General features: G+C 32.3%; 6 protein-coding genes and 1 long non-coding RNA gene across 10 annotated transcripts in view; 3 read left to right on the forward strand and 4 right to left on the reverse strand.

Moving 5' to 3' along the window:
- The first annotated feature begins 6,352 nt into the window (after positions 1 to 6,352).
- Positions 6,353 to 7,551, forward strand: LOC111704039 (shematrin-like protein 1). Its single transcript, XM_023476151.1, has 2 exons — positions 6,353 to 6,462; positions 6,738 to 7,551. The coding sequence occupies exons 1-2, from the start codon at positions 6,442 to 6,444 to the stop codon at positions 7,416 to 7,418; spliced, it is 702 nt and encodes a 233-aa protein (XP_023331919.1). The 5' UTR covers positions 6,353 to 6,441; the 3' UTR covers positions 7,419 to 7,551.
- A 1,368-nt stretch (positions 7,552 to 8,919) lies between these two features.
- Positions 8,920 to 30,939, forward strand: LOC111704026 (uncharacterized). Of its 2 annotated transcripts, XM_023476135.1 has the most exons (27): positions 8,920 to 9,011; positions 9,435 to 9,506; positions 9,907 to 10,036; positions 10,419 to 10,480; positions 10,702 to 10,795; positions 11,508 to 11,624; positions 12,441 to 12,542; positions 12,738 to 12,850; positions 13,207 to 13,309; positions 16,172 to 16,273; positions 17,070 to 17,125; positions 17,491 to 17,568; positions 18,235 to 18,270; positions 19,751 to 19,841; positions 19,994 to 20,041; positions 21,302 to 21,357; positions 22,040 to 22,064; positions 22,382 to 22,439; positions 23,413 to 23,473; positions 24,182 to 24,262; positions 24,714 to 24,884; positions 25,670 to 25,697; positions 26,174 to 26,249; positions 28,400 to 28,477; positions 29,357 to 29,509; positions 29,759 to 29,856; positions 30,420 to 30,939. In XM_023476135.1, exons 1-26 carry the CDS (start codon positions 8,935 to 8,937, stop codon positions 29,854 to 29,856), a joined length of 2,166 nt encoding a protein of 721 aa, XP_023331903.1. In that variant the 5' UTR covers positions 8,920 to 8,934; the 3' UTR covers positions 30,420 to 30,939. The 2 variants fall into 2 exon arrangements, with proteins under 2 accessions (XP_023331903.1, XP_023331904.1); XM_023476136.1 differs by lacking the exon at positions 29,759 to 29,856.
- Positions 30,940 to 32,743: 1,804 nt separating this feature from the next.
- LOC111704028 (tyrosine kinase receptor Cad96Ca) lies at positions 32,744 to 62,120 on the reverse strand. Its single transcript, XM_023476137.1, has 17 exons — positions 61,795 to 62,120; positions 60,734 to 60,855; positions 58,822 to 59,322; positions 58,321 to 58,364; positions 56,541 to 56,592; positions 55,192 to 55,302; positions 49,844 to 50,047; positions 43,355 to 43,441; positions 43,197 to 43,268; positions 39,036 to 39,147; positions 37,712 to 37,812; positions 36,679 to 36,774; positions 34,711 to 34,810; positions 34,596 to 34,641; positions 33,841 to 33,935; positions 33,356 to 33,522; positions 32,744 to 33,104 (listed from the first exon to the last, which is right to left on the reverse strand). The coding sequence occupies exons 3-17, from the start codon at positions 59,242 to 59,244 to the stop codon at positions 32,994 to 32,996; spliced, it is 1,821 nt and encodes a 606-aa protein (XP_023331905.1). The 5' UTR covers positions 59,245 to 59,322; positions 60,734 to 60,855; positions 61,795 to 62,120; the 3' UTR covers positions 32,744 to 32,993.
- Positions 62,121 to 63,604: 1,484 nt separating this feature from the next.
- Positions 63,605 to 91,054, reverse strand: LOC111704038 (serine-rich adhesin for platelets). The gene is made up of 7 exons (XM_023476149.1): positions 90,938 to 91,054; positions 79,267 to 79,547; positions 75,774 to 75,840; positions 74,053 to 74,278; positions 64,364 to 64,833; positions 64,150 to 64,297; positions 63,605 to 64,087 (listed from the first exon to the last, which is right to left on the reverse strand). Exons 2-7 carry the CDS (start codon positions 79,493 to 79,495, stop codon positions 63,605 to 63,607), a joined length of 1,623 nt encoding a protein of 540 aa, XP_023331917.1. The 5' UTR covers positions 79,496 to 79,547; positions 90,938 to 91,054.
- A 10,687-nt stretch (positions 91,055 to 101,741) lies between these two features.
- On the reverse strand, positions 101,742 to 115,341 carry LOC111704029 (uncharacterized). 3 transcript variants are annotated; one of them, XR_002765731.1, is made up of 14 exons: positions 115,195 to 115,341; positions 114,976 to 115,034; positions 114,449 to 114,631; positions 113,994 to 114,168; positions 113,234 to 113,316; positions 112,391 to 112,507; positions 111,755 to 111,863; positions 110,927 to 110,970; positions 109,163 to 109,498; positions 108,623 to 108,723; positions 104,804 to 104,919; positions 103,740 to 103,818; positions 102,804 to 103,185; positions 101,742 to 102,577 (listed from the first exon to the last, which is right to left on the reverse strand). XR_002765731.1 is itself a non-coding variant. In XM_023476138.1 (13 exons), exons 1-13 carry the CDS (start codon positions 115,317 to 115,319, stop codon positions 102,904 to 102,906), a joined length of 1,809 nt encoding a protein of 602 aa, XP_023331906.1. In that variant the 5' UTR covers positions 115,320 to 115,341; the 3' UTR covers positions 101,742 to 102,903. The 3 variants fall into 3 exon arrangements, 2 of the variants coding, with proteins under 2 accessions (XP_023331906.1, XP_023331909.1); XM_023476138.1 differs by having other exon boundaries at positions 101,742 to 103,185; XM_023476141.1 differs by lacking the exon at positions 101,742 to 102,577 and having other exon boundaries at positions 103,096 to 103,185; positions 104,804 to 104,858.
- Positions 115,342 to 119,073: 3,732 nt separating this feature from the next.
- LOC111704023 (uncharacterized) lies at positions 119,074 to 121,650 on the forward strand. The gene is made up of 7 exons (XR_002765729.1): positions 119,074 to 120,643; positions 120,725 to 120,806; positions 120,868 to 120,924; positions 121,000 to 121,091; positions 121,197 to 121,257; positions 121,365 to 121,459; positions 121,602 to 121,650. It is a non-coding gene; the product is annotated as an uncharacterized LOC111704023 (long non-coding RNA).
- Positions 121,651 to 124,188: 2,538 nt separating this feature from the next.
- The window catches only part of LOC111704033 (cyclin-G-associated kinase), a 20,880-nt gene continuing 889 nt past the window's right edge, over positions 124,189 to 144,179 (reverse strand). The window contains exons 2-22 of the mRNA XM_023476145.1: positions 143,498 to 143,600; positions 142,753 to 142,804; positions 141,735 to 141,780; positions 141,145 to 141,204; positions 140,894 to 140,898; positions 140,757 to 140,821; positions 138,514 to 138,569; positions 137,629 to 137,721; positions 136,389 to 136,481; positions 135,861 to 135,926; positions 134,338 to 134,456; positions 134,114 to 134,185; positions 131,657 to 131,904; positions 131,119 to 131,162; positions 130,628 to 130,726; positions 129,440 to 129,531; positions 128,908 to 129,019; positions 127,833 to 127,982; positions 127,310 to 127,462; positions 126,514 to 126,649; positions 124,189 to 125,334 (exon numbers count right to left, since the gene is read on the reverse strand). Coding sequence (XP_023331913.1) covers positions 126,530 to 126,649; positions 127,310 to 127,462; positions 127,833 to 127,982; positions 128,908 to 129,019; positions 129,440 to 129,531; positions 130,628 to 130,726; positions 131,119 to 131,162; positions 131,657 to 131,904; positions 134,114 to 134,185; positions 134,338 to 134,456; positions 135,861 to 135,926; positions 136,389 to 136,481; positions 137,629 to 137,721; positions 138,514 to 138,569; positions 140,757 to 140,821; positions 140,894 to 140,898; positions 141,145 to 141,204; positions 141,735 to 141,780; positions 142,753 to 142,804; positions 143,498 to 143,585 — 1,833 coding nt within the window. The 5' untranslated portion in view covers positions 143,586 to 143,600 and the 3' untranslated portion in view covers positions 124,189 to 125,334; positions 126,514 to 126,529. The remainder of the gene's footprint in view (positions 125,335 to 126,513; positions 126,650 to 127,309; positions 127,463 to 127,832; positions 127,983 to 128,907; positions 129,020 to 129,439; positions 129,532 to 130,627; positions 130,727 to 131,118; positions 131,163 to 131,656; positions 131,905 to 134,113; positions 134,186 to 134,337; positions 134,457 to 135,860; positions 135,927 to 136,388; positions 136,482 to 137,628; positions 137,722 to 138,513; positions 138,570 to 140,756; positions 140,822 to 140,893; positions 140,899 to 141,144; positions 141,205 to 141,734; positions 141,781 to 142,752; positions 142,805 to 143,497; positions 143,601 to 144,179) is intronic.

Consider the following 144,179-nt stretch of genomic DNA (forward strand, 5'->3'; position numbering starts at 1 on the left):
GCTAAACCCTATAAATGCGTTGGTTTGCTTTGCGTTTTTTGCGCTGACACGAAACAAAAAGGTCCTGACAGCCGTTTTTTGGTCCTGATAACCCTACTGTGAACGCGATGGTCCTGACAGCCGGTCCTGATAGCCGGAGAAGTCCTGGTAACCCTTCGCTGTATGCGAAAATGTCCTGATAGCCCGTGGGCAAATAAGAGCAAACAAACAAACAAACACCAAGACAAGCAAAATTTATATATAGAAGTAATAATATCAATTTTTAGTAATAGTCTTTTCTTCTTTTATTATAAAACTTTTTATTAAAAGCTGAACATAAGCCTAACATCATTAGCTTTATTAATTGTTAAAAGATAATCAAGCATAATTAACTAAATATACTGCCATTGTTTTTTTATGCATAATGTAATATAATTTTCAGTAATAGTCTTTCTCTTATGATAAATGCTTATAGTTATTAAGCAATGGAAAAACCTTTAACAAAACTTTTCTATGAAGCTAACATCATTATCTTTATTAATAGTTCTAAGATAATCAAGCATAATCTATTTGATTATATTGTCATTGTTTATTATATTTAATGTAATGTTAATTTTCAGTAATAGTCTTTATTATTAAAGATCATAGTTATTAATCAATTGCGAAACCTTGTATACAGCCTAAGGGCAACACTTTTTTATTTAGCTATTATCATGATGATATTAAAACACAATCTTATTGTAACAAAATCTGCTTATTATGGTTAATAAGTTATACATTTTCAATATGGATCTTTCTTTAATACAGTGAAACCCTTAATAACGAATACATCGGAAGAATTTATCAAATGTCGTCTTGACAATTTTTCAATGAGTTTTATACTATATTACGTAAATTTCAGTATTTGGGAAAATGAATAAATAGCTAGGAATATGCGGGAACAGTTTTAAAGAGTTCCATATAATCATTTAATTAAAAAACTAAATATCTGCAACATTCCATCATCACAAAGTGAAGAATACGACATTTGATGAATTCTTTCGATGTATTCGTTATTAAGGGTTTCACTGTAGCAAAAATCTAATATTTGTTTATCAATGAATAAATTAGCCATGGGATCCATCATGGACCCTTTGGTAGGGTTTCCAACGTAATAGATTATTCACTTACGTGAAATTACGTGCAGTTACGCGAAATAATTTTCATTTTGTGTAATTTCGCAGGATTAAGTGTGATTGTCAAAAATTTCTCGAAATTACGGCATAATTTCGTGTAATTTTTAGAAAATAATTTTTCGAAATTTTGTAATGATTACGCGTCATTAGCAAAACTTCAATTTCACAAAATTACGGTATAATTTTGCGTAATTTCTACAAGGTAATTTTGTAATAATTATGCATAATTAGCGGAACTTTGATTTTACGCCGTAACGTTGCGTAATTCTACAAGGTATTTGGCGAAATTTTCCAGTAGTTAATAATTTATAGATTAATAATTATTTTCAAAACTTCAATTTTAAAGTAATTAAATTATCCAATCAGTTTGGACATGGTTGTATCGCACATATCCTTACACATATTTTCCCGCTTTCTTCATTTCTGAGAATAAATATGTATACTTTACTAATTACGGAATAGTTTCCAGTGGAATTATAAACCCCCAGGAAGGATTTCTGAATCCCTCCAGTGGAATTATAAACCCCCTGGAAAGATATCTGAATCCCTCCAGTGGAATAATAAACCCCCTGGAAAGATCTGAATCCCTCCAGTGGAATTATAAACCCCTTAGATAGATATCTGAATCCCTCCAGTGGATTTATAAACCCCTTAGATAGATATCTGATTCCCTCCAGTGGAATTATAAACCCCTTAGATAGATATCTGAATCCCTCCAGTAGAATTTTAAACCCCTAGGAAGTATGTAGTACGTTAAGATCTTAAATAGATCTAATTTGGAAATAACATTATTTAGTGAAAATTTATTCATCATTGTCCGGCCATACCCTTATTTTATCTATAAATTAATGAAATGATGTCTATAGAAGATCAATACCAACAAATAAAGTTGAAAATATTTTTAGGGATGAAATAAGCATTTAAAAGTAAATAAATTTTGCCAGATGACAGGACAGGAAGTGGTCAGAAAGTGATACGTGGAAGCTTGGTTCTGTGACTACGTTGTGGGAGTCGATTGTGGGATGGACGCTATACAGGTGCACCCAAGGTACTAATGCAAGGAAAGTTAATTGCGGTCGCGTATACTCTGCGTACATATTGAAACCAGTTCTCTCTGGGCGGAATTTGTGAGCAAGAATATGCATCAGTGTTCGCGCGCGATCCGAGGAGGATAAAAGAATTTAATTTTGATAATTTTGATAATTCACATAATAATTTCCGTTGACCAGAATAATTCATTGATTATTTATGTGAAAACAGATTCCATGTCAGGCTGTGACATCCGTCTTGTGTTTACATTAACGCCCAAAGACAGTACACTGCAGTAAAAAAATATGTACACCTCTGAAATAACTTTCCTTGCATGAGTACTTTGGGTGCACCTTGCCTCCCCTCCCCCCTCCCATCTTCGTTCTACTCTCTCGGGAATAGGGTGTTTTTAATCTTTTTCTCACTACATACACAATAAACAGTAGTAAAATTAGAATAGCAATCAAACCCGAATTCAATTTAGGATCAGCGTAAAGGCTGTTTTCAGTTTACTTAGTTTAAAGAATCTTTTGCTCAAGTATATTTTACTTTGAAATTATTTTTACTATAATATGACTCCTATATAATATTTTTATTATTGTCTTTTATTAAACAACTTAACAAACTAAGGAAGAAGACAACCTTAACTATTTACCAACTGTCATGTTTCATAGGACACTCTGTAGTTGAACCAAGTAGACTAAGTTGAATTTGAACCAGTGTAAAAGTGGTCCAACCATGTCTAAATAGTTTTACTATTTCTTGCTTTTTATTAACTTTGGTTCCTGAGGTAAAAACTAATAAACAAATCAATTTTGTTTTGAATTTGCTAGTTTATCACATTCACATTAAAAATGAGTAACATTTCAAAAGAAGAAGATATGCACTTGTGTTATTTTTTAAGTTTGAATATGTAATTGTTTGTCATAAAAAATCAGAAACTGCATTGTGGTAATTTTCCGAAAACAGCCCCTGTTTCAGATAAATTTTAACAATCAAATAATTTCAGGGGGGGGGGCTAACATTGTAAAATTGATCCCAAATATACTATAATTCCCCTTACAAATTACTCATAATTTATAAATTACGCTATTAAGCTAATATCATTATCTTTATTAATAGTTTAAATATAATTAAACATAATATATTCCAATATATATAATCATTATATTACATCTATAATAAATTTTAAATAATAGTGTTTCTTTCAATATAAAAAAATATATTAGTACTTAATCAATTGAACACACATAAAACCCCTGAAGAAATTGTAAAAAAAAATATCTTTTTTATTGCAGTTTTAGTTTGTGTAACATTGCTACCTTTGCCATGATTCATTAATGAAGATTTTGAAACTTAACAAAATATATATTGATAAAGAACAAAAAATTGAATAAAGGAACGGAAAGTTTTAAAAAATTAATTAATACTGAAATAATGAAAAATTTAGTTAATTTTTTTTGCTTTAGATTGCATGCATTGTAAAAATGATAATTTTTTTGATGTCTTTCGAAAAACTAATGAAAACTCGATTATTAAACAGAAAAATGATGTCTTACTTTAAAATTCAGTTATTGGTTAAAAATGAATGCGGGGCCCGGAGTTAATAAATTTGAATTGCCTGTACTGTCGCGCCGGTTCAAATTTGAATCACCGATTCAAATTGCATTAAGGGAGGAGAAGAGAAGACGGCCCTGGAAAATAAAGAAAGCCTCTCCCCCCCCCCCATTGCACCCCAATGTTTGTGCCCCTGCTATAAATTATAGCTAAACCATCCTGTCATGTTTAGAGAATCTGAGAGATTACAATGACTAAAAATAGCAGACATAGCAGTTGGTAATGGTTTGGATTCAGAACATGCATTGTTTAATCTAAAAAGTTATGTTAAGGTGATAAATTATTTTATTCTTTAAATATTTATTCTATAACACTCTAAACGTTCATACAAATCTGATGATAAAAAAAAATATCACAAAAAATCTGCGAAAAACTATCAGTACAAATCTGCCCCAAATCCTACCAAATCTTTCTATTCCAACAATATTGTTATCAAAATTATTTCTAATTTGATTAAGAAAGAATATATAAACAGTAAATAAATTTTCTTAAGATTTGATGAAGATTTCTAATCAAATCCTCTTGGGGGTTTTATGGCATAGATACAAGTTACAACAGTAGATTTTATAAAATTTTATAACAGAATAGCATCCAAATTACATAGATATATATATTTAAAGAAATATATAGGTTGTAAAGTAATATACAGAAGAAAAAAAATTTTTCCACGTTTTTGTAATTTTATATTTACATTTTTATACTTTTTAGCCTAACATGAACCTTGCAAAACAAATTCAGACTGTTGTCTAAAATTACGTTTATCCAGCTGTTTTTAAACACTCTGTATGTATTGTAGATAGATTGTATGGATAGATAATTTTCAGGCTTAATGATGTACCCGGATTTGATGTGAGGGCTGTATAAGCAGATATAACTTGTAAGAATCCTGTTCTGTTTAGATCTTCATTAAACAGGGCGCCCATAGTTAGAGATGGACATCTTTTTCTTTGGGTTTTTTATTTTTAATTTTTTTTTCGGTCAAAATTTTGGTTTCATTTGGGAACATTTTTAAACTCGCGCAAAGTGAGTAAGGCCAAAATAAAGAAAAGAACTAAATCTCAATTGTTTAATATCTTTAGAATATACATTTTTAGTAAAATTATACGACTATACTCATTCTTGTAATTAATGGCTTATATTCCTAATCACATCATGTTTAAAGGTATTATTGTTGTTATTTCGAGTGCACCAATGACCATTCATTAAGTTAAAGAGAGTCCTACGAATATACTCTTTACACCTGATCTAATTAATAATACATGTTTAACTATAACAATGAATATATATTTCTGAAAATGTTTAGATTGTTTAAAAAGCTGACTAGATTACTTTGAAACAGCGTATATATGTAGATGAATTTAAAAATAGAGAATAAATATGTAAATTGTAGAATTCTTTGATTTGACTTATATAAAAAATGTAATATATGTAATAAATAATATTGATTTAACTTGAAAGATAAGCAATTTTTTCTTGATTATTTGGTTGCCATCCAAATTTGACTGCAAAATTTTATTTCGAAAGGAATGGAGTCTTTGCCACAAGCTCAAATTTTCTAATTCCTATGTCGTTGCGACCTGATGGTGTAAACCTGTGATTATTTGATCTAACAGAATTCATAGTTTGAAATATGGAAGGTGTACGACATTGAGTTGCAAAGATATACAGGAAGTAGAAAACCAGAGTTTGTGGCAAAGACTGAATTCCTTTAGAGTTTATTACAGATCTAATTTTAGATTTCTTTAATTTATAGCTGGTGCCTTACAATGATTATCAAATATTTAATAATGAAACCCAATTTTTTAATTTTATTCGTTTTTCTCAATAGTTTTATTTGAAACATTTATTTAAAGAAAATCTAATAAAATATTGTTTTTAATAAATATTGTTGGAATGTTCAAAGATTATGTAGATTCCAACGATAATGTCACTGCAAGTTCTGGTTGTAGATTAAATATAGATTTTCAAAATGTTTGCATCATGCATGTTTAATCTTCATCAGGCACATGTATAGTATATTCATCATTCACATGTTTAATATGCATCATGCACATGTTTTATATATTCATATTATGCACATGTTTAATATTCATCATGCAATTATTTAATGTTCATCATGCACATGTTTAATATTCATCATGCACATGTCTAATATATATTATGCACATGTTTAATATATATCATTAACATGTTTATTGCTTATCAAGCAAATGTTTGACATAAATATTAAAAATGTTTTAAACTAACCATGCACATAAAAATGTTTTAAACTAATCATGCACATGTTTAACATTTATCATATATCTATATATATTTTACTTGTTTAGGTGTCTTGATGTTTGCTTGTTTGTCTGTATCCAATAAACGTCAGAACGTCTCAACCGATCGGACCCAAATTTTTTGTGGGACCTCACGTGACCCCCCCCCCCCATCCCAACCTCTCTCCCTCCCTCTTGACTATCGAAGATCTACGTAACGTGAACGTAACTGGGCGTACTGATGGTTTGAAAACCTCCTTGTACAACAAAAGATATCTGAGTAGAAAGGGCGTGGTACCAGCTGGAGCTTGCGCGCACATTCTCTACTATAAATACATGCTCAGACTCAAAGAAGCGCATTCTCGCCTATCCAGTGGAGAAACATGTTTAAATCTGTTCTATTGGTAAATATTTCATTTATTTCAACATAAAATAGACGTCAAATCATTCATTTTCTTTCTGTTATCATCGATTAATAATAAGTGATTGCTTTGTAGCTTCTGCTCTAGTCCTTTAATAACTATCTAATGTCCAAGTGTAACTATGTGAATCAAAGAAAATTTGTCCAAATTTATAAGCAGGAGTTACGCCACATTTTAGAGATACATCTTGTCATATAGATATCTAGGATCAAATAATTTTTATACAATAATTTAGATTTCTATATGATTATTTTCAGACTTGCTTTGTGGCTGCTGCCAGTGCTAAGGCTCAGTTGGGATATGCTTATGGAGCCTACCCCTATGCTGCTGCCTATGGAGCTTATCCTTATGCTGCTGCCGTTCCCTTCGGATCCAGCACCGGTTTAGACCCAATCACCCAGGGACTTGACCCCGTCACCCAAGGAGTAGCTGTCCCCGCCGTCCACTATCTTGGCAAGAGGTCTGCTGATGCTGATGCTGATGCCCAGTACGCTCTTGCCTATGGAGCATACCCCTATGCTGCTGCTTATGGAGCTTATCCTTATGCTGCCGCCTATGGAGCTTATCCTTATGCTGCCGCTGTTCCCTTCGGATCCAGCACTGGCCTTGATCCCATCACCCAGGGACTTGACCCCGTCACCCAAGGAGTAGCTGTCCCCGCCGTCCACTATCTTGGCAAGAGGTCTGCTGATGCTGATGCCGATGCCTACTACGGTCTTACCTATGGAGCATACCCCTATGCCTCATATGCCCATGGAGCTTACCCCTATGCTGCTGCTTATGGAGCTTATCCTTATGCTGCTGCTTATGGAGCTTATCCTTATGCTGCTGCCGTTCCCTTCGGATCCAGCACTGGTCTTGATCCTATCACCCAGGGACTTGACCCCGTCACCCAAGGAGTTGCTGTCCCTGCCTACGGTTATGCCTATGGCAAGTAAGTCATGAGAACAGTATTTATAAAATTTTGTTTATTGTTATCCACACACTGATAGGTTAATTCAGTGCCATTATGTAAAGTCAGTCAGACAATGTAATGTGTAGGAATTATGAGAGAATAAATCTATGAATTCAGTTACTTTGTTTTTTTTGTTGAGAGTTATAAGATAGAGTACATTCTAAAATTAAACACAGAAATTACTTAACAAATACATCTGGGATTAAATAAATTTGTTTTTGTTCAGTTGATTTTACATTAGCAATTGAAGATTGATTTAGGATTTAATAACTTTGGGCAGTCTAGCCAACAGGTTAATCTTGAGTTGTCTCAGCAGGTTTCTGGCATAATATTTAATCACAGAGGGCTCAAGAGGTCAGTCTTTGTTGTATTCGACACTCCAAAACCTTTACTCGTTTACCTTTTTTGTTTAGCTACAGGGTGTCCCACGAAACATGCCAGTTGGTGAATAGTTTAGAATGTCTTCTTCCACAATTTGTTAAGTTGATTGATACCAAAGACAATAATAAAATATTATATAGAAGTCATATTATAGTCAAATTGATTTCAAAGTATCATATATTTAGGCAAAAGATTTTTTAACGAAATAAACTGCAAAAAGCCTTTAATATTATAATTCAGCATATGTAAGACGACATTCAAAATTATTTAACAACTGCCATGTTTCGTGGGACACCCTGTATGTTTTATCGCAAATGTCGACTTTATTTTTTATAATTCGACCCAGCCATTAACTTTTCCTGGATTCTGGTAAGTTGCCACAAAAATTTGGGCCCGATCAGTTCAGCTGTTTTGACGTTTTTTGGATACTTTCAAACAGACAAGCAAAGTATATACTATACATTTTGATTCGGATTGTCTGGGTGACTGATGGTTTGTATGTTTGTTTCCAATAAACATCAAAATTGATCAGGCCAAATATTTTGTGGTAATTGAAATAACCCATGGAAAGGCTAACGGTCAGTCAGATGTAAAAAAAAGCCTCAAAATAATTTTAATTGTTTAGAATTTAAAAAAGGAAAATATCTGATTTTCCCTTTTTTCCTAAAATGTACGTTGATATACAAAAGCCTTAAAAGAAAGGTCAGAAACAAAAAGCCAGAAAAAGTATTATTAACAATCAATTTGGAAGCAAATCTAGTCCTAGAAGAGATATAATCAGTTTTAAAACATTTTTTGGTAAAGGTCTAAAGAACAATTGTGAAGGGTAAAAAAAACTTAAACCAAGGGTTTATAAAAAGAAATTTTTAAATTATGTAATATTATATTTTGAGAGGATGAAAACCCAATTAATGAGGATTTAAAAATCTATTTAAAAACAAACAAGAAAAAGTTTACAATATATTTTGCAATAATAACCACAAGATGAGAAAAAATGTAATCTGAAGGTTTTATTTTAACCCCCCCCCCCTCCAACTTTATGAATTTTTATTCTTTTAAAAAGATGCTTTAATGCATGTAATAGTATCCAATAAGTGTTTATCTATTCATGAGAAAACATGAAAATATCAATTCTTATTTTTTTCATTTTTCTACACACAAGCCTTGGATGTAATAAACGAGATATAGTTATCAGGTATAAATACACATTATTAATACTTAAAATTTGGTCCATGAGGTCGGAATTAATGGACAAAAGTAGTTGAATTATTCACGAATTGTTTAAATGTTTAGAAGAAACCGACTAGGATACATAGTGCTGTGGATTATAAAATGTTTAAATGTTTAGAGGAAACCGACTAGGAAACAAGTGTTGTGGTATATAAAATGTTTTAATGTTTAGAGGAAACCGACTAGGATACAAGTGCTGTGGATTATAAATAGTTTGAATGTTTAGAGGAAACCGACTAGGATACAAGTGCTGTGGATTATAAATGTTTAAATGTTTAAAGGAAACCGACTAGGATACGAGTCCTGTGGATTATACATATTTTTAAATGTTTAGAGGAAACCGACTAGGATACAAGTGCTATGGATTATAAATAGTTTGAATGTTTAGAGGAAACCGACTAGGATACAAGTGCTGTGGACTAGCAGATCAGCAATCTGATGTGGGCGATGAAGTTTCACTGTAAGTTTTAATCTACAGTGATCCCCATAAAACAGTGGGATAATAAGATGTCTATTAAACTCAAGTTATAACTTTGGATAGTCCAATGAACATGAAAAACTACAGTTGTGCTTACTCGACTTACTCAACTAAGAATCTGAAAACCAAGCTAAGAACATTCCCGTTGCTCCCTGATACACAGACACCCTGAAATATAATTTTATTTTATCAATTTTCATCTACTCTAATTAACCTTATAAAGGCTGGGGACCCCCCCCCCCCCAGCCTGTTTAGGACTAAAAAGCATAATCATTCTTTTTTTGGCACTTCAAATGTATTCAAATATATCTTTGATCTAAGCAATTTTTTTATTTAATTTTGCTAAGAATAATCAGAGATTTTTATTTGCGCTATTTTACAGCCCTCCACTGCCACCAGCTTTAGCTACATCTACAGCATCATCGACATCTACTGCGATAACAACATCAACGTCACCTCCTCCAACTCCTATAATACCCGTGGGAGATTGTGTATGTGGTTCTGGGATACAGGTTCTAATTGTCATTTTCTACTAAAGCTGACCAGCCCATTCTTTCCGTTGTTTTAAATATTTAAGTTTTTTTTAGTTTTGAATGGGACTTATAAATTTCTAAGATATCTGCAAATTGGTTTGCAATCAACGAGTACGTTAACAGTTGGATTCTTATCTTTCGTTGATATCTCCCATCTTCTGCACCAAATATTGCAAAATTGGATAAAAGCAAACTCTAGATATTTGTGATTCCACAGAAAACCAAAAACTTAAATATTTAAGAAAACGAAAAGAACTGGTTGCCCACTGCCAAGGAATATTTTTAACTCTTTTTTTGTCAAGTTAATTATGAAAAACAAAATTACCGTTTTAAAAGCACGTTTATATTTAAACCCATTTAGAAAAAAGCATTGAGTTCAAATGGTACTCTGAATAGACCATGGGCTGTCCATGTGAGCATCGAGTAAGTATTTTGTTTATATTCAAAGCTACATTATAAATAAGAATTACAATTTATTTATGCTATGTTAATATTATTTAAATAAAAGATAATTTTCATTTTTTAAAAATAAACAATATTATTGATTTGACTATCTGCTATTAACAAAAGTGTATGCGGATACCGATAACAAATAGTCATTACAAATGTGTTGCACTGATTTTATGTTTTGCATAATTTCTTAGATCTGATCTTGGAAGCACTATTGAATGCAGTGGATCACTTCTCAACAGAAAGTGGGTTATATCTGCAGCGCATTGTTTCTGCAAACATATACCGGTAGGTTTGGAGCGTGCGCATGATTTGTTGATTGCCGCAGTGAATTTCATTCTTATTCTCAGGTCGTTCACATTTGAACAAAAGCGTCTATAGTAAAAATTAGACATTCAGAGAATACAAATTGAAACAAAAAACGAAAGAATTAGTTTTAAGTTTAAGACATCAATGAAAACTGAAATAGTTTTAGACTTTTTTATAATCAACATAAGCTTAGCTTAGATTATTAGAGGGTTCACCATATATAATAAGACTTCAGAGAAGACTGTTCGGTTTTTTTATAATTTTTGTTTATTTTTGAAAGTCAGGCTTTTCAATTTTTTTACTTTTTTCCAATTTTTACTTTTAACAATTGGATGATATAGCATGCATTAATAACAACTGAAAAAGAACATGGTTTCCTGGATAATGTTTTTTATGCACCTAATGGAAATAGTGACTTTCAATATAAAATGTGTCATGTCCGATTCACAAGGGTTCTCTGAGCAGCTATGTCCGATTTAGAATGAATGAGACATTTATGTGCGAGTTTAATGAATTTAAACCGTGCTCAAATCCGCCAAAAACCGGTTTCAATTGAGCACCGGCTTAAATCTTGAAACATTGAATACAATTTTAAGTGGAACCAACCATATTTGAGCCGCGTCTCAAATTTGAGTCGCAGCTCAAATTCTTTAAATTCGGCCTCAGATCCTTTTAACCCTGTTTACTGAAGGGAGTGAGCTGTGGTATTCTGGAGAGAGGTATGAGAAAGATAGCCCCCAGTGACGTCATTAAAAGCAGCATAACTCTCAGATTTGGAACAACTGCAGAAGCTAAAGCTTTGCCTCCAGTAAGTTTTTACACAATGTAATTTATCGATCTCAAAATGTGTAATTTGATGTATTTTTTCTAAAAATTATTTTTTTCTACATTTTTTCTTAAAAGATAGATTCAAAATTGTACAACATTGTTTTAATAGAATTCAAGAATTTTTACTTGTAAAAGTAATAGAAGATGTGCATTATAGGATAGAAAACTCTTTTAAAGGGACTGTATAGGAAAAATGAAAGGGGGTATAGGCTGAAACCTGAGAATCTCAGGAGTTGATCGAGACCTGTAAGAGTGCTATCTGGTCTCGAGAAATTGATAGAAAACCTTGTCAAAATTATACCAAAACGTATATATGTAAGATTTTGTATAAGATTCGTAGAATTAAGCATATCATATTAAACAAATATACAACGAATCTGATAACGACAATATCATAAAGAAGCCTGAGAACTCAGGTTTGCTCCTTTCATTATTTGAATTTGATAATTTTTCATTTTTAATACATATAATTGATAATATTTTTATGCGTTAGGATCAAGTCACCAGAACTTCAACCAATGGCAGTGCAGTTTATTGTCATGTGTCTCCGTCTGTAACATGTGACCCGTATACTGCACTGCCATTGAAGGGAGTTCTGGTTACATGATACAGACGTACATCTTACATATATAGGTTTTGGTATAATTTTTACACAGTTTTACGTCAATTTCTTGAGACAGGAACATCAGATAGATGTATTATATAGGCATCATTCAATGCCTGAGATTCTCAGGTTTCAGCCTATACCTCCTTTAATTTCTCCTTTACAGTCCCTGTAACAAATGTGGAAATTAAGGTTTCTGACATTGACAAATTGGTTGTTCATCCTGACTACTTTGAATCTAGAGATCTCAAACATGGAAATCCTTATGATATCGCTCTCATAAAAACTAAACAGGTACACAGCTACAGGTGTCACAACAAATGTATGTAAATCTTTATGATATTGTTAATAATGTTAGTGTCACAAAAATAATACTAAAATTAAATGAATTAAACAATCGTGGGAACCAGTTTAATATTTCTCCCTATAGACTAAACAGACATTAAGTGCCACAAAAAAGTTTGAACTAACCTGTATCTATTTATGTAGGATATTTATACGGAAGCTGGAACAAGAAAAAATGGTATAATAATTGTGCAACCAATATGCTTGCCTCCCCCTGGACCTATCACTTTAGAAGAATCTTCTGAAGATGAAACCAAGTTAGTTTTTATCAATGGGATAAATTATTAGGTGAGGGGATCAGGGTTTACGTACATTTTACTTCCTTCCAGGAAAATTCTAAAAAAATACATTTAAGTTTTTGTTTTGATGACACTAATTTTAACAAAATGCGTACATAAACTCATGGCCTCTCACCTTTAGTATCTGACAATGTTAACATAATTAAAAATTTATCTCTGATTTCCTCTTTGCAACCCAATGTCGTAGATCTTAGATATTTCAATTTATGAATTAAATAATCTTCGTTTAAATGTAAACATTTACAGCATCAGATTACATGAACATAAGGATTAAAAAAATTGATTTTGTGACAAAAACTCAAATCTCTTTTTAGTCAGTTGGATGGATTAAAGAAACCATCAATCCCATTTAATGATATGGATTGTAAAATTACATTTGGAGATGGCATAGATGATCCACCACACACTAGATTAGAGGTAATGTTTATATACAAAAATCTTACTTTTTTAATAATGAAGATAACAAACCCACCAATCTTCTCTGCATTAGGCTTGTATTTTCAAATGCATGACCTAAGAAATACAAAGTGGGCAAATCATATTAAAAAATCTGAATTTTATATTCATAATTTTCAAGACACAGGTTTCTTTGCGACAGATTTGAAGCATTCAGTAGTCCGCCACACCGTTCCTACCCTGCAGTCCTCTGGTTTTTGCCAAGGCCCACCAACTTAATGCAGAGAAGCTTGAATCAGCAAGAAATGAGTTTGCCAGCGAAGCAAACTTCAAACCAATTTCAAGTCTCGTATTTTACTAATCTTGGTTTCTGGAAGAACATTCTCACATATCCCAAACTTTGGTGTTCCAGCAGTTATCACCTCAATTGAGGAGCACAGTTCACTAGCTCCATCTAGACTTCTCTCCAAAGGTTCCTAGGAATCATACATTTTTACAACCACATCCTTCCATCCTCAATCCAACGGTCTGGTAGAAAGGTTTCACTGTCGTCTTAAGGTGTCTCTGAGAGCTTGGTTATCTGGAACTGACTGGTCCCCTTATCTACCTCTGGGTTTACTTGGCCTCAAAAGTGTTCTCAGAGAAGATTCTGCACCTCGGAAGCTCTTTTTGGTTCTCTGTTGGTTTTACCCGGATAGTTTCTAGACAGTATGAAGCTACCCTCATCAGAGTAACCTAAAACCAGACCAGATTTCATCCAGTTTAACCTCCTGTTCACATGTTTTCATCATGGAGGATTTAACTAAACCTCAGTTCTCTCTGCTGTACAGAGGACCCTACCTAGTTCTTTCCCAGACTCCAAAGTATTTCTCCATTAAGATAGGCTCCAATTCTGACTGTTTTCGTTAATCGCCTTAAACGAGTCTTCTCTGATCAGCCTGTTATGTCACAACAACCTACCAGACATGGCAGACCTCCGATCGACTCAGGCTCCTTTGACTCTGGCTTTGTTGACTCTGACTCTGTTGACTCTAGCTCCATGGACTCCAGCGCCATTGACTCTGGCTCCATCCTCTCCGATATCTCTCCAGAGAGCCAAGATGACAAGGAAAGGAGGTTGAATACTTGATTGACGTCTCTTCCGAAGATATCAATACTTCCGAACTCTTCAATTAGCTTGGTCTTGAAAGTGGCCCAGTCAGTGATGTTGTTGAAGGGTCCTCGTTTGGCAAGAGGGATGGCTTGGAGAGTGAAAGCCACTTTAACAACATCTTCAGCTTGGGTCAAGTTGAACACGTTCAGGATGGTCGACAACCAGGGGTAGAAGTCCCCAGATTTGCCACTCCAGGTCAGTGTATCAAGCTTAGGAGGTTTGAAACTAGCCCGAGGTTGGAGGTTGAGCTGGGAAGGGGGGGGGGTCAGCTGCAACGGTGGAGTGGGCATTGATGATGTCCTCTGCAGTTTGATAGGTGGCGAGGTCGGAGTGGTCGTAGGCGAAGAATTCCAGATTGGTTTCCAGTTGGTGAATGAATTGTTTGGACAAGGCCTTAAGGGTATATATTCGGTTCTCCTTGATTGCATTTTTAAAGGCAATAGAAAGGAGCAGGATGGGATGATTGGGTGGTGGGGGGAAGGTCAGAGGAGGTCGGAGGGGTTGGAGTGGTGTCATCGGTTCCCAGTTCCTCATCCAGGTTGTGGACGTGGTTGGTGGGTGTGGGGCAGATTGTGCATCCTAACAATTTGCAGGGAGAGTTTCTTGTACATCTTTGAACTTCCTGATGAGGGCTTTCAGGAGGAAGGTTGTACAGAGTATATTTATTCTCCCCGGACAATTCTTTCCCGGTTGGCCGCAAATACACACAACAGAGTAACCCCCGTCTCAAGAAAATCGACAACAAAAGCTTTATTTCCTAAAAATAACATAATTTATAGGTCATGGTTACTTGTACAATCTATTTATAAATTTGGCTTGTCTGTCTGTTTGTTTGTCTGTTTGTTTGTTTGTTTGTATCCAATAACCGATCGGGCCCAAATTTTTTGTGGGACATCTAGGGACCCCAGGGAATGTTTATGAAAAATCAAAATTTCAAATATTTGTCTCTATCAAAATTTTTTAAAATTTTGGAAATCCGCGAAATTTTTTGTAAAAATCCGCGAATTATTTTTGTTTAGTTTTACGATGTACACAAAGAGAACATGTTCACAACTAAGTTAGAAGATGGGCGCGAAGCGCCTTGAATTTCTAGTGTTATAATAAATGTTAATAATACAAAAAATCTTACGATTTATTTGCGGATGATAAAGGGGTAACTTATTGTTGATCAGTATTAAAAGACGTTTTTAAAACTTCTGAAATAAATGACAGTTGAATATTTAACGAAATTCACTAATTCTTCATATGGAAATATTCTTGTTTAAATTTTATGGGTTCACAATAAACGAAAGTGTTTTAGGCTCCGTCCCCAGAGAACAAAGAAAAAGGGGGCTGAAATTGTTTGGTTTGGTGTCTCCGAGAGGGTATTTCAGTTAAAGACGACATTACACAGAGGTCTTAAAGTTAATGGTTAACAATATGATAATCATTATATGTATCAAGAATTAAAAAATATGAACAGATCACATTAAAGACCATGGAAACCCCAATCTAATCTAAGAAACTAGAGTTGAACAAGTATAGCAAAATAGCCGATTGCATTCAAAGTTCGATAATCTATCCAGAAAATGTTGCTTAAGTTTATATTTAAATTCATTTTTGCTAGCAATACAAGATTTAAACCATGTTGTACTTTTAGATTCAATAAATGTTAGTTAGTTTATTTCTGTCGGTTAATCGTCGCTACATTGTATTATTTTGATTGAAAAAAAAAACATTTTAAAAACTAGATTGGTTGGCTGAAGTGCCATGCTGCAGCCTTCATTGCTCCACTTGAAGTAGAAGTTGAAGGAAGAACTAGTTTTCTAACAGCTTTCGGTAGCACAAAACAGGTAGACAAATATCATTTACAAAATAAAAAATAAATTTTAGGGACTTTAGATGTTTTTTTTCAGAAACTTTAGCATACTTTTTCATTATTACTTACTTCATCGTGAATTTCGTAATTAACGTGCTATAAAGTAATCATCGTGCTATAATTTTAAATTAGCTATGCATGTGCTATAGATTTTTCATTGGTTCCTGGATTTTCTCCAAAAATTTAGGATAATTCCAAAAACAATTTCAATAGAAATAAAAATAAAATTGAAATAAACTTTATATTTTGACTTCTGCTTTGTTTCAAAGCTTATTTGATTTAGAAACAGCCATGGAAATAAGACACAAATGTTTCATAAAATTACCAATAGCACTATTATTTTGGCACGACGCGACGTGCTATAAAGTTATTGGACTTTTCTCTAAATCTCAAAGGTTCTCGCCTTTTTAGATTATATTTTATCCCTCGCTAAAGCTCGGGACAAAATTAAATCTAAAGAGATAAATTCTGTCTAAAAACTTTATAACACTGCAAACCAAAATAACAGTGTTATAAATAGTTATTACAAGTGACCCTCCATTGATAGAATGGCATGTCTGACTCATAGTGATACCCTTTTAAACCATTCTCTGATCAGAGATTAATGAGATGTCCTCATTTGTTTACGAAAAATTGCTAAATATTAACTGAGGTTACTTGCTGCAGAGATAAAGAGGGAAATTGTGATAAAACACCTTTCAAGATGGAGGTTTAAAGGATACCGTAGTGAATTGGATTTTCTAAAACTTAAAAATTTAATTTATTTGCAGAAAAATACAAAAGTTTGCAGAGCAAATTCGTTCAGTCCCGACCAGAGTGTTTTTAGGTAATTTAACATAAATTAGTGATATAATTAGTTTGTATTCCACAGAGGACTAACTTTTAAAGAATAGATACGCGCAGTAACTTTTCCAATTACAAAGTAACCGTGAGCAGCAATCTAACTTTTTGCTCAATATCTCTAAAACTAAATTGAATTTATCATTTTTTGGTAATATTTGAAATTTTTGAATAAAAACTGATGAAATGTGTCAAATTTTTTGAAAAATTTCTGAAATTGACCAAAATATGTTGAAAAAAACTTTATAAATCATACTTTTCAGATTAATTTCGAAGAAATGTCATCAATTGTATTTTTTCTGACTTTCTACAGTATTTTTATTTTTTTTTTTTATGCCTAAAATATTTCAGAAAGTGTACTAGTGAATGTAAACAAAGTGAAAACCCCTCAATGTTTCATCCACTGTGTCAAGATCTACTAAAATCAGCGTAAGTTCCAAAAATAATAGAATCTATTTATGATTTATGATGAGGTGTCCGGTGTTCCCAGGTTACTTATAGCTATTTCCGCGATTTTCCCGCGTTTGGTCTTCAATCATGATTTTTGCAGAAGTGCCCAGCTCAAATTTTTAGCCAAAGTAACCCGCGGGTTACCTAAAAAAGTCAGCCAATTTGGTCCAGCCGTTTGGTCAGCTATAGCTAATATATCTATATTAATATATATATGCGCGAAGAGCTTTATTATATAGATACTAGATAATAATGCAATTGCTATATTAATATGAAACTCATTTGATCTTAAATATGTAATACGACATTAAAAAAAATCTTGCTATGTATTCATATATCTGGGATTCACTGTATTAAGTGCGAAAAAGTTGTTGCCGGGATTTTTACTTTTTCTAGTTTGTTTGAGATCAAAATGAAAGTATTTCTTTTATTCAAATATCCCTGAAACAATGAAATAAACAATGTTATTCAATTAAATAAGGTGTAGGGCGATAAAGTTGCTTTATCGCCCTACTACGGGAATATAAGATGCGAAATTTGAATTTCAATATCAGGTCTCTAAAGTTACTTTTTTACCCTACAAAGGGAAATATTAGGTGTGATTAATTTCCTCAAAATTTAATTTTACAATTTTAAATTTTTCAGAATTCTAGATGAGTTAAAAAATACAACCGTGGCCAGGTAAAAAATTATAAAAGGGACTGCTGAGTTTTGACGTAATATTTAGTTACTCTTATGTTACAGAGTAATATGTAAGATTCATATCTGAGTAAATTATAAAGGGGACTGCTGAGTGATGACGTAATATTAAATAACTCTTCTGTTACAGAGTAATATATACAATTCATATCTGAGTAAATTATATAAGGGACTGCTGAGTTTTGACGTAAAATCAAGTTACTCTTATGTTACAGAGCAATATGTACAATTAATATCTGAGTAAATTGTAAAAGGGACTGCTGAGTGTTGACGTAATATTAAGTTACTCTTATGTTACAGAGTAATATGTAAGATTCATATCTGAGAAGGATATTGTAGTTTTTCAATCGTGAAAAGTTTTCAACCCCCAAAATTTTCTTCATTGTTCCTGCAGCACAATTTTGCAAAACAATTTTACAGAGATATCAATATTTAAAATAATCAATTTTAAGCTAAGAAAATAAAAAGGTAGCATTGTGCATTGGATTAAAATATAAAGCGTTATTTGAATTTACGCCTTTTTACAAAGGTCTGCACATTTACTCTAAGAATATGTATTATGTTCCTTTCGACTTTTTGAATTAATAGTAAAGACGACAAAAAATTATTGAGTCTTCATGCCAGAAACTGGTTTTTCCAATTTAAAATTCAGTGATGGTGATGGACCAAACCTCTGTAGAGTAAAAAAGTAGATGTTAGTTCCACATTTATTGAAAATTGCAACCCAATGTCTAAGGACCCTAGATATTCCCAACCATGAATGAAGTTACATATATTAATCCAAGTTTAAAAATATCATACAGATACACCCTACCATTAGACCCGGACATTAAAGAGAGTTTTATTATGATTTATTAGATTTATTTTTCCTTTACTGTCCCTTTAAGTGAATATTATTGAACGAAACATCCGAGTTTCCTTTTTGATGTGAATACATTTCCGTAGATTTTAATTTAATGAGTTCAACTACAAAGAAACTACAAAGAAATGTAAAGAAATCACATGAAATAATACAAATAGAAATATCTACAAAACTGTCTTATTTTTAAGATCTTAATCTAAACCTAGAGATATTTTTAAGATCTTTATCTAAACCTAGAGATATTTTTAAGATCTTTATCTGAACCTAAAGATATTTTTAAGGTCTGTATCTAAACCTAGAGCTATTTTAAAGATTTTTATATACCCCATTTTTAAATTCGATACTGAATTTCATTGCTGACTCAGGGGTTGCAAATATATATGGATTAGAAAGCTTTATTTTGTGGCATAAGACATAATTTTTTTCTTTGCACATGCTCATTATGATTTTTTAGAGACTTTAATAATCAACCTATTTCCGCCTTTTTATGTTCTTGAGTTTTTATCTCTTCTTTAGTTTTAAAAAAGCATACAATTTAGCAATAAAACAACATTTATTAAAAAAATTCGAAAATATTTTTTTTTTAATTTTAAAATTTAGAATTGTTATAAAGACAGCTAGTGAGGATGTTATCTGTTACCCTTGGAAGAATCCCAGTGAAATTGTTCTATTCGAGGAGCACCCTTTTAAGGTAAAAAAAATGTCAAAAAATAATATTTAAAAAGAAATTGAAATTGTTTTTTTGCTGTTGAGATATATTGTTTTGGCAATATTCATCTTGTAAAAATTAAAAAAATAAGATAATAATATATTTTCCAACTTTTTGTAAAATCTATTTTTTAGGCTGGTTGGTGTCAAACTGAATGTGATTCATCTATAAGTGAATGCAAGGTAAAAAAAAAACAATTATTAAAATTACTGTTTTCATTAAAAAAAATTGTATTTAATGAAAAGAGATAATTTACGTAAACATAGTTCAGTCAATTCTCTTAACAGCGCTGCAGAAATGGTTCAACCAAAGAGAATAGAATATATATTAGAGGGGAATTTACTAGAAAAAAGTGTAAAACGGCCATTTTGTTGTACTGTTCCATACTGCAGGTTTACTTCACATATTTGTGCTATATAACCTTTTGTGCCTTGGAATATCATTTTATAGAAAATCTAAAATTAATATTAAAAGAAAACCAAATTATGAAATAGGCTGGTTTCATAATTTACAAAACATCATTTCACATAAACTCTATGCCTTTCACTTTACAAACGATGATTTTCCGTTATAACTATAAATCAAATTATGTTTTTTATTCACCTAATTTATTTTATAAAGTTTATTTAACAACTTTAAAAAATTAGCAAATTGAAATAGATAGTCTAGGGAACATGCTGTATTAATGCATATAATTTGTAAACATTTACATGATTTTTACACTTTGAACTCCCTTTCAGCCTGAAAGGGACTGAGAAAATTCATACCGAAGGATTGTCTAAATTCCCCTCTAATATATATTCTATTCTCTTTGGGTTCAACTCGGTTTACGTAGTTCAAATTCTTCTTACTTTTTAAAACTTGTCTAACCTTTTTGAAATCAAAACTGCCATGGGATAAAAGGAAATGAGTTTTTGCCACAAAAGTTAATTTTTTAATCCCAATATGTTTGCAACCCGATGTCGTAGACCTTTGATTTTTCAGACTATGAATTGTGCTAGATCTTAAAGTCTAAGTTTGAAATATCAAAGGTTCACACCATCAGGTTGAAAAGATATAGGGATTAGAAAAGTTGAGTTTGTTACAATCTTTTAGTTTATTTCTTTTGTCTCCTGTCAGGTTAGACTTGAGCTATAAGCTATGAAATGAAATGGTAGAAAAACATAAAATACAGCAATTTCACTTTGTAAATACTTAAAAGAATATTCCCATTTCATAGTTTTTGGGTCTAAATAGAGGTGAAGTCATGGGGGGGTTAGGGGGCGAAGCCCCTCTTCCTGGACCAGTGAAAACTTTCAATTTCAGGGGGTTTTCAGCCCCCAACGGATGCTGAGTCCCCTCCCTTGAAAAAAAATTAAGCCCCCCCCCACTGGACAAGTTCTTTTTGACTACGCCCTATGTCTATCTGTAAATTAATAGTTTATTTTTTAATATTCTTGAAGGATAACAGTACAAGCTGGGGTTGGTGTATTGATGGGTGCGACAAGAATACTCCAAGGAAATTCATTTAAATATTTTTCTTTCAAAATATGATATAATAATAATAATATTTTTAATTTTTCACTGTTACTAGGTTAGCAGACACTCCATAATTTCTTTGAATCTGGCTAAAAGAAATGAAAAAGTAAAAAAGAACAACTCTGCATATTTAAAAATTGTTGAATAATATTAACCCACATACGAATGATTTCAAGTTGAAGAAATGAAATTTGTTTTTGATTAGATTTTTAAAGAAAATATTTTCAAAATATAAAATTATAATTCTTTTGTTTCATTTTGCACATCAAACAGAAAATCCGTCATTTCTTTCCACCTAGTTACAGTTTTACCTATATTTTCTTTCAGGGTAAAAAAATGGCATTAAGTAATATAAACAAATGTTTTTAACTTGTTCATTCTGTGCTTTTCTTACATTCTGTCAAATTATTACCCATGGCAGCAGATATATGCAAAAAAATGACTCAAAGACGATCCAAAAACGATCCAAAAACAATCGCATAGAAACAATTGTTTTTGGATAAAGATAAAGTAACGTTTAAAAAAAGCCAACATACAGTTTTTAAATCTTGAAAGTTTTATTATTTTTTTTTTAACAATCCAAAACCATTAACTTCTCTACCTGGCGAGAACAATTTGGTAGATTTGTTCTTAATTTGATATTTAAATTGAAATATTTTCAGTGATTTCAACGACAATATACACGAGGTGATTTTTATACAAAAATAATTAGTCATTCTTTTAAAATTTACCACGGTATCCTTTTGTCCCTTCTCTGATAAATAATGGGGAAGATATCGACGTTGTTACGTTGAAAAGTGTTAAATTCTGACAATTTCTTCCATTTAGTTTTTGAAGCCGAAATCCGCAAGTTAGTTTAAAGGGAACTTACAAATACAAACATGGATATTTCATTCATTAATGATCAGAAAATGCTTTCATGGAAACCGTTGTGGATTGATAATTCCATTCTCTAAATGGAGGGTCGAACTCGAGCACTTGCAAGGAAGTCTTTCTGTTTTCAGATCCAAGTGGACTCTTTTGTTTATGAGAATTGTAGTCGAAATGTTGACACATTTACAGGTATTATTAGTAGGGTTGGAGCTGAGCTTATCTGCAGAATATATACCTTTAAAGATTATAATAACATTTTCAGTTCTGATAGTTGTTTTTTAATCTATTTTTTTCGTTAAAATGTAGCGGTCGGCTCGCCATTTTTTGAAATTTTGTTTTTTTAAACGATGTTCTTTTAGATTCCTAGGTTTATTAAAATGTATAGAGATTGAAATCGGTAACATTTAGATGTATATCTACAAAAAAGCATAAATGCCCAAGTCACTAGGAAGAGAAATTACAAATAAAAACAATCAATTATTAATAAAAAGATGATATCTCATTCATTGCAGTGAGAATCAGTAAATGGAAAGTAATTTGAAATTTCGTGTACAGATGTTTAATTAATCAATGATTTACAACAAATAGTACTCTTTAAATCTAATTATTTTTTCAAGGATTCTATTATTTTTATTTATCCTTAAAACCCAAAGAGAATAGAAGATATATTATTTAGTCAATCCCTCGGTATGAATTTTGTCAGTCCCTTTCAGTCTGAAAGGGAGTTCAAAGTGTACAAATCATGTAAATGTTTACAAATTATATGCATTAATACAGCATGTTCCCTAGACTATCTATTTCAATTTGCTAATTTTTTAAAGTTGTTAAATAAACTTTATAAAATAAATTAGGTGAATAAAAAACATAATTTGATTTATAGTTATAACGGAAAATCATCGTTTGTAAAGTGAAAGGCATAGAGTTTATGTGAAATGATGATTTGTAAATTATGAAAACAGCCTATTTCATAATTTGGTTTTCTTTTAATATTAATTTTAGATTTTCTATAAAATGATGTTCTAGGGCCCAAAAGGTTATATAGCTCAAATATGTGAAGTACACCTGCAGTATGGAAACAGTACAACAAAATGGCTGTTTTACACTTTTTTTGAGTAAATTCCCCTCTAATATATATTCTATTCTCTATGTTAAAACATTGTAGAATTTTGTACCGGATCCCCAATTACCAGACCTAAACAGCATATCGTCAGAGTTGAGGAGGGGTGAGTTTTTTTCTATTAATTTCTGGACCGATTTGCCTCAAAATTTGATTTGGGAAATCGGGAAAGCTAAGGGAATGTTCTTACTTTTGAGATTTTTGAGAAGTTTTTCGATTTTTTTAGGGAAAAAAGGCTAAAATCGAAATTGACGAAAAGGGGCATGTAAAAGGTGAAACTATAACTAGCTATGACTTCCCTGGTTCCCGTTGGTTTCTCAAGCTATTTAGAAATAAAATGTTTGGTTTTTTCTTGCAGCGAAAGACTGAAAGCTTCAGAATTGAACTTTTAAGCAATTTTTTAGAAAAAAATTCTAGGAATAGATGTTGATGAAAAATATTTAATTCTGTAATTGGTAGCAAAGAAAACAGCTATACATGGTTACCTAGAAAGGATGAGGCTGTAAAGACGACCTGAAACTTTTATAATATGACACGATCTAAAGGATAAATTAAGTCTTCTGCCTTGAACTTTAATAAGTTATTTAACAAAGAAAGAAACACGTTTACAGTTGCGTTCGTGAATATGGAAACACAAAGTATGAATTCCGTACAGTCGTCTCTGAAGTATCATCCTTTGTGGGTAACCTTGAACATTAAGATTAAATTTTTTATTTTGTTACTCTACTCGATAATTATTTTCTTTCGACAATTTAAACTTCAAAATTGTGAAATAAAATTTTTGGTTAAATCATTTTTTTGTTTCAATTTTCAGGGAATTTGAGATGGTTAAAACTGAGCCAGAAATCTGGCATCCGGGTAATATTGGTTGGAATGGGAATGACACAATTATCAGGTTTTTACATTTTATCTTTTAATCTTTGCAAAACTAACAGTTTACGGTGGACTAGGGTAAATTAGAATTCCAACCGGCCCGGCCCTATCCGTTGCCGGTTTTGTTTCAATTTCAATTTAAAGAATGTCATGAAAAGGATGAAAAAAATTGTTCGTTTACTTTAATTTTCTTTTTCAAATAAAACAAAAATGTGATACTTTAAAAAATTCTTATCACTTTATTTTTTTTATAACATGATATTGGACAGTCCAAAGACACCTTAAAATTGTTTGTAATCATTTCTAGCGTTTCATCCTCAAACAGAATCAAATCGCCGATTTTTTTTAAAGTAACTTTAGTTGTAACTTCCTTCCCCTCTTCCGACCTTTCATTTCAAGATTGGCATTTCCTATGTACAATGAAAAGGAATTGGCTTAAATATCTTTTCAATAATATTTTTTTTTCTTTTCAGACCTGGGTCAAGATACCAAGGGCGTCAGCATTCTAGTGTTGTAGGTGACAGTTGTTTTGGTGACGCGGGTGGGTCAGTCTGGAAATATTGGAGGTTTAAGGACCCAGCTAGTAACGCGCCGGTCAGACCGGACCATGGAACACTGGCGGTTCTCACAGGGGTCGTATCCAGGTACAGAGTGTCTCATTAAACATGGGATTAGAGTGAACATTTTTTATTGTTCTAATGTTTAATATCTCCGCCAATTTTAAAGATACAGAGAAGTAATTAAGTTAACATTGATAAGCTTATAAAATGTACTCTTTTTTAGATACATTATTCGTTTATCAACTACCACAATTAAAACAAAATTCAAAAAAATTCAAGTTGCCGCTGAATTTCTTTGCTTATCCGGTCACACTGTTGTTAAATTTTCAAAATACCATCAACTGAATCTTAAAACTAACAGATCTCTGCCATCTTTAAAGATAGAGAAGAAAATATGCTTGAGGAATGAAAGATGTTTTATTATCTGTAGTCTAAAAGTGCAGATGTCAAAACATGTGAATCCTGCAATAAAGATTTCACGATAAAATTTTTGGTAATCTCCAACAAGCAATGGACCAAATGAAATTCTAAAATGTCACATTTGGAGTGTTTCGCTGTCTTTTAATAAAAATGTACTTAACGTTTATAGATCCCATTCTATAGATTCAGATTATCAAAAAAGGGAACAATATATATTAATTAAAAAACTTAAATTGTTAATTTTTAAATTAACAAATTTTGCGTTTCATTTTTGTACTGCTTTTATACACTTCTTTTTACCATTTTATAAACCATTTTTTATGCACTTGAATACCATTTAATTATACCCACTCAGCCACTATATCAATATTCATAAATCTTTTTTCTACAACAATGATTTCCATCGATATAATCAAAAGTTGATTTTACTGAACAAATTTTGTTGTTAGATTTGAAGAAAACTGTGGAGCATTTCAGGCAAGGTTTCTTAATGGATTATTAAAATCTATAAATATGTATTAAACTACAGTGAAACCCTTAATAACGAATACATCGAAAGAATTCATCAAATGTCGTATTCTTCACTTTCTGATAATGGAATGTTGCAGATATTTAGTTTTTTAATTAAATGATTATATGGAACCCCCGCATATTCATGGCTATTTATTTATTTTCGCAAATACTGAAATTCACGAAATATCGTATAAAACTCATTGAAAAAGTGTCAAGACGACATTTGATAAATTCTTCCGATGTAACCGTTATAAAGGGTTTCACTGGTTTCACTGTAGAATTTTTACTTAAACGACAAAGATGATTCAAAGTATCAATATTACTTGTATTTTTATCCCCAACATGAGAGATATATGATGAAGAAATGTGTCAATCATTGTCAGCAAAATCAATAAATTTGAGTTGAACGAAAAGACGACATTTATTATTATATTGTTCAGGGTGGCGAGGGAGAAACTGATCATCCAAACCTACCAACTCAGCATACTATTCACGCCAGGGTTCAACAGCACTTCAGTAGGTTTATCCTTATATTCATGGTATAGTTCCAAAAAATAAGACTGTAAAAAAAACCTAAAACTATTTAAATATGACGATTTCAAGTTTAAATCTAGTCTCTTGTCTCGGATAAATTGTCCTTGAAGTCTAAATTCTTATCCTTGTGGGTAACCCTATATATATATTGAAATAACTTTGCAAAAGCGTATATAATACCCCCCCCCCCCCCCCGCCACGGTGGGTTATTTCAGGGGATCATGGAGGAGTGTTTTGTCACAATACTCCTCTTAAAATGCATTTGTCTTGTGTTTCATGGTGAGAATGGACAAAATGAATATATTCTGATAATATTTACATTTACAAACATTGTTTGAATTGTAGCTAGCATTGATTTAAAATGATTTCAATTTATAATTTAGTGGGGTGGGGTGGAGAAGTGGGGTGGGGTGGAGAGTGTGTGACACCAGTTCTCGTTAGATCACTGATTCACGGGTTCGATTCCCGTACTCCACACAAACCTGTGGTTTCAAAAACATCTGAAGCCGACATCTGGTTTAGCAGTTATGACCACCTGACGGATGTAGGGGGACAGAGGGGCGGCTGTCAACAACTCTCGCAGCGAAAGGGTGCGTGCTTTCTGCTCAACAAGAAAGAAGCTTCAAGTGGGATTGATCCAAGTGAATGACGATGAAGAGAGGAATGGTGGACAAGCAGGGAGAGTCTATGGTTGCCAGCTATAGGTACCTGGGGGTATCCAATCCGGGCTTACAGATGTTAGGGAGCAATGAGTGTGATGTTTCCTATCAGTACGGCACCCGGGCCTCATTCCAGTATATCAGAAGGATTCCTGCACTCTATATTCTCAGGCCTAAGAAGAATCTTAGGCAGCTGGAATCTTGTCAACCCTCTTCTCAGAATGAATGAAGCGTGGATGGATGAATGTGCTGCCAGATTACAACCCCTGGTAGATCAATATAAAAACCCAGACAACACCAAACTTTCGCAATAGAAAAAATTCCGAGATTTGATCGTAACAACCCGATCATGTCCTGGGGACAAAAAAATCTCTTTTAAAAAATTTATAATTACTTTTCCCTTTCATATATTTATCCTTGAATGGATGTCGTCTTTGTCACAGTGAGTATTTCGGAAGAAAAACATATATTTTATAGTAAAAGCACAGAAAGCACAGGGGTTCGGGATAATCTAAATATATAAATAGATTCTAACAGCCATATTGAAAAGATTTAGGGGCTCCTGCAGCAGCACCTCAAAACCTTGATTTAGTCTAAGTAGCGTGTTGAAAAATCCTATTTTAAGAGTTTTTTAATGAAATAGTGGGTTTTCGGTCGAAATTCTTAACTAGAACCCAACATTCAAACAACTTAGAAACTTCTCTCTGAAAAGAAGTTCTGAAGCTGGCCGCTTCAAAACTTATTTGACATAAAGAGGAGGTTTATGGAATAAGTTCTTTTTGGCTGCCCTCCCCCCCTAATACCTTACTGTGTCCCCCCCTTCTCCCCCATTGTTTATTTAGTACAAATTGTTGCTAGTTAATATGGACATAAGATTTAAATTTTGACGTGTTCAAATCAACAATGATTTTTAACTTAGTTTAATAACTTTCCAATAATAAAATAGACAGGGTTACCCAAAAAGGATGAGACTACAGAGACACTCCTCTTTGCCGATTCCATTATCGCCTGATCCAATCAAGGTTCAGTCATGTGTTTGTTGTCTATTCTGAGCCAATAGAAATAGTATGGCGGTATCATCTATCTTTCTATCTATCTCATTATCCAATTAGAGTTATGTATCATTCAATCGGCGCTATCAGTAAATCGAAATATTTACTTACACTGAAACTATAGTGAGGAATGTATATATTGCCTGTTTTCTAATATTCACGATTCCCTGCAACTGTGAACTTGTTTCTTTCTTTGCAAAATCATATAATAAGCTATTAAAAAACTCTATCCAAGACAGAAGACTTAATTTAACCTTAGAAACGTCATAATTTAAAAAGGCTTTAGGTCGTCTTTACAGTCTCATCCTTTGTGGGTAACCCTGTATAATAAGAAAATATAAAATATTTGGAATCATTTATTTTGAATATTTATTGTATAAGCTTTAGTTTAGTTTTATTTTACAAAGATTGTTTGTTTCAGGCTGGATTACGAAAACTGTGTTTTCTGAGGCCAGCTGTGGGATCATAACTGGTTCCAAAGAGGACGCTGTTAACCGAGGTAAATTATAAACATCTAACTCAAGATTCACATTCTAAATCTTCATTTGGTAAACTACAGCGATAACCAGAAAACTGAAGAAAAGGAAGACGACATTAAAGCAATACTGAAGTTGCAAAGCAAAAAGCTTTACTAGTAAGTTATTAAATCACTTATTAAGTAAACTGGGTCTGTTAACACTGCACAATGCTGTGATTTGCCAAAAAAGAAATAGTTGGCGTCCAATCGGTTCAGCCGTCATGCCGTTAATGCTTATTATCTACAGGGTTACCCACAAAGGATGAGACTTCAGACTTCAGAGTCGATTGCACGAAATTTGTTACGTCCGTTTTCTGGCATTTAAGATTCCTTCTAGGCCAAAACTGTGCTTAATTATTTAGTAAACTAATACTAAAAATACTCAATTGAATGCAGAAAACAAAAATCAAGCTTAAAGCTTATTTTAGAGTTTTGGGTCGTATTTACAGTCTCATCCGTTGTGGGTTACCTGTAGAAAGATTTTAATTCCATATTCCATTCCATTTCACTCCTGTAAATGATTTTAAAATCTTTCTTTAATGAGACTGTGAGCGTAATTTCAAGTGACCCTCCATGCAAAGATGACAATGCACGATTCACAACGGTACCCTTGAAACCTTTATCAGATCAATAATATGTCGTTTTTCCAAGTTTTAATAGTGTTTCATTAAAATTTCCCTGTATTAGAAATACACATGTAACTTATGTAGATAAAACAAAAATCGAGAATAATCAGTTTTAAAAATTGTAAACATTGATATATAATTATTACTTGATCAGACAAAGGTTTGAAGGGTAATGTTGTGAATCGGGGGTTTCCATCTTTGCATGGAGAGGCACTTTAACATTGTTTTAATGCAGTTAGTATTTTGGAACTGAATGAGTCTGAGATAGAGCTACTCAACGGTTCAGGAGAGAATTCAGGAGACTACTCTGGAGATGGCTTTCCTCCGTATGAAGCGAATGAATCGCCTGCAGAACAAGAACTGAAAATGAACGAAATAGTTCAGCAAGGAAAGCCATAATAATTGTGTTTATATTAATCTGTGTCCGAATTTAATGAATCTAAGCCGCGTCTTAAATCCGCCAAAAACCGGTTTTAATTGAGCGCCGGCTTAAATCTTGAAATGTTGAATACTATTTTAAGTAGAACCAACCATATTTGAGCCCCGGCTTAAATTTAAGCCGCGGTTCAAATTCTTTAAATTCGACCTCTGGTAATATTTTTTGTCTTGATTTTTTTCATGGTTGTTTCGGAAATAGATTCCGGAATATCGGAAGTTGAAAATGATTCGGATTCCGAGGTAGAATCAGATTCCGCTTTCTGGATGAATCCGTCCCGTGCAGAAGTACCTCCCTAGGTATAAAGTCAAAAAATTTTAATTTTTCAATTGACTTGATCTTTTGCCCATTTATATTTGTTCTTTTTATATCATAAAGGTTAAGGCATTTATTTAAAAATTTACAAATACTGGTCACGTGATTTCCGTTTTCATCACGTGACAACGATACTGCGCTGCCATTGGTTGAAATTCTGGAGACGTAATACAAAATATACGGACAATATGTAATAATATCAATTATATCTATAAAAAATGCAAACTAAAAATAAAATTATAATAGGAGCAAACCTGAGATTCTCAGGGTCCTGTGGAATATTGTCGCTTTCAGATTGGTTGCGTATTTGTTGAATATGATCTGTTTAATGCTAAAAATTTTATACAAAATTGCATGTATATGAATTTTCGTATAAATTTGACACAGTTTTATATCAATTTCTCGAGACAGGAACATCAGATAGATGTTTTAGAAGTATCGTTCAACTCCTGAGATTCTCAGGTTTCATACTATACCCCCTTTAATTTTTCCTTTACAGTCCCTTTAAGAAAATTGAACATTCTCAATAATATTTTTGGCTTTGTAGGCCTAGAAGGGGATATGGAGTATCAAGATGAAAAGTAATAAACACGCTAGGGTTGGGTAAAATGAACATTTATACTTCAAGGCAGATTTTTTAGCAGATTGTATATATATATGCATGGCCAAGTTTGCTTCTGACTTTCTGAGATGCAAATCATTTTCTTCATAACTTTACTTTAAGAACAATTGAATCCGTTAAAAATGGAAAACTAGCAAACTAAAAAGTTTTTTTTAAATTCGGAAAATTTTGAAGGTTTTTTGGATCTCACTCTAGGTTTTGTTAAAACATTTGACAGATTATAGTTCTTTGTAAAAGTACCAAGAATAGTCGAAAACGCAAAAACAAATATCGCTCCTTATTCTTATTGTGTTTTGAATGTCTAAGTAGTTTTTATTCATTCGGTAAAAAACAGTTTTTTTTTCTTGTATTTTATGCCTTGGCCCTAGGGACGTTCATTTTACTTATAGCATCGACATAGTAATAACTTTTATATGTTTGATAATAAATATATTCTTGCGATTAATATTCTTCTCATCTACTCTTGATGTTTCTGACGATTACTAATTTATCATTGCAATTAGCTGGGTTTTTACAAAAATGAAAGTAAAAATGAACACATGCCTAAAACTTTTTAATCTTTTTATCTTAGCAAACTTTTTGCGCAATCCTTTGACATGCTTAACTAGGAATGGAATCGAGTCTTTGCCACAAACTCTGATTTTCGAATCCCTACTTATTTGCAACTCAACGTCGAAGACCTATATTTCGAATTATAAATTCTGTCAAATAATTTTAGTTTAAAATATCAAATATACGCCATCAAGTTGGAAAGATACAAAGATCCGAAAAGAGTTCTGCAATCTGCATATAGCTGAGCAAAAAACATTAAAAAATTCTTAAATTCTTAATATAGAAAAATGTCTGTCTAAATTCTAAAATCTATGTAGCACTGCGCACCAATGAGTAGGTTACATTTTGTTTATATTCGGGTACTAAGGGTTACCCAGAACGGATGAGACATCAGAGACGACTGTACAGAATTTATACCGTCTTTTTCCTTGTATTCATGAATCTCTTCAACTTGCAACATTTTTCTTTTTTTTCCTAATCTTTGTATAAGGTTATAATGCAGTGAAAGTTGTTTCAGGGGTAGGCGCATCTTTTGTACTGAAGTAAACACAAGGAGGATGTCGAAGCCTAACATGGGATCCATCTTTCACATAAAAAATCTATGAAATATTCTGGTCATAGGAATCTAAAATGTGAATTATCAAAATTATCAAATTTTATAGCTTTTAACCCCCTTGGATATTAAACTAACACTGATGCATCTTTTCTTGTTTACAATTTCCGCTCAGAGAGAATTGGTTTCAATATGTACGTAGAGTATACGCAACTGCAATTAACTTTCCTTGCATTAGAACCTTGCTGAAAATAAAATGCTATATTTAAGTCAGATCTTATTTGTCATGAGTTCTGATAGTTTTACAGTCTCTGTACACGCAAACGTATCCCTCTACTTTAGGAAAAAATAAAAAATTAAGTTTATATCAATATATATATTTAACAATGATTCCGGGTACAAAAAATAACTAGAGTGCAGAGGACTAGACAATTTTTTCAAAATGTGCTTGCGAATTTTTCGCGCACATAGATCTAGTTATGACCAGATTTGTCACATAAAAGGGGTTTTTAATTTCGTTTATCACAGGTGATTCCTTGATTTTTTTTTAAGGTAATTTCTTTTTAAAGTTTCATTGGACGTATCAGGGTTTTTAACAATAATAAATAAAATGCTGAAAATGAAGTTAATTTTTACATATAACTTTTACATTAACGAATAGATTACATCAATTGAAAGGATAAGTAAAAACTTCCTGAAAAAATTCGAATTGGAGTTTTTTAGTTCAGATTTTAAGATTCTGTATATTCAAATATCTATACACAGTTTTTTAGATTTCGTGAAAGATAATTAAAAATGACATAACAACAAATAAAAACACGAAGAAAGTTTTACAAAAATTCAGAATTTGCAGGTTTAGGTTAAGAAACTCTTCCGGTCATAATGAAAAACATCAAATAAGGTTTGAAAAAAAAATTAAAAAATATTTCTTAGAATTTCAAATGCTGAATTTCTTGGTTTAAATTTTGGGAGAATTTTTGCGTAGATTCTTAAGAATCTTGAAAATATAAAAAATACATTTTAATGGGATCCGCTGTTTAATGGGATCCGCTGTTTTCTAATTGCCACAAACTCTGATTTTTCAAACCCTTTATCTTTGCAACCTAATGTATAAGGTTTACACCATCGGGTTGTAAGATACAAGGATTCGAAAATTTAATTTTGTGGCAAAGGAAGATTTTTTTTCTAGAAATGATTTTTCTTATTATTAATATTTTTATCCGAATTGGAAAATGAAGATCCCAAAATAAACCAAATATTCCAGAAACAGACCTTAGATTCCGGAAAGGTAGACTAATGATTCCGGAAATAAATCTAAGGTTCCAGAAATAAACACAGAAATCCGGAAAAAAATTAGAATCTGGAAATTGTGCTGATTCGGCCTAGATTCGGATTTACAATTTCTCTTCTTCATCCGGGTTCTGATCCATGGAGTAGTATTTAGTATCAGATATATTCTGTAGATCAATATACCCATGCTGATCCTCCAGCAGCTTAGCCAGGTCCTAGATAGATAGATAGATAGATAGATAGATAGATAAATTGATCAATCAATCATAAATTGATCAATCAATCATAAATTGATCAATCAATCATAAATTGATCAATCAATCATAAATTGATCAATCGATCATTAATTGATCAATCAATCTTAAAATTTTCAATCCGACTCTTAGCAAATTAATCATTATTCATTTGATCATTTAATCTTACAAATGATCGTTTAATCAATCGATAAAATCAATTAATCAATTACCTTTCTTAGTTCGGAAAAGTCTGGACGTTTATTCATATCTCCTGACCAGCAGGTTTGGATGATATGGTAAAGCTGTGGATGACAGTGAGCCGGTCGTTCTAGACGATATCCATCCCTGACCCGCCGCATCACCTCCCTGGCACCCATACCGGGGTACGGGGTCGATCCTAATCATTGTTTAATTATTGTTAAAAAAAAATTTTATCTGATTTTTTTTTGTCGCAGGTCCATTAGTACCTTTGTAGTCAACATTTTTTTTAGTTTTTTAACAAAATTAGATATTTTGTTATCACTTCTATAATAACTTATAAACATTACTAAGTTTCTACTTACAAAATGAATAAACTAAATATAACATCTTTTTTATTTTATTTAGTTTTCCGAAATTTTGTATTTTGGTTAAAATGGAAGATTCACAGTTTTAATATTATTTTATGCTATCATTAATTACATTTTTATTTTTATGTTTATATTTTTATATTTACCTAGGGTTACTATCTCCCACATGAGTATACCGAACCCCCAGACATCAGATTTAGGTGTAAACACAGAGAAATATAAACTCTCAGGAGCCATCCATCTAACGAAAAATATATACTAAAGGGATTGCAGAAATTAGGAATCAAAATTAAGCTAAGCTCTTTGCAGACAAGGTTCCAAAAAGGGACAAAATAAAAATTAAAACTAAGCGTCAAAGTAATCACAATATTTTTCTTAAAAGTGGATTTTTAATATCATAATTTACGACAAATATTTACATATACAATTTATTGTTTTGACCTTCAGAGCTGAAAACTTTAGAAATGTAGATATTAAGATCAATGCTTGATCTCTTCTTTTTATTGATCTCAGGACTAATTTTATCATTGTTTTTTCTTCTTATTGAGAGAGCTCTCATTCTCGGAATCTGGTAAGGATATACAAAAAAAGAGAAAAAGAGCAGATTAAGCAGATGATTAAAAGTAAAATGAAATTTATAATTATTTACAACTACTTTAAGGGTAATTTTAGGAAACTTTATTTACAGAGCGAAGCTAGGTTAAGTAAAATTGCCCAAAACAAGAATTTGGAAAAAATACGCGATTTTTTTCTACATAAAACTTCGCAGTGCGGGTGGTTATTTTACCATACTGTCCCAAAGGACGTAAAGCAACTTCACGTCCCAATGTTAGGGGAATCATAGGTCGGTAATGTTGGTTGTAGAATAATTAAATTTCGATTTTTATAAATTATTTTTTACCTTATTGGTAGAGCACCCTTTGATTTCTGTTCATACATCTCTCCACCTAGATTTCAAAATAAAAATAAAAACTTTGGAGAAAAAAAGGTAAAAGTAAATTTAAAAAATGTCCAACCTAAATCTTTCAGATTCCTTGAGAGTCCAAAATCCGAAATTTTACAGTTTTTACTCTGATCCACTAGAATATTTCTTGCTGCAAGATCACGATGGATTATCTAGAAAAAAAACATCATTACAAGATTTGTTACAAAATAATAACAGTTTAAAGGAATTTAACAAGACATGATGAAAAATAATGTTATTAAATTATTATTAAGGCTGTAATTATAATGTCAATTATCATCAAAATGATGATAATTTTTTAGCATTGTGGGAAGAAAAAACAATGTGCGGAAGAATTGAAATATGATTAATGATTAAACTACTCAGATACAGAGATACACAGATACAGGGATACAGGGATACACAGCTATACAGGGATACACAGCTATACATGGATACAAGATACATGGATACAGGGATACACGTATACACAGCTATATATGGATACAAGATACATGGATACAGGGATACAGGGATACACAGATACTTGGATACAAGGATACACAGATTCTTGGATACACAGATACATAGATAAACAGATACTTGGATACACAGATACTTGGATACACAGATACTTGAACACTTGGATACGTGGATACACAGATACATAGATACACATATTTACATATATATACAGATACACAGATACACATATTTACATATATATACAGATACACAGATACACAGATAAACACAGATAAATGCATTATTTCAATTTTATTTTTTAGTTGTTTTCCTCAATACTTAATCCGTAAAGATAAGGTTGGATAAAATTAAGATAATTTTAGGGATCCATTTCCTATCTCAATCTTAGATACAATCTTTGTGTATTTAACCCCCCCCCTACCAACTATTAATTAATTTGAAATCATATCTCTTATTCCTAAAGTGGTATTTGATCTATTTAATCTATATATAAAATTGGCTAGTCTGTCTGTTTGTTTGTATCCAATAAACGTCAAAACGGCTGAACCGATCAGGCCCAAATTTTTTGTGGGATCTCGCGTGATCCCAGCGAAGGTTTATGAATGATCAAAGATTTAAAAATTTCTGCTTAAAAGTTTTTTTTGTAAAGTTTTGAAAATGCGCAAAAAATATTATGAAATCCGTAAACTTTTGTTTGTTTTTGTTTTATACTGTTAGGAGAAGATGCTCAGAGATAAAGCCACAATAAAAGTTTAAATAGAAGAACCTAGTTTTCTAAATATTATCCTGCAATAAAAAAAAAGTCACTTTTCTACAAAAAAACACATTTGAAAAAAGTCATTTTCAAAAATTATAAACATTGATATTATGAGGGTCACATGAAATTTAGTCCAATAAATAATGTATTTGAATACCCGAAGTTGAAAGCTATTTTATACTGGAGGTTTTTGACAACCAAATTCGTATGAATGCTCTATAAATATCTATCTCGGGAATATAATATGCTCATGAAGGCATGTTTAAAAAGTCCAGTTTAGCTCGGTAAAGGTTTGTTTTGTATTTGAAGAATAGCGGAGCTTTATCAAAATATGGTTCGACAATCAGATAAAAGTTTAGTGTTAGGATTGTATTGTATTTGTTGTAATCGATCATCTAGACTTTTAGGGGCGTTCACAGAATTTGGTTTTTAGGAGGAAAAAAAAGCATCTTTTGTAATTATTCAAAATAAACATTTTTGTTTTTAATACTCCTTCTGGATAGTTCAGATATGATAGAGTTAAAGGAGAAGGAGGGCTAGGGAGGGGAAGGGGTGGATGCATAGTAAGTACGATAATTTATTTTTGAAAAAGAGTTAGAATTTGGAATTGTACAGCCTTTCTCTGTTTCCATTCATATCAGTGTTAAAAAATAAAGAAATAATATAAAAAACATATCTATCAAATGTATCCATAGACAAACACTGCACTGGTCCCACATACATTGTACTCTTCACGGCTGATATTGGACCCTATGTTCTAACCCATCAAATCTTGAATATATTGAACCCAGCACTTACCCCTTTAGAGATGATAAACTCCATCCCCTTGGCCACTCCGTAAGCAAACTTAGTCAAATCCTTGGCCGTCAGGGACTCAGTCATATCATTCGTCTCCTAGATGGTTAGCTATGTAAGACGATAGATTCGAAGGTAGGTAGGTAAATTAAAAAGTTACAAGTTGAGAGCCAAGTAGGTAGATAGGTAGGTAGATTAATAAGTTACAAGTTGAGAGGTAGGTAGGTAGGTAGGTAGATTAATAAGTTACACGTTGAGAGGTAGGTAGGTAGGTAGGTAGATTAATAAGTTACAAGTTGATAGGTAGGTCGGTAGATTAATAAGTTCCCAGTTGAGAGGTAGGTAGGTAGATTAATAAGTTCCAAGTTGAGAGGTAGGTAGATAGATTAATAAGTTACAAGTTGAGAGGTAGGTAGGTAGATTAATAAGTTACAAGTTGAGAGGTAGGTAGGTAGGTACGTAGATTAAGAAGTTACAAGTTGAGAGGTAGGTAGGAAGATTAATAAGTTACAAGATGAGAGGTAAATAGGTAGATTGTTAAGTTACAAGTTGAAAGGTAGGTAGGTAGATTATTAAGTTACAAGTTGAGAGGTAGGTAGGTAGATTAATAAGTTACAAGTTGAGAGGTAGGTAGGTAGGTAGGTAGATTGATAAGTTCCAAGTTGAGAGGTAGGTAGGTAGATTAATAAGTCCCAAGTTGAGAGGTAGGTAGGTAGTAGTAGTAATTCGTAAGTTTAAAAAGATCTCCGAAACCTTTCATTAACGTGCGAAAATTTTAGAAAAATTATCAATGATTCAGTTAACTAAAAAAGACTCTTTTGTTTAGTTACAAACGAGCGCAGTAAAAAAGTGCCCATCCCTCGGTTTGAGAGTCAGGTAGGTTTTTAGATATTATAGTTAAGTAGGTAAAAGGTATGCTTCCAGGTAGATAGGTAATCAGGTGATAGGTAGGTTTGTAAATATGTGAGTAGGTGATTGGTAATTCTAATGATATATTCGGAGATCAAAATTTGGCCCACGGTCCCTTTATGTTTACCTTAGAGAACGTGAAGAATGATGATTGTTTAGCTCTCTGTTCTCTAAGATGGGTCAGCAGTTTACCGTACATAACATACTCCATAATCAACAAGAACGGTTCTAAACATATTATCTGTTAATACAGCAGTTTACCGTACATAACATACTTAATCAACAAGAACGGTTCTAAACATATTATCTGTTAATACAGCAGTTTACCGTACATAACATACTCCATAATCAACAAGAACGGTTCTAAACATATTATCTGTTAATACAGCAGTTTACCGTACCGTACACATACTCCATAATCAACAAGAACGGTTCTAAACATATTATCTGTTAATACAGCAGTTTACCGTACAAAAATGACAAAACATAAGTTTAGAAATAATGAAAATCAAAATAAAAAAGATGCCAATCTTGTATTTTGTTTGCAACATCTTTATAAAATATCTATTTGCAGTATTCTTTATAAAATAACGGAATTTCGGAAGTTTTAAAGGGAGTTTTAGCGAAAACTGAACTGGGGGTCAAGTTCAACCCTTAAAAAAGTCAGATATGATAGCTGCTAATTTTACATCTATCTTTCAAGTCAAGACTGAGAAAATTATTGAAAACGCTTAATACCCTAGGAATGTAAGGCCGATATAAATCCGGATTTTTTTGCGAACACTCCCTTTAAATAATGAAATTTTTAAAAGTTATAATGTTTTTGCATTATATTTGCCACTAATCTAAATTACCTCCTAATGTTTTAAACAAAGGTTAAATTGAGTTTATTTTCATGCTGCAAACAATGTGCAAAATATGTGCAAAATTTGCAAATAAATTATGAAAGTATTCAATCTTTGCAAAATATGTGTACAATAAATTGCATTACATTTAATGGCATATAAAACTTTGCATATTTAATGCACGCCTGGATGATAATGCAACTAATCAAAAAATTTAAATTTAAATTTAAAATATTTACGAACCTTTAAATATCAAATACATTTTAAACCTCCCCCTTCCCCCCCTTTATCCAAATTGCAGAAAAATCAAAAAGTGTCAAAAATATGGTGATACAATCAAAAAGAAAATCTTAAAAAGAAAATGGAAAATTAGTAATCTTCAGATGAAATTACTCGAAAATTAATTACTAAAAAAACAATTTGAATTTTGTAAACAATTCATACAGTCTCTAAATCAAACCTCTGTGTTGGTATATTTTAAGGGGGTGGGGGGGGGGAGGTTGAATACATTAAAACAATTTTTTAACAATTTACAGGTTAAACAGTTTTAAAATTCATTTTATACTTTAATATGTCGGATCGGTAAATTCCCAGTATAAACATTACCTTGTAACGTTGAGACACCTAGTATTGAAACAATATTAGGATGTGGACCAATATCTTTCATTATATTCATCTCTTGGAGCAGATCATCTACATCCTTCCCTCCACAACCCTCCTAGATAGATAGATAGATAGATAGATAGATAGATAGATAGATAGATAGATAGATAGATAGATAGATAGATAGATAGATAGATAGATAGATACATAGATAGATAGATAGATAGATAGATAGATAGATAGAAAGATAGATAGATAGATAGATAGATAGATAGATAGATAGATACATAGATAGATAGTTAGATAGATAAATAGATAGATAGATAGATAGATAGATAGATGATGTGACAGCTAGTATAAAAGAGTAAAAGTTAACTATGCATGCCGCTGCGTATTATCATCAAACACCGACACGAGACGACAACAATCTTTGTTAAGCCTTGCAAGCCTTTCAAACCTTTTTCATGGTTTTATGCAGTGCTTTGACATTATTAATGAAGGAAGAAGTTGATTTTAACCCCCTCCCCCTCCCCCTCCCCCAACCTATCATTTTTCCGCAATCATACTAATTAAATCATATAAATCAAAATTGTACACATTTTTTGAAACTTCATTTTGTTGTTAAATCTTTTTATATTTTTAAAATTAAAAAATTTATAAAAGGTGGAAAAATTATCAAAACATTTATCCCCCATAACACCCCCCCTCTCCCAATAACCACCCCCCCCCCTTCTTCAAGGATTCATATCACAATTAGATAGGAATTAAAACATATAATACATCATTGATGATTAATTAGCTTTGATTCAGTTAGATAATTCAAGCTAATTATAATCATATATCTCTATACATTAAGTATTACACAAACTTTATAAGACTAAGAACTTATATTATTTCTAGTCGAGCGTAGCGTACTTTTTAAAGAGACACTCGACGTAATTCAATGACCCTCCAAAATTTATTGATATAAAAATGTTTTTCTATTGATAAATTCAAAATTTAAAATTGGGTTTCACCAAAACTTGCGTCGAAAATCCGTTTTTTAGAATGAGAAAAAAAAAATAAATCAGAAAAAAATATCAGAAAAAAATATATGAAATAGTCGAGAAAAAAAAGAGAAGAAAAGAAATAAGATTGATCAGCAAATATTAAATAGAGGTCGACTTGAAGTTTAAAACTGTAAAATCATTGTTTTATTTAAATTTTAAAATTTAAAAAACTCAAACACAAAACATAAAAAAAATCAGACACAAAACATTAAAAACTCAGACACAAAACATTAAAAAACTCAGACACAAAACATTAAAAAAACTCAGACACAAAACATTAAAAAAAAACTCAGACACGAAACATTAAAAATACTCAGACACATAAAACATTAAAAAACTCAGACACAAAACATTAAAAAACTCAGACACAAAACATTAAAAAACTCAGACACAAAACATTAAAAAAAAACTCAGACACAAAACATTAAAAATACTCAGACACATAAAACATTAAAAAACTCAGACACAAAACATTAAAAAACTCAGAAACAAAACATTAAAAAACTCAGACACAAAACATTAAAAATACTCAGACACAAAACATTAAAAAACTCAGACACAAAACATTAAAAAACTCAGACACAAAACATTAAAAAACTCAGAAACAAAACATTAATAACTCAAACACAAAACATTAAAAACTCAGACACAAAACATTAAAAAACTCAGACACAAAACATTAAAAAACTCAGAAACAAAACATTAAAAACTCAAACACAAAACATTAAGAACTCAGACACAAAACATTAAAAAAAAACTCAGACACAAAACATTAAAAAAAAACTCAGACAAAAAACATTAAAAAATTCAGACACAAAACTTTGAAAAACTCAGACACAAAAAATAAAAAAACTCAGACACAAAACATTGAAAAACTCAGACACAAAACATTCAAAAATTCAGACACAAAACATTGAAAAACTCAGACACAAAATATTAAAAAACACTCAGACAAAAAACTACATTATCCCCCCCCTCCCACTGTTCAAACCCAAATTGAAGATTTTGGTTTAAAAATTGAAGATGAGAGAATTTATGCCATGCAATCCTGAAATATACATTAAACTGCCTGCATTATCATAAATGTGTTTTTAATCAAACAGAATTAGAGCAAGGACACTGTATTATCACAGCAGGAGGGAAGGAGGAAGGGAAGTTGGGGGGAGGGGGAAGGAAGGGCGGAGGGGGAAGGAAGGGTGGAGGAGATTTGCTATTTTTGTTAAAAAAAATTATCACACGAACTCGTAAGTACAAGCATAAAATTTTTAAATATTTTTAGCACATATTAAAGGGACCGAACACATTTCAAGTGACCCTCAAAGCAAAGATCGGAGTGCCCGATTTACAACAGTACTCTTTAAACCTTTGATAAATCATCGAGTGCAGAGAGCACCATGTGGTTTTCTCTAAAATGTCCAAATTGCCGGACAAATGGAGGGTGCGCTAGCAGACCATGTGAACTCAACATTCCGAATATTTTTGTCCAACATGGTTTTCGAAAATTTCAACGTAAACCTTTATTTTAATAAAAATTAATATTTCTTGAATATAACCCAGCTCGCAAACAAAGAGTTCATCAACTACAATCGTTTTTGTAGATAAATAAATGAGCACTCAAAGGTTTGAAGGATGTTGTTGTGAATAAGGTTTAAAGGATGTTGTTGTGAATAAGACCCACACTCTACTACGGAGGAAGCATTTGAAATTTGCGTACAGTCTCTTTAGCACATATATGTCATTCAGCGGAAACTATCCCTTTAAATGTAAACAATTGGGAAATATTTGATTCAAACTGAGCCTAGAGCTATTATTGTCAGATTTTCTTTAAAGAAGTCATGACTTTGATTTAGGCCTAGTTTGCTTTAGGGCTTCAAGATAGATAGATATATGATGAATGGTTAGATGATCAATAGATGGATAAATAGATAGATCGTTAGCTAGCTAGACCGATAGATAGAAAGAAATAAAAACAAGATAGAAAAAAATATAAATAGAAGTGTAAATAGATAGTTAGCTAGCTAGAGATAGATAGATATAAATGGATAAATATATAAATAGATAGATAAATAGATAGATAGATAGATAAAAAATAAAGATAGATAAATAGATAGTTAGATAGATAAAAAATAAAGATAGAAAGATAGATAAATAGTTATTTTAAAACGCTATGTTAAGGTGGTCGGGTATACTTTGAGAAATGTTTTGAGCAAAATAAACAAAATTATCAGCAATATCTAAGACACAAAAAATCTCCGTAACTTTAACTTTAACTGTAAGTAATTTAATAAGAAATTGATTAATTATTAATGAATATAAAGCAATATATCGCAAGCGTAGATAAAATTAAAAAAATTCTTCCTAATACAGAATTGAAGGAATAAATCATTTACTTTTAGCTTCTTAAAACCCCATTTAATATGCTTTTAGGAAATCATTTTTCAAGTGTTTTTTAAATCATCCAAAAAATTTAAAAGTAAATCTAAAAGTTGTTTGAATTAGAAAGTAGTAATAATTAATATTACATAACCCCCTGCAACCCACACCCCACCGTAGTCCACTCCCCTCAGGCCCCCCCCGTCCCCATCTTCGTGCATGTTTGCAGAACACATGCTTAAAGCAGGCTAACTTCCTGCCTATTATAAACCAGAAATCAATCAATGCAACTTTTTTATTTATATAGATATAATAATAGGCACCTAGGGCGCTTCACGCCACGCCACGTTCTCCCAAAACTTTAAAATTTTATTGTTGCTAAATTATTGACTCAACAATAATTCTGTTTTTATTAGTGGATTTTATGAAGAAAAAACATTTTCGAGAAAACTATTTTTTCCTGACCAACAGATACAGATAGAAAATGGACATACAATGGGATCTGACAACATTTTTAGAATAAATAGAAGACCTTTATGCAATCCTTCATATTGTTATAAGAAATAGTTTTACTAGTGGCTTGAAAATAATCTCATGAAGTGGGGTCTGTGTAGTGTGTAAACTGTTCTATGTTCATTGTATTATTAAAAATTATAATTTGAGGTTAACTGTCGTCTTCCTATTCCACAGTTTTATGGGTTCCACTGTATTAGAAGATAGACAGACAGACAGATAGACTTACTTTCACTGTTTTAACTGCAACAAATCTTGTTCCTTTTAGTCCACAGATATCATCTGCTTCTGCTTTCCATACCTTAGTATCAGTTTTATTATTATTATCATTATTATTATTACTATTATTATTATTATTATTATTATATTATTACTTTTATTACTTACCTTCCCAAAGTTTCCTTCTCCCAGTATAGTTTGAAGTCTAAGGTTTGCTCGAGGGAACTCCCAAATACCACCATCATCACTTTCTCTCTTAATAAAATGAGAAATTGAGAAATTCATGAAGAAACGAAGAAACTCATCCATATTTGCGGACACCCTACAACAAATGTTTGATATAATTCATGGTTTGACAAACATAAGACACCCTACCCTTGCAGACTCATCCATATTTGTGGACACCCTACCCTTGCAGACTCATCCATATTTGTGAACACCCTACCCTTGCAGACTCATCCATATTTGTGAACACTGTACCCTTGCAGACTCATCCATGTTTGCGAACACCCTACCCTTGCAGACTCATCCATGTTTGCAAACACCCTACCCTTGCAGACTCATCCTTATTTGTGAACACCCTACCCTTGCTGACTCATCCATATTTGTGAACACCCTACCCTTGCAGACTCATCCATGTTTGCGGACACCCTACCCTTGCAGACTCATCCATGTTTGTGGACACCCTACCCTTGCAGACTCATCCATATTTGTTTACACCCTACCCCTGCAGACTCATCCATATTTGTGAACACCCTACCCTTGCAGACTCCTGACTCATCCATGTTTGTGGACACCCTACCCTTGCAGACTCATCCATATTTGTGGACACCCTACCCTTGCAGACTCATCCATATTTTCGGACACCCTACCCTTGCAGACTCTTCCATATTTGTGGACACCCTACCCTTGCAGACTCATCCATATTTGTGGACATCCTACCCTTGCAGACTCATCCATATTTGAGGACACCCTACCCTTGCAGACTCATCCATATTTGTGGACACCCTACCCCTGCAGACTAATCCATATTTGTGGTCACCCTACCCTTGCAGACTCATCCATATTTGTGGACATCCTACCCTTGCAGACTCATCCATATTTGTGGACACCCTACCCTTGCAGACTCATCCATATTTGTGGTCACCCTACCCCTGCAGACTAATCCATATTTGTGGACACCCTACCCCTGCTGACTAATCCATATTTGTGGTCACCCTACCCTTGCAGACTCATCCATATTTGTGGACACCCTACCCCTGCAGACTCATTCATATTTGTGGACACCCTACCCTTGCAGACTCATCCATATTTGTGGACATCCTACCCTTGCAGACTCATCCATATTTGTGGACACCCTACCCTTGCAGACTAATCCATATTTGTGGACATCCTTCCCTTGCAGACTCATCCATATTTGTGGACATCCTACCCTTACAGACTCATCCATATTTGTGGACACCCTACCCTTGCAGACTCATCCATATTTGTGGACACCCTATTCTTAGTAGACTAAAACATATTTGTGGACACCCTATTAGTAGACTAAAACATATTTTTGGACACCCTATTCGTAGTAGACCAAAACATATTTGTGGACACCCTATTCTTAGTAGACTAAAACATATTTGTGGACACACTATTCTTAGTAGACTAAAACATATTTTTGGACACCGAATTAATCCTTGAAAACTCAAACATAAGCCTTTTTGTTGACACTCTGTAGTCTTGCAGAGTCAAAATTAGTAAATAAGATTAGAATAAAGATTACAGGATTAATAATTAAAACTGAGGTATTAGGTATCAACTTAGATGGGTAAATAGATAGATAGATAGATAGATAGATAAATGCAATGAAAGATATATAGATAGATGGATATAAAGAATGATAGATAGATAGATGATAGATAGATAGATGGATAGAAAGATAAATAGATAGATAGATAGATATATAGATAGATAGATAGAGAGATAGATAGATAGATAGATAGATAGATAGATAGATAGATAGATAGATAGATAGATAGATAGATAGATAGATAGATAGATAGATAGATAGATAGATAGATAGATAGATAGATAGATAGAAAGATAGATAGATAGAGAGATAGATAGATTGAGAGATAGGTAGATAGATTTTAAAAGAGATAGCGGGGTATTTAATTAAAGACTTGAACGAGTATATGAACCGGTAGCGTATACTAGTAGGGACTAGGGAACTATACTTTTCAATGAATATTCCGCCTTCATTTCTTTTTAATACTTTAGTATAAATGAGGGCTTGTCCGTCATAAATACTAAAGCCCTTTAAATTCCATTTTTGCTAAAAATAATTACATTCTTATTTTTTATTTAATTTAATTTTTTATCTGTATCTGTATCTGTATCTGTATATGTATCTTTATCACCCTCAACTAAGCTTTCGGTGTGTTCTGCAGTAATTTGCAGTACACTGACCGAAGATATAGTAGCAGTTAGTGGAGAGTGTTATCTATATCTGTATATGTATTTGAACATGTACATGTATATCTGAATCTGTATCTATATCTGTATCTGTATCTGTGTCTGTGTCTGTATTTATATCTGTATCTGTATCTGTATCTGTATCTGTATCTGTATCTGTATCAGTATCTGCAGTATCAGTATCTGTATCTGTATCTGTATCCGAATCTGTATCTGTATCTGTGTCTGTATCTGTATCTGTATTTGTATCTGTATCTTTATATGTATCTGTATCTGTATGGAGTATTCTAAGCTAGTATTGCCAAATTTAGAAAATTGAAAAAGCTAATTAAAATATTTTAATGTCATTTTCATTTCAAACAAATTCCAAATTTAATTTACATTTTTTGTAAAATCCATATATGTAATATAATTGAATCTTGTGTCCTGATGACATCATCAATGCATTGTATCTGTGTATCTGTGTATCTGTGTATCTGTGTAACTGTGTATCTGTGTATCTGTATATCTGTGTATCTGTATATCTGTGTAACTGTGTAACTGTGTATCTTTCTTCTGTGTATCTGTGTATCTGTATATCTGTGTATCTGTGTATCTGTGTATCTATGTATCTTGTTCCTGTGTATCTGTGTATCTGTGTATATGTGTATCTGTGTATCTGTGTAACTGTGTATCTGTGTATCTGTGTATCTGTATATCTGTGTATTTGTGTATCTGTGTATCTGTGTATCTGTGTATCTGTGTATGTGTATGTCTATATATCTATCTATGAAGCATCTGAATATGAATGGTTTTGAGAAGTATAATTTTATATCATTACTCACATCCAAATTGTTAGGAGTTACATTTAAAGATACATTTCAATGCCATGATTGCTGCCCACCCCCTCCCCCCCCTGGAAAATATTGCATTAATAACATGAAGTATCTAAAATAGGTTTTAAATGAGGTTTTACTTAAAGTATAAAGTATAAGATTGGAATAAATAATTCACTAGAATAATACTAATGTTGGTCGATCAAAAAAATGTTATCGAAAATTGAGCAACAAGGTCAGAATTGTGTCCTATTAACGACTTCAGTTTTGATAATACGCAAAGCAGTGCAAATAATGCATAGTGAACCTGGTTTTAAAGAAGGTCAATTTACAACGGTATTTAACCTTTTTTCTTTATCCATCATGTTGAAGATATTGTCGTTTTTGTAGCTTGAAAAGTGATAGATTCTTACAACTCCTCCGTTGTTTCTGTGTGAATAAATCCATAAGCCAGTTTATAGAGAACCCACAAAGTAAAAACCAAAATATTGAAAAAAAAACCTTTTCAGAAAGTTTTCTCATTCATTCCGAGCAGTGGAAGGTTAAAGGGTGCCGTGGTAAATCAGGCATGTCACTAGAAATCACCTCTACATGTGTCCCTTAAATCGATATTTGCTCAAGCTCATCACTATATGAAGTGGAGGGAAGAAGACTAATGAATCTATGAATGAATAGATGAATAATGTCCCTTTAGTAAAGCTTAGTAAACCTCAGTAAATCTTAGTAAACCATATTAAACTTTAGTAGACCTTAGTAAACCTTAGTAAACTTTAGTAAAGCTTAGTAAATCTTATTAAACCTTAGTAAACCTTAGTAAAGCTTAGTAAACTTTAGTATAGCTTAGTAAACCTTAGTAAACCATAGTAAACCTTGGTAAGCCTTAGTAAATCTTATTAAACCTTCGTAAATCTTAGTAAACCTTAGTAAACCTTAGTAAACCTTGGTAAGTCTTAGTAAATCTTAGTAAACCTTAGTAAACCTTAGTAAACCTTAGTGAGCCATAGCAAATCTTAGTAAACCTTAATAAACCTTAGTAGACCTTAGTGTACCTTAGTAAACCTTAGTAAACCTTAGTAATACTTAGTAAACCTTAGCAAACCATAGTAAACTTTAGTAAACCTTAATGAACTTTAGTAAACCTTAGTAAACCTTAGTAAACCTTGGTAAGCCTTAGTAAATCTTAGCAAACCTCAGTAAACCTTAGTAAAACTTAGTAAACCTTAGTAAACCTTAGTAAACCTTAGTAAACCTTGGTAAACTTTAGTAATACTTAGTAAACCTTAGCAAACCATAGTAAACTTTAGTAAACCTTAAAAAATCTTAGTAAACCTTATTAAACCTTAGTAAACCTTAGTAAACCTTAGTAAACATAACAATAGAAGATAGTTTAATATTTTCCCACAAACACACAGGAAGTAAAGATGTAACAATTCATATATATAGATAGATAGATTCATAGATAGCTAAATATATAGATAGATAGATAGTCAGACTTAAGGATAAAGATATAGGAAGATAGTCAAACAGATGAATTTATGGAAAGTAAGACACATGGATATTAGATTTTCGGATAGATGTATAGGCAGGCATAGGTAGATAGATTCATAGACAAGATAGATTGATAAATAGTTAGATAGATAAATAGCTGGATAGATAAATAGGTATTTGGTTAGATGTATAGGTAGGTAGATATAGATAAGAATAGAGTAGATAGATAAATAAATAGATGAAAAATATATAATGTTAGATAGATAAAAATATAGATAGATAGATAGATAGATAGATAGATAGATAGATAGATAGATAGATAGATAGATAGATAGAAAAGAAAGAAAGATAGATAGGAAGATAGATAGATAGAACAAATGTTATAAAATAATGATCCTTCCTTACAAGCCTAAAACCTTGAGTTACGAGGTAGCTAGTAGCTACAAATTACAGAAAAAGAGGGAATGAAGGCGGGTGGGGTAAATTAGAAGGATTGAAGGGGGAAGGAACTTGTCAAGGATATCTGAGGGAATTATGAGCAGCGGGGAGTCCCTGATCTAGTTAAATAAATAGCAAAATAAACACTTAAAGTGACTGTTCATTATTTAGTGTTAAATCCTTGGGATCATGTTTCAACATCTTGAATTGATACAACAAACTTGGGGGTAAGTGAAAATAAGGTGGGGGGCTCCAAGGAACCATATTTAAACTATTATAATCCAGATTGCATGCTAAAGTTTTAATTATTAAATTTCTAAGTTTCAAAATTTGAAATATATTCATCATTAAGGTTCATTATAAGGCGTATATTACGCAATATTAATCCAAATTGCGTCTGTATATTGATTATTATTTTCAACAACATGGTACTGTCCAGTGCTTCTTCCCCCCAAATATATAAAACTATCTGGCATCAAAATATCAGCTCTGGAAAGTGTCAAAATCAAATAAAAAAATATAGAAATAACTGTAACTATGTAATATACACAATTAGCTCTTTTATTCTGAGCAGAAGTTTTGGCGCAACCAGAGTTTTCTTATGGAGAGTGTGATATGCAAAAATCAAATGAGTGTGTTTTTAATTTATTTTCGCATATAAATTTCATTTGCAAAAATAATTTGATGGGGGAAGAAGATGGAGCTTCACAATTCCAATATGTTTGCTTTAAAATAAATGCCCCTGATAAAAATATGAAACATTGGACATCTTTTATATTTTCTCACGCTGCTCTGTTGGTTAATTACCGTGCTTGGCTTGTACGTGTCAAAGTACCGCGCGCAGAGGATTAAGCGCACAGTTCTAATTACTACTGCGCGCGTAAGCTGTATTCTAGGTGTTGATGACAAGGTTAAGCCGTCCCAAGACAAGGTTTTTTATGAGAACGAAGCTGACCTAGTTGAAAACTAATACATGTAAGGTTAAACTCATTCACATAGGTAAATACTTCAGGTTTTAATTGATAATTAGAGACCGAATCTAATAAATCGGAGAGGTCGCTAAACTATATCTTAAACCGTAAATGTCCCAATCTAGTTTAACTACTAATATATTTATTGCAAGATTATCAGGTAGTTTTAATTGAAATATAAGCAAATCAAAAATATCAGTTGTAGAGAAACACCCTGTATCTACAGCTGGTTCAAATCCTAAATCAGCGATTTAAATCCTTATGAATCTTTAACTTTGAATCGATGATTTAATATTTGAACCAATGCGGCAAGTGATTCAGCGAGCTAGCTCAAATTCATTAAGTTCGGTCTCAGTTTAACTCATCTCTCATTGGATAATCTCTTAATTTTTACCAATTATTATTAATTCAGCAAGGAGAGAATAAGATTAACTAATTCCGTCACTTTCAAAAGTTTCCAAGTAAGTGTTTGTGAAGCATACCTTTTGAATATTCTCCGGCGCCTCCAGGATGGTTTCAAAGTTGTGAGACGGATAGGCAGGAGGCATAGAGGGGTAGGCAGGAGGTAGGGACGGGTAGTGAGGAGGGAGGGACGGGTAGGATCGTCCACCGATATTTAGACTATCGTCCTCGGTGATGGGACGATTCAGACCTGTTTCAGAGCTGGCCTCAGACCCAGAAAGTCCCTGAAAAAAAGTATTATTATTTTCCTTGTAATAATTTAAAACACGTTCAAGAGTTTATCTTTTAGAAAGTTGTTATTAAAAAAAACAAAAAAGGTTTATAATTTCATTTTATTCAGTTTTAATCCCTTCAGATTTTAAGAAAATCCGCAAGTTTCTTTTCAACGTACACAACTCTGGGTTTACCATTATAACAGTTAAAATCCCCTATTTCTAACAAAAAAATATTTATGTTTTTTTAGAATCTATTTGTTATTGAATTTCTGCTGACTCATTATAATTATCAGTGCATGTTAACCAAAACCAAGATTTCAATAGAAAAATATTTTTTCCCGAATATCATCATTTAATTGTGAAATAACCTTGACGCGGGGGATATTTATTATTGATTTGAATCCGCTACTGATAAAGGTTGTTACGAAAATTCGACCAGCAGGTAAAGATTTGTCATATAGACATAAGACAAGACCATTTAGTGGTTTTAGACACTAAGTTAGCACAAAATTATTGACGAAAAACACGCTTTTTGCTGTAATTTTACTGGAGAAGTTATTTCGAGAGTATATTTTACCCTCGCCACCCTTTTCTGTCCTATCCTTTGTAGAAGAAATTTAAAAAGTGCGAAGTAATAAATTTTCTCATTGTTACCTCCTGTGAATTCTACAGTGAAAGGGTAAATTAATAAATAGACCAGAGATAGAGAATTATAATAATTGATAGAATCCAGAACTGTTAAATACTAAGCTACGCCAAATATAATTTCCCTATTCTTTAACCAGTTCTATTATACGTTTCTCATTGACTGAATATTAAAATTTTAAGCCTTAGATAAAAAGCAATACAGATATAACACTAGATTTCGTCTTTTCAAGATTTAATGGGTTTTCGTTCACAATAACCTTGAGGCAGAAGCTCAAAGGAGTTACGGAGAACAGACTCTCTCTATCTGTGTCTAGTAATTTAACGCGTCATTCACGTTTTTTCTTGTCTCAAGGTTATTGTGAACGTTTTCCCCTAAATCTTGAAAAGGTGACATCTCGTGTTCTATCTGTATTGTTATTAATCTATGTTTTAAGCAATGAGAGCGCCTGAAAAGAAATAAATACTTGCTTCAAACTCTAATTTTAAATTCACCATTTTGTTCAGTCAGATGGCTTAAGCCATTTATAAATCTAACAGAATTCATGGTTTAAAATAATAAAGGTCTACGACATCAGGATGCAAAAATATAAGGATTAGAAAATTAGATTTTAGGCAAGTGTTCAGCTCCTTGTAATAATTCAACGATTTAAACTTCCAAATTCAAAAGTTTTGAAAAAGTTTAGATAGACCTTAGCTGCAAGGATAAGCTTTTTTACAATCAAAAGTTTCCAACGTAAATTGAGTTTTAGATTTTTATTTATTGATTTTACACGCTCCAATCAAGCGCCAAGGAAACTCTTTAATTTATGAATTTTCCGTTTTTAAGAAAAAAGTTTCATCTAGATACTTTTTAAAAAGCAGATTTGATTTTTGAATAATGTTATTTTAACCCAACCCATGCTCTTTAGAATAAGTTGACTGAATTATATTTTACTTATCAAACAAAGACATATTGAGACATATTTTAATGTGATTTATGAGATATTATTAAAATATATTTGGTTCATTTTATCAATTAATTGGATTTAATTTGTGAATTAAAATTTAAGATATGTTCTAAAATTCAAACAATACTTATTGTTACAATTGGAACCAAGTTTATTTATTAGATCAAAGTAGTTGAACTACGTTAGAGACGTTGTACAAACACTTGTTTGTGCTCCGGTTCATGTTAAAATGAAGAAAATCCTGTCTCATATAAGTGGTTGAAGTAATAATCCTGTTTGTGTGTTTGTTTGCTTGCATATCTCATGAACCCCTGGACCGATTTGCCTCAAATTTGTATTGGGGAACTCGAAACTGTTCTTATTTTTGTTTAAAAGTTCTAAGTTGAGTAGGTTTATTTAAGTATAAAGAACTAGCTATTTGTTATTCTTTAAACAAATATATCTGAACAAGGTTCTCGTAGAATTAATTCCAAACCAAGTAAATCATTAAAGGTAGATGAATTATGCAGACAAATTTTTCTTTTACCAGCAATTAATTTTGTGGTGAAAAAGAAAATAAGGAAGAGGAAGGAAAAAAACACATTTCATTTAATGATGATTTAAATACAGAAAAGAACAGAAAGGCACACAGAATTTGAATTTATAAAAAAAGGAAGATTTAATTATAAATGTAGAAATCAAGATAAACAGATAGATAGATAAATAGATAAATATATAGATAGATAGATAGATAGATAGATAGATACTCTCATCTATAATGATTGCCCTTATATCAATCAGGCCTAGGCAGTAAGTCAGGCATATATCCAGGCTTGTGCATATTGTAATATTTTTGTTCTTAAAATATTCTAGATCTAATGAACGTTAAATTTGTTCTCTAAAATCAACCAAAAAAAGTGTTTGTTAAGCAAATTAGCCACATTTCAATGCATTTTTAATATTTCAAAACTGACCATTATTTTGAAAACACAGTAAATAGATTTTATAAACAGTAACGACACATTGTATGTATATCCATTGCATTCCCTAATATAAATTTGAGACAAATCGGTCCAAGAGTTGATTAGTCATGATGGGACAAATAAACAGACAAACCGAGATTAATACACAGTCATAACCGGAAAACAATGGAATAGAAAGACGACATTAAAGCAAAACTTAAGCCTATTTGATGTAATTAAAAAGCAAAAGGTTTTATTAGACACTTACTATTACTATTTCAGTGAAATGAGTCTGTTTACACTCTACTATAGCTGTCTCTCATATTCGTTGAACTTTTTAAATTTATACCTTGATTCTAAAAGTCGTCTTCCTGTGCAAAATTGTCTGGTTATCACTGTACCATTAGAGAGAAGGGAGGTTGAAAAAAAGATTTATGAACGCAATGTATTTGCAGGCGTACGCAGTTTGCGTAAAGAATTACTTGCGATTTGCGTATGATGGTAGCGCGTGGAAGGCTTAACAAGATGTTTTTCATGCATTTCAAAAAGCAGAAGAATTGTGGTCATTTTATATCCTTAAAACCAAGAGTTTTCGCAAACACTCATTTTTTTCTCATTTATATGAGCTAGGCCAGTTTAATGTGCCCATTTGTGTTTATAACATCATTTTTGTGAGCATTTTTAACATGCTTTTTGAGGGCTTTCTGGAGGTTATAGAAAGCTGAAAGTAGATCATTCCGAATTTTCAAATAAAATTTAAACTTAAAGTTGTCTTTGATATAAGAAGTACTTCCAAGAGTTGTTAAAAAAATCTACAAATTCTAATTTATAAAAAATAAACTTGAACGTTTAGAAACAGTTAGAAAAGGCTGTCAACCAGTTATTTGGTCACTCTGTATATATATATTATATCAAGTTTAAATCAGCATTCCAGTTCGGTTGACAGACTTGATCTTCAATAGTTTCATTCCCATTGTTCAATTCTACTCTTAGGCAACAATAAAGTGGCACAGCATTTCAAATCTTGAAAAATCTAAAACTTGTATTTGAATGCTAAAATTCTTTCTAAAATTATGTTAATTATATAATTGTTCTAATTTATCTGCAAGCCTTTTATTTTTCTACATTTGAAGATAATAATTAAGAAAATGTTGCGGATTTCTGTTTTAATTATCAGTGAATTTTCACGATTAAAAAAATTAAGAATTGTTAAAAGCGACATTTTGGCCATTTTGATGTCAAGAGTCATTCAAGAGTAAACAAACAAGTCAAATTTTAATTATTTAGATCCATTTAGGAGAAATTTAAGAATTTATTTAATTGACATCCAATATTGTTTGCAAAATGTACAATGAAAAAATTTAAGACAAATCGAATTCATGCTTTAAAATTTTTATTTTATTTATTTTGATATTTAGATAAATAGATAGATTAGATAGATAGATAGACAGAAAGATAGATAGATAGATAGACAGAAAGATAGATAGATAGATATATAGATAAGAATGGGGATCTATTGGTTTGAGTATTGACGTTATAAAATAGAGATTGTATCTATGATTGAATACTCTCTCAAGCTGCTTACAATGCACACAGTAAGTCCCGAAATATCTGATGTTGCCAATTATTTCCTCTTAGAATAAATTTTAATTTTGTATGGCCGGGTTTATGTAATTTCAAATGCCATTTAATACATGAGCAATTGGGTGACGAATTCGGGAAAATTGAATAGGTCGGGGAAATAGTTTTTATGAGGTCTATTTTGTTACAAACTTCTTACTAACTTGGTTTTACTTATTTTTGGCCCTTACCAAAATACATATACATTTTAGAGATATAACCAGGGGGGGATGATAGTTCTCTACCTGTGTACTCAGTGAGCTGTACTGTACACTTACAACTGTTTACTAATAATGATATACTATAAGGTTAGGCCAGAATCTCTTTATAATAAACAAATATGAAGTACGCTCTCGGTATAGTTTATGGCCTATAAAATTAGTAAAGGATTAACGTACATCATCACTGTATACACTATAACCTCGTCAATTAGCGTACATAATCACTCTATACACGATAACCTCGTTGGATATAACACGGTTTTTCCTATGTAGCTTCAGTATTTGGCAAAATTCTGATCGATTTTTGCATAGTAGCGTTTATTTTGGTAAAATGTGAATTAAAAATAAAAAATCTTTTTTTTATCTTCATAAAAAGCTAAATTACTAAAGATTAAATTCTTGTTAAAATCATGCGAAGATTGCGTACACGTATTGATGGGTTTAATATAGCGTGATTATATCGGTTAAATAGATTGGAAATAATTGTAAAGATTAAATCATTTTAAAACATGACACTTATTATACAGACCTTAGTTTTGTATCATTAGGCTATTTTACCTATATATTATGTTTATTGTAGATTGTATTTTTAAACTTGAAAATGTTATCCTTTGTTCTTAAAAAACATATTGAATAAAAATAGGTTATATAAGTCCCATGCCAACCCCCCCCCCCCAAAAAAAAAAAGAAGAAAAAATGTTGTTTTGATGTTTTTCAAATATTTTTTCGTTTAAATAACGAAAAGATTCGCGATCTTGAAATTGCTAAAGTCTTACCTTTCTTCTTAAAGTTGCCCTGGCAAACCAAGCAAAAAGACCAGCGATCGGAATAATCGCGATTACAGCAACCACATAAATCGTTGTATCAGTGATATCATCGATAACCTCCTGAAAAAAATTCAAAGTATTTATAATGCTAGCTTCAATAGTCATTAGTAAAATAGTGAAATTTCGAACGTTTACACCATCATGTTGCAAAGATATAGGAAATAGAAAATTAGCGTCTGCTGTGAATAATCAATTCCTTTTATTTGAAAAATATTTAAATGGTTAAAAATATGTGAAGGTGTAATGCGTGTAAATGTCAAAAAAAAACCTTGACCATGGAATAGTTTAACGAATTTTAGGAATCTAAAAATCCGATTTTATGTCATTAATTCAATATTTTAAACATTTTACCCCCAAAAAGAATTTAAGAATCAAGACTGAGGAATTATATTTGATAATTGACAAATTCCAAAATGTCACGAAAAATGTTCCTCAAAAGGACATATATAAGATACCAGAGAAAGATAAGATGTATCTATTATTAAGGAAGGCCATGTCTATACACCCCCCCCCCCTCCAATCCCGTTGCTTTTGGTCATCAATATTTTAGGAGGTATACCAATAAAATCAAAAGTCATACTTTTTACATAAACATAGAACTTTTCTTTTCAGAATTTCGGAATCAAGCATAGATCTCAATCTATATTCAGATTAACGGATTGATTTAATTCCAAATTCAGGAACGAAGAGCGGAACTTCTGCGTGCATATTGTAAATCTTAAATGCTTGATATCGATATCCAATGTGGACACTTTTAAATTTAAGAATCTGTGCTTGATCCCTCACTATAGTTTCAGTAAAAGTAAATATTTCCATTTACTGATAGCGCCGATTGAAGGATTCATAACTCTGATTGGATAATGAGATAGATAGAAAGATAGATGTTACCTCCATACTATTTCTATTGTTTTAGAATAGACAACAAGCACATGACTGAACCCTGATTGGATCAGGTGCTAATGGACTTGGCATACAGGAGTGCCCTTAGCTAAAGTTGTCCCTTTAAATTAATCCGTATATCTGCATAGGATAGAGATCAATGCTTGATCCCAAAATTCACAAGACAAAGTTTTGACTTTATATCAACCTTTTTATCAACCTTTATATCAACCTTTATATCAACCTTTATATCAACCTTTATATCAAACTTTATATCAACCTTAATATCAACCTTTATATCAACCTTTATATCAACCTTTATATCAACCTTTTTATCTTAAGAACGTTAAAATAACTAAAGGTTAAAGTTATATACCAATATTAAGGTTTATTACCATTACACAAGTAGAAAAACTGACCTTATTTTTCACATCTTTGTCAGCCATGGTTTCGTCCAAACTTGTCACATTCCTGGGGTTCAAATTTTCAAACCAAGTAAAACTGGATTTTAAAACCTAAATTTAAGAATTGAGCTGGGTGCTGATGTGCGAAACATTAAACACTGCAAAGTATGTCGTGTAGCATATATGGTTCGAATTGTGTCATATATGGTTCGAATCGTGGCATATAAGTCACAATAAAAGCAAACCTCTGTTTAAACTACAAACCAATTGAACAGTTGTAAACATTCAGACCAAGAAAAATGTTGTTAATTTTCGAAGTTGTAATTATTTTTTTCCCCACAGGGGAAATTAAGTTATTTCAATATTACAAACTGAAGCAAAAATGTATAATGCAGGAAGCAAGGAGAAATGCATGTTCCCAGTTAAATGACTGAATTATTCCCTTCTAGTCCTGTCTAAAGTCTCATCTAGTCCTGTCTAAAGTCTCATCTAGTCCTCTCTAAAGTCTCGCCCCCTCTGTGGATAACCCTGAACTTTTTTAGTTAAAAGGTAAAACAAAGACGACTTTCATGGTAGGTGAAAAATTAACTTTTTCATCCCGCTATTAAAATTTCAAACTTCATACCTAATATTTCTCGTTGTAGGGTGATAAATTTACTTTATCACCCTACAATCGGTTGATAAAGTAACTTTATCGACCTGCTATTAAATGAGTTGAGTAAAATTTAATAAAGCTAATTATGTTATTGTAATGCGTGGGAAAAAGTGTTTGCTGTGATTTTTACTTTGTAATAGTATTTTCACATCTCGGTTCGGTGTAAAAATACTTTCATTTTGATCTTAAACAAACAAACTTCAGTGACCCTAATGTCAAGTGTATATACATACATATACGGACATGAAGAAACACAATTTGTTAGATTAAGTTCTGAAGATGAAAACATACAATATTGGCTGGTTGCCAGGTTTTAGGCTCTTCCGACATGATTTTTAAATTAAAAAACTAGCATCATGATTATCAGCATACAGATACATACATCCAGGGGGATTCATTAAACACAGGAGTTAAAGAGACTGTAGCGTAATTTCAAGTGACCCTCCATTTAAAGGGAGTAAACCCTATTCATAACGGTATCTTTAAGATCTTTATCTGATCAATGAAGAATTTACCTGTAAAAGTGTTAAAATTTCACCCTTCTTTCTCTTTCTTGCAAGAATCCGCAAATTAATTCTAAACCCACAATTGAAGAAAGTAACTTTTCAGCGAGAAAAAAGTAGTGTTGTCTTATTAATCTAAACAAAAGTTAAAGGATGTCTGTGAATCGGACATGCCCTTCTAGAAATGAATGGTCACCTAAAATTACGTCTACAGACCCTTTTAAAAGAATTAAAACTTGACATTTTCTTTTTGAAAGATTCTTTTAACGTCTTAACAGCTGAACCCAATATTTGCGTGGGGCCTTGTATTGCCTGTATACTGTTTTATTACCGAGGAAAGGGCAGGGGGGCAGCTGGGGGCCGGTGGGAGCTGGGTTTAAAGGTTCTAGGACGCAAAACTACAGGACACTACTAATTTACACATTTTCGACCCAAAATTGAATTTAACCCGTCGTATATTTGAAGTTTTTAAATACTAAGTATATTATACTCATTAGGGTATGTCTGCATAGCATTACGTGGGGGTTAAAAATATGAAAAAAGGATTGCCATGTTCCATTTGATTGTAGGAAGAACCATAAGCCATTTGTAAACATTATGTAAAATGAAAATATGATTTGTTGAAAATTCTAATATCCTAAGTTGAGTCGGCTGAGTGAGATCGTCGAATAATCTTGTCTCCTTTGAAAATATTTGATTAAAACATCAATGTTAAAATACAGAACATCTATAGTTACAGTGAATCCCAGATATATGAATACATAGCAAGAGTTTTTTATAATGTCGTATTTTCAACATATTTAAGATCAAATGCCGCGGAAAAAAAAGAGTTTAATATATCATTTGCTGTCCTTTATATTTCGTATTAGTTTCTTAAGAAGCATTAAAAAAATATATATCTCTCAACAATGATATTTGGATATATTTTCATAAATCATATTGAACCCTTTGAAGTTCCGAACATGTGAGCAGCTTTCTTTATGTCCAGACCAATGATGAAGCAAAACAGCTCTCATAAACTTTAGAATAAATGTAAAGACGACATTTCATGTGCTCTTTCTATGTGTTTGTGTATGGGAGATTGGCTAAACTCTTTTCATTAATTGTAAGATTAGATTAAATTCAAATATTTTAATTCCTTGGGTTCAATGTTGGACATCGGCATTTGTATAAATTCGGTTCTGTTTCTTGTTCTATAAGTGTTTGAGGTGTAAATTTGAGTTTTGTCAAGATTTGGTTCAGTTGTTCCAATGTCCTTGTATAGCATGGTTGATGTTGACATTGTTGTTGTTGTGGATGAATGTGTAGTTGAGCGCGGAGGAGGTGTTGTTGATCGTTGTGGTTTCGTAGAGTGCTCTTGCGCGGTTTTCTCAGCTTTTGCCGCGTTTTTCTCCGCCTCATTTGGCGGATTTTCAAGGGTGGGCGGTTGCGCGGTTTTTGTTATTGTTTGGTTTGGATTTGGTTTGGGTGTAGTCTTTTCGGCATGAGAATCTTCGTCCCTCATTATCCCATCAATATTTATGATCATTTCCTGGTTCTCCTTCTTCTCCTCCTCCGCCATCTTTCTTTCGTCGTCTTCTTCTTGTCGCTTAAGCTTGAGTCCTTCAGATATGGCGGCGTTTAAACGAGCCAACTTATCCTACACAGATAGAGTCTCATCAAATATAATTTCAAGCCATCTAACCCTCTAGCTTATTGATAGTCAGGACACGTGAAGTGATTACTGCATGTTTTATAGGCAGAAAATACTTCTTCCCGCGACTACCAACATAAAAACCCTATATTACTCTGCACCCTATATTGACTGCACGTCATGTATCCAGGCCTTAAAATATTCAAATAAAAGGTTGAAATAAAGAAACCGAGCCATTATTGAAATCTCACAAAAATTAGATTTTTCTAGAATTAGAACCTTTTGCGGTGTTTAGCAGGATATTTTCAACCCAAAACCAAACTTGATTTTGAAGGTTAGGCTTTAACAGGGGCTTGCTTAGTTTAATTGAAAATGCGGGAATTGCTACTAAAAATAAAAATTCGAAGTCCTGATATCTGCCAAATATAAAACTGGAATTTTTAAATTAAAAATAGCGTCCGGAAGAATCGGAACACCATTCGTTAAACACCCGGTTTATAATGCCCCTGCTATTCTCTTTGTAATGCGCTTCAGATGCCAATTTGGAGGAGACACTCTTGGTTCCCAGAATGCAAGTAACTTAGCACAAAGACATGGTTTGCAAAAACCTTCCGGCTTGTAAAACCATGTTGAAAAATTACTTGGTCTTTCTTGGTTGGTCGTAAATAGAAAATTTGACAAGGGGCCCTTGAGTGGACAACAATGGGCCCTGGAGTGGACAACGAGGGGCCCTGGAGTGGACAACGAGGGGCCGTGAAAAACTATATATTTATAAATGTTGGCCCTGTACAACTGTATATGGTTGACCCAGCAAAACTATATATTGTTTTCCAGGGGGCCCTTGACAACTATTTTTTGTTTACCAGGGGGTCCTAGACAAATATATATTGTTTACCAGGGGGCCCTAGACAACTATATATTGTTTACCAGGGGGCCCTAGACAACTATATATTGTTTACTAGGGGGCCCTAGACAACTATATATTGTTTACCAGGGGGCCCTAGACAACTATATATTGTTTACCAGGGGGCCCTAGACAATTATATAATGTTGACCAGGGGCCCCTGGACAACTGTATCTTGTTGATTAGGAAGCCCTGGTCAACTATATATGTTTTACTAGGGGGCCCTGGCCAACTATATTATTGTTTTGCTTATATGGGTTGGGAGGATATGGAGTTTGATTGTACATGAATACACTTGAATTATTGTCATGGGGAGGGGGAAGGGAAAGGGGGAGGAAATAGGGAATATGGGGGAAATATGGAGGGAAAGAGGAGAAATGGGAAGGGGAGGGAATAGGTGTAGAGAAGAAGGGGAGATGGGGAGGCAATGACAATTTATCTTTCAATTATATAGAATTGTTTAGTTTAATTTGAGTGGTTTTCAATTCAACAGTTTTTTTTTGTGAGACTTTCCTGAATATATGAAACATCTGGTATTTTGACCCCTGGTCCAGGTTTAGTTCCAGCGAGGAAGATGTTTAGCCGGTTGACTGGCCTCCCAGTATCCTCGCCTGACCGAACATCCTCGACTCGATCTATTAAGCGAGCAAAGGTCAACTTGTAAATCTTAGTTTAGGACGAATATTTCGTGTGCTGTTTGAAAATCATTGTAAGTTGGGAAAATAGAGAAAATTTTCATTTTAAAAAAGTTTGTAAATTGTTTTTTGACACAGGCTTCACCTTGAAACATGTCAGTTGAGAAATTACTTGAAGTAAATAATTAGCGGTATTTATTTGGCACCTTACTTTTGGCTCTTAAAATAATAATCATAAAATTCTCTGGAATTTCTAAAATATGGTCTGCCTTTTTGTGCTTTTAAAGTTATTTTTTCCAGATTTCAATTTATTAATTAAAACCCAAACTGTCTAAACCTAAACAGAACTTCAACATATATTTTTGGTAATATTAAAAGCACAGAAAAGGTTGCCACATTTTGGTCTTTTTGTGATTTTATGTAAAATTTTTGCTTTGAATTTTGTTGACAAATAAATGCAGGAAATTATTTCAAAGTAAAAAAAGGGCTTTCAAATCACATTTCAACTTTTATATTTGGTGGGACAACCTTTACCTTTGCGGCCATTTTTTATTTTCATACTAATGTTTAAAAAACTTAAATTTTGAATCAATAATGATAACTTTGTTAATCAAAAAAAGAAAACATAAAAAAATTTCAAGAAACACCATATTTGGCAGGAACTGGTAGAGACCACACGAATTTGATGAGAAATGATTCCACGGCCATGTTTAGTTTTTAAACTTGATCTCCTGGAGAGTAAACACGTTTACTAATTTAGATAAAAGATAGATATCAAATTTGGTGGAGGGAGGGGGTAGGGGGCCTGCTGGGCAGCAGAATAAATTAAGATGTGGATATCGATATTGAATTAGAAAAAATATGTAAATAAAATGATAATTTTGGAAAAAATAAATAAAAAATATATTTTTGAACTTTACAAATTGATGCTTTGTTTTCCTTGAAATATAGGTTTAAATGGCGGAGATCTTGTTGATGAAACAGAATTGAAACTTGGAGAAATTCCGGAGTTTAACAGAGCAATTCTTGCAGCCCTCACCCTTTCAAGTCTTTCCTGTTCAGCGTCTTTCTCCTGCTTTTGCTCCTGTTCAGCAATTTTTTCCTGTTTTCTTTCCTGTTCAACACGTTGCTCATGAGTTACATACTTACCCGCGATGCGAGTTGGTTCTGGTTTAGATTCTTCCAGAACCGGTTTTTGCGATTGATTCAAAATGGCGGCTGAATCATTTCTGGAAACTTCTTTTGTCTCGAGGCCTTGTTCAGATTTCTGAGAAAACCAAGGATATTCGTGACTTGGTCGCTTTGGATTATTTCATTGTTTAAAATTGTTTGGTTTTGACTATTTCAAATAAATTGGACACATTAGAGTAACAAATGATAAAATACAACTGATTAGTTTACATTTTATCATTGTAAAATTGATTATTTTAAATATCAATTGTAAACTTATCTTGACTTTAACTTGCTTTGACTTAATCTAAACCAATCCTGTAATTGATATATCCATAGATATCAGACCATCTGATATATGCATGGATAAATGGCATAATCTAAACCAATCATGTATTTGATATATCCATAGATATCAGACCATCTAAACCATCTGATATATGCATGGAGAAATGGCATAATCTAAACCAATCATGTATTTGATAAATCCATAGATATCAGACCATCTAAACCATCTGATATATGTATGGATAAATGGCATAATCTAAACCAATCATGTATATAATTTATCAATGCATTAGACAAATAAAAACCAATCCTATTCATGATATATCCATGGATAAATTATATAATCTTAAACTATCCTTTTTTTTACTAAATCTATGGATGAAGGACACCATCTTTGCCAAGATCGATCTATATTAGGAGATACCTCCATACCTTCAAAACTCATAAGAGGTTCATTTTTACTTCCCCCCCCCATACCGAACTCCCTACCCTCTCTTTCCGGATAACTCCCCCCCCCGTTTTCTCCACCCTCGCATCTCGTAAAATTAAATTTCCCCGCTTGTTAGACAGGGCGTAACATATTTAAGAAACGCCTCCACATACACTATGTCCCGCCCCTGCACGTAGATCCAACGGAAGGAGGCGTTTCCGCTGTTAGTGGTTGCAAAAGGAAACTTATTTCTTTTAAACGTATCCTTACAGTGTTGGGATTCATGAAACTGTGGAATAGGAAGACGACATTCGAGAAATTTTTGTGTATTCGTTGTTTTACTGCAGCAGCTCAAAATCAAAATTAAAAGAAATGGGTCTGTGTTTACTGCGCAGTTGCTGTGTTTAATGTTTAATGTTTATTTGACTATTTAAAATCATAACTAATCATTCTAGCAATCTTTCTATTCCACAGTTTTGTAGGTCACACTAAACTTTTCATTTCAAACTGAAAATAAAGGTAGATTTTTAGTAATGATTTCTTTGCTTTATTCTATTAGTTATTATAATTTGAGAGTTAGAATTATCTTTTCTTACAACTTAAATTGTAATCCCCCCCCCTCNATTATTATTATTATTATTATTATTATTATTATTATTATTATTATTATTATTATTATTATTATTATTATTATTATTATTATTATTATTATTATTATTATTATTATTATTATTATTATTATTATTATTATTATTATTATTATTATTATTATTATTATTATTATTATTATTATTATTATTATTATTTTTATTATTATTATCATTATAATTATTGTTATTGTTATTATTATCACGTTTAATTCTACCTGGAGGTTGATTCAGGTTGGCTTGTCTCTGTAGTTGTTGTTGTTGTTGTTGTAGTTGCTGTTCTTGTTGTTGTTGTTGTTGTAGTTGTTTCCTCAACTGTATTGTTTTTTGTTGTAGTGCTTAAAGTAGTTGTGGTTAATTTAGGTGATGTTGATTTAAAAGTTGTAGAAGGGGTTGCTTTGGTTGTAGTTTCGTTTTCTCTTGATGTTGTTGTAGTTGTTGCAGTTGTTGTGGTTGTGGATGTAGTTTCATCTATCTTATCTGTTGTTGATTTTATTGTTGTTGTTGTTGGTTGGACACCTCGAACAATATCTTTATAATCCTTCATGAGTCCTGATAGTTGAATTATTTCTGTTGTCGACTTCTCGGTCGAAAATTCTGTTGACGCTGTTGATGTCGACGAAAATGATGTTGAGGATGCTTGAGAGGTTGTCGACGGGCGAGTAGAGGTCGATGAAGTCATTGTCGAAGTTGTCTCCTGATAAACATTTGTGTCAAAATATTGTTGGATTGTTTATGTCAAGAATAGCTGTGATCTACCTGTATGGCTGCGTTGTGAGTATTGTTCTGATTCATATCTCTCCCATCATCAGGACTAGAGGTCACACCACCATCTTCTAGATCCGACACAGGGGTGTCAATACCATCTTCAGGGGTCACAATATCACTTGTAGTGTTATTGGGGCGTCTGAAATCAAGAAAGATATATTTACAAGATAAATTTAATGACATGAAAAAATAAACTATTTCGTACCTTATTTTAAAAGATCGCATTCGGTCTCTTTTCGCCCCTCTCTCTTCCCCTTCTCCGTCGTTTAACCCTGATTTCTCCTCTTCCTTCCGGTTCGGCAGGTGTGTTGTAACCTTTGGAGTATTACCCAAATGAGAACGAAGCCTCACTCGCCCTCGTTTTTCTACACTAGAACTCCGCTGCGGCGGAACAGCGGTTGTCCGTTTAATCCAAATCCGCGAACGGTCCTCCGACTGTTTTGGCGTTGCGGTTGAAATCAACCGGATCTTGGAACCACGGGATAAATCCGCAATAACTGAGTCTTCGGGGGACAGGTCCTCGTTATCCTTGGTGACGGACTCGTCAAGGTCGTTGTTTGACATGTCCTTGGTCTTGTTCCCAATGCTTGTCTCCGATGTAACGGAGGAGATGGAGGCGCTGAAGTTTCGTTTTCGGATATTCGACGGTTTGATGATTTCCTCCAAAGCCTCAAACTGAAATAAAATAAAAGTTAAGAATTTAATAATTATTATAATTTTATTAACTATAAGGATTAAAATTCTTCAATTTCAAAGTAAAATTAAGCATTAAATTTAGAACGCGCTGTAGTTACAATTTCTGTTAGGTTTCCAATGAAATATATTTACTCAATGTTAGCGTTTCTCTTCGCGCAATTATTAAACTAACCATTTCAAACTCTTTATTTCGATCATATATATAGAAATTTCAGCTTGGGGAAAACACAAATGATACAAATTCACATTTTACAGAAACGTACAATAAGATTAATTGATAACTCAAAAGCCACATCTCATAGTGATCCTCTTTTCCTTTAGTATAAGATTCTAAAGATCAATGATCTAGTAGACTTTAACCAAGCTATATTTATGTATAAGTATACAAATAAACTTCTTCCTACATCTTTTGAAAACATTTTTAAAAAGCTTGGAAACTTTGAAAGATCAACTTGACATTCTCGATATGAGCTCAGTCATTACAGAAATTACCATCAAGCCCTCTTCTTAAATAGAAGCAACTTTCTAAGTATATTTAAAAATAGACTAATAAATTCTCTTTTTGAAAGTAACATTACAATGTGTTTTAAACCGAATTGCTATTCATGTAAAACTAATTAGATATGTTTTGATATGCTTTAATTTTTTGTTGTGTACATGTCAGAAAATTATTTTAAACTCTAGTTATTCGAATTAATATATAAACTATTTTGCATAAGATAAAAATATTTTTTTATTAATATTGAAATTATGTGGCAAAAAAATCAAAACAGCCAAGAGCTATGGACAATATATTTTCCACCTAATTGCTTTATACTTATACTCAAAATCATCAATTTGTAATTGTAAACTCGTTCTGTATACGCAGATGTATTTTAGCATTAAACTTTATCTATCTATCTATCAAATTTGTAAAATTTCGTTTTATCAATTTGTTTTACATTTTATAAATGTTCTTAACTCTAAGTTTGAAAACCAGGATATATGCACAACATACGCATTGATGGAGTAGGTATACGTAAATAGTTGACGCACCCCGAGGTTTAATTGAGGAACTTGGGGGTTAGCATGTAGTATATAATAATATTTAATGTTTACAAGAAATTTGAATAATATTTTCGGGCACNCTTGGAGTGTTCAAAAAAAGTTACAATCAGAAATTAAAATCAAGCTTTAAGTCAATATCGCTCAAAACAATACGTTTTTGACTAATAAAATCCCTGTCAAGTGATAAAAATCTTGATTATTTTTTTTGGGCCACCCTGTTTAACCCTCGGTATAACATGCCAATTTAGGGTTCTGCTTGCATTAACCTAAGTTTAGACAGTAAGGCCTAAATTAGCCAGGCCTGAATTTCGTGTATGCAACCTGCTCCTACATGTATATATATTTATGAGGTATAAAGTTGAAAACCCCTTTTCCTTGGTATTTAAACAGGAAATTAACATTTCATTTCAAATGGTCCTTCCATATTGGACTAACCAGGCTAGATGCGTTTTGTTTCTTCAATTTAATTAAGTTAATCTCTTTTATACTTTTATTAAGAATATATCCGCTGACAAAAAAGTGTATATACAGTAAAAGGGAAAAATTAATTTTTACTTGGTCAAATTTTGATCGAAATTTACAGTTTGCTGTTAAATTTAAGCATTCACAATTCGATACTTTATAAATCTTTATCTTTTCCATTTTGAGTGAAATATCCTTACTTCTCCAGCTTAAAGTTGATTACCTACGATTTCTGTAAAAAAGCAGATTTATCTTCTGAGACGAAGAAGAATATTGTCCAAACCCGAAATGCGTCGAAAAATAATCGATGACTATAGATTGTAATATCTGAATGAATTTTTTTACATTAATTTGATTTTTCCGAGTCGTATATTGCAACTTTCTGAATTTGTTTGGACGCAGCGTTCTTCAGTATAAGTCGTATATAACAAATTTCTCCTTATAGACGCAACAGATAGAAGTAAGATTAGTAGCGATCAAAAGCGATTATTTTTCGCCTTAAGTATACCCCCTTTCATTTTTCGCGAACACTCCCTTTAAAGCAGAAAAATAAATATAAAGATAGAAAAACTAGGATATCATCCTCATAAAGTTTACAGGTTTTAATGGGCACCGTTGCTGCACTCTTTCTGGATCGTAACTTCAAATTCCGTTGATAGTCCCTTTTACTGTATTATTATGCATATTTAATTTTACCTACATAACCCATCACAAAATATTATTGTCCCCCCACGGTGGACTAAGCCAGTGGGGTCGGTCTAGGATTAGGCCGGGTACTGTAAAAAGTCTGAACGCGCCATGGGAGTTGTCATAGTAAGCCCTCCGACAGGACTATGGCAAGAAAATTGACCCCTGACGTATGTTAGTTTGGTTAAGGAGACGTACTGTACCATAGGATCGGGCCAGTACACGCTGTTATCTGGCAGGCCAGTATTACTTAGTATTACTATTATCCAGCATTTTACAAAGTTATTAAATCTCAAAATTTCAAAACCTAAGAGTAATAATTTGATTGCCTCTTTTCACAGTTGACTCAAAGTTAATGAAAATTTGTTGCAATGATCTTTTTAATTAACACATCACGACACTTAAAAGTAAGGCCTAGAATATTTAACCCTCCCCTCCCCATCTTTGGAATGTTTTATATTGACTATCTGTAATCTTTATACCCCCACTCCATCCTGTCTATAACACAGACTCCCCCCCCGCATTACAATTAGTAAGCAAAAAAATGTTTACATCATAACATTTAATATGTCTGGTTCAAAAAAGGATTTTTCAAATCTAGAGGGATGAACACTGGGCGTAAATCCTTTATTTTATCTTATCTCTACCTTCCTAACATTTTAATTGGTTGCCACTATTTAATCAGTTGATCAGTTGATCAGTTTATCAATTGATCAGTTGATCAGTTGATCATTTGATCAGTTGAATAGTGTTTTAGAATTGCACTATTTCGCACAAAATTTTTAACTTCAAAATAATTTAGTCCTAAAATGTTGTAAAAGTTTTAGCCCCATGAATACCTATTCAAGCGTTTAAAAATAAAATCTTGGGCAATAAAAAAATACTAAATTTACAGCAAGACTTATGTCTTTCATTACATTAAAATCATTTTGTGAATTGATTAATAGTCAACAGAAAAGTCATGTTTTTAATTTTACTTTGAGAGATTTAAAATGTGAACATGTCTCATTCACAACAGAACCTTTATATGGTCACTAAGTTCTATCCCTTTCCTAGCCTGAAATAGTTTAATTCTCACAAGTTCCACCATTGCTTCTGTAGCAGAAATCCACAAGTCCTTTAAAGAGAAATCCACAATTGGAAACAATCCTTTATTTAAAGCTTTGAAAGGTACTGTTGTGAATCGAACCACGGGCAGCCGTAGTACATTTGAATTTCCGAGCCGTGTCAACCTTTCCGGTCCCAGTTTGTACTCTATCGCCCGGACATTGGGTAAATAAAGCAGACACTCAATAGGACTAGCCGGTGCAACAAGGTTGACGCGGTCAGACTTTAGGTTTAATTTACTTTTAGAGGTCAGAGGAGCGTGGAACATGTCACTCTACAAAAAAAGGGATAATTACATGAACAGTCCCTTACAACGATTTTGCCCTGAAACCCTATGAATTAAAGATAGAATTACGGTCAGTAGAATTATCAATCCATCAGCCTAGAGGGGCAAGTCAAGGAACAATTAGACGTAAATATAGTTAATCGATCCTCTAAATACACTCGGGCCCCAAAAAAAACTTTAAATCAGATAAAAAATGTTGCAATAAAAATATGCTGTTTTTAGGGTCGCATAACCGAAAGCATTTCGATATTATGAACAGAATGTTATTGATATCTCACATCCTAAACTTCTGTTCGCAATTTCTATCAAAAATGTTTAAAGTTTTAATATTTCGCACAAAATGTTAGGGTTTTCTCTAAAGGTAAACGTTTTGTTAAAAATGTGAAAAATACAAGAAACAAATTACATATATAAGATTGAATAAAAATATATATAATAAAAAAAAATGTCATCGCATTTTTTTAAAGATCTTTAACACTTTTAATCTACATAATATAAACTCGATTTTTTTATTTATATATTTATTTATCTTATTCTTCTTTTTATGCAAAAACACATTTAATCTATATATTATAATCTTTTTCTTTTTATCTATCTTTTCTATTTATGTGTTCATCTATTTATCTTTCATATATTTAATCTATCATCAATGTGGCCATCTATATTCTATATATCTATTCATCTATTCGATCTATCATCAATTTATCTATTTATAAATATATATTTATAAATAATTATATATATATAAGATTGAAGATCTATATATATACATATCCGTATACAAGATTGAATAGCTACTTCATAAACCCCTAGGCTTCAACCTGCATTATTATCTGTTGTTAATGATTTGAAGGCGGGAGAACGGAAATTTAGGATTTTAAAATGCGTTATACTTTTTCAAGCATCAAATACAAATATGATAGTTAACATACATTTAATAGTTAATCTTATTCACAATCCCTACTTTTTAAAGTTTCAGGGCTTAACCTTTTTCACTTCCGTTGGGGCCCCCCCCCCCCCTCGGTATAAACTCCAACCTTTTTCTGGTTTACAGTTTGCATCACTAGAACATTAGAATATTGGGCAATGGCTAAGACTTGTTTTCTTTGGGCAGCATTCATTAATTTCTGCATTTATTCTACAATTACATACAGGGGGGGGGGTTGCTAAATCTTAGCTTTTCAGTTAAAATATCCACTAGTGTAGACTCCGGCTATATAATTTTATATAGAAAATGCAATATAATTCTGAGGAGGACTGTTGAAAGGACTGTTAAAATAATTTTAAGATAGCCTTTATCTAAAAAGGTGCATTACAGAATTCACAATGATACCCGTTAAACCTGGAGCAAAACTGACGATGTTATTCTTGTTTCTCTTTCTGAAAATTTATAAGTTTAAATTGAGGTTTCTCTGTAAAAGTGCGGATTCATACAGCAGAGACAAAAAAATGAGTTTAAAACTTTATTAGATAGTTAAACGAAATCCTGTTAAATTGATACTTTTCTATGATTTGTTGGAAAACTTTGGCCTCGTTAAATAGATAAAATAAATGATATGAGCATTTAAATCAATGTTATATTCGCGGGTTATTAGGCATTTTAATTCCTCCATTATCATTTTAATTCCTCCATTATCATTTTAATTCCTCCATTATCAATTTAATTCCTCCATTATCATTTTAATTCCTCCATTATCATTTTAATTCCTCCATTATCATTTTAATTCCTACATTATCATTTTAATTCAATATTTACAATTTTATTGTTTAAAGGGACTGCAAATTGTAAATTTAACTGACCCTGCATTTCAAAAACTTCAATGTTTCTGTAGCAAAAATACGTAGGTATTTTTTTAGAAGCCAAAAAAATTTATTTTCATAGGAAATGGATACTTCAACAGGATTCTTAGATCATATAAAGCTTTGAGGCCGCCATTGGTAATCAGAAAATACCACTTAATAAATAGAGGGTCACACATGTAATTACAGAATATTATTTCAATGTTAATAAACGCATTTTCTATTATATTTCTGTCATAAAATCCGTATTGACAAGTACTATACAATGCACACTTATTTTATGTTTATTGCGAGTAAACTTCACATGTTGGCTCAAGTTCAAAATTTTATAATTTACTAGATTACTTTTCACAAAATCTAAAATTTAGAACAGTTTCTGATATTTTTGATATTTTCATATTTTCCGCGTTCACAAAAGGTTGACAATTGTGATTCGGGGTTTTCTTTTTAATATTGTTGTTAGCTTGCCCTTTTCATTTCCTTCTCTTGTTTTACCATTATATTAATATACATAATACAGACATTTCATGTCCTTTTCTTGTTTTACCATTATATTAATATACATAATACAGCCATTTCATTTCCTTCTCTTGTTTTACCATTATATTAATATACAAAATACAGACATTTCATTTCCTTCTCTTGTTTTACCATTATATTAATATACATAATACAGACATTTCATTTCCTTCTCTTGTTTTACCATTATATTAATATACATAATACAGACATTTCATTTAACCCTTAGATAAAGATAGATTGCGCATAAGACGACATTTTTCATCTTGAAAGATATAAATATACAGAGATGTTTTAAAGATATTCCTATTATATAGATTAACTAGGTCGGCTGTGAACATTGGCTGTTCTCATGTCATTGAGTACTTGTGGTGAACATGAGTTCTGTAGAGAGAAATTTAAGTTAGTTTAGTCCTTCTCATGTCCTTCTTCAGCTCTCGTCAATATGATATATTGCTCAGTGAAATATTGTTGTTCAAATCCCGGAGTTATTTTACACTCTATTATGAAATCCATTAAAACACCAAACCATCCCGCTTATTATTGAAGTACACTTTGACCCCTAGAAGTATGAGTTTGCGGACTGTACAATTCTTGGTGATTTTGTGTGCATAAGCTATCTATGTTTATTTATTTATCTATGATTCAACCACTTTATATAAATAACAAGGCTGAAAGAAAACATTCAATTAAATCATGTGCAAAGGAACTGAGTATTTTCAATATACAAAAAAATAAATATCAGTTGAAACGCAACAATCTTCTTATAACATTTTATTCATAAACAAATTGTTTCATGCTTATTTCATGTTTATGTAATCATCAGTATGAATGGTTGGAGAATTTTTTACAGATGTTTCGCGGATTTTTACGAGATGTTAAATTAATTTTCAAATCAATGTTACATATAGATACATACAATAAAACAAACATGATGTTAAAAATACCATACTTTATCACACTACATACATACTAGAAGCATCTTGTTTTTATGTCGACATTTTGACATAATTTCATGTCTTTTATTCATTGATAATGTTCTATCTGTCAGGATGATAAGCGTTTTCTCAGTTAAGCAGAGTTGACATAAATATGTAGTTGATTATATTGTAGTTGAAATAAATATGTAGTTGATTACAATCGGTTATTCGTAAATGTATTTATTATGGTATGTATTTAAATTTAATTTTTTTTAAACGAATATTAAAAAAGGCAAATTTAAAAAGAAAAAATCGGAGAGCTGAATAACTGTAATTTTTAGATTTTAACGCTTTCTAGAAGAGTATCGTAAAAATAAAATTCGTTATTTTTATCCAAAAAATGTCATCGCATTTTTTTAAAGATCTTTAACACTTTTAATCTACATAATATAAACTCGATTTTTTTATTTATATATTTATTTATCTTATTCGTATATTAATCTAATTATGAATTGTAAATATATATTTTTTTCTATTTTAATAATTTATATCGATCTATTTATATATTTATACATTTATCTTTCATATATTTAATCTATCATCAATGTGGCCATCTATATTATCCCATATTTACACCAGTTCAATGTTAAAACACTAACATTTTTTGATTTATTGATTTATTTTGAAAATCTTTAAAGGAACTGCCAAAGTACCCTTTACAGTTTCATCTGATCAATAATGCTAAAGATATCGTCGTTTTCAAACTTGAAAAGTGTTCAGTTCTGATAATGTTCTCCAATATTTCTAAAGCAGAAATCAGCAAGGCACTATTTAAGAGAAATAACATTTACCAAATATGATTTTAAAGAGAACGAAGATGGAAATCTCATTCATGCTTGATCCGAAAAAGAGTACCGTTGTAAATCGAATATGTCAATCTGTAAATGGAGACGTCACCAGTCACTTTTTTAAAATGACGTCACCAGTCACTTGTAGCAACCCCCCCCCTTCCCCCTTATTTTAGATTTCCTTAAACTCGAAGCAAAATGTAGTCTAGACATTTTTAAAGCATTTTTACAACCAGTGTTATGTAGTTTGAACTAGACTCTAGACTGCTTTTTGTTAATTTTGCAAAGGTCTAAACGAGGAAATATGTCTTGAGATTTTAATCAAAACTTTAACCGATGTTTATTGAAATTATACATGCATTGAATTGATTGTAACTTGTCATGTTGGAATCTTTAAATGTAAAAATTTAAACTTGTCTTTTTAAAGAAAATCAGATCTTACAAAGGAATTGAGTTTTTGCCACACATCGAAATTTTCTAATCCTTATATCTTTCCAATCTAATGATGTAAACCTTTGATATTTCAAACTGAGATTAATTGATCTAATAAAATTCATAATTTGAAATATCACAGGTCTAAAACATTGGGTTGGAAAGATATATGGATTAGAAAATCAGAGTGTGTTGCAAAAACTCAATTCCATTGTGCTAAAACATAATTTTCTATTCCCTATGTATATGTATGTCTTCGTAACCAGATGTGGAAAATTTTTAATATCTCAAATTTTATTCAACAAAATTCGTTGATTAAAATACCAAAGGTTTCCTACAATAGACTGCGAAAATATAATGATTAGACTTTGTAAAGAGTAATCGGGTTCTCTGCAGTTTATGGGCGTTCAGAACTTTTATTATTTCGTCAAAATAAGTCTAGGAAATACTTACAGTGTAGACAACATGACGTTTTAATTAGAAATGAATTGAGCTAATTTTTAGGTTAAAGGAAATGGCTGCGAAAAATGAAAAAAGTTATTAATAAAAAAACCTCAGATAACTTATCTAAAGATAATTCCTATTCTCCTTTCTTCTCGAGGGTTCTTTAAAAAGAGTTTGATCCATGATGATGGTTCATACTGTACACTTTAAGCATTTATATGTCAACCGTTTTTACTATTTTAGAGTTTCACCTATTTGTATGGTTATAAAAATAAAGCACATTAGCTTTACTGGATCAAGATCTATAAAACCCCCCCCCCCCACATGAATATTAAGTACCCCCCAAATGTAGGGTAAAAATTACGGGTCCGTCTTAGAGAACGATTTTTGGACCCCCCTCTCCCCCTCTCCCCCTTCGATCAATATTGTATATTTACTTTTTATTATTGAGGGTTAGGTTAGGTTAAGACAATTTCTGGGCCGAGCGCTGCGGCTAGGATAGGCTAGGGGGCCGAGTGCTGCGGCTAGAAAGGGCTAGGGGCCGAGCGCCGCGGCTAGGACAGGCTAGGGAGCCGTGCGCTGCGGCCACATGATCAATTATACAAATCGTTCTCTAGGAAATTACCAAAACTATTATTTTGTTTACCTTTCTTAATGTTCTTTCGTCCGATGCGACTAACCGTAGTCCGAAAGGGACCAGGAAGGACGCTTTAGGAAACTGGTCCGGATTTTCCGCAGCTCGGACCACGTCCTGTCCCGCCCTATCCTGGACCCTGGTCCTCTCAGGACTAAAAAGGACTCGCTCCGTATGTTCTGCGGACCCATCAGCAGAGAACAACAAATCCGGGGCCTCAGTTGTAGATCGGGCCCATCTAAAAAAAAATAATGAAATCATGACGCCCTTTTCTTTCGTACTTCTTCAGGAACTCTCTTCCCGTGATTATACAATTCAAAGTTAGACTAAGTGAGAATTAGAAAACTCTAGAATAGAAAGACGACTTTTAGACTCAGGAAATAACTTTAAATAGTCCAATGTACATGTAATAAAGAAATTTTGCATTGTAAACATTTTACTTAATAAGTGAATTAAAAGTTACAAATAAAACTATTTGCTGGGTTATAGGGATATCAAACATACTTAAGTATTACTTCTATATCGTCTTCATATTCCACATTTTTCTGGTTCTCACTGTAGGTTTAGACAGATAGATAATTAAGGAAAATTTCTCTTTTTTTGGAGGAAAAAAAGGTGTGGTCTCTAATATTCTGTTTTTTTTTAACATAATATTAAAAAACAAAGAAATACTTAATATATCATTAGAACTGACGAGGGTCAACCCAGACCCAAATATATTTTCAATAAATGTGGAACTAACATCTACTTTTTTTACTCTATAGAGGTTTGGTCCATCACCATCACCGAATTTTAAAGGAATACTGGTAGAAATATTTTATAAAAAGTAAATTTTTGCAAAATAAAAAACGAATTAAATTGACTCGACATCTTCAATAATTAAAGGGAACCGTTGCAAATCGAGTAGTAGGCCTATTACAGTTACATTGACAGTCCCTTTAAAATTAAATAGAAGGTAAAAAATCATGATAAAAACAAAATGGATGATTTTTAATTTAATTTCTTATTTCCGGTTTCAATAAATGATTAAACATAAACAAATAAATAAACTTTATTATATCAATTAAATGTTATGGGAAATTCATGCACTGTATGGTTTCTTATTTATGGACAATAAAAAATTTGCAATTAAAAAAATAATAATAAACATATTTGATAAACGTTACAGTAGGACACTGATAATTGTGGAATAGGTAGACGACATTTTATTTAATAAATGATATGTGTATTTAACGTTATTGTAAAGCAAATAGTTTTTTTTAAATGTTAGCAATAAATAAATGGTGGACATGGCACCTTATCCTTTTAATGATATTCACCTTATTTCTTTAATAATATTCACCTTATTCCCTTAATAATATTCACCTTATTCATTTAATAATATTCACCTTATTCCTTTAATAATATTCACCTTATTCCTTTAATAATATTCACCTTATTTCTTTAATAATATTCACCTTATTTCTTTAATAATATTCACCTTATCCCTTTAATAATATTCACCTTATTCCTTTAATAATATTCACCTTATTCCTTTCATAATATTCACCTTATTTCTTTAATAATATTCACCTTATTCCTTTAATAATATTCACCTTATTCCTTTAATAATATTCACCTTATCCCTTTAATGATATTCACCTTATCCCTTTTATAATATTCACCCTATTCCTTTAATAATATTCACGTTATTCCTTTAGTAATATTCACCTTATCCCTTTAATAATATTCACCTTATTTTCTTGAATTCAAGGTTACTTCTCTCCTGTACTCTACTATCAGACAATCCCGAACCCATATCTAGACGATTTAATATTTACGCATTACGTATTGTTTCGCTTTATGCGTTTACGCATTTACATTTACACGAAGTTGGGGGTTTAATGCATAATACGCTTAAGATTCTGATAAAAATTTATGCGTATTGTGCTTTACGAGATACGCAAATGTATATACAAAGTCCGACGTATAGTGGTATGAGAAATTACGTGCAGTACGCAAATGTTTTTACGCATGAATAAACTTTAGAAATATAATTACAATTTTACATGAATATATGTTTTTGTAGGATACATACTAGCAGATATTAACAAAAACTATAAATTGTGTTTAATAATTTATCGTACAAATGTGTAATGCACAAGTAGAAGAAAAATATTAGACGGAATTAAGCAAAAAATGTTTGGCAAATTTTAGTAATGCAAAGAGCACAGAAAGGAAATATAAAAATTCTCTAAAAATGGAAAGGGGCATTTGATGTAGCATAATAAAACTTTTTGATAGGTTTTAAATCAAACAACCAAACAAACTAATTAAGGTAATAAACCAATGAACAAACACATAATGAAGAAGAAAAAGCAAGCACCAAAATAAACAATCAAACAAGCACCAAAATAAACAATCAAACAAGCATCAAACTAAACAACCAAACAAGCACAAAACTAAACTAACAAACAAGCACCAAATTAAACAACCAAACTAAGCAATTAGAAAAGAATCAAAATAAACAATCAAACAAGCATCAAAATACGCAATAAAACCAGCACCAAAATAAATAACCAAACAAGCACCAAACTAAACAACCAAACAAGCACCAAAATAAACAATCAAACAAGCACTAAACTAAACAACCAAACAAGCACCAAACTAAACAACCAAACAACCACCAAATTTAACAACCAAACAAGCACCAAACTAAACAACCAAACAAGAACCAAACTAAGCAATCAGAAAAGCACCACACTAAACCACCAAACAAGCATCAAAATACGCAACAAAAAAGCTTCAAACTAAACAACCAAACGAGCACCAAGCTAAACAGTTTAACAAGCACCAAACTCTACTAATAAACAAGCACCAAACTAAACTAACAAACAAGCACCAAACCTAATTACCAAACAAGAACCAAACTAAGCTATCAGAAAAGCACCAAACTAAACCACCAAACAAGCATCAAAATACGCAATAAAAAAAGCATCAAACTAAACAACCAAACGAGCACCAAACTAAACAGTTTAACAAGCACCAAACTCTACTAACAAACAAGCACCAAACTAAACTAACAAACAAGCACCAAACAAGCACCAAACTAAACCAACAAACAAGCGCCAAACTAAACAAACAAGCACCAAACTAAACAATCAAAAAAGCACCAAACTAAACAACCAAACAAGCACCAAACTAAACTAACAAACAAGCACCAAACTAAACAACCAAACTAAGCAATTAGAAAAGCACCAAAATAAACAATCAAACAAGCATCAAAATACGCAAAAAAAAAACAACAAAAAAAAAAAACAAAAAAACAAAAAACGAAACAACCAAACAAGCACCAAAATAAACAATCAAACAAGCATCAAACTAAACAACCAAACAAGCACCAAGAAGCTAAACAACCAAACAAGCACCAAACTTAACAACCAAACAAGCACCAAGCTTAACAACCAAACAAGCACCAAGAAGCTAAACAACCAAACAAGCACCAAACTTAACAGCCAAACAAGCACCAAACTAAACAACCAAACAAGAACCAAACTAAGCAATCAGAAAAGCACCAAACTAAAAACCCAAAACAAGCATCAAAATACGCAACAAAAAAGCATCAAACTAAACAACCAAACGAGCACCAAACTAAACAGTTTAACAAGCACCAAACTCTACTAACAAACAAGCACCAAACTTAACAACCAAACAAGAACCAAACTAAGCTATCAGAAAAGCACCAAACTAAATTACCAAACAAGCACCAAAATACGCAATAAAAAAAGCATCAAACTAAACAACCAAACGAGCACCAAACTAAACTGTTTAACAAGCAACAAACTCTACTAACAAACAAGCACGAAACTAAACTAACAAACAAGCTCCAAACTAAATCAACAAACAGGCACCAAACTAAACCAACAAACAAGCACCAAACTAAACAAACAAACAAGCACCAAACTAAACTAACAAACAAGCCCTAAACTAAAACAACAAACATGCACCAAACTAAACAAATGAACAAGCAACCGCCTAATTAACAATTAATAATTTCTAATACATTTAAATATAAAACTGTACCCATGAAACTGTACGCATGAAACACCCAAACATCAATCTAAATAAACAAATAATAGTCCAGGCAACCAAGCCGACGACCCAAACCCTCCATATTTGCATATTAACTTTGGTCAAAGGCAACAAATGTTATTGATGCCTTGAGTTGTATACAGAATATGCAGGATACCCACATTAGTATTCAACATACGACTTTATGTTTAGACATAAACATATGAACAAACATACAAATAAACACACAAACATACGTTTACATATGTATACATAAATACATACATACATTTATACATATGTAAAAATTAATTTAATATTGTATATTGATAACAAGTTTTTTTCGGCTTGTAAGTAAAATTAGAAAAACTTAAAATTGAAAACAAAATTTTAAATATTTTTAAAATTTTGATTAAAACTAATTTATCCGGTCAGATATTAGAAATTCAAAAAATTGCTGTTGTTCTCGAAAGCTCTTCGCTTGTAGTTATGATCGACTGAAAACTTTTTAGATTTCAATTTAAGTTTGATTTTCTTCCGTTTCTCGTAAGTTTGCAGGTTTTCAACTGATGCTAAAGTAATTATAATATGACTAGAACAAAATAAAGATTATTAGAAGTGAACACAGGGGGGGGGGGCAATAGTCCTCTAACCACCCACCCTTACCCGGTGTACACCCCTTAAAATTAATTAAATTTTGTGTTAAAAAAGAAACAATAAAATCTGCAGATAAATGCTGACCAAGAATAAGATTTATAAAATTCTGCTACTTTTAAATTTCCAGCCCAAGGTGTGGACAAATTAACCTTTTCTATCCGTTTACTCTGAAACCCGTTTCAATAATCTATTTTTTGAGAAAGAGACACACAAAGATCAACCTTGAATTTACCGGTTTTTAACCTGATTTGCGCGGAATTACGCTTTCTCCTAGCACATAGTTACGCACTAACGCAGCTTCTAAACAAACCTTTAGTTTTACGCAAATGTGTACGCATTGCAGGGCCGTCACGCATGAATTGACGCATTATTGGAAAATAAAGGCATTCATCAATAAAATTTGTTTTTATTAAACTATTGTTTTGTAACTTCTTTGTCTCTTTGATTATACAAGACCGCCTCTCTTCCCAATCTCCCCTCCCTCTACCCTTTTCAACCCCCCCCCCTAGCCATTCTTACCTAAATCAAGCTGAGCTGTTGCTGTTGATAACAAAGATGAGAAAAATAACATTTTAGTAAAATTGGAAAAAAATTTATTCCGGTAACATTTGTTCAATTTTTGTTGGAGAAGGGACGACTTATTTTTATCACTTTTAAATCGTCCCAGGGCTCCCGGTCGTCCAGGTGGTCGCCAGGACGAATTATGCACAGACAGTCGGACGACTGTCTGATGCGGATTTAAATCCATTTTTATCTTCTCTTTTTGTTCTTTCTTTCTCCTCCCTTCTTTCTCATCATTGCTGAAACAGAATAATATAAACTAATTATGTTTTAAAAAGTTTTATAAGAAAAGCAAAAAGAAAAAATATCCAATTCCAAATTCTTTGCAACCGCATGGTGTAAATTTAAAAAGTTGGCTATATGATATAGCAGATTTCACAACAAGTTTCAAAGATATTAGGATTAGAAAGTTAGATAATGTCAATCTCTTCCTTTGCCATTTTCTTGGAAATAAATCAATCAATAATCATTTAATTGGTTGTTATATCATCAAATATCTTCATGTTTTCATTATTAATTAATTTATATTCATTATACGGTCGTTATCGTAAACATCAATACAAGGAAAATAACTTTCGATTTCAGTTTTGGTATCTACAAATCTTTCAAACAGCATGCAACGATACAAATACATGGAAACAAAGAGAAGCTGCCAATTTAAAGTTTCTATATTAATCTAAAAAAAGCTTGTTAGAAATCAAAACTTAAATCTAAAAGTCGTCTTGATTGTATTGATATAAATGCTGACAATTGTATGATATTTAATAGACTAACCAATGAAAGGGGAAATAAGTAAGGAAGCCAAAAAGGCACTCAGAGCAGCTTTAAACAGGGGGGATGATAGTTCTCCACCTGTGTGCTCAGTTAGCTGTACTGTACACTTACAACTGTTTACTTATATTGATAAACTATAGATTAGGCCAGAATCAACTTATGATAAACAAATATGCAGTACGCTCTCGGTATAGTTTTTCGCCATAGGGAATAGAATATATAGAGAGGAATTAAACGAATCTCTCGGTATGAATTTCTTCAGTCCCTTTCAGCCTGAAAGGGAGTGAAGAAAGTGTACAAATCATGTAAATGTTCACAAATTGTATGCAGTAGAGTACATTAATACAGTATGTTCCCTAGACTATCCATTTCAATTTCGAATTTTTTAAACTGTTAAATAAACTTTATAATGAATTAGGTGAATAAAAACATCATTTGATTTATAGTTATAACGGAAAATCATCGTTTGTAAAGTGGAAGGCATAGAGTCTATGTGAAATGATCATTGGTCAATTATGAAACCAGCCTATTTCATAATTTGGTTTTCTTTTAACAATAATTTTAGATTTTCTATATAATGATATTCCAAGGTTATATAGCATAAATATGTGAAGTACACCTGCAGTATGGAAACAGTACAACAAAATGGCCGTTTTACACTTTTTTCCAATAAATTCCTCTCTATATATTCTATTCTCTATGTTTATGGCCTATAAAATTAGTAAAGGATTAGCGTACATCATCACTCTATACACTATAACCTCGTTGATTAGCGTACATCATCACTCTATACACTATAAACTCGTTGATTAGCGTACATCATCACTTTATACACTATAAACTCGTTGATTAGCGTACATCATCACTCTATACACTATAACCTCGATGGCTTTAAGGGTACACAAGTGACCATATTTTCAAATTACTATACAAAATCTTGAATTCTATATTTGTAATAATTGAAATTGAATTCAGATGAAACACTTTAGCACTGGAATCCCAAAACCCTTGAGCCGTTTAACAATATATAATTTAACAATATATAATTTGTCGACCAAATGTTTCAACTCTCAGCTGCAGTAGTGTAACTATATACATTATACAGTGTGTCCATCTAAAAATGGCATTTCAAATAATAGATATGCATGAATATAACTGTTTTTAAATTGGAAGAATATTTATATCTATATCTATATATAAGGTTGTAAACTCTGTATGTCCGATCATAACTCAGAAACCCCTTGACTAATTTGCCTCAAATGAATGGGGAACTCGGGAAAACAACGAGAATGTTCTTAGCATGGTTTTGAGATTCTGAGTAGAGTTGGTCGACTTTTATTTCGAAAGTTTTGTTTCCTGGTAAAATCGATCAAGTGCGGGTAAACGGCGGGAGTAACTATGAGTATTGAGTAATCTGGTCAACGCTGGATTCCCAAGCTATTATACATAAAGTAGTAATCTCTGTTTGTCTGTCTTCGTGTTTGTGTGTGTGTCTGATGATAAATCAGGAACCTCTGGGCCTATTGATCTTAAATTTTGATTGGGGAACTCAGTATAGTCAGTTTGTTTACTGTTTTGAAGGATTTTAACTTTATTTTTCAATAAATCGTCTTTAAATTGTCAATTGTTTGTTTGGACAATGTCTCGACGGGTTTCCAAGCAAAGTGGATTTTACTTGCGCGCAGTTGCGAGCCTTGTAAACTCCGCGCAATTCAGTGCAATTCCGCACAATACAGCGTAATTTGAGGACATTTGCGCGCAATTCCTCACAACTGAATTCCGATTGGAAACCCTAGTTGGACACACTGTATCTGTTGTTCGAAATGTTGAGATGGATTTCAAGAAATCTAATTAGTTTTGTAACCTTGCCGTCATCATGTGTTGTTTTCATCAAGTAAAACAGGGGGACAGGGGTGGGAGTGTTGAAGTAAAGGGGTGGCACTGTGGGGTATTAGTGAGAAGGGCAGGGGGTAATTAATTGGACAGTTTATGACAAAGAAAAATCGAAATCAAAAACTTTCAACTAGAACAATATTTAACTTTCCAATTAAAGAGATGATTTGAAAAAATTTTGTTTTATGGACTGTAAATAATGCAGTAAATACTGTACACTTTAAAAAAGTACCCGATCAGAATTTAAAAATTTACAACAAAAGAATGTTTTTGAAAATCTTAGACAGGCAATTACCTGCAATAATGTTATTGATATTGGTACGAAATGTACTCTGATGGCAGACAAACGGCTTAGTTTATATCCAACGAAAAAGGGCGAAACGCGCCCCGTGAAATTGTTATTATAAAGAACGTTAGCCAATTTTATGAGATTGGTTTATGAAAAATTGTCAAGGTACATTTGCTTAGTGTTTGATATGCAGAACTCAAATTTCTTATTTATTTTCTAAATTTTCAAGAAAACTAAATAGATTTCCAAAATTGATTACATTATATTGCATATTTATTGAGACATCTTGTATGTTTTATGATTTTCAATCCTGGGAGTCCTGGGAGACACTAGAATGTATAACATGTTTAGTGCTACACCCTGTATAGTTTCTGCAAATATTATGTCTTGAAGGTAGTGGGTATAAGGCATCATAATCATGCTTACTGGTGTCAGGGGATCAAATCATAGACAAACTAGTAAAATGTACTGGTGTCAGGGGATGAGATCATAGACAAACTAATAAAATGTACTGGTGTCAGGGGATCAACTCATAGACAAACTAGTAATATGTACTGGTGTCAGGGGATAAAATCATAGACAAACTACAGTGAAACCCTTAATAACGAATACATCGAATGAATTTATCAAATGTCGTCTTGACAATTTTTCAATGAGTTTTATACTATATTACGTAAATTTCAGTATTTGCGAAAATAGATAAATAGCCATGAATATGCGGGAACAGTTTTAAAGAGTTCCATATAATCATTTAATTCAAAAACTAAATATCTGCAACATTCCATTATCAGAAAGTGAAGAATTAGACATTTCATGAATTCTTTTGATGTATTCGTTATTAAGGGTTTCACTGTAGTAAAATGTACTGGAGTCAGGAGATCAACTCATAGACAAACTAGTAAAATGTACTGGTGTCAGAGGATCAAATCATAGACAAACTAGTAAAATGTACTGGTGTCAGGGGATCAAATCATAGACAAACTAGTAAAATGTACTGGAGTCAGGAGATCAAATCATAGATAAATTAGTAAAATGTACTGGTGTCAGGGGATCAAATCATAGACAAACTAGTAAAATGTACTGGAGTCAGGGGATCAAATCATAGATAAACTAGTAAAATATACTGGTGTCAGAGGGGATCAAATCATAGACAAACTAGTAAAATGTACTGGTGTCAGGGGATCAAATCATAGACCAACTAGTATAATGTTGTTGTCGCAAAGGAACAAGATTCTGACGATGAACAAATAGACAAGGAATAACCCTCAAATCAAAATCGATAATGCAGAAAACTCTTTATTTCCTAAAAAAAATTAAATGAATAATGATAAATAATTATTACAAGGGTTTACAAATTTATAATGAAAAGATTCTTACGATCTATTTGCCTATTTGTGGGTTAACTGTCGAAAAGTCCTAAGACGCTTTTTTATACATTAAAACTTCTGAAAAGAGTAACAATTAAATGTTGAGGAAGGTCACTAATTCTTTATATTAAAATATTCTTGCTTAACTTTGAAGTGGTTCACAATTAATAAACGTTTATACTCCGTTGTCGGAGAACAAAGAAGAAAAGCGGGCTGAAATTGTTTGGTTTGGTTTCTCGTCTCCGAGAGGAGCTTTTAGGTTGAAGACGACATTACATGGAGGGGGGGGTCTTATTGTTAATCGTTGACAAATGTACTGATGTCAGGGGATCAAATCATAGATAAACTAGTAAAATGTACTGGTGGCAGAGGGGATCAAATCATAGACAAACTAGTAAAATGTACTGGTGTCAGGGGATCAGATCATAGACCAACTAGTAAAATGACGAAGTAATTTCAATCTGGCGAAAACATATAAAAAAGAGACAAAATTCTGCTCTAACTGGTTCTAGATTTTTTCCCCCGAAATTATTTACCACGACCCCTCCCTCCCCCACCCTCTGAATCCCATGTTTGATGTCCATCTAAGACTAATGATACATCATTGGAAAGCTCTTATGCTCTACTTTTAGAATCTGCTAAAAATTGCAAATTTGCAAAAATTGTATTTTTTTGCAAAATCCAGTTGTAAGGTAAAAATATTTGCAAAAAAATGTCCAAAAAATGATTAATATACTTATTTTTGAAAAAACTAAAATTGTGCAAATTTCTTTTGACGGATTGTATGCAAATAATTTCCAAGCATTTGTTTGCAAAACTTGTGCTATTCGTTTTCTTATATCATATGCTTTCCAGAAAGCTAAAAATTATTAAAATCTAAAAACTGAAAGTGGGTCAAACTTAATTTTTGGTTTGTTACAGGAAAAAGTATTCATTCAGGCAGTGTGCCTGGAGACTCAGGCAGTTAGTATAAAAGCCCTGTTTTAGACCTAAAGAAAGGGCTATGGGTAGTTAGGAAATGTCATAAATATATATTTATCAGGAATATCAGGAAAAGGATCTGAAAGCTCCCCCATTTTGGGGAACCCAAACCGCCATCGGGTGGACACCCGGCCCCCCAGGCCATCCTGAGATGAGGTATTACCCAGGGGCAGGCAGAACCGAAGTCCAGAAGTATACCTTACCACATCCTAAAATGAGTGCACCCCCTGGACCTGACAGCCCAACCTACCTACTATGCCAAGGAAACCTGCCGAAGCCAATCATCCAGGACACATTGGAGGTTGTTAGCCCTAGCCATCATTGTAACCGGATCAGCCCCGTCCCCCCCAAGAAAACCTCTCATAACTAGCTCAGCTGGGACCTGGCGGACAAGCTGTCCAGACTTATAGGCCTCAATACCCCTAGCATGTCTAGTAAACCCGACCGTAGGGCAGACAAGGATAACATGGGTTTCATTCAACTTGTATGTAAATCCATCCTCAAGGCATAAGGGACAAATCTTATAAGGGAGAATATCGAACTCGTGGGAGGCTTAATTTATTGGATGAAAGGAGAGGAGGAGTGAAAGTAGATCAAATAAACTTTAAAAGGGGTATTTTCTAAAAATTAAGATTTAAGAACAAGTTTTTTATAATATTTTAAACCAACAGCTTGGTTTTTAATAAGGCTATTTGTATTTTATTTTAAATTGATCTTTTTTCTTTTTTTCTTTTTACGGATCACATTTTTTTCATATTTTTTTTAAACGATGATGATGTTAATTAATCTTCCTTTCAAAACCATTATCACCCTGATGTTGCGAATTTGTTTTAATTCAACTTGTAGCTTTCTACAGCATGGACAAGCAGGAAAATGTGCTATATTTGTCCATTACCGAGCCTGGAAAAAACTAGATGTAACTTACATGGCTTGTGTTGTCAATCCCTTCCAGAAATTATTTGCTTAAAAGATCAACAGAAGATATCCCATCACTCCCCCCCCCCCCCNCTCCTAAACACCCACCCGATGACCCCACTACCCATGAGAAGCACGTGCGCGTAAAGTTTAAGCGCTAATATATGCGCAGAAAGGTTGGATTGTGAAAGTAAAAAATAGAACAAGGCCGGTATGAGGATTATTAGATAGATAATTAGATAGAAAATAAAATAGATGGATAATTTTTAGATAGATCATAGATAGAAAATTAAATAGATGGATAATGTTTAGATAGATAATCAGATAGAAAATTAAATAGATGGATAATGTTCAGATAGATAATTAGAAAGAAAATAGATAGACGGATAATGTTCAGATAGATAATTAGAAAGAAAATAGATAGACGGATAATGTTCAGATAGATAATTAGAAAGAAAATAGATAGACGGATAATGTTCAGATAGATAATTAGAAAGAAAATAGATAGACGGATAATGTTCAGATAGATAATTAGAAAGAAAATAGATAGACGGATAATGTTTAGATAGATAATTACTAAGAAAATAGATAGACGGTTAATGTTTAGAAAGATAATTAGAAAATTAATTATGTGGATAATGTTTAGATAGATAATTAGAAAGAAAATAGATAGACGGATAATGTTCAGATAGATAATTAGAAAGAAAATAGATAGATGGATATATATAAGGAACTATGCCGCGGGTCGGGCTCCAGTTAAATATTGCTTTCTATCTTTTTTCGTCAATCATACAGCTAAGAAACTTAGCAGATTTTTTGTTTTCATGGATTTCTGTATTCAGATGATTTTCGTCGATTTTTTTCCGGGGGGGGGGAGTCATTGACTTGGGCCTGATCGGTTTAGCCGTTTCGAATATTTTGGACATTAACAAATAGAAAAACCAATTAAATAGAAGTAAGGAAAGATAGAAAAAATAAACACTTAGCATTGATAAAAATGATAAATTATCAATTATAGGACTGGGTGGGAATTAAAAATTAATTTTATTAGATTAGGCCAGCCTAGGGTTAAATTATATATTTCGGGGGGAAATTTAAAGAATTGCGTCCTGAAATTTGATTCAGTATCAATTCTTCATGTTGATAATCTAATAAAATGTCTAAGAATGAGACATGCAATCGTTTTAACCATGATAAAAATTTGAGCTTTTTGTTTTATTGTTCTCGAGAAAATCCCAATTTGTTTATACATTTTTTATTTCGAAATTAAATCGATATTTAATAAATATAAAATCAGAAAAAAATATCAAAAGGCAATTTTTAAGCACTATAAAGTCACAATTTAGTTGTTAAAATTTCGAAATTTCAAATGCAGTAACATATTGAAATTTCATGGCAATCTTATGGAATACAAGGGAAATGAGTCTTTGTCACAAACTCTGATTTTCTAATCACTATATCTTTGGAACCAAATGTTGTAGACCTTTGATATTTCAAACTATGAATTCTGTTAAATCAAATAATCAGAGTTTGAAATATCAAAGGTTTACAACATCGGGTTCTAAAGATATTGTGGTTTAAATATTTGATTTTGTTACAAAGACTCAATTCCTTTTCCATCATTTTTGTTTCTTTGTTCTTTGCTCTTGATTTATTTATATCGATTTACATACACAAACATAACTAGTCTTTTTATATCATCAATTTTTTTAATCATGTATTGCCCCCTCCCCCTATCTTTGCCCCCCCCCATCTGTCTTTGCAAAAGTGAAACTTAACCCCAAAGTTATGGACCTGTATACCTGTATAAGAAATTGCACCAGGCATTTCACCGAATTGCATTTTTTCAAGGCCTAGATACCGGACACGGGACACCACGGGTATAATATACCTTCTTAAAAAATGTTGACAGGTCCTGGAAATTCCGCAATCAATTCAATTCTTGAAATAGGGTTTATTTCAACCTAGAGCCCTGGAGTTAAGGTTTACTTTACGGGGATTTGTTTTTATTTTGCTAATTTTGGCGGATTCAACAAAACTTAAAATTACCGATTTTTTAAAATCTAGAAATGCTTGCTTAACTAAAAATTACAATGTAAGTTATTAAGTGAAAAAGAATCTTTAATTTGGGCTCACAAATGTTTATTAGCCTAATCACTCTTTGTAGTTAAGTAGTATTAACTAGGTGCACTTTGATGGAGGGGGGGGAGGGGCGGGGTTAGAGGGGAAGAATCACCGTTAATATTCTTATTGTTTAAGATCATAATTATTCAACAAATAAGATATATTTCAGCAATCAAAATTCGTTAATTTCGGTTATGGTGTTAGGAGCTAAGGAGGGACGGGGGGGAGGTGTATGATGGTATTGGTGCTAGAAGGGGGTATGGTGCATGGAGGGGATGGGGGGGTGCAGAGGTGCGTGCGCGTATATCTACGCTTGAATGCGTGCACACAATGTCAATCTAAATATCATGGTTTATAGTCTTTGCAAAATTTGAATACAAGCAATATTTTACTTTTATTTTACTTTATTCAGCTTTTTTACTTTTTTTCCTAATTAATTATAATTGTTTATCTTCATAATTAAACTAAATCATCATTTTAATGGGACAGTGTACGTAATTTTAATTTTAATTATAAAGTAAAAGAATTGTACCCTTTAAACCTTTAATCGTGCCTGCTGGATCCGGACACGTTGGATCATTTTCATTTCCTGATATATCCTAGATTTTCTATGAATAGCTGAATGGCGATTTTTTATAAAAAAAATAGTGAATTTATGCAGTAAAGATAAAAAAGGGAAACTCACAGAAATTAACATTTGTGCGTAGGAAAAGACGACATCTCCCTCATCTTTTTAAAGGAAAAGACGACATCTCACTCATTAATGCTCAAATAAATTGATTTAAAAGGCACAGTTGTGAATCGGGCATTCTAAGCAGCTCTTTTATTGGAAAGCCCAGGGGGTAGCTACCTCTCCGTTTGTATTAGCCTGAGTGTACACTTGGGATAGTTTACTGATAAAGGATATTAAGAGATTATGGCCTATTCATACTGTACAGACATCAAATATGCAGTACACTTTCGGAGCACAAGTGTATGGGAGGTTGTATATCTTTAATTTTACTCAATTTCTCAGAACAGTTTCTTAACGATGAAATATTGCTGTCTAAAAGACTGTAATGGTACGTCTTCATGTAAAAATGTAATCCTGCACACGATAAAGAAGTATTGGATTTTAATAGTTACAAGGAAAACAAATCTCCATTTAAATATTTTCAGAAATCACCCCCGAGTACTGTAACTTTTGAAAGTGGAGTAAATGGTCTGTACAATTAGTAAAGGATTAGCGTACACCATCACTCTATACACTGTAACCTCGTTGATTAGCGTACACCATCACTCTATACACTGTAACCTCGTTGATTGTTACGCTAAAAAAAATCTGAATCCCCATTTGTTTCAATTCTGATCGAATAGAATTTAGTTAGTAGAATTGGTTTTAGTAATTTTTAACAAAATGTTAAGTTTTTAAGTAAAAAATAGGTTGGTATTTGGATATTTTTTTACAGTGAGAACCATTTAGAAAACGGTGGATTAGAAAGACGACATTAAAACAATACCACAAAATTGTATTTTATGTTGGTACAAAGCAAATATTTTTACTAGTTTACTGTGTCTCATAGTCATTGGACTATTTAAGGTGAAAAAGTCGTCCTTACTTTTCCAAAGTTTTCTAGTTCTCAAACAGGTAGTATTGCTTAAAATGAAGAACTATTGGGCTGCAAGAAATATAAAGGAGGAACAAAATTCAGCAAACGATATCTTTGTATATATATATATATATATATATATATATATATATATATTAAGAAGTAATCTCTGTTTGCGAGTGTGTTTGGATGTCTGCTCATCACTCGCGAACTCCTGGACCGATTTGCTTCAAATGTTGATTGAGAAACTCTGTAGAACCAAGGGTTGGGTTGACTTGTATAGGGAAAACTCTAGGCAAAGCTGGATTCCCAAGATAGTATATATATATAAAGTTGTAATATCTGTTTGTCTGTTTGTTTGTCCGATCATAACTCGGAAACCTCTGGGCCGATTTGCCTCAAATTTCGATTGGGGAGAGTCACTGGAATGTTCTTATCTTGGTTTTTGAGATTCTAAATTGAGTGGGTTCACTTTTATCGGGAAAAGTAGCTAAGATTGTAATTTTACGACTAACTATGACTCCCCTGGGCAACGCTGGGATCCAAAGCTAGTAAAGTAATAAAGGTCCCATTATAATATTAAAAATATACTTTCTATCTATATCCAATAAACACTTTCGCAATTTCTCAAATTCTTTTTCTTCGAATTAAAGAAGCTTAACTTCACGGCTTTGAAAAAAATATTAACATGACAAAAAATATTGGAAGGGAGTGGGAGGGGGGGGGGGGGCCCTTTTTAGTGTACAAAAGAGAAAATTTTCACCAAAATAATACTCAAAGATACTACCATCCGAGAGATAAAAAAAGAGAAATCTTTTTGTTGCACAGTAAAAGTTATTTTGCTGAAGGTTCCTCTCCAGAACTGAAGGTTCTTCTACAGAAGGTTCTTCTACAGAACTGAAGGTTCCTCTACAGAACTGAAGGTTCCTCTACAGAACTGAAGGTTCCTTTACAGAACTGAAGGTTCCTCTACAGAACTGAAGGTACTGAAGGTTCCTCTACAGAACTGAAGGTTCCTCTACAGAACTGAAGGTTCCTTTACAGAACTGAAGGTTCCTCTACAGAACTGAAGGTTCCTCTTCAGAACTGAAGGTTCCTCTACAGAACTGAAGGTTCCTCTACAGAACTAAAGGTTCCTCTACAGAACTGAGTTCTAGCCACAAACTCTAATATTCTAATCTCTTATTTTATTAGTTCCAAACTTAAAAAAAAAAAAAATTTCAAGCATATGGAGAAAATGAATGGTAAGAGGGAGGGGGCATACTTTCAAGGGTTGACAATAAAGTTTTGAAATAAAAAATGGGGTTTTTTTGAAAGCTTGGTTATTTGTATCTTTTGTTTTATATAAAGAACTAACCCCCCCCCCCCCAAATAACCATTTTTATAAATGTTTAATGATAAATCATGTCTTGAATTTTATTTACCATTTTATATTTTTCTTAAAAAAATATAAATATAAATTTGGTAATTGTACATAATAGAAATATACGTAATACATATTACCTTTTTTTCAACTATTTCAAAATACAAAAAAAATTGTAAATCAAAATTTGCAATTTCAAAATGTTTTCCGCGTGTTCGATTTAATGAAAAAAAAAGATAGGTTGTGCTATCTATTTATCTTGGAAAATATGAAGAAAGTGACAAATTTCGCTTTTTAATTCTTTAAAGATGGCGAATACGTAATTTAAACTTACTTTATTAGTTGCCAAGAAAGAGTTGTTTTTATTTTAATCACAATTTCACTACATTTTCTAACTCACTTGGTAACTTTACGCACAATGTGCGTGCGTACGACTGCTTACGCTCACTCTTGCAGCTGAAACAAAACTGAACAGAATCAAGCGTAATGCGTATTCGCGCGCTGTACGCAGTAAATTTCGGAGATTTGATCATCTTATTTGAACGCAGCTTTGTAAAAAGACTATTATTAAAAATATATATATTTTTTTGTTCCCTTTAAAATATATTTAAAAAATAGGATAGCTTTGATAATTTTCCAAAATTTTCATATACTGATTCTAGTGTCCTCTCCCATGCTTTATACAATTGAAATTAACTTAATAATACAGTAAAATGTTTTATGTTATTATTACTTCTTTTCAGATTGGTTTTCATTTCATTCATATAAAAATTGTATTTCATTGTAACTTAAAACGAAAAATGATATGGTTTATAGCGCAACAAGGGATTTTAGAAACTGGCAAAACTATATTTAAGATAAAAATGAAAACACAGATTACAGATATTGTTTAAAATATTATTACTTCTTGTTTCCTATCGATTTCATTTCATTTATATTAAAAATCAAATAATTTTATTTAATTTATTATGTTATTAATGGAAAATTTTATAGCTTATGGGCGCAACAAGTGTTATAGTTAAGATAAAACATGATAATTCAGAAATTGTTTAAAAGTAATATCACTACTTTTTCCTGATTGATTTTTTTTATTTATCAAAAAAAAATTAAATTATTTTGATTGTTTAATTTTTCTTCTTTATCAACACTGATATGACTTGAAGGCGCACGATATGGTTTCGGGAAGGGGTAGGGTCCAGGGGTTGGAGTCTTAAACTACCTTTAGAAATAATTTTATAATTCTAACTAAATATATATTTTTGGGGTACATGTGAAACAGTGGAGGGGGGGGGGGGGTAGGGTAATCCTCCCTCTTTACTGATCCTTGCAGATATTGTTGCTAAAAATGATGAACCTATTTTGTAATTCTAAAAGTAACATAACTCAAGAAATATGAATTTATTATGATGATACATGGTTACGTTATTCAAGCTCTTTACAAAAATTATAAATAAGAAAAGAATTTTTAATCTATATTTTTGATTATATAGATATTTTTGTATCTTTTCCCACTTTATGGTTCTCGACCATTTCTATTTTAATTTATTAGTCTATTATAAAAATCCAATATGTCTGCTGCGCGGCGAGGAGTAGAAAATGCCGCTGAGAGTGCTGTAGTGCGTAAAAATGATGATCCAATTTCAACTGATGTCATTTCAGGGTTGTTTTTCATAATTTGTATCATCAGCTTGACATTTTTAATTTTTCATAACGTTTCATTTATCACAGAGCTTTAGCCTTTATAAACAAAACCTATACATTTTAGGGGAGGATGGGACCTAAAGAAATTATCAAATAAAAATGGGTCATTTTTTCATTTTTTTGGCCTGGAGTCTAGACTTTACAAAAAAAATACATTTTTGTTTGATATACACAACGATATTCTCTTTCCGGGGAGCAACAGGAAGATATCGTCGTATTTCCAGTTCTTCGGAAAATCAACAATTAAAACGTACCAATATTCAACAAGAAAAACAAGGACGTCTCATTCATTCTGGATCAGAAGGGTTAATGGGTATTGTGAATAAAAAATTAAACTTTATAAAAGATAGTTCTTTTGAAATTTCACCTGTAGAGTCCCTTTGAAGAAAAATTGAATGATCATGCGATATTTAACATTTGCCCTGGAGTATATTAAAGTATATGCAACCACTATTTGCTAAATGATGAACATATGCTCTGCAAAAACCAAACATTGCACTTTAATACCTCACAAACCTACTTCCTTTAACTTATCAAAAGAGAAAATGCAAATTCAGAATTATAATTCATAACAACTTTTAAAGTTTAAACTTTTTGTTTACAGATTTACTGGAACTTGAAAGTTAATCATCATCATATTCAACGAAAACAAAACTGAAACATAAAATTTGAAATGATTTCAATTAACCCTTCATTTACAGAATGGCATGTCCGATTCACAACGGTACCTTTTTTTTGCAAGCTCTCACGCAAAAATCAGTAGGACTTCTTTCTTCTTACTTCTAGAAAACTTAAGCTTATAAGAATTGCTGTTTAGTTCCGAAGTGATCATGTTTAGGGCTACGAAAAAAGTACGGCTGGGTTAGTAAAGTAAAAGCACACTTTACAGTCGACCCAGTCTTAAAAATAAATGCAAATTTTCAAAGAAGTCTGGTTACGTACATGGTGGCTCACGAAACATGACAGTTGTTGAATAATTTAAAATGTCTCCTTCCATAATTACTTAAGAGAATTATAAGAATATTTAATGCTATTTCATATTATAGTAAAATTGATTTCAAAGTAAAATGTATTTAGTAAAAAAAAATTATTGAACGAAAAAAAATGCAAAAAGTCTTTGATATTTATTACAGTATTGGGCAAAAGATATTCCAAATTATTTACCAACTGTTTCGTGGGACACCCTGTACTAGAAAAACAACAATACCTTTGTCACTCAGAAGTCTACAGGGGACGCGTTGAGAATCCCACATGCCTCTATCCAAATGGAGTTTCACTATAAATTACGTTCCGATCTACAGTAGTTCCGATCTACAGTAGTTCCGATCTACAGTAGTTCCGATCTACAGTAGTTACCTCTAATGAAGAAAACACGTCAGTAGAAAAAAAACTATCATGGATAAATGCTAACCCAAAATTTAATCACAACAAATTATTAGTAAAATTGTATTTGAAACTATTATCAACATTATTCCCAATATTCTGGTCACAATTTTGAAAATTATATTCGTAATTTTGATCATTCTGTTCACAATTTGGAACATTGGAATTTGGTCGCAATTTTTGATCATTATGTTTGTAATTTTGATGATTCTGTTCACAATTTTGAACATTATTTTCGTAATTTTGACATTCTGTTCACAATTTTAACATTATGTCAAAAATTTTGAACATCATGTTCGTAATTTTGATGATTCTTTTCACAATTTTGAACATTATGTTTGTAATTTTGACCATTCTGTTTACAATTTTAACATTATGTTAAAAATTTTGAACATTAAGTTAAAATTTTTGTTCGTAATTTTGATGATTCTGTTCACAATTTTGAACATTCTGTTAATAGTTTTAACATTATGTTCAAAATTTTGAACATTCTGTTCATAATTTTTTACATTATGTTCACAATTTTGAACATTTTACCAACAATTTTAACATTATGTTCACAATTTGGAACATTCTATTCAGAATTTTAATATTATGTTTAAAATTTTGAAAATTCCGTTTACAATTTTAACATTCTGTCCACAATTTTAACATCATGTTCACAATGTTAACATTATGTTAAACATTTTGAACATTTTGATCACAATTTTAAAACTATGTTTAAAATTTTGAACATTTTGTTCACAATTTTAACATCATGTTCACAATGTTAACATTATGTTAAACATTTTGAACATTCTGTTCACAATTTTAAAATTATGTTTAAAATTTTGAACATTTTGTTCACAATTTTAACATTATTTTCACAATTATTAATATTCTGATCATAATTTTAACATTATGTTCACAATGTTAACATTATGTTCACAATGTAAACATTATGTTCACAATTTTGAACTTCATGTTCGTAATTTTGACCATTCTGTTCACAATTTTTGGGATGCCTTAGACTGTTTGATATTATCAACAAATAGGGGTTTTCTAAATGTGTGAGACATGAATTTTAAATTTAAAGGGAGTGTTCGCGAAAAATAAAAGGGGGTATAGGCTTAATGCGATAAAAAAGCGCTTTTGCTCGCTAATAATCTTACTTCTATCTGTTGCGTGTATAAGAAGAAAATTGTTAAAGACGTCTCATAACGAATAACTTAGCGCCCATACAAATTCAGAAAATTGCAACATATGACATAGACCGTAAAAATCAATTTAATTTCAAACAAATCATTCAGATATTACAACCTATAGTCATCGATTATCTTTCGCCACATTTGTACATAGTTTATATCTTATAATATTTTTTAATTAATTTGTTTTGAATTTGATTATTTCTCATGTCGCTTGCGCAACTATCTAAGAATGCCGCGCACCACTCACATTTTTCGAAATCCGTTGAAACGTTTTCTAAAAAAATAAATTGATTTTTTACGGTCTAAGTTGTATGTTGCAATTTTCTGAATTTGTATAGGCGCTAAGTTATTCGTTATGAGACGTCTTCAACAATTTTCTCCTTATAGACGCAACAGATAAAAGTAAAATTAATAGCGATCAAAAGCGCTTTTTTATCGCATTAAGCCTATACCCCCTTTCATTTTTCGCGAACACTCCCTTTAAAAAAAACGTTCTGTGTATTTAACGCGTGGAAGATAATTATCTAAAACTAAATGAACTTTATTCCTGCGTGAAATGATTTAATTGGTTTAAAGCCAATGATTAGTTGATTAGCAAGATGATAAGTAAATGCTGGGTGGAGACTGTAGAGGTCTTCAGGTAAATGAATAAACCAAGAAACGCCCAAATCTGTATGAGCATTAAACACACTATACAGGGTGTAAATCAAGGGAGCATCTAACACACTTTACAGGGTGTATAAAATCAAAGGAGCATTTAAGACACTATACAGGGTGTGCAAATCAAGGGAGCATATAACAAACTATACAGGGTGTAAATCAAGGGAGCATTTACCACACTATACAGGGTGTATAAAATCAAAGGAGCATCTAACACACTATACAGAGTGTGCAAATCAAGGGAGCATCTAACACACTATACAGGGTGTAAATCAAGGGAGCATCTAACACACTATACAGGATGTATAAAATCAAAGGAGCATCTAACACACTATACAGGGTGTAAATCAAGGGAGAATTTAACACACTATACAGGGTGTACAAATCTGTATGAGCATTTGACACACTATACAGGGTGTACAGGGTGTACAAAATCAAGGGATAGCGGATAAATAAATAAATAAATGTTTTGAAATATCATCATACCACACCACACTACATGGTGTCCAAAATGATAATAATAAGTTAACATAATTAAATATATTCATCATCATGAGTATCTTTCCCACAGACAGAGGGTGTACAAAAAACAAGAATAAATGATTACATTTCTATGTATCTCTCTGAGGATCGGCCATCTACCGCCTACTGAAAAATAATAGTATTAATACACTCCTTATGAATACCAATATCACAATTTCCAGTTTTTAAATCATCATGGCAAGGGCTTTAATAATTAATGCTTAATTGTGAAGGCCTTTGCTGAACATAGTTGAAATCACAAAACAAAGAAAGAGCGCAAAGAAATTATTCTATTTCGAAAATGATTTATTTATTTTGATTACATTTCACCCAACGCCCATATAAATCCACTGTACTCACATATGTTATTGAGCTTCATTATTTTGAAAGCGCAGTCAATTTTTCGATTTTGTTTCTTGCTTGCAAATGTGCATGTTTTGCAGGGGCAAAAACTGAAATTAAACAAAATATTGCAATTAAGTTTTCAATGTCCATTACATGCATAGAAAGTTTTATAGTTGCAAAATTTCATTTTTAGCATTAGATTGCATTCTAGTGCATATATCCAACAAACCCCAGCTGGTCTTTTCGTTGCATGATCCAAACTGGTGCAAAATTTTACCCGTCTAGTGTCATTGTATGCAATTTCTTGTATCGGAGGAAGTGTTATTTTTTTAATCTTTAAAGATCTTTAAAACTGTTAAAAATTTATAAAACTTCGTAGTTATATATTAGTTATATTACCATTTTTGTCCAGGTTGGGTTAGGGACAATTTCTGATCTAAAAGCTACACTAGAAAAGCCTGAGAGCCGAGCGCTGTAGCAATAATGTTGATTCTGGGCAAAGCGCTGCGGCTATAAACTCGTAAAATATTTTAAAATTCAGATTTTGAAAAAAAAATTGTTCTTTATGTCGAGATTGCGAGATTTATTATATATATGTTAGTTATAGCTGGCTTTAACGGCTGGACCAAATTGGCTGAAATTTTAAAAATTTTGATTCGACATTTTTTTCAAAATTCGATTTTTTCTTGTAAAATTCGAATCTTTTTATGTTCATAAAATTCCACGGGAAAAGCCTGGCACTCAAGGAGTATGAAATAGAAGGGAGATACAACTGACGCGGCCTGCCCTACCATCTGATTATACATGGTTTGCAGACGGGTACTCCATTTTCATAAGAAATATTCAGAATAGGTTATTGTATTCGCGGTAATTGTACATCAGACAAATATTTCTTATTTAAATGAAGTACCGTCTGCAAAGCATGTATAATCATATGGTAAGGCGGGCCGCGTCAGTTGTATCTCCCTTCTATTTGATACTCCTTGCTGGCACTTCAGCTAGTTTCTATAATCAAAACAACGATAGGTTGATGTTTTCAGGGGAAGGGGGGGTTCCAAGGCACATTTCATTTTAAATTACCAGACAAAAAGAATGGGAGGATAAGATGGCTAGAACAATATAATAACAATAAATAATTTCATGAGAAGAAATAGTATTAGTGCAGACAGAATTGGAGAACAATAGAAAGATGGATTGGACTAAGAACAATTGTACAACTGGGCAACAGCACAATTAAATAATTACCCTTCAAAATAATTAAATAATTACCCTACAAAATACATTTGATAAAAAAATGTTTAAAAATATAATTTTTAAATTACAGAGGGATGCCTTAATTGAATTCGACATTTATAACTTTTAATATCGGAATGATTAGTCTATGGTCTTGGTAGAAATAAATGCAACTCCGTCGATCTGTATGGGTCATGGGATCTATGATCCATATGAGCCGTTTTTAACAGCTTTCTCCTTAAAAACACAAGAGACAGAAGAAAATTAGTAGCGCGCCGATCGATATCGAATTCAATTTTGGAATTTGCCTAAACCCCCTTCCATTTTTCGGGCGAATACTTTCTTTAAATTGTAATCATTGGAAATATCGCTTCTTTTTATCCTAATCCAATCTAAAGTCGTCAAGCACTTTGGTAAAAATTAACGAAAAAAGCAAAAAATAGAATTGGTAGAAATTATGTAATTGTAGGCCGAAAATGCTCCATTATATCGGCAGGGTTAGGAAATGTTCCGTTAACGAAAGTATACCCATACTTTTACACACATATATATATATAGAAAAGAAAGATATTTTTAAGTTCGTTCGAAATAATCGTTTGTTCAGTAAAAAACAAATGGTTTTTAAAAAGTTCGTTAAAAATAGTTAAACAAAACGATAGTTTTTTCGAGTTTATTCAAACGAATGATTTATAAATCGTATGTTAACGTTTTGACTGATCCTTAAATGTGAATGATTGTCAACGATTTTATATCATTTATTTTTTTGTTTCTCTGAACGATCCAAACTGTTTGTTTATCGTTCACGAAAAATGATGTTCTTTCGTTCATCTTTAGGTCAAGAATGAATAGGTATTAAAACTTATCAAGATAGAAAAACAACAATATCTTTCTTTATCAGATGAATGTTTAAAGGATACGTTGTGAATCGGTCCTGTCACTCTTTAACTTGACGATCCCTTAAAATTACGTCTAGTACCTTTAAATATTAAGAAACTGACAGAACGATCCCTTGAAATTACGTCTACACTCCCTTTAAATATTAAGAATCTGATAGAACGATCCCTTGAACTTATGTACAGTCCCTTTGAATATTAAGAATCTGATAGAACGATCCCTTGAAATTACATCTAGTCCCTTTAAATATTAAGAATCTGATAGAACGATCCCTTCAAATTACGTCTAGTCCCTTTAAATATTAAGAAACTGATCGAACGATCCCTTGAAATTACGTCTAGTCCCTTTAAATATTAAGAATCTGATAAACAATCCCTTGAAATTAAGTCTAGTCCCTTTAAATGTTAAGAATCTGATAAACAATCTCTTGAAATTACGTCTACAGTCCCTTTAAACATTAAGAAACTGATAAATAATCCCTTGAAATTACGTCTAGTCCCTTTAAATATTAAGAAACTGATAAACAATCCCTTGAAATTACGTCTAGTCCCTTTAAATATTAAGAAACTGATAGAACGATCGTGACAATGAAGGAAGGAAAGATTTTGCAGGATTTTGCCAGAGTTGCAAGGTTAATTGGCACACGCAGAAAATCACCTTTAACACACAAAAACCAGGCATGTTGCCTATGCAGATACAGGCAGTACTATATGCAGTCACAAAACAAAAGGAATAAGGCCTTCACCTTTCTATTCCTTCTTTTATCATTCCTTCAGATAAAACTTCTTACTTTCTTTCATTATTAGAATTTATTACCATCCTTTTTTGGTATCATTCATACTTTCTTTAATAATCCTACTTGTCCTTAATTTCTTTTAAATATCTTTTTTACCTTCATTATATACTATTTCTATTTATCCTGCCCCTTTCTTATCTTCTTTCTTATTATCCATACCCTTCTTTAATCCATCCTTTTGTATCCTACCCTTCTTTAATCCATCCTTTTGTATCCTACCCTTCTTTAATCCATCCTTTTGTATCCTACCCTTCTTTAATGCATCATTTTGTATCCTACCCTTCTTTAATGCATCCTTTTGTATCCTACCCTTCTTTAATGCATCCTTTTGTATCCTATCCTTCTTTAATCCATCATTTTGTATACTAACCTTCTTTATTCCATCTCTTTTTATCCAACCCTTCTTTAATCCATCTCTTTTTATCCTACCCTTCTTAAATCCATCTCTTTTTATCCTACCCTTCTTTAATCCATCTCTTTTTATCTCACCCTTCTTTTAAATATCTTACCTACTTTCATACTTCTAATTTATCTTACCCTTCTAGCACGTATCTTTGTTACCTACTTTTAGTTTTACTATTCCTATTTGTCCTACCCATTTTTTAAGTATCTTTCTTATTTTTTTAATAATCCTACTTTTTTCACCAACTCTTTTAAATATTTTCTTACTTTCTTTGATAATTATACTTGTTCTGACCTTCTACTAAATACCTTTAACAACCCTACTTGTTCTAACCTTCTTTTAAATAAAAATATTTCTTACTTTCTTTATTAATCCTACTTGTCCTAACCTTCTTTTAATTATCCTTCTTACTTTCTGTAATAATCCTACTTGTCCTAACCTTCTTTTAAATATCTTTCTTACTTTCTTTATTATTCCTACTTGTGCTAACCTTCTTTTCAATATCTTCCTTACTTTCTTTATTAATCCTACTTGTAACCTTCTTTTCAATATTTTTCTTACTTTCTTTATTAATCCTACTTGTAACCTTCTTTTCAATATCTTTCTTACTTTCTTTATTAATCCTACTTGTCCTAACCTTCTTTTCAATATCTTTCTTACTTTCTTTATTATTCCTACTTGACCTAAACTTCTTTTAAATATCTTTCTTACTTTCTTTATTATTCCGACTTGTCCTAACCTTCTTTTCAATATCTTTCTTACTTTCTTTAATCATCATAATTGTCCTAACCTTCTTTTAAATATCTTTCTTACTTTCTTTAATAATCCTACTTATCCTAACCTTCTTCTAAATATCTTTCTTACTTTATTTATTCATCCTACTTGTTCTAACCTTCTTTTGGGTATCTTTCTTACTTTCTTTAATAGTCTTACTTTTCCTAAGCTTCCTTTAAATATTTTTTTTTCTTTAATCATCCCATTTGTCCTAAATTTCTTTTAAATATCTTTTTTACATTCTATATTAATCCTATTTGTTCTAACCTTCTTTTCAATATCTTTCATACTTTCTTTAACAATGCTACTTGTCCTAACCTTCTAAATATATTTCTTACTTTCTCTCAATGCTTGCATTAACCCTACCTTTTATCAATATCTTTAATTATTTTTATTCCCATTTTCTTTAACTACCTTTTGATCTTTTTATTATTCTTGCAATAATCCTACCCTTATTTTGTCTCTCTTTATTCCTACCTTCTGTCATTACTTCTATTTACCCTACCCTTATTTTGTCTCTCTTTATTCCTACCTTCTGTCATTACTTCTATTTACCCTACCCTTATTTTGTCTCTCTTTATTCCTATCTTTCCTACCTTACCCTTATTTTGTCTCTTTTTAATCCTATCTTTCCTACCTTCTCTCATTACTTCTATTAACCCTACTCTTATTTTGTCTCTCTTTAATCCTATCTTTCCTAACTTCTCTCATTACTTCTATTTATCCTACCCTTATTTTGTCTCTCTTTATTCTTATCTTTCCTACCTTCTGTCGTTACTTCTATTAACCTTACATTTTTTTATCCATCTCATTATTCCATTTATTATATCCATTTTTCGATTTTCTATTTTCCCTACACTTCTTATATATCCATTTCTTTATTCCTTTAAAATACAATTCTTACCTGCTTTCATTATTCCAAATCCAAACCCTCTTTCAATATTCCAATTTATTCTAGCCTTCTTAAAAATATCTTTCTTTTCTTTTTTCTAAAAGTTGCTCGTTCTTAGTTTAAAAATACTAACAAAATACACTAACATTTATATTAACTGTAATGTAAATAATAAATATGTAACTTTCCTTTACTCTTTCTTTAGAATTCCAAATTATTTATTTTTAAAATATATTTCCGGCCTGCTAACCTTTTAAATCTACTGGTTTTTTTTTAACGGCAGAATTAGTGACCTAGTTCAGCATGTTAAATATGTTTTATTGAAAATATATTTAAATTACAAAAGTATTAAAATATCACATATCTATCTATTTGTCTTAAAACTATAACAAAAAATATCAATATCACATCATATTAAATTCGAATTCAGTTCATGGACGGAATTGGTTAGCACACAACTTTTTTAATCTCAAAAAGAAGTCCACAAAAGACTGAAAGAGTTTATATGTCGTGTAGGCTGACGAAAAATCTTGAAAATATTAATCGTTCTTTGAAGAATGTAAAAATTCAGGCAAATATTTTTCAAAGAAATTTAGAGTGAAAGAAAAATCAAATGATACATAAAAATAGATTTTAAATAACTCTTTAAATTTTTGGGTTAGGGTATTATAATCCTTCATGATAAAAAAAATCCCTTGTAAAATTAGGCAAAATTTAATAAAAAATAAAAAATATAAAACCATTATAATTTCACGACATTAAGTAATTTCTTTTTTTTGGGGGGGGAAGGGGGCGGGGGAGGGATTTCCAGGAAAATACCTTAAGTGAACTTTTTATAATAATAAATCGTCGACAGTCGACAATCTTGAAAAATTAATTGGTCGGGATTATAGCAAGGAATAAGCAAAGCACTCTCATAACTTTGTTTACAAATAAGGTATACTGCAGATTCTGGGAGGAATGAGCAGTAATGCGCTTGTTTACATTCCTCTTTGGGATTTTAGTAAAACTTTATGTGTAAATAAAAATATGGCAGAACTTGCTTATATTCATTAAAAACTGAAAAAAATGTTAAAAAAATACAATGGAATAAAACATAAATATTGTAGTCACAAACAGTGCAATGAAATTTAAAATATGATTTTTGATCCTCTGAAAAAATATAGGTGGACATTAAGTGTGAACTTTTTTTACAAACATACAGTGGTCGTCGCATATATCAATACAATAAACACGACTTTCTATTTTAATTTCAACCAAGCTTTCAAACAACTTGGAAGCACACTAAATGGAAACCAAGAGAAAATGTCATAAATAAGATTCTTTTAGTATTTATTTTGAAAAAAAGCTTATTGGAAATAAAAACTTTTCTAGAAAAATCGTCTTTATTGTATTGATATAAACGCCGACCAATGTACTAAACTACTAAACATTTGTGAGGAAAAAATTTGTTAAGAAGAAATTTCAAGAATTTATACCCCTAACATGATACTAGTGGAAGACTACAGGTTTATGGTGCGTATGGAGGAGGGTAAGTCTGGGTAGGTTGGGGAGGGTAGGGTTGGTTTTGATACGGTTGAGGGGGGTAGGGCTGATTAGAATTGGGTTGGGGAGGGTAGGGTTGGTTTTGATTCGGCTGCGGAGGGTAGGGTAGATTTCCTTGATCCGCCATGGGATAAGGCATATGTCCGCCACCAGAGTATGCAGGATCAGCTGGGGCATACATTCCGCCACCATAAGCGGCGGAAGCAAGATGGACTTGACTCCCAGCGGCGGAATAGTTAGGCGTATCCTGCAGGGAAAAGTAGTATTTCCATATTAAATCTTTATGAAAAAGGTAAAAAAAAGAATTTAATATTTAGTTGTTATCATCATATTAATGTTAAATTGAATTTAAGCTTTTTTTAAATACATCCCACGAAACATGACAGTAGCAAGACAATTATCTTTGAATTTATTTGTGACATTCAGTCGTCAACCAACTTTTTTTACATACATGGTTCTTGAAACAATAATCACAAAGTTTTACTAGTCCTGGCATTTCCAAATTGTGTTTTTTGTGGTGTCAATATTATTTCAATCTTATTAAATAAAACCAAAATTGTCAAAATCTGAACGAAATTCTTCATGTCTCCGTTAATATTGAAATGACACAAAAGGCAGACAACATTTTGAAAATGCCAAGAATAGGGGTATTTTGTGATTATTAACTCAAGAATTTTACTTCTAAAATTAGAATTACGAATAAAAACCGAAAATTATTTCACAATTCCAAGACGACCTATAATTCGTCTAGACTCCCATGTTTTGTGGTACACCCTGCATCATAATTTGTACATATTCTACCTGATAAGAGGTTACTTGATTATCATATTTGTTGAAGTTAACAGGACCCAACTCATCAGCATACTGAGCTTTATTAGACCTAAACACAATAAGTGATATAATATCATCTTCCCTTTTAGAGAGAAGAAATGCGCGAAGAATAAATAAAAAATCTGCAAATTCTTACTATACTTTATAATAATACATTTTAGAAAAAGTTTTAGATAATAATATCTAAAATAAATAGTATATCAGTTAAAACGCAACAATCTTCTTATAACATTTTGTTCATAAACAAATTGTTTCATGCTTTTATGTAATCATCAGTATGAATGAATTGAGAATTTTTCACAGATGTTTCACGGATTTTCACGAGATGTTAAATTAATTTTAAATTAATGTTACATAGAGATACATACAATAAAACAAACATGATGTTAAAAAAATAAATAGTATATATTAGGACCCTAAGATTTGCATTAGTTAGCCAACAAAATTATTTATTTTACCATCACATTTCCCTTCCTCATTTTCAATCTTCATTTTAAACAAAAAATATACTTATTTTCTGATTATTTTGGATATATGTGGCTAATACAGTGGTCGGCGTTTTTATCAATACAGTGAAAACGACTTTTCTATTTAAGTTTTGATTTCTAACTAGTTTTTCAAATTCCAATTGTTTACAAGTAGAGATATAAACGCGGTTTTGACAGCTTCTCTCAGTTTCTATGTTTATGTGTATTAATACGGTTTAAAAGCTTGGTAGAAAAATTCAAATCGAAAGTAGTCTTCATTGTATTGATATATACGATGACGACTGATATTCCTTTTGTTAATAATACATGATACCTAAAAACATTTTACCACTGAACAGTTTTTGTTCTATCAAATTCAGAGAAAAATACAACAAAAGATATGCAGCTAAGATAAAATTTGATGTTTAAAGAGAGGGGGGGGGGGGTTTACAGAAAATATATATCCTTTGGTTTATCTTAAAAGTAAATATGAATGGAAAAGGTTTTTGAAGAACTGGCGTTATCTTCATTTTCCTCAAATATATGTTTAAAAAACTTTAATGTAACCTGAAGCAGTCTTTAACTCGTTTAAGGCAGCACCCGAGGCAACAGCAGCCGAGGACTAGAATAGCAACAGCTAGTCCTATACCCAGTCCAGTCCCGTTTATACCAGTCTCAGTCGTCCATATTAGAAATACGACTGTTAGTCTTTAACCCTTATGGCACCAAAGGTGGGTTGGGTGCGCGCATTAAGCAAGTGCTTAAATGGGGTGTGGAGGGGGGGAGGGCTAATTCCTTTACCACTACTAAATATATATAGTATATACCAATAAACATTTTCTGTCATTCACGAGATTTTTTAAAAGTAGGTATATTTCAAAAGACAACAAAATAAAGGAGATAGCTTCATTTAAAGCCATGGCGTCTAAAGGTAAGCGTTAACAATTTTAAAGTTCCAAGTTCGATGGACCTTAAAGGGACTGTATACGTAATTTTAAAGGAAGTGTTCGCGAAAAATGAAAGGGGGCTTAATGCGATTATTTTTCGACGCATTCGTATAGTTAATATGAATATTTTTGATTTTGTTTTTTTAAATAATTTTCGCTGGCGCTGGATTTTCGAACATTCATTGAAAATATGAAAATGTCGTCTTCATTATCAAAAATCCTCGAAACAGGAATAAATGTTTTCAAAAGTAACTCTCAGATCATGAAAAATACAAAATATTAAGAAATATCAACAACTTACTTCAAATTTTAACGACAGTCCCTTTAAACCGATAAAAATAATTTTTTTTGTAAAACCATTGATAAAGCAGGCTAACAAGTATTGAGAACTGGCAAACTTTGCTAAATAAAACTGAAGAACGTTTTGTACATGGAAAGTCAATGTATGTTTTAGGGCAAGGCCACAATTGTTTATCCTCCATTGTACTTATTCAAATATAAAGCGATTGTAAAGTTATTTCGTTGGGACATTTCATTGATTAACTTTTTATGGATGGACTTTTATACAAGACCTTGCAAAGCCATGACATTTAAATTTCACAGGTAGGACATTATAAAGAAAGAACATTTCATATATAGGACAATTAACAGGTAGGATATTTTATAGATAGAAACTTTTAACCCGACTTATAATTCTGATGCTGAAATTAATTGTAAACTTTTTATGGTTGGCAACGGAATTTCATTGACACTGACAGGAAAAAAGGAGTGTCCGCGAAAAATGAAAGGGGATGGCTTACGGCGAAAAATAATCTTATCTTACTTCTATCTGTTGCGTATATAAGGATAACAATGTTAAAAACGACTTACGTCCATACAAATTCAGAAATTGCAATGAACTATATACAAACTCGTCGAAAAATAATACTACAGGTTGTAATTTTTGAACGATTTGTTTGAAATTAAATTGATTTTTTACGATCCGAGTCGTATATTTCAACTTTCAGGGTGGCCAAAACTTTTTTGAACCCATCCGTACAAAAATCCGTACATTTTCAGAAGAAATCCGTACAATTTTCGAAAAACAATCCGTACAATCCGTACAATTTTTTTTTAAAAAATCCGTACAATCCGTACATTTTTTTAAACCAATCCGTACATTTTTTTAAAGATCCGTACATTTTTTTAAAAAATCNATTGAAACATTAATCAATCTAATATTATTTAGAATGCAGAAAATAAGTTAAACTAACTTCATTTTGACGAGAATTTTTTTTTATTTTCATGAAAAATTTGCTGAAATGAGTGAAAATTTTAAAAAAACGGTGTATTTTCCAGGATAAAATCCGTACAATCCGTACAATTTGAAAACAAATCCGTACAATCCGTACAATCCGTACAATTTTAGGGTTAAAAAAAAATCAATCCGTACAATCCGTACATTTTGGCCACCCTGAACTTTCTGAATCTGTATGGACACTACGTTCTTCAGTATAATTCGTTTTTACCAATTTTCTCCTTATTGACGAACAGTAGCGATCAAAAGCGAATATTTTTCGCCGTAAGCCTATACCCCCTTTCATTTTTCGCGAACACTCCCTTTAAGCAAAAATCTTGAATTATCCTCGCTTTTTAAATCTTAACATTGGTAATTTAATGTTGCAGTTCTCGTGTAAGTAACTTGCGGATATATAAACCATAGTAGTGGGTAAAAAATTTTATTTTTTTCAGAGTAAAAAGCCGATTTGCTGCTGTGTTCAATGCAAAAAAAAGACTATCGTTTGTTGTGAATCAGACATATAGCCCTTAAAATAGAAGGCTGCTTTAAATTTCATAGGCAGTCCCTTTGCTCTATATAAAATCGTTAAGAATTTGCCAAAGCCAAAAGTTGCATACTTTCAAACTTCAAAAATAAGTTGCAATGTATAAACAGTGCGAATTATATCTAATATAAATGCAGAAAAAAAATACAAAAAAGACATAGAAACCCTTCACCAACCCCCTCCACCATTTTAGTCTTTGGGTCTAATACAAAAGCCATTCAAACGAGGAAATTGAGGAATAAAACATAAACTGAGGAAAACTGTGATAAAACACATCTCTAATGTAATCTGTATTCATATTCCACAATTTATTAGTCCCACTGTATTACCATGGTTTTAAACAAATTTTTTCTTTCGAATAAAATCCTTAAAAACAGCCTATCAAAAAAATCAAGGCCTGGGATAAAAATCCACGAATTCAAAAAGGAGGCGAGGAGGGGGGACTATAAAATTTAGCCGAAGCTAAGAATTCCAACCCCCTGATGTATAAGGGTTAAATTGTCAAATGTCCCTCGAGTAAAAGTAGAATGAGTCAAGGCGGAAATGTATTTTGTTTACATTATAGTGTGTAGTACACAGCTCTGGAACTAGTTTTATTGTAAACAAACAACAGTTTTTAACTAAGTTAACAGTTCAAAGTTTTGTCATGGCCAAAAACTGTTTTGTCACCAATCTCGGATATTGTTTACAATAAAACCAGTATTAGAGATTTTCTAATATGACACGTTAGAAGGAAAATATCGTCTATCCCCTTCCTTCTAATTTAATTTTCATGGGCCCCCCTTGGGCCTGGACTGTTCAAGGCCTTCTGTGAAGTCTCCTTAAAGGGACTGTAAGTGTAATTTCAAGTGACTCTGGACGAAAAGATGACGATGCCTGATTCAAAACGGTTCTATTGAAATCTTTATCTGATCGATAATGAGGAAGATATTGTCGTTTTTCTAGGGTTAAAAGTGTTTAATTTTGATAATTACTTTGTGTTTTCCTGCGCTGGAAATGCACATGTCATTTTTATAGAGAACCAACAATTGAAAATAATATATACTTTTTAAAACAAAGCTGTTAAAGATACCATTATTAAGCGGGGAGTGTCATCTTTGCATGGAGGGTCACTGAAATTACGCTTACATTCTCCATCAGATGTTAATTTCCAAATTCATGTCTCAATTAACTGTTTAGTGTCAATAGTCCTGTAGCTTATACACTGTACACCGTACTTTACATATTTATTTACATTGTACACTGTAATAGTTCCGTCATGTGTATCTTCCACCATGCAGTACATTGCGATTAAAACAATAACAAGGCATGCACAATCAAACACTCCACGATAGGAAGTAAAAAACACATTTATAAAGATTGTTCTGATCTCAAATATGTACTAAAATATCATTATTCTTGAGGGTGCTCTGCATCCCTATAAGTAATTCCATTTTTATTTGAAGTAAAAGGAATTTGAATTCAATTTTAGAACATGTAACGCTCCAGAATATTGTTTGAATAGACGTTTAATTTTTAAATTAAATAGTATTAAATAAATATGTTTTTGAAAAAATTAAATTATGATCGTAAAACTTAAATTGATTGAATCGTAAGACCTACAGCTGTTTATCTACCTGATCCTGCCTAACTTGGGGTTGAGCCAGCTCCCAGCTAAATGTATCAATATCTCGACAAAATGCTTCCTTTAAATCAGCCTCACTAGCCTTGGTTGGATCTAAACAAGGAATAAATCATTTGCACAAAAAAATCAAAAGACTTTTTGTCTGTCTCATTTAAAGCGACTGCCATTGTAATATCGAATCGAAACAAAACAAACCAGTAAAAATCAAAATTAAAACTTGCTAAATCGGGATTAATTTTTCTTTTAAGGAGCTATTACATTTTTTGTGCTACAATATTTTATTTTGTTTTTAGAGTATAAATGATAAACATATTTTAACTTAATGCACTGACAATAGAAACAAAAGATATATTGACTCCCTGAAAATGTCACAAAAACTACCTCCCAGCGAAATTATTCCTGTAATGCAGTAATATTCAAGATAAATTATTCTTTTTTATATTAGAACATTTAATAAATGTTTTGGTATGAACAAAACTTTTCTTCATATTATCGTGAAGAAAAGTGTATTTACAGATGACTAATTAGTTACCTATGCTGCTAAGTAGACTAGTTGACAGCGTTTCATTGATTGATTTCAAAGTCGAGTTGGTATCAGTTATAGTCACACTATCGGTGCTAGTCAAATTAGTCGCTGGGCTGTTCGCATCGGTTGTTGTGCTATTTAAATCTGTTGCAGTGCTGTTGTTCTCCGTTGTAGCTGTGCTGTTGTTCTCCGATGTAGCTGTGCTGTTGTTCTCCGATTTAGCTGTGCTGTTTAGCTGTTCTATCTTCTCCAGAGTAGAATTGACAGCTGCCAGAACAGTTGGAGAGGGTGGGGTGTCATAAGTGATCTTACTACAGTCAACATCCAGGTACAGCTGACAACCTGACATACAAACATTATTCTTCTTAACTTTCTTCAAACATTATTATTAAAAGAATGATTTATTTTACAAATGTTAGAAAGAACCCAAAGGGAGAACTGATAGCGCAATACTTGTTAGTTAACAGAATTGAGAGGAGAGGTCAAAATCAAACTAAAACTGTTTCAGCACTAATGTTAAAAATTAATTAAAATAAAATAAATTTCCGATATAATTGTTTAAAATATAAATGGATTACGCACAGTACGTCATGCAAACCAGGGGCGTAGTCAGGGGGAGGGGTCTCAGCAACCGTTGGGGCCTAAAAACCCCCTGAAATCCATAATTTTCACTGGTCCACAGGGGGGGGGGGGCTGAGTCCCCCATAGCCCCCCCCCCCATGACTACGCCTCTTAATTACATACTCATTTCATCTTTATCAACGAGTTTATCTATAAAAAAAGGTAAAAATGTTGTTATTAGCGATGATGACAGATATATATTTACATATTTGGGCACATTTATAACATTTACAAATTAAAAATACTTTGCGACGTTTCTAATTTTAAGATTTAATAAAGATTTTCATTCCGTTCTATAAGCTAGTTATAGACAAGGTACTAATGCAAGGAAAGTTATTTCAGAGGAAACCGCATTTTTTTTGCATACAACATGTAAAATCTGTGCTAAGTTGACCCATCATGCAACTGCCGGCTACTAGCGCGCCGGTCAGTAGGCTCCAATGTCTATTTTGACCTCAGAAATAAATTTCTTACCCCAATTTTGCTATAGTTTGATGTATCTCATGCTACTTTTATTCTGACTTAGGCCAAACTTAGCAAATAAGTATTCAAAAATATTTTCTTTTATTGCGCGCGCGCGCGGACATTTATGGCTTTGGATGTGAATTTTTTGAGCGCATAATTTTTTTCACGAGTATCAGGATAAATGTTTAAGTGCAATTAATGAAGTTGTAGAGGATATGAAATCCCCGAAAGAGGATTATGAAATCCGCAAAAGAGTTGTGTCGGACCCTGGAACCGGAGAAGACCTTCTCAACTTCCTCTCCTTTTATACACTTATTTAATATATATTTATATCTAGAAGCAATAAATGTACTTCTAAAGTGGTGACCCCGACGTCGGGGATTTCATATCCTCTACAAAGTTATGATTGATTTACTGTCAAAAAGTCTTATTTTTTAACAAAAAGCGCGCGCGCGCACTTTTGCTAAGATCCGTTCAAAACCAAAAAATGCATATAATATACATAATTTTAAGCTCGCATGCAAAAAACCAGCCTCCTAGGACAATGCTATAAGTTATGTTTATACACTGTTTAAATTTCCCGGAGAGTAATACGTGTTATGCCCTTTAATCCAGCTCCCCGTTTGCCACACATCTACCCTTAATTTGCTCAAAGAAAACTAAAAAAATCTTTTAAGAAAATACCTGAATTTGCTTGATTCCATCTCATATCCTTCCTACACTCACATCTACAAAAATAAGGATAAATAATAATTCAATATTCTACTAAAGACATGGATATATAATAGATGTCTAAAGATGTCTTTCCGGACTTAAGGAATATTAGGAAATGAAATATGCTAGAGACCCCAATATGAGTGTATACCCCCCAAAACCACCGCCAGACTAATCCTGCGTATCTATATCCAGAGTACAGACTACAGATTTGCAGAAAACTAATAAGAATAACAAATTGCTTTACGAGTTATGTTCGGAACTGTATTAGCCTTTCAGCCTATACAAGACAGTTAAATCAAGTGAATAAAAGTAACGAGGAAAGAAGAATATTGGAAAAATGATCATCTGCATTAAAAACATTTATCAGTCGCTTAATAATGTAATTTGTAAAAATATGAAAATAAAGATTTCCAATTGGCTGTAAAAATATTACAAAAGTATTTAAGGCACTTCGCGTCACTTTTTCTATAAAACAATCTTAGCTTTTAAAAATGTTACTTTTTAAGTCGCTATTTTTCTTCGAACATCAAAAACAAAAAATGTTGCAGATTTTTAGGCTTACATAAATGGATTTCCGAAAGCCTTCATCGAGTAAAGTATGAAAGTTAAGTTTAAAAGGATGAAAGGATGAAAGGATAAAAAAGACGAAAGTATGAAATGATGAAAGGAAAAAGAGTTAAAGGATGAAATGATAAAAGTATAAAAGATGAAGGGATGAAAAGATGAAAGGATGAAATGATAAAAGGATAAAAGATGAAAGTAAAAGACGAAGGATGGAAGGATAAATTAACCGACCTGCCCCCGGCCTGTAAAGTAAGGTTTGTATTACAGATCAGATTAATATCAATCTTTTGACAATCCTGTTCTGTTCCACAAGCAGTAAATGGATCCCCTATTCTAGGATCTAAACAATAAAGGGATTGTTCATCAACTCAATTGAGCAATAATCATTTTTTTCTTTAAACCTGAATTTTTGTTAAAATAAGTAATTTTTAAAAAATAATCTGAAAGAATTCCTAAATTTTGGTTGTCAAGCTAAAACAACCAATGCAATGTTTTCCCCAGTGCAAATTTAAAAACAGACAAAATAAAATTTGGCTAAAATCTGCCAATTAATATTTGCTCTAATTTTGTTCAACTTGTTCTATATTGTTATACAGTGATAACCAGAAAACTGTGGAATAGGAAGACAACATTACAGCAATACTTTTGTGTACTTGATGCTGTTACAAAGCCAACAGTGCAATTAGTAACTTATTAAATAACTTATCAAGTTAATGGGGTCTGTTTACACTAAACAATTGCTGTGTCTCTGTTTATTAGATTATTCAAAGGCATAACTTTGGTCTGTAAGTCGTCTTCCTATTTTTGGTTATCACTGTATTGTAAACACTTACTTTAAATAATTCATAGTAAACATTTATTAAAAACCTATAGCTTGTTGTCCATTAGCCCAGCAGGATCCAAACTTTTTATAAAATCCGGGCCGACAATCACAGAAACCGTAGGTACAGTAGGAGTTAACAGGACACCCTCCAATACAGATTCCTAAACAGTTCAGAATGAAAGGATGAAAGGATGAAAGTAGGTACAGTAGGAGTTAACTGGACACCCTCCAATACAGATTCCTAAACAGTTCAGAATGAAAGGATGAAATGATGAAAGTAGGTACAGTAGGAGTTAACAGGACACCCTCCAATACAAGTTCATAACAGAATTTAAGAATGAAATCATGAAATTATGAAAGTAGGTACAGTAGGAGTTAACAGGACACCCTCCAATACAAGTTCATAACAGAATTTAAGAATGAAATCATGAAATTATGAAAGTAGGTACAGTAGGAGTTTAAAGAACTCCCACCAATACAGGTTCCAAAACAATTAAAGAATAAGAGGATGAACTTATGAAAGTAGATATAGACACACCAATAAAGGTTCCTAAAGAATTAAAGGATATAGGGATAAAAGGAAAAAGGATGAAAAATTGAAAGGATGAAAGTAGGTACAATAGGAGTTAAAAGGACTCCTACTGATACAAAAACCTATTAGAAATTAATAAGAATTATGAAAATTAAACAGGAAACAGAATTTTTTTCCGTTGTTTGCTATATCAAAGAATTAACAAATATAACGTTGAAATATAGATGTCTCAAAATGACCTACATAGCATAGAATTTGCTTTGTGAAGGTTCGAATGTCAATCTGCGAATTCTGCGATTTGCAGATAATAACGCATGGCTCATGCGGGCCCCGCCACCCCTCCCTCGTTAATTACCTTGTTGGTAATTGTTGTAGTAAGGGTTGTTCCACGAGTGTCCATACTGGTGAAAATACAGCAGTCGATTGTACTCCTGATACCTGGACATTATTAATTTGAGATCTAAAATTTCTCGGTCGCAGTTTAACCCTATTACAGACTCCCCGTCCCCTTTAGTTTTTTTTTGCCCTAGCACTCTTATTTTTGACGTTATTACTGTGAATTATTTTTTAAAATGTTAAGGAATAAAAATGTTAAGGATTTTTTGGAATATTTTCTTTAATGCATAGGGTAGGGGTACAAGGCCTTAAGAAGTCCAGTCCGTAAGAAGAAAAAAATTTTAAAAAGCCCACAACTTTTTTGTGACTAAAGCTTCAGATTATTGAAAAGCCCTTAAAGAGGAAAAAGAACGTTTATTACAGAAGCACAGGATTTTCGATGAAAAATAACGATTTTGAAGGGGAAAAAATAAATCAATAAGTCAGGAGATTATGTAAAAGTTTTCTTATAGTAACGTAGACAAATTTTTTGCACTAAAACAAAAAATGAGAAATCGACGAATAAAAATAAATTTGGCATCCATTTTTGGTTAGATCTGGTTAAAAATTTGGCTGGCTTCTTGTAAGAAAAATAAATGCTTGCAGTTGGTAAACGATTTTCAAATTTACAAAACTTTGCAGATTTAAGTAAACCCTTTTATAAGTAAACAACATAGAAAATAGAAAAATGAACGAACAAAGTTTGTTTTCCATGACCAGTGAGCCTTTTTAAATTCTACCTGTGATAGACGCTAAGAGCAGCAAGCCCACCCACAGCTCCTACAGCTGCTCCGCCAAGGAATCCAGCTCCGACCCCCAGGCCAAGCATCTTCCCGCTGCTCCCGTACCGGCCCACTCCGCCGGGAAAACTGGTTCCGAAGTTTGTACCGTACCCGGGGGACTTATAGCTGTAACCTTTAATACAAAGAAAAACGCATTAAATTTTATCATAATAAAAAAATAACTAGACTGCTAGTGCGTGCAGTACTTAAATACGGGGCGTGACTGTCTGGTAATAATTTTAGCTTTTTGTTGCTGACCAATTGCTTGACTTTCATATTTAAGTCATGAAAGTAATCTTTGAGGAGTTTTGGTTTGTTTTAATTAGCGAATTTTAAAAATTATAAAAATCAGGGTTTTTTTTGGCTTTGACACTCAATACTCATTATTATTTCAATCATATTTCTTTTAGTCCCTGAGGTTCCAACTCCGCTGCTTTTAGACCCGTAGCTGCCATAGCTTCCTGGGTTAACAAAACCGCCACCGCCGATTTGTGAACCGCCAGGACGGAAACCGTTTCCGCCACCAACTTGAGATCCTCCACCGGCAAATCCACCTCCGCCGATAGGTTTTCCGGCTCCTCCGGCTTGAGAACCTCCTGCATGTACACCAATAAAAAAATATAAAAGATGGTTCACATATTAAAAACTTTTTTTTTTTTTGGCAAAACGTTGTCAATTTTGGGTGAAGGTTTCAATTGAACTTGAGAGAGGGGGAGAGATAGGCATATTATTGAAAATTTGTTATCCTACTTAAATGTACACTCTACAGTGTGGACCTATTCATTTATAATTTTCATTCTCTTACAATGGGCCTACCAATTAAAACAACCTACTTCTGGTTAGGCGGGTAAAGACTTCATAGTAAATTGTGATTTTGTTATTTGTATTATCTCGTGCTTTGTAGTTGGAAAAAAATATATTTATAAATAAAAATAATTCCCTGCAGTTCCCCACTGCTGTTTAGGATAGCTCGAACCACCACCACTACTGCTGCTACTTCTGAATCAAAGTAATTTAATTGATTGTTTTTGTTGTTGTTGATATCATTAACAAAATTGTCATGTTTATATAGAATACTCACAATTTATTTTTAATAAATTACCCATAAAGTTGCCAAGACAAATTCAAATATGCAAAAAGTTTTAGTTAACATAATCACCTAGATCTGCTGAAGAAGCCTCCGCCACCTCCTCTACTTCCTCCGCCTCCTCTACTTCCTCCGCCTCCCCTCCGCCCATTCGACTCAAGAGCTAAGAGGAGAAGAACAAACACTAATATCTTCATTTTGAACTTCTGAAATAGATTCAATATTTGTTTATGAAAAAATATTTATTTCTTATTTTTCCAGCAGAATAATGACAAATGAATAGGTTTTCATTGTGGCATCTAATAACTCTAAACGTAAGAGGTTTTGGGTAAAAATCATCATGAAAGAGCAAAAGATAAAATTCATATTTTGGTGAAATACAGTGAGTCCCATAAAACTATCAGACAGGAAAAGGATAATTAAGCAATCTTATGAGCATTCGATGTTCAAATTAGATAGTTTCCAGAATCTTGAAAATGTGGCGCAACTAGAACGAAGAAGGGGGGGGGGGGGGGAACCAGATTAAATTATAATAAAATTAAGATCATGTATTTAAACTATTCTTTGGTGTTTTAAACAGGTTTATTCATCTTTAAGGTGTTCTGATCGAACTGGATTCAGGTTTGTTGTTCTTTCATATCTATATTGATACGTTCATGAATTCAATTCTTAAACCTTTGCAGAAGAAACTTATTGTTTCAGTTTCGTAATTTCCCAGAGAGCGATTTTTGGACCCCCTCCCCTCCCCCTCCTATGAATTTTGTACATTTTGTACGATTGATATATAGCTAACTATTGAAATGGTTTGATCCTGTTATTTTATACAATGCATGATATGTTATATGTATACATCACTACCGACCTATGTTATAACAACGAAACTTTTTTTATGAAGTGATAAGAATTATAATTAACATGATCAATTGTACAAAATGAACAAAATTGATAGGATGGGGAGCGGGGGGGGTCCAAAAATCGCTAGAACAATAATAAAATTTCAATAAATTTCACGCATAAAAACAAAAATACGTAGATCGTTAATTAACGATAATCCAAATTATATTGCATTTCAGCTTTATAATGTAATTATAACTTAATAAACAAATAATTTATGCGTAGTAAAAAACACTAAACAGATTTTATATGTTTTAATAGTCACGAATTCTATATATATATCTACTTAGATTTCCACCATATTTTCCTGTTTCAAACTGAAATCTGAATTCAGATTATATGGTTTTATTGTTATAATGGTTATTTTAACACTGTTTTAATCACTACACACACCATGTCCTACAGTCTGCAGGAGCTGCCGTGTCCAGTGACTAAGCTAATAACTTTGTTGCGTCAAACTACCATAACCGGTATTTAGATTTTTACCTTATAGATCTCACCTATTCACACCAGATCTATAGATAGATAGGCAAACAGATAGATAGATAGATAGATAGAGATAGAAAGTGTTCAGTAAATACGGTAATCCCCGAAAAACTAAGCATATTTAGGGGATTTCTAAATCTTCAATTTAAACTGATTAACCTCAGTTTTTTTGGGGGGTTCATTGTACATGGGAATAATGACGAATTCGATATCGTCTTTTAAAATAATTCTGTTTTAAATTAGTGATACCTATTGAGAAAGCTGTAATTGGCTGTAATCCGTAAAATTTTCGTCTGCTATGTTTACATCTTGTTTGTTTATGTTTTGACTGCATACGGCATAGTAAAATAAGAAAATTACAGCATACAAACAGAGTAAACTTGTCTGTCTTTACTTTTCATCTTGCGGAGACATTTGTTGACGGAAGACAGCAACACGCTAGACAAATCAGGATAATAGGCCAGTTAGGATTCTGGTGGGGGATGTATATTTTCCCCGGACAATTCTTTCCCGATACGCCGCACAAATACACACAACAGAGTAACCCCGTCTCAGAAATTCGATAACAAAATCTTTATTTCCTAAAAAATAACATAAATTATAGGTCATGGTTACTTGTACAATGTTATAATGAATATTAATAGTAGAAAAATTCTTACGAATTATTTAAGGATGGTCGGGGGTGACTTATTGTTGATCAGTATTGAAATACGTTTTTTTTAACTTAACTTTGTTGAATATTTAACGAAATTCACTAATGCTTCTTATGAAAATATTTTGCTTAACTTTAATGATTTCACAACAACGAAAATATTTTAAGCTCCGTCGGAGGAGGACAAAGGGAATTGGGGGCTGAAAATTTGGTTTGGCTGTCTCCGACAGGAGATTCAAGTTGAAGACGACATTTTATAGAGGTTTTAAATTAATGGTTAACAACATTATAGACACATCTCTTTACTGCCATTTACCGTTTTCATTAAATAAACTCTAGCAGACATGATAATATTATGGCTTTTGAAATTAGGTATTACAATGCTTTTTCATAACAAAGACGGTGTCGAATTCGTCACTGAATTACCATGTTTATTGGGACACCTTGTATAAATCTGCAGTTTAACTCAAGAAGAATGAGACTTTGAGACACAACGGCGAAATGTTTTTTATGTTATCTTCTTCAATAAAGTCGACATTTGTCTCTTCTGTTTATCCTTCTGCTTGATCTTTTGTATGACTATAAATTCTTAACATCTTCTGCAATTATACTTTTGACTTGTCTTCCAGGAAAATTGGCCTCCTCTTTGTTCTTCATGTATGTCCTTCACCTCTTCTTCTCCTTGATTTTCTGCTGTTTCTTTAAATTAATCTTCTCCTTGATTTTCTGCTGTTTCTTTAAATTAATCTCCTCCTTGATTTTCTGCTGTTTCTTTAAATTAATCTTCTCCTTGATTTTCTGCTGTTTCTTTAAATTAATCTTCTCCTTGATTTTCTGCTGTTTCTTCAAATTAATCTTCTCCTTGATTTTCTGCTGTTTCTTCACACTAAACCTTCTGCTGGTTTTTCTACTTAATCTTCTGCTTGGTTTTCTTCTTGTTTCTTTCTTCTGTTTGATTTTCTGCTGGTTCTTTATACTAAATCTTCTGCTTGATTTTCTGCTGGTTCTTCTACTTAATCTTTTTCTTGATTTTCTGCTGGTTCTTCACACTATAACTTCTAGTTTTTCTACTTAATCTTCTGCTTGGTTTTCCTCTTGTTTCTTTCTTCTGTTTGATTTTCTGCTGGTTCTTTTATACTAAATCTTCTGCTTGATTCTCAGCTGGTTCTTCTACTTAATCTTCTTCTTGATTTTCTGCTGGTTCTTTACACTAAATCTTCTCCTTGAATTTCTTCTGGTTCTTTGTACTAAATCTTCTGCTTGATTTTCTGCTGGTTCTTCTGCTTAATCTTCTTCTTGATTTTCTAATGGTTCTTTACATTAAATCTTCTCCTTGATTTTCTTCTGGTTCTTTGTACTAAATCCTCTGCTTGATTTTCTGCTGGTTCTTTACACTAATTCTTCTGGTTCTTTGTACTAAATCTTCTGCTTGATTTTCTGCTGTTTCTTCTAATTAATCTTCAGCTTGATTTTCTGCTGGTTTCCTACTTAATCTTCTACTTATTTTGTCGTTAATTGTAAGTCTACTTGTTCTTCTATTTGTCTTTCATCTTGATCTTCTGTTTCTCTTTTATACCGTGCTCCTCTGCTTAATCTTCTCCTTGTCCTTTATTTGTTCTTTTCTTTATAACTCTGCTTGTTTTTCTGCATGTTCTTCTCTTGTTCTTTCGTTAGTCTTTCTACCATGGGCGGACTACAGGGGGGCCTGGGCCCCACCCTGGGATACTGGAGCAGGGGGGGGGGGCGCCAACCCCTAAGGGAACTTTATGATATGAAACAGGAAACAAGAATAAAACATAAAGGGATGAAAGACACACGAAAATAGAATTAAATAAATTGCCTGAAATACCCATTAAAATTTTTCTCTCTTCATTATTATACTAATATACCTGTAAAATCATATGTCATAGTTGGGTACCCGTTACGCCGGTCACCCTATTTGACCTGTAACCTTATGTTTCAATAAATAGTTAGTTATAGGTGTAAAACCTCGCGTTGAAGAGACCTGGCTTCAGTGGCTTACACCCTAGTAGAGAAGACAGAAATACAATGCGTTTTGTGTAGTTAAGCTTCTCAAATCAAATCAAATAATTTATTTCTGCAGAAAAAAACAATATTTACGAATTAATTTTTAAAAATCACAATATGTAAAATATTATTTTCCGCAGCAGGCGGACACAATAGCCTGGGGCTGTTTTAGCTGAGCCCCCCTGTTAACCGAATTCTTTAATTAAATTTTAACATTTAAAAAGCTTGACTCTGGAAAACTGGCATTTTGTGACATACAGATAGAAAGTAGGAGATTTGGAGTCTACAGATAGAAAGTAGAAGAACTGGAGTTTACAGATAGAACGTGGGAGAACTGGCGTTTGCAGATAGAAAGTAGGAGAACTAGAGTTTTCAGACAGAAAGTAGGGCAGAACTAAATTTTACAGATAGAAAGTAGAAGAGAACTAAAATTTACAGATAGAAAGTAGGAGAACTAGAGTTTTCAGACAGAAAGTAGGGCAGAATTAGATTTTACAGATAGAAAGTACTAGAGTTTGTAAACCTATATTTTTTAACAAATAAAAGATAGGAATTTACTGCTTTGTGTTCAATTTTAGTAGGGGGGTGGGGGCGGCAAGATTTTTTGTTGCGCGCTTAATTTTGCCCCCCACCATGAGATAATGTTTACGTCCGCCCCTGCTTTCTACTTGATCCTCTGTTTCTTCTTTCTGTTCTATAGTTTATTATTTTACTCGTTGTTTTATTTGAACCTATTCTTGTCCTTCTTGACATTGTTCATTTCCTTGTTTTTCTGCATTTTCTTTCATTTGATCTTCTTTTGTCTTTCTTCTTGATCTTCTGTTTCTATTTTCCAGCAATATTCTGCTAAATATATGCTTTTTCTTTTTGACCCAGTACTCTGTTTGTTATTTTCCTTGTTTTTCTACATGTTATTCCACTGTTTGTCCTTCAGATTGTTCTTCTGTTTCACTTTTGCCATGCTATTCTGCATAATCTTCTCCTTGTTATACAGGATGTGTAAATTCTACTGTATAGGTTGAAGACGATTCGGTAAACCCTTCGGATGATCCTGTAGATGATTCAAGACCTGAAGATTGAAGATATAGAAGCAAGATTCAATCTGATTATATTTGATCTTGTTTAATTGTCAAAGTAAATATTTACTCAAAAAATCTTCAAAACTATTTAAATGAAAATTCATTCTTAAAACTGAAATGTAAAACTTTTGAGTTTACTGTCTGAAATCATAAACATTTTATATTCAGAACCATGAATTTTATATGGATTTTATCTAAAAGATACCTAGCCAATATTTAATCAATATTTATCCTATATTTAAAAAACTTTCATTAAAGAAAATATTAATTTCTGAAATCTTTTTCAGAAAGAATGAGAAAGTTTAAAGCGCGTAGTTGGACTACAAGTATGTGATTAGGATGTATAAACCTATCACAATCTTTGTACCTGGAATATATATAGGTATGAGTTTATAAGTTTTAAAAATTGTACATTTGTAAAAAATGCATTTAAAAAGATTTTAATACAAACCCTTTTTAATAGATCTAAGTAGAGGCTGCGTTTCTGCCGAAACTTGGGCAACCTTTTTACACAAGCGCTGCAGTGGTCTAAAACTCCCTTTTGGGTAAGAGAAGAAAAAACATTCTTCTAAAAAATATGCAAAAACTAATAAAGCATTTTTATAGACTGAGCAGCGTGTAAAGGTTGAACGGTCGAAGTTTCTCTCGACAAAGATTAAATAGGTATTAAATCTAAAATGTATTTTCTAAGTATGCATACAAAAATACACTACGGTTTTCTATAAGTAACTTTTATAGAAAACTGAAACCAGTGCTGGAAACCTACCCTTTAGTACAGTGTAAACTGCTGTGCTCAACCTGGACTTTGTCAAGCCTTCAAGTCCCGAAAGGTAGATCAATTTCACATAATAAAAAACACTGAACAATTTGTGAAAATTAATGTTATTGAAATCTAACAATTCAATAGTAAATAAATAACGTTGTTATTTAATTAGAACTCTTGGTGTGGAGTTTGAGAATCTCTGTAGGTCGATGTAAACTAAAATGGTCCTACAGGTGAATAAATAAATTGTTTCTGAAAATGTTAAAAGAAATAATTAAAAAATGTTTGTAAACGATTTATATAAATATTTTTATAATCAGTTAATCAATAATTCGTTTAGACATTATTGATCGATTGATGAGTATGCAAGCATTGAACTGTGAAACGTAAACTGTGAACTACTGTGCTCTCATGTAAATGGATACCCACCGTAATGTAAGTTTTTATTTTTGTATTCTTTCATAAAAACTATATTGTCCTAAAAAGTCCAACATATAAAATCTAAAAAGCCGCGTTATAAAAATTTCATTTTTCGTACTTGTTTGTATATATTTTTATAAATTATTTTATATTTCAGTTTTCACCTGTTTTTGGATTACTGTCTACAAATAAATTCTAAACTGACAGGAGTCTTTAATCTGAGTGATAAAGAGGAAGCTTTGCTTATAGCATTATAAACTAAATCTTCAGGGTATATTGATTGTGCCCGTTCGTAAAGTGGGAGCACGAATATGAACTAAATCGAACGAACCAGCTTTGGCTGGAAATCACAGGATGTTAAATAACTTATTATTCCTCTCTTTATGTTTGTACTTCTGCTTATAGTTCTTCTTGGCCTACCACTTCTTCTTATTATAATGTTCTACTGCTTCATCTAATGCTTTATCTCTTGTTGGTATTTTTTTAGAGATAATTTAAGAATTTGATCTGATTTGCTATCTCATCTACTTGTGCTTCTGCCAAGTCCTTCTTATTTTTAATGTAATTAATCTTATTGAATCTTTTAAGGTTTTAAACTTTAATCGAATATTAAAAAAAATTAGATCAAATTCTTAAATTATCTCTAAAATGATACTTGGCCGAAAATGTCCAGAATTTTTATAATCAGGGAAAATCATAGAAGTAACACTCATTTGAGATTGAGAACACAAACTTCTTCAGAAAATAACAAATCAAAAAAAAATCATTTTGGAAGACGATCTTTCAAGACTTCATGAAATAGGTATCAACAGATATGCGTCTAAATTCCCTGGAAACCGTCCATATATATACTAGTCGCTGTTCTAACAATTATTTAATTTAAGATTCAAGTTTATATCTCTTAAAATAAATACAAAACTACAAAAAGGCATAATTTTACCATTGGCTCTATGTGGCTGTCGACTGTCGAGTTCGACGTAATTTGAATGGTTAGAACGGGAAACACTTCAAAAATGCTCCGAAACAGAAATTCTTCTGGGGTATTTAGTCGCTTCAGCCTTCCTAACCATATGCATCCTTGAAATCGTCCCTGATTAGTCGCTTCAGCCTTCCTAACTATGTAAATCCTTGAAATCATCCCTGATTAGTCTCATCAACCTTCCTAACTATGTACATCCTTGAAATCATCCCTGTTTAGTCGCATCAGCCTTCCTAACTATGTACATCCTTGAAATCATCCCTGTTTAGTCGCTTCAACCTTCCTAACTATGTACATCCTTGAAATCATCCCTGATTTGTCGCTTCAACCTTCCTAACTATGTATATCCTTGAAATCATCCCTGATTTGTCGCTTCAACCTTCCTAACTATGTATATCCTTGAAATCATCCCTGATTTGTCGCTTCAACCTTCCTAACTATGTATATCCTTGAAATCATCTCTGATTAGTCGCTTCAACCTTCCTAACTATGTACATCCTTGAAATCATCCCTGATTAGTCGCTTCAGCCTTCCTAACTATGTACATCCTTGAAATAATCTCTGATTAGTTGCTTCTGCCTTCCTAACTATGTACATTCTTGAAATCAACTCTGATTAGTCGCTTCAGCCATCCTAACTATGTACATCCTTGAAATCATCTCTAGATTGTACTGCAGATCGGCCCATCTTGTATCTCTGAACAAACCCCTTAGGCTTTTTAGTTTCTAACTTAAGTAGATTTTAATTGGAAGGCTGCTTTAAAAAAAAATAGAACCGGTTGTTGCTCTCTGTATTATAATTACCTAAAATGGCAATCCTTTAGTATCCCCCGGACGCCATGAACCTCCGCTATGCAGACACGAGCCTCCCAGATTTCCTAGGCAGACCGAGCCTCATCTATGCAGAAGTGAGCATGCGCAATACATCAAAATGTGCCTGTTTAACACATAATGTTTTTAAAACTTCTTTATAAGTTTAAATCAAAGTTTTTACAAATTTTTCGACATAGTGGCATGACAGGTTTCTCAATGATGAGAAATATTTATCAATTCTAATAAATAGTGCCTAATTATGACTAATAAAGTTGTACCGAAAAGTTAAGACATTTTTTACATGGAAATGAAATTATTTAGAGAAGAAGATTTGCATTGAATTTCATTTCATCTTTTATAACCTTTGATTTAAACGTTAAGCGATACCTTTTCTGTAGTCCAACTTAAATCTAGAAGTTTTGTATCATTTCTTAACATTTTTCAAACAAAGGATTGTCTAAATCAAAGACATTTCTCCAAATATCTTCCTTTCTGTGTGAGAAATGTTTTTAGCTTTAGTATATATCTTATATACCACTAAATGAGTTCACATATGTGATTAATCAAGACAATCAATAAATAACTCGAATCTTTATAATAATTCTTAAGCCGCTACGACAAAACAAATTATTAAAAATTTTCATTCTACATTAGAAAACAAGCTTTAAAAAAGTTGTTCTGTATGTTGGAGGCTCGTTTATTGCATAGCTGAGGCTCATGGCGTCCGGGGTTCCCTCCCTCATCAGGGGCATGTTTCAGTATAAACACCTGGTAACTATTCATCTGAGAAAAAGGAGGTTATCCTTGTTTATCTTTCAAAATTGATCATTCCCATACTGTGGTTCTTGCTAAAGAAGTGACAAGCAAATAAGAACAAAAATTTCAGAATTGAACATACAACTACATCTTTTCCATGGTAGCTTAGGTATGGATTTGAAGGGAGAAGTCTTGAATTAGTCATGAAACTTTTATTGGGGATAGCATTACATTACGTCGATAGTTCAATTAATGGTTTCTGGGTGTCTCTTTTCTCAGTAATAAAAAGTTTGACCACTAGCGTTCAGAAATTATATTAAATGTTTGTATAATAGCTGTCGGATGTCTACTTACTGTACAGTCAATTCTGTAGTTGAACCAAATTTACAATTTCAATTAATTCTTAACAGTTGACCAAAATATATTTACTTGTTGTAAAGTGGGAGCGGAATGATAATTCTCAGAGCAAAGTTGAATTACACTTACACAATTGTTTAAAGAACTTTAATTATTAATAAAAACTATGCTGTGTCGGGAAAAAATAACAATTACACTTCGCCTGATTTATATCATTTTACAATGGTGGTAGAAGGGAGGGGGGTATCAGCTATTGTGGCTACTATACAATTTATCTATCTAGCTGTCAATGTGGATAGAACATCACAGAAAACGTAATAATTTTTAAACTTGAGGTCCCTCACAACATTCATTGGAAAAAATAGAGATACAAAATCCATGTGTCTCCTTCAAGTGGTTTTTATAGAAACTAAAGCTTTGAGTTAACTATACCATAGCGTTTAGGGGATATAAAATAAAATACCCCTTGCAGAAAAAAAGAAAAAACTATATCAAACAAAACGAAAATAAATAAATAATATTCTTGTTCATTTTCGTCACACCCATTAATCATTACTTTGTAAACTATGTATTTAGGCAGAATGAACCCCAATGCAGCAAATATTTAAGATTTTGTAGATAATTCTTGTATACTAATAATTTCATACATTTTAGACGAACTTTTCTATCTGTGCGGCAAGAGAGATTGCATTTGGGTTGGCAATTCAACAAAAATTCGCAAAGTTGTGTGAATCGCCTTCTCCCGCATTTATCACGTCACCAGGCGCTTGTTTTCACTTCCTCGTGGACCGGGAGAGCTTCGAAGACAGAAGCTTAAGAAGTTATATATTTATATATATTTATATATATATAGTTAGATTTGAGGTAAAAAAGTCAGTCTCACAAGGTTGTCAGGACCGCGGTCACAGACCTCTCCTTTCAGGGGACGTATCCACCCCGTGGGATTAATGTCTAAGAAATGGCAGCAGGTGAACTGTACAACACTTCTGAAACAAAAGAAAAAATTAGCATGGAATTATCTTTTAAAGAACTAACACCCCTTCTCTCATGATATTCCAAAAATTGGCGAAGGAATTAATCTTTTGAGGGAGCCCATGGGTATTTCGGGGGTGACATTCGTATTTTCAAAATGGAAGAAAAAAATTTATTCCACGGGCAAAGCCGAGCACAGCTAGTATTATATATTTATGTTGAATAGTATAAAAATTTCATGAATTTAGTCTATTTTGGACGGGTTTGTATAACATATTCCATGAAGCTTTGACTTTCTCTGGAAACAAATGTCTGTTGATTTTTTATGTACTCTAGTTGTGCACAAAAGACCCCACTTTAACCTTTAATGGATTCACCGACAAAAGGTCAAACGACAAAGGGTCAAACGACAAAGGGTCAAACGACAAAGGGTCAAAAGTGAGACAAAGGGTCAAACGACAAAAGGTCAAAATGATAAAAATATTTTTTGATTTGAATCATAGGAAACTCGCAACCCTCCTATCAATTTTGTACATGGATCTTATATGTTAGACATGGATATAATTAACCATTTGGCCGCAGCACTCGGCCCCCTAGCCTGTCCTAGCCGCAGCGCTCGGCCCAGAAAGTGTCATAACTAACCTAACCCGTGGCCACAGCGCCTGGCCCCCTAGCCTGTCCTAGCCGCAGCGCTCGGCCCAGAAAGTGTCTTAACCTAACCTAACGCTAAATAATAATAAATAAATACTAACACTATGACAGATGTCAAAATTAAAAAAAAATTTGCCCTTTTGTCGCATTTTTTGGCCCTATGTTGTTTTACCCTTTGTCGCGCTTTTGACCCTTTGTTGTTTGACCCTGTGTCGTTTGACCCTTTGTCGAAACCCTTTAATAGATTTCAGGACTTTTCATGAGATTTTTAGTTGAGATAAGGAAATATAGAAATTTCCGACCTCGAGTCTCTATACATTAAAAGTAGTCATCTGAACACACACCACAGCGATTGTTAACACATGCCCACTTAACGATTATAGATTACACATTTAGAAAAATGTACAGGCGCAGAATTTTACATAGCAAGTTGAAATTCGAACCACTGGTAAAACAACATTCAATACACATTTAATTTTTTTTTTAAATATCGTCTCATTCCTCAGTGTTATAGGTATCACTGTATATTTCTCTATTTGTACCTGAATTGTGCCTGATTTAAATCCATGTAGTGGGACCAGTAACAGGAGTAAGAAAGGCCAAAGGTCGGCTTGGTTCGGTCCGGTTCCGTACCATGCCGTGCAAGACAGGGGGTTCAGTCCGCGGGGCCAGCTCAACCTGGGAATATCAATAATCTGTTAATAATAAGCAAGTTTTAAAGTGAACAGAAGTCATTACGTTGAGATGTGTATACCTTTATCTGTGCATTTCTATTGTGTAACGAAAAAAAATTCAAACAAATCCAATAATAAGGGGGAAAAATATCACTACAATTTATTTTTTTAAATTTCAGATTGATAAAAAATCCAAAAACCCAGCCTTTGCTAGACAAACTTTCATGTTCATGATTAAGTCTCATTCTTAGTTTGCAAGTTTTAATTAAGTTTTATTAATAAAAAAAAAAATTAAAATATTATAAAATATCAACTGTATACGAATGATTGAAATATATGAATGAATTATTTACGATCTGAGTAAAACTCTACCACTCCGTGAATTTGTAAGCATTCTACGCTCATCGGTGTGAGTCGTTTTTAACCAGACGCAGATGAAAGTAAAATTAGTAGCGATCCATATGGAATTCAATTCAACGTCAACCTATACCCCCTTTTAATTTTCGCGAACATTCCCTTTAACCAGTGCTTAGGATCCGGATCCGGATCCGGATCCGGATCCGCTGGATCCGCATTATTTTGGCTCTTTGGATCCGGATCCAGGATCCGGATCCGCATCAAAATTAAATGGATCCTAAGCACTGCCTTTAACATAAAGACATACCGCGGAGCCGGGATGCAACCGAGGATTTTCGTCGTTAAAAACTTCGGCAGGACCACTCTCCTCTCGAGGCTGATCTTCGTCACTGCTCTCTCGTTCTGACCAGCAGTCTACGGGAGCAACATCGGTATATCCTCCTTCAACTCCCTCAGCATGCTGGAATATAAACCAATCAATCAATCAATCTGCAGGAGCTACATCCTTTAACTCCTTCAGGACGATGGAATGTAAATTAATCAATCAATCAACCTATTAGTCTACAGGAGCTACATAGATATACCTTCCCTCCGCTCCCTTGCTGGAACATATATTCATATTTTTTATATATTTTGGAAATACAGAAAAAACCCCAGAGTTTTATTGCATTACTGTTTGGCAGAAAAACAGTCGTTTTAGTCATTCCAGTAATCAGAAGATATTCAATCACTCAATCACTCAATCAATCACTCAATCAATCAATCAATCAACAAAAATCAGACAACCAGAACCCTCGGAACACGAGTTAACCAATCTCTCAATTGTTCACCTGGCAGATGAGGTTTGATCTTGAGAATTCGTCCTGCAGCGTCTGATCTGTTGGACGAACGAGGAACAAAGTTACGTTAAAGTTGTCGCTGAACTTGGTGTTAAACTTGTCCTTATTCGCATTATCAATCTGATTCTTCTTCAGCCGAACCTGAATAAACTAAATTTCAAGATTTTTTTAATGGCGCAATTTTTTTTTAAAATGTCGACTTTTAGGAAAAATGGAGTAAAGGGTATTCTTTTATATTTTTTAATGAAATTATGCGTGGAGAGCGAACATTTTTTTAACGTTTTTTATAATGCATTAAAACTATAGGGGAAAATTATTTGTGAAAAACAGTCTAGTTTCAGAGAAAGTTAGATATGAAGAGGTTAAGAGCCTCGCTCCAACCCTTCACTTCCCTAAATTACCCTTTCCTTCCTTATCTGCCACCCTTCCCCTTACCTTCCCGACATTCCCCATACATTCTTCTTCTTCTACTACCCTACCTTCCTTTTCCCTTCCACACCTTCCTTGTCCCTTTTGTAGTTCCCTAATCCCTATTTTTTTTATTTCCCTCTCAACCTTCCTCTTTCCATCTCAACCTTCCCGTTTCCCTTGATATCTTCCCCTTTCCCTCCCAAACTTCCTTCTCCCAAACTTCCTTTTCCCAACCTTCACATTCCCTTCCCTACCTATCTCCTTCCCTCCCTACCTATCTCCTTCACCACCTATCCACTTCCCTCCCTATCTTTCCCCCTTCCAAATCCTTCCCCACCCATCCCTTTCTTCTGTGGTTACCCTTTTCCTTTTACTTTCCTTTATTCTCCTTTTCCTTCCCTTCCCCTTCTCTTGAGTCTTTTTTTCTATCCCCCAGGGGGGGGGGGCAGGAGAATTTCACACCTCTGCCAAAATGAGCTTTCTTCTAAAGTTAACGAGTTTTCTACTAACCGACATGAGTGTCTACTAAATCGACTTGAATTTTCTACTTATTCACTCGAGTTCTACTTATTGACGCGATTTTTCTACAAAATGATACGAGCTTTCTTTCAACAAACATGAGATTTTTACAAACCGACGCGATTCTGAAACTTACCGACATGAGTTTTCCTGGGATTGTTCGCGTGAAGCGTGTCTGCTGATGACTTAAACCAGATTTAGAGGTCATTGGCACACTACTGTGCCGCGTACGCTTCGAATTGAAAGAACTGAAATAAAATTAGATTTAATTTCTTGGATTTAAAATACAAGGGTTGAATAAAGAAATAAATAAAAAGATCAACTTTTATTCCGGAGAAATTCATAGCTATTTTTTTTTGACGCTTACTTCTCCAACATTTCATTAGTCTGTGTTTTGAGATGGAGGGAAAGGTGGAGATTTTATTTCTTTTCGGGATGAGGGAAAGGGGGAAGAAAAGATGCGTATATGGATTCTGTCAACCTCATTGAAAATGCTCCAGGTCATGAACTACTAAATTTTTGAAGTTTCTTATTTTTATGCTAAAACTTTAAGAACCAAACAGAGATTGGGAAGTTTTTAATAATCTCTCATTAGTCGACAGTTGAAATTTGAAAAAGAATTTCTAATTTGGGTTGATTTTTCACTCCTTGGGGAGTCGAGTACAGACCTATGGGTAGTTTCCTCGTGTCCCCCTTCGGTAAGAGTATCATCAGAGATGGACATCAACTTCACCCCTCTATCACAATCAACCTCTGCTCTCTACAAACATAATAGGTTAAAAAATGTAGTCTACTTTATCATTCTTACTCACATAATGGTGAATTTTCTCAGGAAACGTGCTATAAAGTAATCGTTGTGCTATAAAGTTAAATTAGCTGTACCACGTGTACTGTGTGTTGTAAAGTTTTAATTGTTTCCAGGATTTTCTCCTATTTTTTTTTATGGATATTTCAATATAAATGAAAATAAAATTAAAATTAAATTTATATATTTATTTCTGCTTTCGTTAAAAGCTTATTTTATCTAAAAATAGCCACTGCATTCAGACAAGTACACAAACGTTTCATAAAACTATCTATAAAACTAACATTTTGGCACGACGTGCAATAAAGTTTTTTGACTAAAATTTTCTCCGTAGCTCGAAGGTTCTGGCCTTTTAATATTATATTTTGTAACTCGTTTAAGCTTGGGACAAAATAACTTTAAAAGGCGAGAACCTTCGCGATATAAAAGGAAAAAATATGTCCAAAACTTTATAACACTGCGAACCAAAATAATAGCGTTATAAATGAAAAGTATATATAAAAAAATATCAACATTTTAAATGATGATAATTTTACGATGAGTAGGTATATTTTTTAATTACAATCATTTATTATTTACAAGAATTAAAAGTGAATGGTTCAATGCACGTCCTATGAAGATTTATTTTTCCATAATTCAGAAATTTACTTTTTATATAGCTCACAAAAATATAATATTTAAAAGATATAAAAGTTAATTAGTGTGAACATGAACAAAAAATGTTTTTACATGGTTTGAAGATCTTCGTTTACAAAATAATTGTACTGCAATTTTTAACTGAATATAAACACACTAGGAGTTTGTGTATTCTTTGATCTCTCTGACGATGCTGTGAAAAAAATGAGAATTTTGAAATCAAAGGAAAGTTGTTTTCCCTTTTTTGACTTTTGATCTTTATTATTTTCCACTAAAAATAATTTAGTTTCTCATAATCAGCAACTAAAATCATAATTGAAATATTATTTTTTTTGTGGGGGGGATGAATGACTTTCAACAGGGTGGGGGATACTTTTTCAAGAAAACAAATACCCCTTTGACTTTGGTACTGTACCTGTTTAATCGGTTCAATTATAGAAACTGTACGAGCTGGAGGGTGGGAGTGAATGGTCTGCATGCTAGCCAGGCAACTTCCGTTCGGAGACCGGGGTTCCTTAAAACGCATGATTAATTGGTTGATTGCTTGATTAATTGATTAATTAGCGAATATAGCGGTTTTAGAAATAATTTTTCAAATATTCGTAAGGGGTTTCATCGCTTAACTGGATCATTTTAAAAAATAATTTATTCAGAGAAAAAATTAATAAACCATCCCTAAAAGCTTTTGAAACTTCTTGAAATTTTGCTTAGGATTGGGGGTATCTATATAGTTTGCAAAAGTGTGAAAAGTTTAGCAAGTTACAAAACTGGAATTTACTAGATTTAGCTTTCTGTACAGTACGCTAACACAGAATAAAATCAAGAAGGTAAAACCTAGCAAATTCATAATTTTACAGGACGGAAAACATTTTAAAAAAACAAAAAAATAAAAATGAAAATAATTACCAAATCCTCGACCTCGGTAAATTTCGGGGTGTGCGGTTCAGAACCTGAAAAAACACAAGTTTTAGCAAAATTTCTGTTCAAAAGTTAGTGCTATAAGCTGAGAAGAAATTTAAAAACCTCCCATGATGAAAATAAATAATATAATTTGAGCTTATATAAGATTTTAGGAAAATTCTTTACTCCGAGGTACGTAAAAAAGGCATGTCAGCAGGATATCAAGTGACCTCACTTTAAAGCGTTTGAAAGCATGATTCACATTGGTACTCTTTTTAAGATTTAAGATGGGAAAGATGAAAGTTTTTTTCATGTTAAGAGAGATATTTATCTTATATTTGTTCTTATTCCTCGGGGAAAAACTCGAAAGCCATTTTTGTGTAAAACGGTAATTAAAGATATTTCATAATTTTGGCTCCAGCGAAGCTTTTAAGGGTAACGTTTGTGAATCAGACATGGTATTAAGCAGTCTAAAACTTAAGGGTCAATCAAAATAACGTTAACACAAGAAAGTCCCTTTTCTTACGAAAACGATTTTCTGTACCTGTGCTTAAATGTGAGCGCAACTGCCGTGGCGGTGGAAGTTGCTCCGGCGCCACACCGTTCCCGCCAGAATTATGGGTTGATCGACAGTTTCTATCCCCGGGCTGCTCGGGTGGTTTGACCGGCAGGCTCGGGCGGGCGGATAAGGACTCGTGAGTTAAAGCGGAGGATCTACATATGGGCGCCAAACTTAGATGAAAAAGCTCTTCTGGCGATGGTTCTGTGATTTCATGAGTTAGAGGGCTACACCTACAGAACGAAACACAAAATAAAAACTAAAACTAACTTGGGTTAAGCAAAATAATGAAAAACTGCATGCAATCAAAGATTTACTTCTATAACAATGTTAAGAATTAATCACTTTTTCAAATAAATAGCAGTCCATAAAATTGTTCAGCTACACCCCACTTACATAAAACAACAACTATTTTTTTAAAACTGTGGAATATGCAGAGCAGACGACTGTTATTATTTCAAATAGACCAATTAACACGAAACTCCGCAATTGTGCAATGAACAGTGTACCCATTTCAATTTATAAATTGGTTATTTTTCAAGAAATTAGATCAACTATTTGCTTTGAACCAGCTTTAAATATACATGAACTTCATTAAATGACTGTCATAGTAATCCACAGTTTTATGGACCTTGCCGTAAACAGCAAAATATGTGTCCCTTTCTCACAGTAAAAAATGTAAAATAACTATTAGCATGCTAAAAAAATCCTGTTCATAAAACAGGTGAATGTGCAAATTAGCATCGTGATAAAGCGAATTCAATATTTCAACATTTAAGCAGTATAAATGTACGTTAGAGCAATAAAATAAACATTAAAGTAATAAAAAAGTTAATTATATTATTTAGAACATTAAACCAATATAATGAAACTTTCAGATTAATTGCAAAGTTTTGTGTATTTGAATAAAATCAATTGTAAATTTTCAAAACTGTTAAAACTGTCACTAAGCAATAAAAACAAGAAAGATAAAGTTAGAGTTCCATAAAAGAAAATGTTAGAAAAAAACGTGCAAAAATAGCAGAATAAATACTTCACTTTTTATACATTGGACATTTGATACCATTTATTAGGCTTGGGGGTATATTTTAAAGTTTTGGATTTTTTTCTGCTTTTTCTTTGTTTTCATTTAAACCTTTTTCTCTCATAGACGTTAAAAAAGACAGTCCCTCAAACCTCAAGAAAGGAAGTCTTAAAAATCCCATCCCCAAGCCATAAAATTAGTGAAATACTTATTCCTGCTACGGATATCTATGAAAAATTAATTGATGTAGCCTCTCGTCAAATACCTCGTGAAACAGTCGTACAAGTGAAGAAAGTAGTAATTAACAAGTCTGTGTAAATCAAAGGGACTATTGCTAAAATTTCAAGTGATCTTTCATTTAAAAAGGATCATGCCGATAGACTGCAGTACCATTTCTCATTTATCGGATTCAATGATGAGGTAGATTTGAAAAAAAGAAAATATTGTTGTTTAAGATAAGTTTGATTCTATCAAATTCCTCTATTTTGTTTCTGACACGGAAGTGCAGAAGTCACATTACAGAAAAACCATAATTGAAACTAATCATTTTTAAAAGAGAAGATGATTGATGTTTGGTAAGTTTTCAAGGGTACCGTTGTAGATCGGACACGTCACTCGATAGATAAGAGCCATTTGAAATAACGTCAGTTGTCCCTTTATTGAAACAGACGCTTCTTCAAAATAAGGTGAGTGAGATGAATGGTTAAGATGATATTAGTAAAAAGTGGAATCTCTGGCAGCTGAAAATAATTAAAAGGCGGAACTGGATCGCATTTTATATGAGGGGGTTGTGGAAGGGCGCGAGATTGCACCCCCTCACCCTCCTGCCTCCGACATTTATAAAATATGATATTTATTCAGATTTGAAAAAAGTTCAGATTGTCAGAAGGAAAGGAAAGAAAAACATAAGAAATTTTAAATTGTCTTTTCGTAAATAAATGATTTGAACATAGAAACAAACATTAATAATCATTAATCACAGAACAGGAAAAGAGGTACTGAGCTGGTAGTTAATCAATGATTTTCAATATTAAAAATATTTCCCTTACCTTACACAAATAATCAAAATTTATTGGAAACAATTTTAAACATTTAAAGTTTGACATGAAACGTGAATTATTGCCATGAATTTTTAATTAATTCACAAATCGGAAAAATATTCTCGTCTTTCATGATTTCAATATAGCTCCGAAATTATATATTTTTATAATAAATTATTTTCCAACCACCTCCCCCCCCCCCCCCNGTTCGTTATTTCAAGTCTAATTTTTCATTAAAATATGGAAAATCATAAGCTAATACTTAAAAATATATCCGTATGAAAAAATTCGGCTGCTACCAACCCAGTAACTATTTAACCCTATCTGTGCCGGGGGAAGAACCGACACCACTGAAGATTAAGTTTGGCGCCCACCCACCTCTCCAGATCTATGAAGAATGTGTTCAACCAGAAGTGAAACAGTTTGTGTGTCTGTGTCATAAACTTCCTGCTGAAAAGAAATTAATATTATCTTCATAAATTACAACTCGAAATATCATATTTTTTTTTTTTTTGCTGGATTCAATTCATTTTTATTAATTAAGGATGTTACAGTCCACGATTAAATATTTTTAATGTTTTGCATAACATTCATGTGCTTACCCTTTCCCCTTGCCGAAGTTAAAAACATCGTTCTTCTGGATAAACTCGATTTTAACATCGCCGACGATAAGAAGCGGCTGAGGTAGGACGATGTTTATTCGGCCGTCGGTTCGTTTGACCTAAAAACAGGAGATATACAATTTTCATAATTTATCATTGTTTCGGGGTTTAATCGCTAAAATATGATTTTAAAGTGAAAACCACCTTCAAGGTNCCCCCCCGCCCGCTTCTAAATTTAATTTTCCTTAAAAATATGTATTATCAAGTATAATTAAAGTTTTGCTAAACAAAATTGAAAGTATGTGTATTTTATAGTTCACACCTTAAATTCAAATCAATTTGCAATTGGATCCGGATCCAGGAGGCTAAAATGTTGCGGATCCAACGGATCCGGATCCTAAGCACTGAAATTTGATAATTATCTATCCCTTAAATTATCCAAAATTTAATACTGATCTGGGTAAAAACAAATAGAAACTAGCGTGATATAGCAAGGTTGGTGGTGGGCATTGTACATGTAATGTGTACAGTGTAAATTGTACCCGCTCACATCGAACTACCTACGTAGTTTCGTTGAACAAGCGTCTGTTCTTTCAAGCAAATTAAAACTTTATTTGGAAGATTTTCAGCATGGATATATAATAGAATGGATATATCATAGTCAAGGTTTGATGTAATTTTTTCGCTGGGGTGTTATGCAGTACGTTCGACATTGGACCCTGGAACTTACAATTTTTCTTTGGTTTTCGTAAAGTTAAAAGATGTCAAAGGAGTATAGAAAAACATTGTAAGTCTTTAAAACTTGATAAGATTTAGCCTCTTTCTTTGTATTATAAAAATTGTTGGAGATACTAAAGATTTAAACAACCTTGCTTATATTTAATATGTTGAATTTTAAACAAATTTCTCAATATCTTGGCCAATTCTTAAGGTACAAAAACGGCAGACCACATTTTGGAATTCTGAAAACAAGGCGCCTTTGATGCTACCAACTCTTTGAAGAAAATGCTATGTTCACAAGATTTTAGCTACAGTATCTCATTTCTGCTTACTCCAGGGCCCACTATCTACCAAAGTTCTTCTCTAATTTGGACCCTGAACTTCATTTCAAACTTTTTTAAAAGTACAAATTATTTTTATAGAATGAACAATAGCTAGAATAAAAATTTTTTATAGTAAAGCTTAAAATTTGCTATGCAGAGGTTTGAGAAATTTCCTAAAAATATCTAGGGTCCACTTAGATATAACAGCTGCATAGCCCACCGACAAAGTTACATGTACACTAGCCCAGAATAGTATAGATCGGTAGATATAAGCATACATATAAGCGGGCCGTGATTTTCAGCGAACCACCCTAACTGTTTTTTATAATCGGCTTTTAGCATTAATTTGTATAAAAAAGTGACGTGCAATGTGTAGTGTATTGATCATTAGTCACAACTTTGCACACGTTTTTGTTAGAACATCTTTAAAATAAATGATTTTAAGATCGGTGGGGTGGGGTGATAACCTCGAACTCGAACCTGATAAACCTCGCTGGTAAAGGGTCGAACTCTTGTCTGTCGAACCTCGAACTGTATATAACCGTCCTAATTAAAAGAAATGAGTCCTTTAACTATATTTGTCTAGAAAGACATAAAAACACGAGTTCTGTGTCAAATAATGCAATATCATCAAGACTTTCAAAATAATATAATAATAAAGAAAGTACTCAGGCAAAAAATAAAAATCCAATATTTTTGCTTTGAAAAGAAATTCTTAACACTCGATGAAATATTTCAGATATATATTTATATATTCTACGGCGCAGAGCCCGTATCAAAATAGAATGTACCCAATTGAGACAGATCATGAGAGAAATTATTGTTTTTAAAAGCCGGAAATAATTCCAAGGGAAATTAAAATTTATAACATCCCAGAGAAAATCCTAAGGGAAATTATAGTTAATAAGAGCCCCGGAGGAAATCCCAAGGGAAATTAAAATTTAAAACATCACAGAGAACATCCCAAGGGAAATTATAGTTTATAACAGCCCGGAGAAGATGAAATACCTGCTGTAGACCTAGACTAAGTGCGGGTAGAGGATCAATTACGAAACTGTAAAGGTAAAGTTTGACAGGACTATATTGTAGATTCTCATTTATCTGAACAAACAAATAACAATTAAAAGTTATTATATTATTTAGAAACTATGATTTAGAAATTATTATATGATTTAGAAATTATTATATGATTTAGAAATTAATATATGATTTAGAAATTATTACATGATTTAGAAATTATTTAATGATTTAGAAATTATTTAATGATTTAGAAATTATTATATGATTTAGAAATTAATATATGATTTAGAAATTATTACATGATTTAGAAATTATTATATTATTTAGAAACTATGATTTAGAAATTATTATATGATTTAGAAATTATTATATGATTTAGAAATTATTATATGATTTAGAAATCATTTAATTATTTAGAAATTATTAAATGTAATAAAAAATATTCAATAATTTTGGTAATTTTCAAATTAAGTATTCAACGTAAAAACTATTAAAAAATACCAGAAAAAAATATTTTTTTTCAGCATTTATCTAAAATTCTCTGAAAAGAATTTTATTCATGAAAATCTTGAATAAACAATTATTTACACCCTTAATTAATTGTTTCCACCAATTGTTTGCGTATCATTCAATTCTGTTAAAAAAGTTAATTAACAGGTTAATAATACAAACAATTTCTAATAAAAACATGTCTAGACATTTATCAATGGAAGCCAATAATTGTTGACAATATAATTGCGTCCTTTCAATTTATTTTAGAATTGAATTTGTTTTTATTCAAAAAAGGAAAGCCTTGTATTAAAGTACCAAAAAATTACGACCGTAGCTTTCTTAGTAAAGCCCTATTTTCTCTTCTCTTTCCTATTTACCCCTTATCATTTTCCATTCCCTATTCTCTTAGATTTCCCTCATTTCCCTTTCCGTATTCCCTTATCATTTCTCTTTCCATATTACCTTATTATTTCCCTTCCCCTTTTCCCTTATCATTTCTCTTTCCATATTTCCTGATCATTTTCCTTTCCATATTGCCTTCCCCGTTCACTTACTTTCCTTTCCATACCATCCCATTCCCAAGAACCGCCCTTACCCCGCTCCAAATTCCCAATACATTCCTATTGCGTCATTTACCAATCTCTCCATCCCAATCCCCCATAATTCCAATTCCACCATTCATCCCAAACTAGTCCTCTCCCCGACTAGTCCCCTCCCATCCCCTCCCCCTGCCTACCATAGCTGCGTAGTAGTCTACATATCTCCTCTGTGAGGGGATTGTTACCCCCTTCTCGTCATGTGTTCGAGCCAAACCATAAAAGCTCAACACCTTAAACAAACATTATTAAAACTGACACACATAAATTAGTTTATTTAAATATAGCCAGTAAAAAGGAGATGGGACAACAGAAAAGAGGGAAGAGAATTAGAGACAATGGAAAAGAAGCAAAGGGAATAGGAGAAGGGTCAATCCAAGAGAAGGGGCAAAGGAAAAATGAAATGGAGCTAGGGAAAAAGGATGTGACGAAAGAAAAATGGATACTCAAGTTGGATAAGGGGCTTTCACCTTGATAATTATTTGTTTGTTTTCTTTTTTGCGGTTGTGCTGTAAATGTAATTAAAAATAAAAATATTAAAATCCTAATTTTATTCCATCTCAAGGTTTATTAAATTTATTGCATAATGAGCCTAAACTAAGATTACTATCATTAAGGTTTTGTAAAAAATCCACTAATTAGCATTTATCAAGGTTAATTAAGACTAAGAACACTAAGTTTAAACTCATAAATTGACATAATTTGTGTTATCGTGCTAAACAATATTTCAGTAGAATCAGCAGCAATAAATAAAAATATAAAATTTACAAACAAAGAAAATATAATAAAGAAGAAGCAATTATGAATTGAAATAAATAGATATTACATAAATAATATTATAAATTACCAGAGGTTTACTTTTTAACAACTATATTGAAAATCTGCGGGAGACAAAGGAGAAATTACATCAAAAGGAATTTTTTTAAATCATTTTGATACTTTAAATTTTATTAACTTTTCTCAATTTACAGAACTTCTGGGGGAAAAGGGATGTNAAGAATATCCACCATGTAAAAAAACCTTACCTCTTCAGCGGATAGTAATTTTCTACTATGAAGTAGGTAAGCGCAGATCATTAATCCTAAAAAAACTCTTTTTTAGAAAAACGAAAATTATGTTTTTTAACACAAAAATCTTCAAATATTTGTCTCATGAGAATTCAGCACTTTGCAGTATTTGGCTTGATAAGTTTCTCTAAAAAACTGAATCTCTTTAACATTGTGAATATGCAGTGTTATTGTATACATGCAGTACACCGTGTATACTGTATAGGGCCAATTTGTTTACATCAGTTTTGTGTACACTATTTTTTAAGCAAGAATTTCTTTTCTATTACAAAGTGCAGAACTGAGCTGGAATATCGGGATCAATGATTGATCTCAATCTTTATTTATATCTACTTTATTTATATCTATAAATTATAAATGCCCACAGTGGATTTCAAGATCAACCGAATGGGAATTTAAGTCTTCAACGTAAATCCCAGCTCTGATCAAAAATTCAACCTATTTTGTTCGTTTCCCAAAATGTTCAATCAAAACTTAGCCAGAGCTGAAAACTTTAGAATGGATAAACTTTAATCCTGACTTCTTGATCCGAATATCCACTGTGGAAACTTTTCATTTTTGTCCTAATCCACTCTTTTTCTCTCTCCTTGGATATCCATTAATTGTTTTCTCCAATGAGAATATTCCTGTTCTCTCATTGGTTGCCCGCTTTTCTCTGATTGGCTGCTACAGTTTCTCAGATGATTAAATATTAATTTGAATTGTATCGTTTTTCATACACTTTTAAGATAATCTTGCAAGATTATGTTAATCTTGAGATTATCAAAAAGAGAGGATCAAGCATTAATCCCGATATCCACCATTCTAAAGTTTTCAGCTCTGGTTGATATATTTATTAGAAGATGAATTCGAAAAATTCGAAACTGAATCTTTTTGTACAGAATTGTTATCCCACCCTCGCACAGAAATCAAGCATTAGTAGCTGTCTACACACATGGACACTGGGGTGTACAACGAAACGAGTAATAAGTGCGCCTGGTAAATCTATAAAAATCTTCTCAGATAACAGCACATCTGGACTGTTAATGCAATGTACTCAATAAACTCGAAATGTGTTAAGCTAAACACTGCCTAGTCTACATTTATACATGTTTATCATTTTAATCTTTCAATCTCTTTTGACGTATTATCAAGCGACTATTTATATAAGAAGTTGCATACATGATTCACTGTTAAACCCTTTATCTGAGTATTTGGCTTAATGTTTAATCCAGTTCAGTCACTTTTATAAAGGGCTCACAATAAGACTTATAAATTTTCATTAAGAAAATCAAGATTATCCTTCATACGCCTGTGAAAATGTTATCTTAGAAGTCTTTAATCTTTTTATTGAAATACCAGTTAAAACAGACTTTATCTGGTCAATTTCTGGTGAAACGCCTCATATTCTTCTGTTTATTTTGTTACTTTTTGTTTTTCACTGATTCATGAAAAAGTCTAATTAGATTTAGAATATTCGTAATATATGTGCATCTTTCACCTTTTATCTCCAGATCTCAGAAATTTTAAAAGTTCCCCGCGTACAATTTTCCCCAACGTGAGCTTACGTTGATCAAATTACTTTGTTTAGATGTCCTTTTCTGTTTTTCGCTTTTAACCGAATTTAAAGGGACTGTAAAGGAAAAATCAAAAGGGGTATAGGATGAAACCTGAGAATCTCAGGCGTTGAACGATACATATAAGTCATCTATTTGATGTTTCTGTCTCGAGAAACTGATATAAAACTGTAAAAATAATTTGGAAATCTCATATATATACAATTTTGTATAAAATTAGTAGGTTTAAACAGATCATATTAAGCAAATAAGCAACCGATTTTATCCCACAGGAGCCTGAGAATCTCAGGCTTGCTCATATTGTTGTTTTTTAATTTTTATTTGGCATTTTTAATAATAATTTGGGAATATTATTATATAGTCCGTATAACGTCACCAGAACTTCAGCCAATGGCATGCAGTATACTGGTCACGTGAATTCCGTCTGTATCACGTGACAATTCTATACTAAATCCTATGATTTTGTTTTACTGTTAATTTTTCGTTGTATCGCTTAGAACCAATGAAGATGTATACAATAATAAGAATATCTTTCACCGCTGAAAATTGAGTATCCTTTTTAAAATGGAGGACTTCTTGAAATTACGTCGACAGTCCCTAAAATATTCGTCCAATTTCGTCAAGTTCGTCTGTTCAGTCCTATACCTGTTCGTCCTTTGCCGGCTTTACAGTGTACAACAGCAACATTTTTCTCGTCCTCGTTCAACCATCTGAACATTTAAAACCCATTTTTACTCGTTATATTTTAAAAATATAATCATTGTTGAAAATGAAAAATCTACACTCCCTGATTTCAGAAGAAATTAAAACACCTGATTTCAGAAGAAAGTAAACAAACATGATGGAACTCAAGTCACCCATTTTGAGGAAAGTAGGAACAAGTTAGAGGAAATATCAACAAGTTAGTGGAAATATGAAAAAATATCTAATAAATTAGCAAAATTTAAAATGCGAGCATGTAAGTCATGTTATTTCTTAAGTTACAGACAAACGAACAATTAAGTAAAATTGCATATCTAAAAAAATTTTGAACCTGAAATTTTTGCGGATCGTAGGATTTTTCACTGCACAGGTTGTACAACTTGTAATGGTCCTAAAAAATGTTTGATCAATTGTTTAATTCTGAATTATCTTTTTTTAAATATCTGTTCTTAAAGCAGGGGTCCATATAATTCCATATAATTCCAACCAATACGATCCCAAATGCTGGTTAATTAATATTTGGGCAGAAATTAACCATGTTGTTATTGTAAACAATTGAAAGTATGTAAAAAAATCCATACTGCAGATGGTAAACTGCAAGGGAGTGTTTATTTATTAATTATTCAGTATATCATAATTTATCTCTTGTATTGATTACTAATGTTTACATCTTTTAACACCCCAAATGCGGTACATGTGATTGAAGTAAAGTACAAGTACACCAAAAAGTTTGCCTAAGTTCACAATTAATTTCAACCCCGATCCCAGTCAGGATCAAAAATGGAATTATATGGACCGCTGACTTGAAGTAGTAAAAAGATTTCTCAAATAATTTGGTAATTTTTCCATTAGTGGTTCAACTACCTCTCTGTGATTCAAATACTTATTTAAATTTTGTCTCAGGATTAAATGGTTACCCACCTTATGCTTCTGTTCCAACATTTTTCTGACATCGTCCATATTGTTCCTAATGGACAGAAAAATTCTATTTTGTTCCTATTACAAATTTTTATATATATATATAAATTCTTTTTAAATTTTCCTCGCTTTAAGTGGGAAATAAGTTTTATTTTAAAATAGTATTTTTACTCTAATTAATTTATTTCCTCTTAAAATCATTAATATTCGAAAATCCGGTGAATAAACCTTTAAAAAATTGCATCGAACATCTGAGAGATTTTTTTAAAAGGAGGAAAACTCTACAACCCTTCTTCTCTATAGCTCAAAGCTCGCGGTGTCAGATCTTGAACCCTTCGATCTCTTAAGTCTTATCTGTGGTTGGGAATTGGCATTTTCATGAATCGCAGGCTGAAGTAGGTCAAGGACCGGGAGCGGCAACTAGTTTGCGATAGGGGACCGAGCGCTGCCGGTGGGTATGCTCGAGATTGAGCAAATCAGGCAACGCAAATATACGAAAACCCAAATAAATCACCCATAAGTAACCCTCCATTTAAATATGGCCATCACCGATTCACAACGATGCTTTCTTTACCTTTCTAATATATAATGTGAAACAGCTTCAAGGGTACTGTTGTGAATCGTATTTGAGGCAAAGGTCCCTTGAAAAACTAAATTCTTTTATTTACTGTCGCTCCCTGTGTGTGTACCTTCTTACGCCATTTTCAGACTTGATTGACTTATAAGATTTGAAATGCATTTGTTACGTGACAAAATGCATTTATACCAAGTACAACAGAGTGTATCAGTAAATCAGCAGGTTGTATATCGGGCCAGATATCAAGTTAAGCATACAACGCTATTGAACAATTTGCGAACAAATTAGAAACACGCCAATATCATTTATGGAGATAAAAAAAACCAAACCCATGAAAATTAATAATAATATTTATGTTTCTTAAAGCACTGAAAGAGAGAAAATTGATATTATTATTTCTTTGTCGTTGTTTTAGTTTTTTATTGATATAGAATATTTTTATTCCTGTACATAGCTTCGACTGACGTTGCCGGAAAACCCATTGCGATAACTCGGTCTAAAAAAAACAAAAATTAATTTTAAAAAATGTCAAGTCAATTTAGTAAGATGGGACCCATAAAACTGGAGCAATAAGAAGTGAACTGTAAGTGTCAATTAGGATTGCATCTAGTACAATGAAATGACCCACAACAGCAGAGTATTGTACGATTCATTTTACTTTAAAAGCTGATTTTTAAACTATTGGTAAATCGTGTATTTCTCGATAATAACATAAATAAATATAAACTTGCTTAAATGTCGTCTTCCTTTTCCACAGTTTCAGGGGTCTCGCTGTAAATTATACAACATTCAAATTGATTCCATTCTGTTTTGATGTGGATAAGGAATAAGGATTCTGGATGGATACTGAACTCAATATTGCTCGTGAATATTTCATTAAATTGACTTTTCTTCTACACAAAAAAACAATTTGAGATTTTCTTTTTTTTTTGTTATTTTTTTTTAATTGACATTTAAATGTTAAGGAAGGTTTTAATGAACTTTTATTGGTCAAGAAATGTGTGTTTGACGCAATAAAGGTTTTAATTTTTGGTTAAAATATTGCAACCCGAGATTACAACATATTCTTACGATTCCGCGTTCAGAAGCTTAAATGTTGCCAATCCGGATCATCACCCTTAGTACTGGGAAATTACAATTAGAAGAGGGGGAGGGAAGGGGGTCAGGGGATCTCACCCCCTGAATATACCTGAGATATATGTAAGATCGAGATTGAAGCCATCCTGCACAAACCGACGTTTTTTCTTTGAGACCAATTCCTTAATGGTAGTAGTCATCCTCTCTTGTCCTAACTGAACAAAAAAATTTAAAAAGTTATCTAAAACCAAATTTACAAGTGGTTGAACCACGAAAAACCAGTTCAACTAGTTCTCGATCTTGGGCATCAAGCTTAAGAGATGTGATTTAATTTTATCTACGTAGTTCAACCACTTATCTATTTCATTCCGAGGCCGAATTAAAGAATTTGAGTCGCGGCCCAAATATGGTTGGTTCCACTTAAAATCGTATTCAATGTTTCAAGATTTAAGCCGGCGCTCAATTGAACCCAGGTTTTGGGGGATTTGAGACGCGGCTCAAATTCATTAAATTCGGACTCCGGTCCCTGAACAATAAAGTAATCAACATCAATTTAATTAAAGAAAACCTCTAAGTGAGGAGCAGAAAGAAAGATAAAGTAGTATAGAGCAAAATGAAAGGTATAAAAGTATAAAGCAGAATATAAGAAAGGTATAGAAGTATTGAGCAGATTGAAAGGCATAGAAGTATAGAGCAGAATGAAAGAAAGGTATAGAAGTATAGAGCAGATTGAAAGGCATAGAAGTATAGAGCAGAATGAAAAAAAGGTATAGAAGTATTGAGCAGATTGAAAG

The sequence above is a fragment of the Eurytemora carolleeae genome, unplaced genomic scaffold (genome assembly GCF_000591075.1).
Source record: "Eurytemora carolleeae unplaced genomic scaffold, Eaff_2.0 scaffold156, whole genome shotgun sequence".
Lineage (NCBI taxonomy): Eukaryota > Metazoa > Arthropoda > Copepoda > Calanoida > Temoridae > Eurytemora > Eurytemora carolleeae.

Coding starts and splice junctions, on each gene's coding strand:
- LOC111704039 (XM_023476151.1), top strand. CDS start 6,442: ATGTTTAAATCTGTTCTATTG. Junction 6,463..6,737: donor TGTTTAAATCTGTTCTATTG/GTAAATATTTCA, acceptor GATTATTTTCAG/ACTTGCTTTGTGGCTGCTGC.
- LOC111704026 (XM_023476135.1), top strand. CDS start 8,935: ATGAAAATATCAATTCTTATTTTTTTCATTTTTCTACACACAAGCCTT. Junction 12,851..13,206: donor TCTTCTGAAGATGAAACCAA/GTTAGTTTTTAT, acceptor ATCTCTTTTTAG/TCAGTTGGATGGATTAAAGA. Junction 24,263..24,713: donor GGGAATGACACAATTATCAG/GTTTTTACATTT, acceptor TTTTCTTTTCAG/ACCTGGGTCAAGATACCAAG.
- LOC111704028 (XM_023476137.1), bottom strand. CDS start 59,244: ATGGCGGAGGAGGAGAAGAAGGAGAACCAGGAAATGATCATAAATATT. Junction 43,442..49,843: donor CGCCGGAGAATATTCAAAAG/GTATGCTTCACA, acceptor CATTTTATTAAG/AGAGAAAGTGATGATGGTGG. Junction 36,775..37,711: donor CATTCTTCACGTTCTCTAAG/GTAAACATAAAG, acceptor CTAACCATCTAG/GAGACGAATGATATGACTGA.
- LOC111704038 (XM_023476149.1), bottom strand. CDS start 79,495: ATGGATTTAAATCCGCATCAGACAGTCGTCCGACTGTCTGTGCATAAT. Junction 64,834..74,052: donor ACGAAAGAACATTAAGAAAG/GTAAACAAAATA, acceptor ATTTTATTTCAG/TTTGAGGCTTTGGAGGAAAT. Junction 64,088..64,149: donor CTCACAACGCAGCCATACAG/GTAGATCACAGC, acceptor AATGTTTATCAG/GAGACAACTTCGACAATGAC.
- LOC111704029 (XM_023476138.1), bottom strand. CDS start 115,319: ATGAAGATATTAGTGTTTGTTCTTCTCCTCTTAGCTCTTGAGTCGAAT. Junction 115,035..115,194: donor GGCTTCTTCAGCAGATCTAG/GTGATTATGTTA, acceptor ACTTTGATTCAG/AAGTAGCAGCAGTAGTGGTG. Junction 104,920..108,622: donor CCCAAGTTAGGCAGGATCAG/GTAGATAAACAG, acceptor TTTCTAATATGG/ACGACTGAGACTGGTATAAA.